The 144,179-nt window shown below is 37.9% G+C and overlaps 1 long non-coding RNA gene across 1 annotated transcript; it reads left to right on the top strand.

Moving 5' to 3' along the window:
- Positions 1–6,332: 6,332 nt before the first annotated feature.
- LOC128930267 (uncharacterized) lies at positions 6,333–116,428 on the top strand. The gene is made up of 4 exons (XR_013519463.1): positions 6,333–6,462; positions 12,908–13,049; positions 79,761–79,812; positions 116,097–116,428. It is a non-coding gene; the product is annotated as an uncharacterized LOC128930267 (long non-coding RNA).
- Positions 116,429–144,179: the final 27,751 nt, after the last annotated feature.

Here is a 144,179-nt window from a genome sequence, read left to right on the forward strand (position 1 = left end):
TTTACCACTTCATTGCATACGACACACTCATTCTCATAGCTCTGTTATCCCACTTATGGGTAGTATTCCAAGGTTTGGTCAGGAGATGCTCTTTTTTAAAACATTATCTTGGTTTCCATTTGCTTTATGTCTTTCAAAAATGATTTATATTTGTGGTCTGCTGATAAAATATTACTTGTTTTTTCAATACCCTCATCAATTCGTTTTTATATTCATTCTGTCTTTGAAAGGGATGGCTAGGCAGGGAAGAAGAATACCTTTTTTGTTGTTGTTCAGCAATCTTGAGAGCATAATATCATCTCTTTTCAAATGAACCTTTTCTCTGTCTGCCACCGAGGCACAGCTATATTGAAATACTGACTTGGCAGGTTTGTAATCAAGTTCTAACTTAAAACTTACGTTCTACATAAAAGAAAAGTGTATTAGATAATGACATTGAAACATTCTCATAGAAAATTCTAAATCATAAACCCTAAATCATGATATCTGAGCCCATCTAGTTTCACAAACCTGAAGAAATAAGACTGTCTTTTAATTCTTCAAATACACAACAAGAAAGAAAGAGAGAGAGAGAGAGAGAATGCCAGCACGGTGCACAGCCTGGTGGTAAAGTCTTTCTTCACTGTGGATCTTTATTTACTGTTTTTATATACAGATAAAATTATTAAAAATACATATAATACCTATTGGACTCTATCTGCTATAGCTAGTCAGAATTTAAAATACATTTCATATGATAAAGTACAATTCTTTGTTTCATTTAGTTACTGTGTGACAATCCAAGGGAGAAGTTCAACTGAAAAGTAAAAATAGAGTGGATTTTTTTGAAGCTTCTGTGACTACATAGCAATAGTCATTTGGTTGCAAAAGATGTCTTTATCCTACAGTCTTCTGTCATCACCCATGCTTTGAGATGCAAATGAGATGGCCCCAGGAACCGTGCCCACAAGCCATAATCCATGGGCCGGACATCTTGTTTTTCTCACTTCTTTGGGTCACTATTCTCTAGTATTTTGGAGAGAAAAAAGTTTTGCTTAGCTCCTCTCCTGAGTTTGTATAAGTAGCAGGATTTTTTTTCTTCCGGTGTTACCTGGTTGCTAATGTTTGCTCTAGACCCTTAAGGCCACTGTTCTTTTCAGCATGATTTTACTCCTGTCCCTAGAAACTTTACCACTCCTGCTACGAGGCACTAATATCCTGGACTATATTAGTGTGGGAGCATTTTATTGAAGATTTATTTTCACATAGGAAAGTAAAATTAAAAAGAACAATAGATTTATATTTCCCAGAACTCAACGGAAGAAAACCAAAGGGATTACTTGTTACTTGTGTCTTCTCTTACTGTACATTATAGTTTCTAACTTTCCTTTCTTGTCTGAAAGTTCCAAAACTGAAATTCTTTCCCACCATCTTTTCTTTTTCTCTCTTCTTTTTCAACTCCATACTAGACACTGATTAATTCTTGTTCTTTTATGTCATTGTTTTAAAATATTTTCACAAATTCTTTGGCATTTTTTCTTCCAGAAGTGGGGTCTATGGCCCTTCCCCTTGAATCTCCATGGAACTTTATTGCTTCAGAGACAAAGAATGTGGCAAAAGTGATGCTGCTTGACGTTCGAGGGTTGATAAGAAAAGACCTTGAAGCTTCTGCTAGTACTCTTGGGATATTAATGTAAAAGTCTTTAGCTGCCTATTTGTAGTAGTCTGTTTATCCTGAGGCCATCATTTGGGGAAACTCAGGGGAGACTATGCAGACACACACTTACATCTCTGCCCCTTCAAAACACACACCAAAAGTGTGCTCTGCTGAGAACAATGTCAGGGAGCTCCAACTGTTTCCCTCTCAGCTGTTTCAGTCTTCCAAGCTCTGGAAGATATGTAAGCTAAGACGGTTAAGATGGTCCCAACCCAGCCACCATCTGATTCCAACAGCATGAGAGGCTTCTGAAAAGAACTTTCTTGGTAAGTCCAGTCCACTTCATATTTGTAAGCAAAATAAATGATTTTTTAAATTGTTTATTTATTGTTTTAAGTGATTTGTTATAGAGCAATAGATAAGTGAAGCACTTTATTATGCAAAGACATTTAGTTGGTTTTGTTTAAACTTCTCTCTTCTAGACTATACCCAGTGAGACGCTTCATGTTTCTATCAGAAAGGTTCTTGAATGTGTTGCCCTCAGTGAACAAGCTTCTGACTCCTCAAAGTGCCTTCTGTCCTAGAAGCATAGCTTCTCTTTCCTTCTGTTCTGTTCCTTTCTCTTCCCTTCTTTTCTTCTCTGTAATATTGGGTTTTTTCTTTCTATTACAGATGTCTCTAAATTTGAACAAAAGATAGATTTTTAAAAAATTCCTTTCAGATATGTGAAACTGAGGAATAAAAATTGGTACCACCTCGAAAAATCAGGATTTGTGGATTCCAGTTATTTCATTGATCATTTGAATCCACAATGACTCATTAGTGTACTTTCATATATCAAGAATTGCCAATATATCACAAAAGTGTATTTTTTGACATCATGTCATAAAAGATGTGGTTAAAATTCCTATTCAGACCCTGAATTCATTTAGACTCTAAGTCAGGAGCACTTACTCTTTTGTGCTTTGATTTTTTTTTTTTAACTTACAAATCATGAGTTGCATTTGAGAATAACTCTGGTGGCACTTTTAAACGCGAGTAAATAACTCTGTTCTGTCTCAAATGACAATCAGAAAGCTATAAGATTTTAGGCAAAAAAAAAAATAAATAAAACAACTTACAGTTGACTATGTGTAAATCCGTATGGGAGGAAGTCATTTTACCTTTCAGTTTTGTGAATGGCAGTGGAGTGGCTCTTGCTTTGCTGGAGTGGACCAATCATTAGTCACCCCATCTGAAACCATGGGAACGTCTTCAACTTCTAAGGTCATTACATGTAAAGATCTGTGTTCTTGAGCATTACTTGTAATTTCAAGATAAGAGACACCATCCTCTCAGTACTAAAAAATAGCACTGCAATGAACTGAAGACAAAAATCAATGCCTTTTCACCCCAGGGATATAGATCAGTAATTCTCTTCATAATTTCCCAATTCTTAGTACTATCCCTTTTCCTTTGACAGAAAAACAAAATCATAGAAATAAAAATGGAAACACCCCACTGAGCTGACTCTTAACTCTCCTTAATCCTTTATCCATTCCATTCATCTCCTTGCTTTTACTTAATGCTAAGTGACGTCTTGGTTCTTCGGCTAAACGCTTTTTTTGCCACTGTTTTCCTTCCAGTTTTGCTTCATCACTGTTGGCATGTCCATGGTTTTGAAAAATAAAATGTGCATGGGGTTTTCTAATAAAAATAAGCTTCTCTTTATTTCTAAAGATGCTGTAGATTCTTAATTACTATAAAGCCCACTCTACAGAACTTTAATGAAATAGTATAGGGAGTTAGTGAATAGGGTTCTTACCCTGCCCCAAAGCTCTTTTCACTGATGAAAATGATAGAGTCAGCTTTGTTAAGATTAACCCTGTGAAACCATTATATTGGATATTCTCTTTTACACAGAAATTATTTCCAAAATCCTAAACATTATGTATAATACTACAGGAGAGATCCAGGATATCACCGTTTGGTTTTCATGCTCATATTACATTCTGTGAATTTAAATCATAAAATATCTCACATGCATCACGTATTTCTTTTTTATTGGTGTCTTCCTGGCATAGAAGTCACCACCAGCTATGTGTTGGTTGGTCATCACTTTTTCCATTTTTTTGAGGAATAGAGAAGCTGTTCACAAGACAGGCATGTCTAGGCATTGTGGTATCTGGTGTCCACTTTTCTTTTGCAAAACTTAGCCTGGCCACTGCTGATATCAGTTAAGCTTCAATATTGAAATCAAAGCCTCCATGTCTACTTGAGGAAAATATCTGCTCAAGAGGAATTTCCATATTCTTGGAATGAGTATTATGTTTTCTCATCAGGAAAAAATAAAGGGTAACTCCTGATGTTGGCTGTATTAGCATGAGAGTGAGAGAAAGACATTTAAGAATTAGCAGGTACTATTGGGGGTACTGGCACAGCTTTAATCTATAGCGCAGGCTGGCAGGCTGAAAATTCAGGGAAGAGTTGATGCTGCTGTCTTGAGCTGGAATTCTACAGAGCAGCAGACAGGAAACTCAGGCAGGGCTTCCGTATTGCAGTCTTGTGAATGATTCCTTGTACATCCAGGAACCTCAGTCTTTTAAACTCCTTAACTGATTGGATGAGGTCCATCCATACTAGGAAGAATCAAAGTCCACTGATTTAAATGGTAATCACGCCTAAAAAAATGCCTTCACTGAGAAATCTAGACTGGGGTTTGACCAAATACTGGACACCATAACCTAACCAAATTGACACAAAAAAATAACCATCATGCTGGACTTTATATAGAGCTGTGTTTAAACCACCCCACTAATATCTGTTCAGTCTTTAAAATCTTTGCTGAGAAAGTGGGCCATAGCTTTTCTTGAATTTCAAATTGAATAAAAATTCCCTTTTAAATATTCATCCTAAAGTTTAATTTTTAAATCTACTGTCCTTAACACTTCTCTGTAATAGAAAAGGATAATAATTAGACTTATTATCTAATTCCTATTAAATTAATATGATTCTATAAACAGCTTTTAAAATAATCCTCTTACATGATTTCTACGTGACATGAACGGTACTGCATATATGTGCCTTGGGATTTGGTTTTAAGCTCCTAGGTGTTTTGCTTGGTTTTTTAAAAGCAATTTTACTGTACAATTCACATATTCTACAAATAATTCACATAAAGTGAATAAATAAATGGCTCCTAGCATTTTCATAGAGTTTTACAACCATCAATATCATCAATTTCAGGCCATTTTTATCCCCCTAAAACAAAACTCTGTGACCATCAGCAGTCCCTCCACATTTCCTCTCCACTCTCGCTCTGCACCAGCCTGGGCCCCACTGGCCTACTTTCTGCTGTTTGAATTTGCATACAAATCTGGACATTTCCTATAACTAGAATAATGCAATGTGTGGCCCTTTATGACTTGTCAGGGTTAGTTTTAAACTTTCAATTTTGTTAAGACCCACAGAATAGAAATGATACCAATACAATAACCGAGAGAAGGTTAAAAAATTGTCATTTTCAAAAATCCATGGGGCAATTTTTTTTTATCAGCTCCTGTCACCAAAAGTGAGTCACATTTTTTTTTTTTTTAACCTTTAAAACATGTTTTAACAGAATCATGAGTTTGGTTCTTGTTTTGTGAATTCTGAATTGAGACTCCGTCTTCTGAAACAGATGAGGGACTTTTGCTCAGCTTTTCTCATAGTCCAGTCACTCTCTTACCTGCGGCCTGCAGATGGTTTGAGGGGTCAAGCACATCCTACCAGCAGCACCACCTGTCCCAGGCACTCAGTCCCGCCTTCCTGACTCACTCAGTCCCGCCCACTCACTCCTGTGTTCCTGACTCAGTCAGTTCCCAATCCTGCTGCCTTGGCAGCTGCCTCTAATATGTTCGCATTCCCACTTTATGCTACTTAAATTACAATTTGTTTTAAATATAAAATTTGTCACCCAATTACTTTATTTCCTCCATATTTCTTTACTTTGCATTGTGTTTACAACTATATATTATCCCCAAGTAATTGTCAAAAATTTTTGATAAAATTTGGGATGTATCTATAATTAATTGCTTTGTATACAAATGAAAAGATAGTTTTCTTAACTGATATTTAGAAAAGAAACTTTTTTCCTAACTGCATAGTGATATCTTCCTATTAGTTATACATATTTAAAAACAAAATAGGAGAGTCAATTATTATTTAACCAATGGTTTATTATCTATGAAAACTACATGAAAGAGGTATAAACCACATTAAAAATTACACCTAAATTAAAAAAATATATATATAAAACACACATATATATTTGAGATTTATTTTCCTATAATCATATTTCTTATTCTTTTTTGAGGAGAGTGAGTATATAAACTATAAATACATAATAATTTTTCTATTACTGCCTAGAAGCATTATTTCTAGCTATATTATATCAATCAGCCAATAACATGAATATGAATACTGATGGCAACACTACCTAATGTTTAGGGTATTACCAGGAGAAGGGACTAGAGGATTTGTGATTTATCTGTTGCCTTGATTTAGTGACTCAACTTTCTGTACATTGAAAGTTGCCTTTAATAAAAAAAAAAGTATTTGACTTCTTATTATGAAGTCACAGTGGATGTGATGTATGAGATACAGATCTTTTAACAGTAGAATCTTTGTTCATTTATGTACTCACTTGGTCACTCACTGATGACAACTAATTGTCCTCAGAGCTGTGGCTTGGCATTGGAAGAACCATGATGAACAGACAGAGACTGCCCTCATAAAACTTACAGGCTCATGTCAGAACAGACATTAAGCTAAATATTCAGACAAATAAGTGCAAAATTGCAACTGCTGTAAGTACTGAAAGAAGAACACGTGTTGCTTCTCAATGGCTTAGACACAGGAAATAACACAACACATTGTGGCTTTACGGAAATGATTGTTCTTTGTTTTACTTTATTTTTTAAATGTTACCAACTGGTGTTGTAAAACATTATTTTATTTTTCAGCCTCATATTGACAAATATCCAATCAAATATGTTGGTATTCTTACTTTAATTAATTTTAAAGATTAAATTTTCCTGCCAGCCAGCATAGAGCGGGCATAGGAGGGTAGAGAGTGAGGAGAGGGATTTCAGAATTTATCACTATGGGAGCCCGTGAGCTGCAATTATTTGTGAGGAAGAAGGACTTGCTTCAGGGTGTATCAATCCCTTGTAAGAGGCATAGATTCAGCTCTCAGTAAAGCAGGCTTTGGACCAGTGATGGGCTCCTTCGTGCCCCACTTGGTCGAGAGGGAGGAAGGGCTGAGCAGGGCCTTCTCTTAAAGACACTGGTGTGTCCAGAATACCCAGCCTATCCTGCTGCTCTGGGCTTGGACCAATTACTTTCTTATTTTCGATAAAATACATAAGACAACAAAGTGGTAGATAAACATATGTATTATTTACAACCCTTATGATAGATTCCATGCCTTTAAACTCTCCACCTATGTGAGTAATTAATACAAAATGACATTGAGTCTATGTAAGTTTTCATCCCCAATCACTTCTTTCTGCTTTTCCCTTGAGGTAACTATGACACTGAATGTTTTTTATCATTCTCTTGCTTAAAAAGTTTCACTAATCATTCTCCACAAACTCTAACTTAGCTTTGTTTGGTTTTGTGGGAGTCTTGTGCAGCTTTTTTCCTTTCCCTCGATACTTGCCCCTCTCCCAGTCTCAGAGAACTGGAAACCTGTATTAGTTCATTTCGCACCACTGATAAAGACATGCCTAAGACCGGGCAATTTACAAAAGAAAGAGATTTATTGGATTTACAGTTCCATGTGGCTGGGGAGGTCTCACAATCATGGTGGAAGGTGAAAGGCACATCTCGCATGGTGGCAGACAAGGGAAGCTCTCCTTTTTTAAAACATCAGATTGCATAAGACTTATTTGCTGTCATAAGAACAGCATGGGAAAGACCCGCCCCCATGATTCAATTACCAGCTATTGGGTCCCTCCCACAATACATGGGAATTCAAGATGAGATTTGATGGGGATACAGCCAATCCATATCATGACCTAAGATGATGCTATAAAGCCTAGTCTTTAAAAATAGGCAGCATGATTTAGAAAAGGGAAATTGTGAGGGCCTGCTCAGCATTCTGCATGGACACAGAACAGGTAATAGTGCAAAAGTTTACACAGCATATAGAAGGAGCAAGAGATTATAAACTTTAATAGCTCAGAGGTTTGGCTTCTAAGACAATAAAAGTGATCAGCAGAATGGCTTAGTGAAAAATCATGAAGGCTCTATAATTAGACAGGACTGGGTTTGAATCCCAGCTTTCCCACTTAGTAGTTAGGTGATCCAGAGACATCAATTCACCTTTCTGAACCATGATTTATTTCCTCACTGGGAAATAGATTTGGGAATGTTTCTCTCACAGGCTGTAAAGACCAGGCACCTAGTAAGCCTTCGATAGATATATTTTCTTCTGTCTGTATCATATGCACTTAAACCTAAAATTCCAATAATTGCTTCTCTGAATTCTCCATATATTTTAAAAATGTGTTACGCTTTTTATCTTTAATTTATTGTGTTTAAGTATTTGCACTGCCAGACCACAGTGTGGTAATTTTATCCGTTTCATTCTTCTGCAAAATTTCCCCCAAGTCTTAGATTTTTAGGTTATCCTGTCACCTGGCCTCTTAGCTTGGTCTTTTTGGGCATTTTTGCTGTTTCTCAAAAATAGAATTTTAGCTTTCTCTATGTCATCACTAACAGGCAACTGTAAGTTTTAGAGTCTGTTTGCTTCAGCTAAAGCTGGACAACTACAGCAGCATGAGGAAGGACAAACGTGCCAATAGTCAGGTTGATTCTACTTGGACCCAGGGCCTACAGGGAACCTGGTCATATTCCTCCCAGCTACTCACAGCAGTCTATAAGCTGCTGTGGACTTGAACTATAGAGCTATTGGCTACATCTCCTTGTGCTGTGTTTTAAAAAGAACTCAGATTTAATCCTGTGGCTTGCTGTGCCTCTGGTACATGTAATTGCATGCAGTGAGCAAATATAATGACCTGGTAGGTGATGGTACAATGTGGACATTTGAGATTCAGAGGAGAATAAGGATCTGACACAAGAAAAGATGATTATTTCCTGCAGCAAGAACTGCATGAACAAGACGAGGTGATAGCACGGTGACGCTGGCAAGAGCAAGGGATAATAAAGTTCTCCTTAATACATTTTCTTGTATGTAGTTGTACTTGTATCAGCAAATTTTCACAGAAAACATAGATGACACATTTTGTGGGTCAAATGTCAGTATTGATCAAAATGTTAGAAAGTACAGTACTCTTCCAGTACATATGCTATTGATTTATTTTATTGAGTTTCTACAGGTCTATTAGGGCTCTTCCTTAGAGGGTGTTTTACATTTGAAAGCACAATTAAAATCCATTTATAATATCTGTTCAAATAAAACATCTGCAGATAACAGCCACAGAATTTCCCCTCCCAAGCCAGATTTTGATAAAGAACACAACTCTTACAATGTGTACATGTGTGACTTTGCTTACTTAGGCACCTGGGAGATGGTTTAAAATCAGTTGTCAAGTTTGAGGGTCAGAGGGAGGATGGTGGTTTTCACATAAAGGTCAGATGAAATTGTTGTGGAAACCTCAGGGGTTTTTAAAAGTAGTTCTGTAAGACAAGAAGTTTCTTACACTAGATGGCCCAGGACTTACTGAAGATTCTAGGACAGTGAAGGTTACATAAACCTACTTTATTCATAGATGTGTGTTGCTTAAAGAATAAATTAATGATAGATTGCAAAAACTTGAACGTATAGGAGCTTAGAAAATTAAATATTCAAATCAGCAACCAACTTATGTCCACAGTCAAGACACTTGGTGTGATGTAAGATGCTAACAGACCATACAAGCCTCGGGGATGTGCTTCATCTAAGATGTTGTGGGCATATTCAGCCTCATTTGTGCCCCAAGTTTTGTGTTTCCTTTATGGTAACTCTGTGCTGCATTAATGAATGCCCTTGAATATGTTATCATTAAAGTTCATAGGAAGACAAAGAAGATTAGAAAATTGTGAACAGAATCAATGAGGAAGAAGAAATGAATGTCTATAAAAGGGCATGACAAGGATAGAGCATTTTTTTCCTTTTAAAAGCATTGACAAATGACAAAGTAGGTGATCAATGCTCAGGCATTGATGCAATTTTTCTTCTTTATTCTCTGTCAATATTGGTGCAAGGAACACAGGCTAAGGTGGAGTTAGAAGAAGGCCTTCTCTAAAAGCTTTGGTGTCCTTGTTTTTCTCATCTGTCATAGGAAACATGAAATACATGATTTAAGATTTTTTATTATAAAACCAATGTCTTAAGCATTACTGAAAAGTACATATTCCCAGGCTAGTAAATGATGTTAATGTGAAATAAATTATTCTGTGTCAATTGTCTTGCTGATTGATTAGCTATCCTTTCCAAATCATGAATCACAGCCACAGCTCCTGTAGGTCCAGCGAGTAAGCAAGGTGACAGTGGCTCTGGTCACCCCACTAAGGGCTGAATAATCATGAACCTGCCCGGTATGCTCACAGTTCGATTTCTTTCAATCAAGTTCATATGCTAGGCTATACAGCAGAAACATGAGAAGTCAGAGGAAGCAAAATAAATCCACATTTATGATCATCAGCTTTCAATTTATTTCAATATGGAAATTATTTTCTAAAAGTTGATAGTTATAGGAAATTAAAAATATGACCAATGACATGAATAGATTTGAGTAATAATTGATTTAGGTTTAAATCATCATCCTTATGAGGTTTTGTAGGGTTTTGGGGTATGTTTTAACACTTAGTATATAAAGTTTATAACGGTAGAGCTGTCTTTGACCTTGGTGTCCTGTGCGTTGTGTTTCAGGCCACAGTCCCCGTCTCATCATTTTTTTACTTCTCAGGTCTCTGCACTTCTGTCCCCTTTCTTTACGTACTTGTCTCCTGCTTCAAACCTTTCTCACCTCAGGTCCAAATAACATGCAGCATTACTTTACTCACCATTATAGTACTAGGTGATATGATTCGAGCATCCTAAAGGATGAATCACCTTCTGAAAACTGCACTTGAAAAATGAATTTCAAGGAAGTTCTCTATATGGTTTGACTAGATCATTGACTAAATAAGTGTTTGATTTCATTCTTCTTTGATTATTTTACTTATGAATGGAAGCAGTTAAATTGGAATTTCTCTTCCTTGAATTGACTCAATGTTGAATGTAAGCCAGTTATTCCAATACATTTAACGTGGTGCAGATGCAGCATTATTGCCATTTGCACATTTGTTTGTAAAGCATGAAATTGTACATATATTAGTTATTTTGCCACATTCACTTGACTTTCTAAAGGTATATTTACCCAAAGACTTGATACAAGTGAAATAAAATCTTTCAATTCAACCAAGTGCTGAGATCGTTTCTAATCAAGTTTTATTTCTGCAGTTGTATGCTATAATGATACTCATTAACTGATACTTTATCAGAGAAAATACTAAGGCAATGATAATAACAAAGGCTAACAATTGTCAAGAATTCCTCATAGACCAGGAACTTTATCCTCTTTATCTTTTATAAAGCTCACAGCTCTGTGGAGTGGGTATTTATTGCTATCCTAATTTTCAGTTGATGATTTGAGACTTGAAAAGTGAAGAAACTTGCATAAGATCACACAAGTACTAAGGGAGAAATATGAAAGCAGCTACCCACGCCACAGGTTCTGAGACCAGCCCCGCACTTTTGCTCCTCAAAATTTGATCCAAGGACCAACATCAGCAGCAGTATTTGGGCGCTTCTTGGTAGACAGAATCTCAGGCAGAGAGACTGATTCACTGTGGCGGTTTACTAAGAATGTACCCAGTTTTAGCAAGAAAAGAAAGCCCTTTGTCTCAGGAAACGGTTTAGTTTCAGGCAACCCCAGATGATTTATCCCCCTAAATCATCCCCACTCCCGGTCTCTGACCTACAGAATCAGAACCTGCATCTTAAATATCCCCAGGTGACTAATATGCATATAATAAGTGAGAAAAATTGTTTTTAAAATTTTATTTGTTTAATGAATATTTTATAAAAAATATTTCTAGAGACACTAACTCTTGAAATCAGCTTTCGTGCTTTGCATTGACAACACCTCAATTGACCTAGTTGCACACCGTGCTCATAGGGATTAAAATTCGAATTTGTGTAGAGAAATTTACTTCTGCAGAAAAATTGGTCTTATTTTAAGGAAGAGGCATTAAACTATTCAAGTTATCCTGATTTGAGCTTGTAATGCTGCAAAAACTATAACAAATTTAAAAGACTATAGAATTATTTTTTCTGTAGGAAGGATGTAAACTGTCAAAAAATTGTAATTTCAACTGAAAAGTGACATATCAATGTATTGATACTGTACAGAATATATCTGACATCTGCATTGCCAGTCTTGGTTTGTATTCTCAGTGGATTAGGAAGCTGCATCACTTTATTAGTGGAGGGTACACTTGTCATACCCCAGTTTAAGCAGTATGGCTTGTTTAATAAGCCTTTCATATTTTACTCACATACTTTTATGCCTAGGATTTTGCAGATAAAGTTCTCCCAGCATGTGAGATCTCAGGGGACATGTCTAGAATATTGAGAAAGTTGGCAATGACTGCTTTTGTCTTATAGTATGAATTAAAAACAGTTACATCTGGAATAGACCCTGCGGAAAAATAGTCCATTTATTTTATGAATAAGGAAATTGAGACCTATCAGGGTTAAATGACTTTCTATGGCCATCCAGCAAATTGGTAGGACACACAGTTCCAGAATCGAGTGTGGTTGACAGCAAACCTGAGGTTATTTGGTTTACCTTGAATGTTTCTCATGTTACTTAAAATATAAACTAATAGCTGCTACCCTGAAAGAAAACGGTAGTCTCTCCCTGAAAAATTATATGATTGCAGATACCTATCTAAGTGAAGGTAAAAAGTGACACTGCAGAGAGGCAATGACTGTTTGCTCTAATTTGCTCCCCTTCCCATCCAAGATCAAGGTCGCATAGAACAGGTCTGCCATACCTGTCCAAGGTCAAGGTAGCATAGAACCGGTCTGCCATACCTGTCCAAGGTCAAGGTAGCATAGAATCAGTCTGCCATACCTGGCTCAAGTTCACAGAGTTACATCTTACATTTGATTTAATGTTTTGTCTTAGTTCATTGGGCTACTATAACAAAATGCATGGACTGGATAGCTTTTAAACATAACAAATTTATTTATCACAGTTCTGGAGGCTGGAAAGTCTATGATCAAGGCACAAGCAGATTTGGCGTCGGATGAGGGCTGATTTCCTGGTTTATCGATCACGCCATCTCATTGTGTGGTCACATGGTGGAAGAGGGAAGGCGGATGTCCGGGGTCTATTTTGTAAGTGCACTAATCCCATTATAAGGACTACCTCATCACTTCTCAAAGGCCCCACCTCTTAATATCATCCCTTTAAGGGTGAGGATTTCAACATATGAATTTTTGGGGACACAAATGTTCAAACAGGAGCATTATTTTGAACCTTTAAACTCTTCTGTATCTTAATTTTCTTATCTATAGTTTCCAAAGCAGTTCTCTCCTGATTAAAATGATTATTAGTGGAAAGACATGGTCACCATGTGCTTAACACATGACACTACAAAGTGGGGATATCAAAGACTTCTTAGGATTATGTAAATTTTCCTCTCAGAAGAAAAAAGAAAGAGTGTAAGATGGAGAGTCTAAGGCTGGAGAAGAGAACAGTAGCAGAGAGATGTGGAAAAAGAAACTGTAATCAACAGGTTTTTCTCACTTTTTATTTATTTATATATTTATTGCACTTTAGGTTCTGGGGTACATGTGCAGAACATGCAGGATTGTTGCATAGGTACATATATGGCAATGGTTTGCTGCCTCCATCCCTGTCACCTATATCTGGCTTTTCTCCTCATGTTATCCCTCCCCAACTCCTTACCCCTCACTCTCCCTCCCCTAGTCCCCTAAGACAGACCTCAGTGTGTGATGCTCCCCTCCCTGTGCCAATGTGTTCTCATTATTCAATACCTGCCCATCAGTGAGAACATGCGATGTTTTATTTTCTGTTCTTGTCAGTTTGCTGAGAATGATGGTTTCCAGATTCATCCATGCCTCTACAAAGGACATAAACTCATCTTTTTTTATGGCTGCATAGTATTCCATGGTGTATATGTGCCACATATATCTTGTCCAGTCTATCATCGATGGGCAGTTGGGTTGGTTCCAGGTCCTTGCTATGGTAAATAGTGCTGCAATGAACATACATACATGTGTGTCTTTATAATAGAACATTTTATAATCTTTTGGATATATACCCAGTAATAGGATTGCTGGATCAAATGGAATTTCTATTTGTAGATCCTTGAAGAATCACCACACTGTCTTCCACAGTGGTTGAACTAATTTACACTCCCACCAACAGTGTAAAAGCGTTCCTATTTCTCGACATCCTCTGCAGTATCTGTTGTCTCCAGATTTTTTTAATGATCGCCATTCTAACAGGTGTGACATGGTATCTCAATGTGGTTTTGATTTGCATTTCTCTAATGACCAGTGATGATGAGCATTTTTTCGTTTATTGGCCTCATATATGTCTTCTTTTGAAAAGTGTGTGTTCATATCCTTTGCCCACTTTTGAATGGGTTTGCTTGTTTATTTTTAATTTTTTTGTAAATCTGTTTAGTTCTTTGTAGATTCTGGATGTTAGCCCTTTGTCAGAGGGGTAGATTGCAAAAACTTTTTCCCATTCTGTTGGTTGCTGGTTCACTCTAATGACTGTGTCTTTTGCTGTGCAGAAGCTCTGGAGTTTAATTAGATCCCGTTTGTCTATTTTGGCTTTTGTTGCCAATGCTTTCGATGTTTTAGTCATGAAGTCCTTGCCTATGCCTATGTCCTGAATGGTTTTGCCTAGGTTTTCTTCTGGGTTTTTATGGTGTTAGGCCTTATGTTTAAATATTTAATCCATCTGGAGTTAATTTAAGTGTAAGGTGTCAGGAAGGGGTCCAGGTTCTGCTTTCTGCACATGGCTACCCAGTTTTGCCGACACCATTTATTAAACAGGGAATCCTTTCTCCGTTGCTTGTTTTTGTCAGATTTGTCAAAGATTAGATGGTTGTAGAGGTGTGGTGTTGCCTCTGAGGCCTCTGTTCTGTACCTTTGGTCTATTATCTCTGTTTTGGTACCACTACCATTGCTGTTTTGATTACTGTAGCCTTTTTGATTACTGTAGCCTTGTAGTATAGTTTGAAGTCAGGTAGTGTGATGCCTCCAGCTTTGTTCTCTTTGCTTAGAATTGACTTGGCTATGTGGGCTCTCTTTTGATTCCATATGAAGTTTAAGGTGTTTTTTGTTTTTTGTTTTTTTACCAGTTCTGTGAAGAGGGTCATAGGTAACTTGAGGGGGATAGCATAGAATCTATAAATTACTTTGGGCAGATTGGCCATTTTCACAATATTGATTCTTCCTAACCGTAGGCAGGAAATGTTTCTCCATCTGTTTGTGTCCTCTCTTATTTCCTTGAGCAGTGGTTTGTAGTTCTCCTTGAAGGGATCTTTTACATCCTTTGTAAGTTGTATTCCTACGTCTTTTATTCTCTTTGTAGCAATTATGAATGGCAGTTCGTTCTTGATTTGGCTCTCTTTAAGTCTGTTATTGGTGTATAGGAATGCTTGTGATTTTTGCACATTGATTTTATATCCTGAGACTTTGCTGAAGTTGCTTATCAATTTCAGGAAATTTTGGGCTGAGACAGCGGGGTCTTCTAAATATACAATCATATCATCTGCAAATAGAGACAATTTGACTTCTTCCTTTACTTATTGAATACCCTTTATTTCTTTTCCTTGCCTGATTGCTCTGGCTAGAACTTCCAATACTATATTGAATAGGAGTGGTGAATGAGGGCATCCTCATCTAGTGCCAGATTTCAAAGGGAATGCTTCCTGTTTTTGCCCATTCAGTATGATATTGGCTATGGGTTTGTCATAGATAGCTTTTATTATTTTGAGGTACATTCCATTGATACCTAGTTTATTGAGAGTTTTTAGAATAAAGGCTCTTGAATTTTGTCAAAGGCCTTCTCTGCATCTGTTGAGATAATCATGGGGTTTTTGTCTTTGGTTCTGTTTATGAGATGAATTACATTTATAGATTTGCATATGTTGAACCAGACTTGCATGCCCAGGTTGAAGCCTAAGCTTTTTGATGTGCTATTGAAATTATTTTGCCAGTATTTTATTGAAGATTTTTGCATCTATGTTCATCATGGATACTGGCCTGAAGTTTTCTTTTCTTGTTGAGTCTCTGCCGGTTTTTGGTATCAGGATGATGTTGTTCTCATAAAATGATTTGGGAAGGATTTCCTCTTTTTGGATTGTTTGGAATAGTTTCAGAAGGAGTGTTACCAGCTCCTCTTTGTTTGTCTGGTAGAAATCAGCTGTGAAGCCATCTGGATCTGGGCTTTTTTTGGTTGGTAGACTATTAATTGCTGCCTCAACTTCAGCCCTTGTTATTGATCTATTCAGGGTTTTGACATCTTCCTGGTTTAGGTTTGGGAGGGTGCAAGTGTCCAGGAATTTGTCCATTTCTTCCAGGTTTACTGGTTTATGTGCATAGAGTTGTTTGTGGTAATCTTGGATGGTACTTTGTATTTCTGTGGAATCTGTGGTGATAACCCCTTTATTGTTTTTTATTGCATCTATTTGATTCTTCTCTCTTTTCTTTTTTATTAATGTGGCTAGTGGTCTATTTTGTTGATCTTTTCAAAAAACTGGCTCCTGGATTTATTGATTTTTTTGAAGGGTTTTTTATGTCTCTATCTCCTTCAGTTCTGCTCTGATCTTATTTCTTGTCTTCTGCTAGCTTTTGAGTTTTTTTGATTTTGCTCTTCTAGCTCTTTCAGTTTTGATGATTGGGTGTCGATTTTAGATCCTACCTTGCTTCTCATGTGGGCATTTATTGCTATAAATTTCCCTCTGGACACTGCTTTAAATGTGGCCCAGAGATTCTGGTATGTTGTGTCTTTGTTCTTGTTGGTTTCGAAGAACATCTTTATTTTTGCCTTCATTTCATTGTTTATCCAATCAACATTCAAGAGACAGTTTAGTTTCTGTGACTTTTGGCACTTCTGAGTTAGTTTTTTTATCCTGTGTTCAAATTTGATTGTACTGTGGTCTGAGAGACTGTTATGATTTCTGTCTTTTTGGATTTGCTGAGGAGTGATTTACTTCAAATTTATGTGGTCAATTTTAGAGTAGGTGTGATGTGATGCTTATAAGAACGTATATTCTGTGGATTTGGGGGGCGGGGTGGAGAGTTCTGTAAATGTCTATTAGGTTTGCTTCATCCAGATCTGCGTAAGTCCTGGATATCCTTTTAATTTTCTATCTTGTTGATCTGTCTAATATTGACAGTGGAGTGTTAAAATCTCCCACTATTATTTTGTGGGAGTCTAAGTCTTTTCATAGGTCGTTAAGAACTGGCTTTATGTACCTGTATTGAGTACTCCTGTATTGAATGTATATATATTTAGGATCATTAGCTCTTCTTGTTGCATTGATCCTTTTACCATTATGTAATGTCCTTCTTTGTCTCTTTTGATCTTTGTTGGTTTAAAGTCTATTTTATCAGAGACTAGGATTGCAACTCTTGCTTTTTTTTTTGCTCTCAATTAGCTTGGTAAATCTTCCTCCATCCCTTTATTTTGAGCCTATGCATATCCTTACATGTGAGATGGGTTTCCTGGATACAGCACACCGATGGGTTTTGACTTTTCATCCAATTTGCCAGTCTGTGTCTTTTGACTGGGGCATTTAGCCCATTTACATTTAAGGTTAATATTGTTATGTGTGAATTTGATACTGCCATTTTGATGCTAGCTGGGTGTTTTGCCCATTAGTTGACACAGTTTCTTCATAGTCTACGGTCTTTACCATTTGGTACGTTTTTGAAGTGGTTGGTACCGGTTGTTTCTTTCCTTGTTTAGTGCTTCTTTCAGGAGCTCTTGTGAGGCGGGCCTGGTAGTGATGAAATCTCTGAGCAATTGTTTGTTTGTAAAGAATTTTATTTCTCTTCCACTTATGAAGCTTCATTTGGCTGTATATGAAATTCTAGGTTGAAAGTTCTTTTCTTTAAGGATGTTGAATATTGGACCCCACTCTCTTCTGGCCTGTAGGGTTTCTCCTGAGAAGTCCTCTGTGAGTCTGATGGGCTTCCCTTTGTGGGTAACCCGACTGTTCTCTCTGGCTGCCCTTAGCATTTTTTCCTTCATTTCAACCCTGGAGAATCTGGCAATTATGTGCTTTGAGGTTGCTCTTCTTGAGGAATATCTTTGTGGTGTTCTCTGTATTTCCTGGACTTGAATATTGACGTGACTTGCTAGGTTGGGGAAGTTCTCCTGGATAATATCGTGAAGAGTGTTTTCCAGCTTGAATTCATTCTCTCTGTCAGGTTCAGGTATACCTATCAAACGTCGATTAGGTCTTTTCACATAATCCCATGTTTCTTGGAGGCTTTGTTCATTTATTTTCACTCTTTTTTCTCTAATCTTGCCTTCTTGTTTTATTTCATTGAGTTTATCTTCAATCTCTGATATCCTTTCTTATGCTTGGTTGATTTGGCTATTTGAACTTGTATATGCTTCGTGAAGTTCTTGTGTTGAGTTTTTCAGCTACATCAATTTATTTATATTCTTTTCTAAGCTGTTTATTCTTGTTAGCATTTTGTCAAAACCTTTTTTAAGGCTCTTAGTTTCTTTGCATTGGGTTAGAACTTGTTCTTTTAGCTCAGAGAAGTGTGTAATTACCCACTTTCTGAAGCCTGTTCCTGTCAATTCATCAGAGCCATTCTCTATCCAGCCTTGCTCTCTTGGTGGTGAGGAGTTGTGATCCCTTGAAGGAGGAGAGTCATTCTGGTTTTGGGTGTTTTCATCATTTTTTAGCTGATTTCTTCCCATCTTTGTGGATTTATCTACCTATGGTCTTTGTAGTTGGTGACTTTCAGATGGGATCTCTGAGTGGGCATCCTTTTTGTTGATGATGAATTTATTTCTTTCCGTTTTTTAGTTTTCCTTCTAACAGGCCCCTCTGCTGTAGGACTTCTGGAGGTCTACTCCTGACACTGCTTATGTGGGGATCACCTGCAGCAGTGGCAGAACAGTAAGGTTGCTGCCAGTTTCTTCTTCCCTTATCTTTGTCCCAGAAGGATACCTGCCAGATGTCAGCCTGAGCTCTCCTTTATGAGGTGTCTCTTTAGATATATGGGGTTTGGGGAGCTGCTTGAGAAGACAATCTGTCCCTTATATTAGCTCAAGTGCTAAGCTGTGAGCTCCATTGTTCTGTTCAGAGCTGCTGGGCAGGTACGTTTAAGTCTGCTGCAGTGGAACACATAACCACCTTTTTTCCCCAGGTGCTCTGTCCTAGAAAGGTGTGGCTTTATTTATAAGTTCCTGACATGCTGCTGCCTTTTTTCAGAGATGCCCTGCCCAGTGAGGAGGTAGCCTAGTCACAGTCTGCCAGCAGACGTGTTGCTGCACTGCCCTGGCCTCTGCCCAGCTGCTGTGTGAACTTCCTTGTGTGTGTGTGTTTTTTTAAATAGAGGTATACTTATAGCTGCTTCAGTAATGGCAGACTGTCTCTCTAATGGCGGACTGCCTCAGTATTCCCGTATTGCCTCAGTAATGGTGGACTGCCTTGGTAATGGCGGATGCCCATATCCCACAGAACTGGACTGTCCCGGGTCCAGCTGTGCTTGCTGTGAAACTCAATCCAGAGTGTTTCAGATTGCTGGTCTTTGCGGGGGTGGGACCTGCCAAGCCAGATCACCTGGCTCCCTGTCTCAGCCCCCTTTTTTTCAATTGAATGGGTGACTCTGTCTCCCAGGCATTCCAGGGGCCAATTGAAACAACTGCTTAGATTTGTGTGAGTTTTTGTGCAGAGACCTGCTGTGCCAGCCATGCTGGAGACTCGTGGCACTTTTTGGCATAGAAGTCTCCTGCTCTGTGGGCAATAAATACTTGTTTGGAAATGCGGTGATCACTCACCCTCTGCGTTCTTTCTGGGAACTGCACTGTAGAGCTGTTCCTATTTGGCTATCTTTGTTTTTGTCACTTTTGTTTTGATTTTATTATGATTTCTTTTAGTGTTCACATGCTTTTTTTTTTTTTTTTTTAACTATTTCTTACCACTTTTAAGTGTAAAGTTCGGTAATAATTAATACATTGATGTTCTTTCTTCTCCCTTCATCCCTCCACCACACCACCCTTCCCAGACTCTGGTAATCACCATTCTATTCTTTATCTTCATGAGATCCAGTTTCTTGGCTCCCACATATGAGTGAGAACATGAGATATTTGTCTTTCCGTGCCTAGCTTATTTCACTTAACCTAATGACCTCCAGTTCTGTCCACATTGCAGCAAATAACGTTTCACTTTTTTTTTTCTTTATGGTCAAGTAGTTTACTACTATGTATATTGGGAAAATACTTAAGGACATTGGTCTAGGCAAAAGCACAGACAACTAAAATAAAAATAGACAAATGGGACTATATTCAGTGAAACAGTTTATCTTGTATATATCAAGTGGCATATACATTCCACATTAAATATAAAAGCAAAAAAGCTGGAGGCATTATGCCACCTGACTTCAAACTGTAGTACAAGGCAGCTGTCACAACCAAAGTAGCATGGTATTGGTATTAAACAGAAACATAGAGCAATGAAACAGAAGAAAATCCAGAAATAAATCAGTGTATTTGTACCCAACTGATTTTTGACAAAGATGCCAAGAACATACACTGGAGACAGAACACAGTTATTTGATATGTGTGTATCATACTGACTTTATTCATCCATAGATGGACACTAAGGTTGATTCCATATCTTTGCTATTTTGGATAGTGCTGTGATAAAACATAGCACTGTTGCAAGTATCTATTTTATATACTGATTTCTTCTTCTTGGGGTAAATACCCAGTAGTGGCACTGCTGGATTGTATGGTGGTAGTTCTGTAGTTTTCAAGAAATAGCCATACTGTTCTCCATAGTAGTTGTACTAATTTACATTCCCACCACAACTGTATAAGATATTCCTTTACTCTGCATCCTTATTTTAGTAATAGCCATTTTGACAGATGTAAGCTGATATCTCACTGTGGTTTTGATTTGTATTTCCCTGATGATTAGTGGTGTTGAGCATTGTTTCTTACATCTGTTTGCTATTTATATGCCTTTTCTCTTGAGAAATGTCTATTCATATCCTTTGCCCACTTTTCAATGGGATTACTTGTTTTTCTAACTGTTGAAGTATTTGATTTCCTTAGGTATTACTGAATATTTTGATTTTTTTGGAATAATAGTTTGCAAATATTTTCTCCTGATCAGATTTTCTCTTCAGTTTGTGGATTTTCTTTGCTGTGCAGAAGCTGTTTAGTTGAATATAGCCCCATTTGTCTATTTTTGTTTTAGTTGTCAGTGATTTTACCTAGACCAATGTCCTGAAGTATTTTCCCTGTGCTTTTTTCTAGTCATTTTGAAGTTTTGGGTCTTTTATTTAAGTCTTTCATCTATCTTTTATTTGTTTTTGTATATGGCAAGAGATAAGGGTCCAGTTTTGTTATTCTGTGTATGGCTGTCCAATATTTCCAGCACCATTTATTGAACAGGATGTCCTGTCTTCAGTGTATGTTCTTGGCACATTGGACAAAAATTGGTATAAATACACTGATTCATTTCTAGATTTTCTTCTGCTTCATGGGTCTATGTTTTGTTTTTCATACAAATACCATGCTGTTTTGGTTATGATATCCTTGTAGTATGGTTTGAAGTTAGGTAGTGTGATGCCTTGAGATTTTTTGCTTTTTTTCCTTCCTAAGGGTTGCTTTAAGTATTTGGGTTCTTTTTTTGGTTCCATACAAATTTAAGGCTTTTTTTTCTAATTCTGTGAGAAAGCAATGTTGGTATTTTGGTAGGAATTACATTAAATCTGTAGATTGCTGTGGGAACGATGGTCATTTTAACTACATAAACCTTTTTGATCCATGAGTGTGATATGCCTTTCCATTTGTTTGTATCATCTTCCGTTACTTTCGCCAGTGTTTTATAGCTTCCTTGTAGAGATCTTTCACCTCCTTGATTAAATTTATTTTTAAGTGTATTAGTCCATTTTCAGGCTGCTGATAAACACATACCCAAGACTCAGAAAAAGAAAAGAGGCTTATTTGGACTTACAGTTCCACATGTCTGGGGAGACCTCAGAATCATGGTGAGAGGTGAAAGGCACTTCTTACATGGTGGTAGCAAGAGAAAATGAGGAAGAAACAAAAGTGAAAACCCCTGATAAACACATCAAGTCTCATGAGATTTATTCACTGTCATGAGAATAGCACAGGCAAGACTGGCTCCATGAATCAGTTATGTCCCCCTGGGTCCCTCCCACAACATGTGGGGATTCTGGTATGTACAATTCAAATTGAGATTTGGGTAGGGACACAGCCAAACCATATCACTAGGTGTTTTTTAATAGCTTTTGTAAATGGGATTGCCGCCTTGTTTTTTTTCTTGTCTAGTTTATTATTGGTGCACAGAAATGCTACTGATTTTTTTATGTTGATGTTGTATCCTACAACTTTACTGAATTTATTTATTGGATCTAAGAGGTTTTTGGTCATTAGGATTCTCTACATATCATCAAGAGAGGAACAATTTAATTTTCTCTTTTCCAGTGTGGAAAGCTTTTATTTCCTGCCCAATTGCTGTGGCTAGGACTTCTAGTAGTATGTTATATGTGAATGGTGAGAGTGGACATCTTGTCTTATTCCAGTTTTCATTCTGTAATTTTATATTTGATGTTAGCTGTGGGGTTGTCACCCATGACCTTTATTATTTTGAGATATGTTATTTTTTTCTTTGTTTTTTTGAGTTGGAGTCTTGCTCTGTTGCTAGGCTGGAGCACAGTGGTGCAGTCTCAGCTCACTGCAACTTCCATCCCCCGGGTTCAAGCAATTCTTCTGCCTCAGCCACCTGAGTAGCTGGGACTACGAACGTGTGCCAAATGCCTGGCTAATTTTTGCATTTTTAGTAGAGACAGGGTTTCAGCATGTTGGCCAGGATGGTCTTGACCTCTTGACCTCGCAATCCACCCGCCTTGGTCTCCCAAAGTGCTGGGATTACAGACGTGAGCCACTGCTCCCGGCCTGAGATATGCCATTTCTATGCCTATGTTGTTTCTGTGCATTTTAATCATGAAGGAGTGTTAAATTTTATAAAATGCTTTCTGTGTTAATTAAGATGATCACATAGTTTTTGCCCTTCATTTTATAATGTGATGTGTCATGTTATTGATTTGTGTATGTTGGGTTATTCATACATCCCTGAGAAAATTTCACTTCCTCATGATGTATTATTATTATTTTTCTTGATGTTCTGTTGGATTTGGTTTGCTAGTATTTTATTAAGAATTTTTGTGTCTATGTTCATTAGAGATATTGCTCTGTAGTTATCTTTGCATGTCCTTAGCTGGTGGTAGCAGAGTAATCTGGCCTCATAAAATGCATTAGGGAGAATTCCCACCTCTTTAGTTTTGTGGAATAGTTTGATAAGAAATGGTGTTAGTCATTGTTTAATAGTTCAATAAAATTTGGCAGGGAAGCCATCTAGTTCTGGACTTTTTATTTTTGGAAGACTCTTTTTTTTTTAGTTTTATTTTTTGAGGTGGAGTTTCACTCTTGTTGCCCAGGCTGGAGGGCAGTGGCACAATCAACTCACTGCAAACTCTGACTCCTAGATTCAAGTGATTCTCCTGTTTCAGCCATCTGAGTATCTGGGATTACAGATGTATGCTACCACGCCCGGCTGATTTTTTGTATTTTTGGTAGAGATGGGGTTTCACCAGGTTGGCAAGGCTTATTCAAGATTTATTCACTATCACAAGACTTATTCATTATCACCATGTTGTCCAGGCTGGTCTTGAACTCCTGACCTCAGGTGATTTGCCCACCTTGGCCTCCCCAAGTGCTGGGATTACAGGCATGAGCCACTGCACCCAGCCGGAAGACTTTTTATTAGCTTTGTTACTTATTGGTCTGTTAAAGTTTTCTTTTTCTTCCTGACTTGATCTTGGTAGGTTATTTGTTTCCAGGAATTTTTCAGTTTCCTTTAGATTTTCCAGTTTGTTAGTGTATATATGTTCATAATAGTATTGGATGATCTTTTGTATTTCTGTGATATTGATTGAAATGTTTTCTCTTTATTTTCTGTTTTTGTTGTTGTTTATTTGGGTTTTCTCTCTGTTTTACATGGTTAATCTAGCAAGTGGTTTATTTTATGAATCTTTTCAGAAAACAAGTTTTCCTTTAATAATCTTTTGTATTTTTTGACTATTTAGTTATTCTCTGATTTTTGTTATTTTTTTTCTTGTACTAATTTTGTGTTTCGTTTGTTCTTGCTTTTTTAGTTCCTTGAGGTGCATCATTATTTGAAATCTTTCTACTCTTTTGGTGAGGCACTTATTGCTGTAAACCTCCCTCTTAGAACTATGTTCATTATATCCCATAGGTTTTTGAATGTTGTAGTTTCAGTCTCATTTGTCTCATTTCTTAAAATAAAATTTCTCATTTTTTCTTTGACCCAGTGGTCATTTAGGAGCAGGTTGTTCAGTAATAGTTGTAGACTTTGACACCCCATTCTCAGTATTAAACAGGTCATCGAGACAGAAAATTAAGAAAGAAAAATTGGATTTAAACTGCACATTAGACTGAATAGATTTAACACACATTTACAGAATATTTATCCAATACCTACAGAATGCACATCGTTCTCATTAGCACATGTAACATGCTCCAGGATGGACCATGTATTACGTCATGAAATAAGACCTGACAAATCTTTTTCAAAATTGACATTGTATCAAGTATCTTCTCAAACCACAGTGAAATAAAATTAAAGCAATGGGAAGAGGAACTTTGAAAATGGTACAAATCTTGAAATCTTTCTCCTTTTTTGATATAGGTAATTATTGCTCTAAACTTCCCTCATAGCACTACTTTTATTATATTCTATAGGTTTTCTCATGTTGTATATTCATTTTCATTTGTTTCAATTTTTTAAAGACTTTTTTCTTAATTTCTTCTTTGACCCAGTGGTCATTTAGGAGCAGGTTTTAAAATTTCCGTGGATTTGTACAGTTTCAAAGTTCCTCTTGGTATTGATTTCTAATTTTATTTCATTATGGTTTGAAAAGATACTTGATACAATGTCAATTTTGAAAAAAAAATTGTCAAGGCTTATTTTCTGATCTAATACGTGATCTGTCTTGGAGAACGTTACATGTGCTGATGAGAATGATGTGCATTCTGTAGACATTGGATAAATGTTCTGTAAATATCTGTTAAATCAATTTAGTCTAATGTGCAGTTTAAATCCAATGTTTCTTCTTTAATTTTCTGTCTCAATAACGTGTTGAATACTGAGAGTGTGGTGTCAAAATCTACAGCTATTACTGAATTGGAGTCAGTCTGTCTCTTTAAATCTAACACTGTTTGCTTTATATATCTGGATGCCCTAGTGGTGGGTGCATATATATTAATATTTATTATAACCTTTTGCTGACTTGATTCCTGTGTCATTATATAATGAGCTTTTTTTGTCTCCTTTAACTGTTTTTGAATTAAAGTCTTTTTTATGTGTTATAACTACTCCTGTTTATTTTTGGTTTCCATTTGCATAAAATATATTTTCCCATCTGTTTACTTTCAGCCTATATGTTTCTTCAGAGGTGAGAGGTGGTTTTGGTAGGCAGCATACAGTGAGGTAATACTTATTTTATTTTATATTTTTTGTATCCATTCAGCCAGTCTATACATTTTAAGTGGAAAGTTTAATCTGTTTACATTCAAGTCTGTTATGGATATGTGAGGTGCCTGTCATTTTATCAAATGGTTTCTAGTTGTCTGTATCTTTTCTTTCTTTCTTTACTCTTGCTGTTTATTATTGTGGTTTAGTGGTTTTCTGTAGTGATAATATTTGAGACTTTCCCTGTTTGTATATTTTCTTTACTAGTGGATTTTATATTTTCATGTTTTCATAATGGAAGATACTGTTCTTTTGCTTCCAGGTATAGGACTCTCTTAAGCATTTCTTGTAGGGCTGATCTAGTGATGATGATTAATTCCTCAGCTTTTGTTTGACAGGGAAAGATGTTATTTCTTCTTCATTTATGAAGGATAACTTTGCTGGCCAAATATTCTTGTGCTGGCTTTTTTTCCCCTCTTTTAGTACTTTGAAACTAACATCTCATTCTCTCTGGCTGATAAAGTTTCTACTGAGAAGTCTGCTACTGTAGTTTGATTGGGGGATCATTTTAAGTAATTAGACCCTTTTCTCTTACTGCTTTTTTTTTTTCTTTTTGAGTTTGGCTTTTGAAAGTTTGACTATAATGTGCTGTGGAGACTTTTTATTCATTGTATTGGTTTGAGGATCTCTGAGGCTCTTCTACATAAATGTCTAAATATCTTGTTAGAGTTGGCAAGTTTCATTTGTTATTTTATTAAATTGGTTTGCTAAGCCTTTTGTTTCATTTTTTCATTCTGAGACTCTAAAAATTCAAATATTTTATTGCCTTATATTCTCCCATATGTCATGTAGTCTTTGCTTATGCTTTTAAATTTATTTTTTCTTTATTTTTGCCTGACTGGGTTATTTAAAAAGAATTGCCTTCAAGTTATGAGATTGTTTCTTCTGCTTAATCTAATCTGTTACTGAGGCTTTCAAATATGTTTTCTATTTCATTTAATGAATTATTCAGTTCCAGAATTACTGTTTGGCTTTTTTATCACACCTATCTCTTTGGTAGATTTTTCATTAATATTCCAAATTGTTTGTTTTCTTTGTATTTTTTCAAGATTTCTTATATCTCACTGAGCTACTTTTAAATTGATACTTTGACTTGCTTTTCTGGGATTTCATAACATTTTTTTAATTGAGATCTGTTGCTGGAGAGTTACTGTGTCCCTTTGGAGTTGTCATATTTACTTGCTTTGTAATATTTTCTATGTTTTTACTTTCATACATACACATCCGAAGTAATAGTAGCTTCTTTAAATTTTTTGAACTTACTTTTATAGCAGAGGACACTTTCCTGAAGATGTATTTATGGTGTTGGCCGAGTAGAGAACTTTGACTTTGATTCAGAGTGTGTGCAATAGTGCAGTCTCTTTGTGTAATTTCCTCAGCTGTAACAGCTCAGTGATGTCTGTGATTTACTCAGTGGCTAATGATGTGGTCATTGGTGGAAACTGTGGTGAAGTTTTGCTGGGAATTGGGGTGCCAATGAGCCAGTCTTTGGGCATCAGTGGTAGCAGCAGTGGGCTGACTATACCTGTGCTTGGACCCAGCGGATGGCATATATTGGCACCTGTATTAGTACATTTTTATGCTGCTGATAAAGATATACCTGAGACTAGGTAATTTACAAAAAAAAAAAAAAAAAAAAAGAGGTTGAATTTAACTCAGTTCCACATGGCTGAGGAGGCCTCACAATCATGGTGGAAGGTGAAAGGCATGTTTTACATCATAGCAGGCAAGAGAAAGAATAAAATGGCAAGCAAAATGATTTTTCCCTTATCAAACCACCAGATTTCCTGAGACTTATTCACTACCACGAGAACAGTATGAGAGAAACTATCCCCATGATTTTATTATCTCCCACCAGGCCCCTCCCACAGCATGTGGGAATTATGGGAGTAGATGTCAAGATGAGATTTGGGTGGGGACAGAGAACCAAACCATATCAGCACCAGCATTAGCAGTTCCAGGCAGGCCAGATCGTAGGAATCCTGGTGGCTTGCTCTGATGCTGGTAGTGGCAGCAATGGGCCTGGCAGGTGGGCAACTTCTCCAGCCCCTGGGCATTTATCATGGTATGGTGGATGGCAGTAGCTGCTTAGGTCTTGGGGAGTGTGTCGGACCTAGCATGAGCTCCCTCATTCGATCAGTGCCATTGCACAATTTTCAGACAGTTCTCTATGTTAATTTCAGAGCCTGTGAGGCTTGAAGGGCTTGCCTTTGGCTAGGATTGCAGGAGTTTGAGTGGGAATGTGGAATGCTGGGGGTCTCTCACTTACCCTTTCCCCATGTTGAGGAGTCTCTCTCCCAGATCCCAGCTGATTCTCAGGCTGCCTCTCCTTTCTTGCTTTGGTGTTTCCTGTCATTTTTATGCTGAATTCCACAGTTCTCTCTGAAGTATGATTATCTGTTCACTGCTCTGTTTCTTCATGGTGGAGGTGAGCCAGTAATACCTCTATTCAACAATCTTGAAGGTTCTCCTTAAAGTTTCAAGACAGAAAACTGTAAGCTTGATAAGAAAAGTAGTAAATGATTAATTTTCTTCAGAGAAAATTAAGCAAATTGTTCAGATTCTTAAAGACTTTTATTTTTATGAAAACACTGAAGATTTTTGAAGGGAGTTATGCAAGTTTCCATAAAGTAATTTTTACCAGGAAAACCTTGATTAGAAAGCTGATGGTGATGACATACAGACATCTTAGCAGTAAAAGAAGCCAAGCCTGAACACATAAAGTTTTAGAGGTGAGCAAATTATGATTTATTTCTGGAGAATATTTCTGAGGAAGGAAATAAAAACTACTGGCTGAATGTCTCCAAAATGCCATGACACAGTAGCAAGATGAAGACCGTTTTCATATTATTGACAAATAAAATGGTTGCTAGAAATGACATTGGAGATTGTGTTAACTAAGAAACTTTTGGTATAGACATGGGGTATAAAAGTATGAGGAAAGGTTTTGGCTTGGGAAAACTAGAATAAATGATCTATTCTGACCAGTCCCAGTGAGATGAACTATGTACCTCAGTTGGAAATACAGAAATTTCCTGCCGTCTGTGTTGGTCTTGTTGGGAGCTGCAGACCAGAGCTGTTTCTATTTGGCCATCTTGGCCCTTTCTCCAAAGATCTATTCTGAAACTTTACTCTGTGAGTGTCTGAAGTCATACTGGGCATTATCCATAAATGCCAGCATGAGTTCTCTCTTACTTTAATCCTTCAGGTGGAAGGCAAGGCGGCACACAAGCACATAATATTTTGTAAACCTTATACTAGTGAAGGGAAAGAGGTTTACCCCAATAGTTTATAGTCAGAGTAGAATTTAGGGGACGTTTAGGAGTTAGTTGGAAGAGAGAACAGAAAGTGTGCCTTGCACCAAAATAAATGATTCTAGAATTTTCCGTACTACTAATAGGCATGTATTGAAAATTTACTATTTTTTCAGGGACTATGAAATGCCTAAGACAGATTAGGTAACCTTTATAATAACTTTGTAAGATAGGAACTCTTTCTTCTTGTTTTATATATGTGGACTAAGACTTAGCAAAGTAAACTAACTCATTCAATCTCATATTAGAACACTTGCAAAAAGAACCTGAATATGAGTGCATTTGAAGCCAGGGATTGTCTTATAATCAGATGTATTAGTCAGAGTTGTCCTTTGGAGAAATGTATATGAATTGGCTCACAATCATGGAGGCCAAGAAGTCCGTGATCTGCTGCTTGCAAGTAGGAGAGGTAGTGGTATAATTCAGTCCAAGTCTGAAAACTTGAAAACCAGGGGAGCTGATGTCCAAAGGTAACGGGGTGAATTTACCTTTCCTCCACCTATTCCACCATTTTATTCAATTCATCCCCTTTAATGGATTGGATGACGCTCACCTACATGGGGGAGAATGATCTTCTTTACTCAGTCTATTGATTCAAATGCTAATTTCTTACAGAAAAACTATCACAGGCACATCCAGAAATAATCCTTTACCATCTGCCCTTCGTCCAGTTAAATTGACATGTAAAATCAATCATCACATGTCTATGAGAGGTGATGCAAGGTAGTGGTTAAGAACATAGACTCAAAAGCCAAATGACCTGAAGTTTAACAGTTCAGTAGCTCAGGCAAGTTAGTTGACTTCTCTGGGTCTCAATTTCCTTACCTTTAACTGGTTTTTAAGAAACATAAATTAGTTAACACATTTAAAGAACTTTGCATATTTCCTAATTTCTAGTCATAACTTAACAAGTATTAGGGGTTGCTATCCTAGGCAAAAGAAGTTATAAATAGAAGGGTATAGCTGTGCATTTGTTGTTCTTTGCTTGCTGCTAACTAATTAGCCAACAGGCAGATTTGATCATTTCATGGAAATTACATCATTTTCCTCACATGGCAGCTCCCCCAGATCAGTTCCTGATAAACTTACACTTGACTTGAATGCAGTTGCCTATTCCTGCCTCGACATATTGTCCACTCTGATCTTTAATTTATATCCCAAATGCTGCTCTGATTCTGCCATTTTATCCCCAACACTTCTCAAAATCTCTCGATGCTGCTAAAAAAGTCTCAAATACCCAAATTAGCTCATCACAATCAGCACTTAATTTACCTTTGTCACTATATTTCTCAGCGGTTCCCTACATACACTCCCTTGTTTCTTTAGTGTATTAGTTGTTCCCTGAACGTGGCCTGAGCAATCCTGTTTCTGGTTTTTGACATACTGTTCAGATAACACCTGTGGGTATCCCACAACATTTTCACTTTCACGGTTGCATCTATACTATCCTGCAATGAGTCCTCTGGCTCCTTAACTTTGTAGACCATGTTATCTTGTACTTTTGGTATTTACAAAATAAGGCCTGTTTTTAAATTCTGCATTTTAATATCTTCTCTCCATGATGATAATAAACCCTTGGAGCTTAAAGGGGGAAGAGTATGAAAACAGTACTTCTCTGCCTGTAGAGGTTGTATGGTGGATCAGTAAATTACACAGGAAACACTGAAGAAGGGAAATAAACAAGGGTAATTAAAATCTGTGAGAAATAAAAACCAAACCTGAGGTAAGCAGAAGAAAAATCAGAAAAGCATCCAGATTTACAAAATCTGTTGTTGGCACATGGTTGACTGAAGGAAACTCTGTTAGAAGGTTGAAGATGAGCAATCATCAGCGGGAGATTCCTATTCACTTGTTAAAGGATCCAGAGTGAAATTGAAAACCATCTGTATAACTTGCGTGGGAACCACACACCTAGGTGAGTTAGTGAAGACCCCAGTTGGACAGTTTTAGTTAATGTGAGTGGCATGTATTTGTTCCATGAAAGGCAAATGTTTACCAGTCATATGGTATTTATATAAATGCAAAGGCTGCTACTACCTTTGCATTTATATAAAATTCAGATATTTTCCTTTCATTTGTATATTCACAACAATGACTGAGCTTTCACTTTATTCAAGGCATGATTTTAAATACATTTCAATGCAGATTTGATATCAAGAGGAATTAAGAAGGGAGGTAGGGCTTTGAGTTTGTTTCATTTCTCTGGCTAGTAGGAAAAGAAAGTTACACTGATGTAGATTTTTTTTCATACTCATCTCCCAATCTACCATAACATAGTAACCATGGGCATCTCTGAGCGCAGCCAGGATTAGAAGCTGCAGTCTTTCCTTTCATTACCAGGCTGGTGGATGACTTGAGTCCCCTTCAGATATTATTATGAAAAGCAACGGAAAGGTGGAGTATGAAACTTGTGAACTCCCTGCTGTACCACACATACACATAAGACAATACGTTGAAGAGTTATCTCCATTTCTAGGCACTACCAGATTAATGTTCCAAGGAGAACTTTACTGCATGACAGGAAAACCCGGCCCCAGCAGGGATTGTCAAAGTGAAAGTTACACATGAGAAAAAGTATCTAGAGTCTTTCTGTAGGAGGGCACAGATTATATCCCCGCCATATGCCACGAGAATTCACTTAGAGGAGAAGATACACAACAAACTAAATTGGGAAAAAATTATTCCTCACCAAGAAAAATAGACAAATTGTTGAGATAATGGCATAAGAACTGAAGAACTTCTTAAAGGTGGCAGTTTGCTTTGGAAGGAGGAAATTTGAAGAAAGATTAACAATCCCAGGGTGAGGTGGGTGATTGAACAGTGAGAAGAACACAATGTGAATGGTGGGAGAAAAATTTGAGACAGACAGTAAGGGATGAAAACAAAGCAAGATCATTTAGAAAAGAAATCAGTCCTTGCAACTTGGGAACAGTCTTTAGAGGTACACAAGGGACAGAGAGATTACCTGAGTGACAGATTAAAGAACAAATAGGAAAAATCTGCATTCAGAGCACCAAGATAATGGGAACCGAGGCTGAAGATAAACCTGAGGCATGGCTGGTTCAGAGCCCGATGCCTGGGTTGCTGCTGGTGCTTGCCTCCCTGGCAATATTTATCTTACAAAACTGCTAGTTAACAGAAGTGACTAGCAAAGATTTTTATTTTAATTCACAAGAGGATACTTTCTACGGTCAATTGATTTTATAGCCTTAATTCAGGATACATGATGGGAGAAAACAGGTAAGCTTGTGGTGAAAGCAGTTTGCTAGATAATTTACTACTTGGGTTTTGTTTCTACTTTTAAGTATATGTGCTTTAAACAAATGCTTTCAGTTAGGCACAAAAAAAAGTAATTTCCAAAGAAGCACAGGTTAGATCCAGATAGGATAATGATGCGTATAAATCACTGTAGGGAGGTTCAGTCATCTTTGCATACTCAGGTCCTGTCTGGCAAATAGTAACTGCTCAGAAAACATTTCTCTTAATAATACGCTGTTAGGAGTTTTATAATTCTATCTTCATTATTAATCAGAGGAGAGAAACATAGGATTTCTGAGCTAGATGCTGCAAAACCTAATGGGGAAAATATTTTTTCTTCCCTCTCCTTTTTTTCTTTTGGCCTTACAAGAATAGTCACATGTGCATTGTTATAATATGGTTGCCAGTCTATTAGTGTAAAATTCCGATTTTTAAAATTTCATTTATGTATTCAACAACGATTGAGCTCTTATTTTATTCAAGGCATGATTTTAGGCAAGTTTCAGTGAGCCTGATCTCATCATTGTAAATAATGAAATAAAAATGAATTGAGGAATTTAAGGCCCTCAGTCTATGGACAGGCTGTAAAACCTATACTAGTCCTTTTTTTTTTTTTTTTTTTTTTTAATTTTTATTGGATTTTAGGTTTTGGGGCACATGAGCAGAGCATGCAAGACAGTTGCGTAGGTACACACATGGCAGTGTGCTTTGCTTTCCTTCTCCCCTTCACCCACATTTGGCATTTCTCCCCAGGCTATCCCTCCCCACCTCCCCCTCCCTCTGGCCCTCCCCTTTTCCCCCCAATAGACCCCAGTGTTTAGTACTCCCCTTTCTGTGTCCATGTGTTCTCATTTTTCATCACCCCCCTATGAGTGAGAATATGCGGTGTTTCATTTTCTGTTCTTGTGTCAGTTTGCTGAGGATGATGTTCTCCAGATTCATCCATGTCCCTACAAACGACACGAACTCATCATTTCTGATTGCTGCATAATATTCCATGGTGTATATGTGCCACATTTTTCCAATCCAGTCTATTATCAATGGGCATTTGGGTTGATTCCAGGTCTTTGCTATTGTAAACAGTGCTGCAATGAACATTCGTGTACATGTGTCCTTATAGTAGAACGATTTATAGTCTTTTGGATATATACCCAGTAATGGGATTGCTGGGTCAAATGGAATTTCTATTTCTAAGGCCTTGAGGAATCGCCACACTGTCTTCCACAATGGTTGAACTAATTTACACTCCCACCAACAGTGTAAAAGTGTTCCTTTTTCTTCACATCCTCTCCAGCATCTGTTGTCTCCAGATTTTTTAATGATCGCCATTCTAACTGGCGTGAGATGGTATCTCAATGTGGTTTTGATTTGCATCTCTCTGATGACCAGTGACGATGAGCATTTTTTCATATGATTGTTGGCCTCGTATATGTCTTCTTTCTTAAAGTGTCTGTTCATATCCTTTGCCCACTTTTGAATGGGCTTGTTTGTTTTTTTCCTGTCAATCTGTTTGAGTTCTTTGTAAATTCTGGATATCAGCCCTTTGTCAGATGGGTAGACTGCGAAAATTTTTTCCCATTCTGTTGGTTGCCGATCCACTCTAGTGACTGTTTCTTTTGCCGTGCAGAAGCTATGGAGTTTCATTAGGTCCCATTTGTCTTTTTGGCTTTTGTTGCCAATGCTTTTGGTGTTTTGTTCATGAAGTCCTTGCCTACTCCTATGTCCTGGATAGTTTAGCCTAGATTTCCTTCTAGGGTTTTTATCGTGCCAGGTCTTATGTTTAAGTCTTTAGTCCATCTGGAGTTAATTTTAGTGTAAGGTGTCAGGAAGGGGTCCAGTTTCTGCTTTCTGCACATGGCTAGCCAGTTTTCCCAACACCATTTGTTAAACATGGAATCCTTTCCCCATTGCTTGTTTTTGTCAGGTTTATCAAAGATTGTATAGTTGTATGTATGTTGTGTTGCCTCCGGTGCCTCTGTTTTGTTCCATTGGTCTATATCTCTGTTTTGGTACCAGTACCATGCTGTTTTGATTACTGTAGCCTTGTAGTATAGTTTGAAATCCGGTAGTGTGATGCCCCCCACTGTGTTCTTTTTGCTTAGAATTGACTTGGCTATGCGGGCTCTCTTTTGGTTCCATATGAAGTTCATGGTGGATTTTTCCAGTTCTGTGAAGAAAGTCGATGGTAGCTTGATGGGGATAGCATTGATTCTGTAAATTACTTTGGGCAGTATAGCCATTTTCACGATATTAATTCTTCCTAACCATGAACATGGAATGTTTCTCCATCTGTTTGTGTCCTCTCTGATTTCGTTGAGCAGTGGTTTGTAGTTCTCCTTGAAGAGGTCCCTTACGTTCCTTGTGAGTTGTATTCCAAGGTATTTTATTCTTTTTGTAGCAATTGCGAATGGCAGTTTGCTCTTGATTTGGCTTTCTTTAAGTCTGTTATTGGTGTAGACGAATGCTTGTGATTTTTGCACATTGATTTTATATCCTGAGACTTTGCTGAAGTTGCTTATCAGTTTCAGGAGTTTTTTGGCTGAGACGATGGGGTCTTCTAGGTATACTATCATGTCGTCTGCAAATAGAGACATTTTGGCTTCCACCTTTCCTATTTGAATACCCTTTATTTCTTTTTCTTGCCTGTTTGCTCTGGCTAGAACTTCCAGTACTATATTGAATAGGAGTGGTGAGAGAGGGCATCCTTGTCTAGTGCCGGATTTCAAAGGGAATGCTTCCAGTTTTTGCCCATTCAGTATGATATTGGCTGTTGGTTTGTTGTAAATAGCTTTTATTACTTTGAGATACGTTCCATCGATACCGAGTTTATTGAGGGTTTTTAGCATAAAGGGCTTTTGAATTTTGTCAAATGCCTTCTCTGCGTCAATTGAGATAATCATGTGGTTTTTGTTTTTGGTTCTGTTTATGTGGTGAATTACGTTGATAGACTTGCGTATGTTGAACCAGCCTTGCATCCCCGGGATGAATCCTACTTGATCATGATGAATAAGTTTTTTGATTTGCTGTTGCAATTGGCTTGCCAATATTTTATTGAAGATTTTTGCATCTATGTTCATCATGGATATTGGCCTGAAGTTTTCTTTTCTCGTTGGGTCTCTGCTGGGTTTTGGTATCAGGATGATGTTGGTTTCATAAAATGATTTGGGAAGGATTCCCTCTTTTTGGATTGTTTGAAATAGTTTTAGAAGGAATGGTACCAGCTCCTCCTTGTGTGTCTGGTAGAATTCGGCTGTGAACCCGTCTGGACCTGGGCTTTTTTTGTGTGGTAGGCTCTTAATTGCTGCCTCAACTTCAGACCTTGTTATTGGTCTATTCATAGTTTCAGCTTCCTCCTGGTTTAGGCTTGGGAGGACACAGGAGTCCAGGAATTTATCCATTTCTTCCAGGTTTACTAGTTTATGCGCATAGAGTTGTTTGTAATATTCTCTGATGATGGTTTGAATTTCTGTGGAATCTGTGGTGATTTCCCCTTTATCATTTTTTATTGCATCTATTTGGTTGTTCTCTCTTTTATTTTTAATCAATCTGGCTAGTGGTCTGTCTATTTTGTTGATCTTTTCAAAAAACCAGCTCTTGGATTTATTGATTTTTTGAAGGGTTTTTCGTGTCTCAATCTCCTTCAGCTCAGCTCTGATCTTAGTTATTTCTTGTCTTCTGCTGGGTTTTGAGTTTTTTTGATCTTTCTCCTCTAGCTCTTTCAATTTTGACGATAGGGTGTCAATTTTGGATCTCTTCATGCTCCTCATATGGGCACTTATTGCTATATACTTTCCTCTAGAGACTGCTTTAAATGTGTCCCAGAGGTTCTGGCACGTTGTGTCTTCATTCTCATTGGTTTCGAAGAACTTCTTTATTTCTGCCTTCATTTCGTTGTTTACCCAGTCAACATTCAAGAGCCAGTTGTTCAGTTTCCATGAAGCTGTGCGGTTCTGGGTCTGTTTCTGAATTCTGAGTTCTAACTTGATTGCACTATGGTCTGAGAGGCTGTTTGTTATGATTTCAGTTGTTTTGCATTTGTTGAGCAGTGCTTTACTTCCAATTATGTGGTCAATTTTAGAGTAGGTGTGATGTGGTGCTGAGAAGAATGTGTATTCTGTGGATTTGGGGTGGAGAGTTCTGTAAATGTCCACCAGGTTTGCTTGCTCCAGGTCTGAGTTCAAGCCCTGGATATCCTTGTTGATTTTCTGTCTGGTTGATCTGTCTAGTATTGATAGTGGAGTGTTAAAGTCTCCCACTATTATTGTGTGGGAGTCTAATTCCTTTTGTAAGTCATTAAGAACTTGCCTTATGTATCTGGGTGCTCCTGCATTGGGTCCATATATGTTTAGGATCGTTAGCTCTTCTTGTTGTATCGATCCTTTTACCATTTTGTAATGGCCTTCTTTGTCTCTTTTGATCTTTGTTGCTTTAAAGTCTATTTTATCAGAGATGAGAATTGCAACTCCTGCTTGTTTTTGTTTTCCATTAGCTTGGTAAATCTTCCTCCATCCCTTTATTTTGAGCCTTTGTGTATCCTTGCATGTGAGATGGGTTTCCTGGATACAGCACACTGATGGGTTTTGGATTTTTATCCAATTTGCCAGTCTGTGTCTTTTGATTGGTGCATTTAGTCCATTTACATTTAGGCTTAATATTGTTATGTGTGAATTTGATACTGCCATTTTGATGCTAAGTGGCTGTTTTGCCTGTTAGTTGTTGTAGATTCTTCATTATGCTGATGCTCTTTAGCATTCAGTGTGATTTTGGAATGGCTGGTACTGGTTGATCCTTTCTATGTGTAGTGCCTGTTTTAGGAGCTCTTGTAAAGCAGGCCTGGTGGTGACAAAATCTCTGAGTACTTGCTTGTTCGCAAAGGATTTTATTTTTCCTTCACTTCTGAAGCTCAGTTTGGCTGGATATGAAATTCTGGGTTGAAAGTTCTTTTCTTTAAGAATGTTGAATATCGGCCCCCACTCTCTTCTGGCTTGTAGTGTTTCTGCTGAGAGATCTGCTGTGAGTCTGACGGGCTTCCCTTTGTGGGTGACCCGACCTTTCTCTCTGGCTGCCCTTAGTATTCTCTCCTTTATTTCAACCCTGTTGAGTCTGACGATTATGTGCCTTGGGGTTGCTCTTCTTGTGGAATATCTTTGTGGTGTTCTCTGTATTTCCTGCAATTGAGTGTTGGCCTGTCTTGCTAGGTGGGGGAAATTTTCCTGGATGATGTCCTGAAGAGTATTTTCCAGCTTGGATTCATTCTCTTCGTCCCCTTCTGGTACACCTATCAAACATAGGTTAGGTCTTTTCACATAGTCCCACATTTCTTGGAGACTTTGTTCATTCCTTTTTGCACTTTTTTCTCTAATCTAGGTTTCTCGTTTTATTTCATTGAGTTGGTCTTTGACTTCAGATATTCTTTCTTCTGCTTGGTCAGTTCGGCTATTGAAACTTGTGTTTGCTTCGTGAAGTTCTCGTATTGTGTTCTTCAGCTCCTTTAATTCATTCATATTCCTCTCTAAGTTATCAATTCTTGTTATCATTTCCTCGAATCTTTTTTCAAATCTTTTTTCAAGGTTCTTAGTTTCTTTGCATTGATTTAATACATGATCTTTTAGCTCACAAAAGTTTCTCATTATCCATCTTCTGAAGTCTAATTCCGTCATTTCGTCACAGTCATTCTCCGTCCAGCTTTGTTCCCTTGCTGGTGAGGAGTTTTGGTCCTTTCTAGGAGGCGAGGTGTTCTGGTTTTGGGTGTTTTCCTCCTTTTTGCGCTGGTTTCTTCCCATCTTTGTGTATTTGTCCGCTGGTCGTCTGCGTAGTTGCTGACTTTTACATTGGGACTCTGAGTGGACACCCAGAATGTTGATGATGAAGTATTTCTGTTGCTTGGTTTTCCTTCTACCAGTCTAGCCCCTTCGCTGTACGACTGCTGAGGTCCGCTCCAGACCCTGCTTGTCTGGGGTGCACCTCTATCAGCTGTGGCACAGCAAGGGATGCTACCAGTTTCCTTTTCTGCTATCTTTTTCCCAGGATGATGCCTGCCTAATGTCAGTCTTTTGGATATAGAGGGGTCAGGGAGCTGCTTGAGGAGACAGTTTGTACTTTATAGGGGCTTAATTGCTGAGCTGTGAGCTCTGTTGTTCATTCAGGGCTCTTAGGCTGCTATGTTTGATTCTGCAGCAACAGAGCTCATTAAAAAACCCTTTTTTTTTCTCAAATGCTCTGTGTTGAGGGGTTTGGGCTTTATTTTTGGATGTCCGTTGAGGTCCTGCCCAGCTAGGATGCAGACTAGCCACTGTTTGGCTGCCGAGGCTCTGCCCTGCTGTTGTGTGATTCGCCCTGTTCCTGCAGGCTCTGCTGTGGTCTCCGCCACGCCCTGTGGCGGAGTCTCTCTGTTGTAGCGGGTTGCCTCGGCAACGGCAGGCTGCGTCAGCAGTGGGCGTGTATCTCAGTAGGGATGGGTTGCCTCGGCAACGGCTGGCTGCGTCAGCAATGGGCGTGTATCTTAGTTGGGGCGGGTTGCCTTGGTAATGGTGGATGCCCCTCCCCCTCAGAGCATCTCGGGCTGTCTGCCCGGGGCTTGTTTGAAATCGCAGTTTTGTTCGTCCCACTGGGCCAACCCTAACACTCTGTCCCTGCGATCCCCTGGCTGGCCCACTGTCCAAGTCTAGCTCAGTCTCAAGTCCAGCCCTCTCATGTCTCCGGTTGCTGGTTCAACGGGGCACCCGGACAAGCGCGCCCTGTGGGGAGCGCTGGGTAGGGCCGGCTGCCACCACCCCGGCTGCTGGCTTCGCCATGCGGAGGTTCTGCCTTGCGTCCCGCGTATCCTCTTCACTTGGGAATTTCCCCGTTCCGTGGGCAACAAAGATCAGTCTGGAAATGCAGCTCAGACTCACCTTTCCGCGGACACAACGAGATCTCCAATCCTGGGTTCTCACAGCGCCATCTTGAGTCCTCTCCCACTAGTCCTTTTATGAAGACTGCAGATGCAAGTGTGAGTTGGCAAATTGGTAGAGTGAGCCTGGCTGAACAAAGTGCCCAGGAGGGGAAATTGGTGGTAACACATTGTGGTAAGCAAAGATGAAAAATATTGATGCTAATAGTACATGTTATGATATTTAGTTACAAAACATTGTTTTGTGTATGTCCTTTGATGTTTGCAAGAATAGGGATCATTGCAGGCTGTTGTTGCCATCTTCCCTATGTAGTGGTATAGAACATTTACATGAAATGTCTAACATCAGTCGCATGAATGGCTAGAGGTGGAGCTTGGAGCTGAACCCAAGTCCCTTGACTGTAAGCCCAAATCTGTTAACTCTCCCAGTGATGTGTTTATCTTAAGAATTTTGGTGCACAATGTCTAACCATTTAGCTATTAGTCCTAAATGAGAAGATTTCCAGCTAGCTAATTGATGGGATAATTTTGTGGTAGAGAACCATAATTTTGTGGTACTACCTACGATTAAAATTGAGTTCATGTGACCCTAAATACTAGAAGGGAAACAAGGAGAAAAAAGAAAGGTGGCTAGATGTCATAATATATCTGAATCAGGAGGTCATTTGACAGGGCAGGATGTTTGGTTTCTGAATATATTATAATTTGATAAAATATTAGATTGCCTGAAGAATCTAGGTCGTGCAGAAAAATTTGATTGTTGTTTAATAGTACAATCAAAAGGTAATATAGATTAGTTAAGTTGTGAATTATTAATATGAAAGTAACAGATTTAAAAGTAATGTTCTGGAGAGTATAATATGGCGTAAGCATATTGCCGAAGCCATTTATCACTACTGAAGTAACTAGGAAGTGGACTATTCATGACAGAAGAGGTCAATTTCTGCTTTCAAGGTCATGGATATATAGAGTATTCAGAGTTCAACAGCAGTAAATACATAGGGAGAATACTTTTTCTGAGGATGAAAGAATGGGAAAAGGTCCCATAACAATTCTAGCCATATTCAGAGCCAAGCCCAACAAAGAAAATAATACCTGGGTCAGTATAAAAAACACTTTCAAAGAAAATACAGCTACAGGGAAATACGAAGAAGGGATAATTGCCCTTGCTTAGAGGTAAAAATAACATAATTAGATCAATTAGAAATTTCATTACTGTACAGGAATGGCTTTGGGAAGTAAGCCCGGGAATGGCTGGGAAACCTCACAGTCTACTTCACCCTCCTGTCCAGGCTAGAGACATGGGAGCAAGACAAGCCAGTTCATCAAATAGTCATTCTCCTCCTGCTCTGAAGGCAGGTGGCTGCATGTTTCAGCTCACAGGCTTGCAGGGCTTGCACCACAGTTCCTTTCATGAGACAATTCTAGCCATTGTTGTGCTCAGCAAATCCGTGCACCAGGGAGAGATTTACCTCCCCTGGCCCTGCTCCATGAAGATGGGATTTCTACACACTTTGTATTTCTGGGAGCTGAATGGGAGAGAGGATTAGGCTCGCATGTAAACGTGAAAACTCAGCTCATTTCTAATAAGTTCAAATTTTATGATTAAAAAAACTTTTATCAGTAAATAAAGGTCACCCATCTGGCAGCAATGTGTCTATTTGGCTCAGCTTTGTTTTTCTACACTATGTTATAAAAATATTACAGTCTAGTATGGCATTAGCAAAGTGTGACATCTGGGCTTATACAAAATATAGGAGTTGGCAGAGGGACTAATTTCTTTTCTGAAAAAATGCCATGGCTGATAGGGACTGAGGACAACACAGTGGCTGAGAATCCAGCCCTGGACATTGCTGTAACTCAACCAGACTTGCTTGTGAGCTTAGCAGCATCTTCCACAACGTCTGCCTGGAAACGGGGAAGGGGCCTAATTACCCCAGAGGATAACATTGATGGATTGCTACGGGCCTTGGAGAATAGAAGCTATTTTAGCGCAACAGAAAAATTTTCTCTACCTGCAGTGCTAGGTGGCCATGCATTCAAGAATTAAATGAGACTGCTTCAGAAAATACTATAGGTATGGCAGTAATAAAGCTGGCAGCTTTTCAGTGGGTTTAGATGTTAGAGCATTACTTTAGGGGTTGAAAAATGTATAATTAAATTTTGGCATTGCTTTTAGGTGGTAATGATTTTTATTAAATTCTTTTTTGTATGAATCCCTTTATGAGTTCAAGACAAATGCCATGTTTATTTTTTTTCCCTCTAGGCTCTCTGGGTTTATTTTAATGCACCATAATCTAAAAGATATTGAGTCACTGACAAAAAGAATACATGCATCTGGACAGGGCCATTGTGCAATCTCAGAAACTTTTTTTTTAAGAAAAGAGAGCAAATCACATTTAAAGAAAATTTATTTTCTCATCTCTTAGCATTCAATTTTTGTGAAGATTCAGGCACTATTAATGGCCACTGGAACTTCCATAAGTTAGAAATTGCAGTAGCAATTTTTTTCACAGTGGTAAAAAAATATCCGTAAGCTTGAAGATGTTTGGATATCAAAAGCTACAATGCCCATTTAGGGAAAACGAGGGTGAAAATTATTTAGTCATTCAGATGATTAAAACCATGCAAATCCAATGCTTTTATGAAGTTTTGCATGACAGTAACAGGAAATAGATTTCTGTGACTTGTGCAGGGAGTATGTTATTCCCTTCATTTATAAATATGTGGTAGGGGCCAAGATGGAATGCCATAAGCTTCCTTCTGCCTGCCCTGCATTCCCTGTGCCCACCCATCCTTATTCAATGTTGGGTTAGCAAATTGCTGCAAGTTCCTATCTGCTCTCTGGGGAGCACCTTTCTCAAGGGAATATGTAGGCAGATTATCTGGGAGAAAGAGATCAGTGTGTGCACTCCCTTGAGGGGAGCCGGGGTACATTGGGAGCCCATCTCAGAATGGACAGGGAGCACAGGCTTCTGCATTTTCATTTTTCATACGAGGAAGTCACTTCATGGAGAGGTTAACAGAATGGCCAGGATCAATGAGACAATAAGAGAGCCCAACTTGGAGGGCAGGTCCCCCGGCTCCTCCCCATTAGCTCTTTCTGGTGAATTGTTGCCATACACACCACTGGGCTTTATCATTCATTACTTTCCTCAGATTCTGAATGATTTCCATTCCAGTAGTCAAGAGAATGACTGTATGCTTCTGGAATTTATGGGCATGATCACCGGGGTCCTGAAGAGATCCAGGGACCAGGGTGGTTTATACTTTCCTTTAGTGGTTCTACAGATCTTGTTTCACAAAGGGCCTCCTAACTCCACAGCCACTTTGTTATTACAGAGATACAGCACTATCTGCTACAGACTTGGGAAGCTGTGGGATTTAATGAGCACCTTTTGCAGTGAGATTTTCCTGACCTCCCTTCTATGTGGCTGCTATTGTCATTATTAAAGTAATAATGACAATTCTTCTGCACTTAGTATTTTTCTTCTTTCCTCAGGGGATACTCAGAATGAAAGAAGAGGCTGACATACTCCCTGGAGTTGAAGTACCTGGGCATCCCAAGAGCACCCAGTAGGGCACACAGAGATTCCTATGAAAGTGACCTGGGCTGCCCTTTGAGAGTGTGCTTCTGTCCTGTTTCTTTTGCCCCTGATCCCAGGCTCCTGGAAGTTGTCTCTACTGCTGCTCTCTTAGCAGGCCAGCTCTGGGTTACCTGCCTCAGTCCCTAAGCCAGTCTGGATGAAGGGTTGGCTTATATGAATAACCTTTCTTTCTACTTCTTCTGTGGCTGTGGAGTTTGAGCTTGAGATATGTTATCACACTGGGAGTGGAGTCAGTGGTTTACAAGTCATAGCACTGTATGCATGCAATAACGTAGACACAAATGATATATCTCCCTCTCTCTTTTATTTTTATTGAGGCTTAATTTGTACACCATACAAATGATGACTTTAAAGTGTACAATTTAGTAGCTTTTAGTACATTTACAAGGTTGTACTACCGTCACCAATCGAGAAAATTTTTCTCACCTAGTAAAGAAATCCCATAGCCATTAAATGTCACTCCCTGTTCCCCTTTGTCCCATTTCCCTGGCACCCACTAATCTGCCTTCTGTCTTTGTGGATTTGCCTATTTTGGGCATTCCATATAAATGGTGTGATAAAACATGTGGCCTTTGCATTTTCTTTCTTTTGTGTAACAATGTTTTCAAGGTTCATCCATGTTACTGCATGTGTCTGAATGTCTTTCTTATGGCTGAATTATATTCCATTGTGATTCATATATCACATTTTGTCCATTCATACATCAGTTGATACCAGCTGTTTTACTTTTTGGCTATTAAGAATAATGCTGCTAGCCTGGCACAGTGGCTCACACCTGTAATTCTAGCACTTTGGGAGGCCGAGGTGGGTGGATCACCTGAGGTCAAGAGTTCAAGACCACCTTGGCCAACATGGTGAAACCCTGTCTCTTCTAAAAATACAAAACAATTAGCAGGGTGTGGTGGTGGGTGCTTGTAATCCCAGCTACTCTGGAGGCTGAGTCAGGAGAATTACTTGAACCTAGACAGTGGAGATTGCAGGGTGCTGAGATCGTGCCACTGGACTCCAGCCTGGGCAACAAGAACAAAAACTCCATCTCAGGGAAAAAAAAAAAAGTAAAGCTGCTACAAACATTTTTTTTTTGGTACAAGTTTGATATGTTTGTATGTTTTCCATGTTCTTTCTCTTTTCATTTCTTTTGGGCTTAGGTCACAGTGGAGTTCTCTACCTTCTTAATTAATTAATTAACTTAGAGATTCATTGTATTTAGTGGAAAGAAGATGGACTTTGGGGGACATATGTACTTGGGTATAATTTTGGTATTTTATCAGCCTCAGTTCTCATCTATAAAATGAATATTTGAGTATAGCTGCTTTATAAAGACAGCATGGCTTAGGCGAGATGTTAATTCTCTATTAATAAATATGAATTTTCTATTCTTTAGTCTTAGTTTCCCCAGTTTAACCATCCAGAGTTTTAGCCATCTTTTGCCCAAATATAGTCCAGAGACCAGAGGCTCTCCTATTTGCTCTGCCAAAAAAATTGCCCTGTCCACATGGGATTCCCTTAGTTGATCTCCCTTATTAATCATGGTCTAAGGTATTTTGTGAATTGAATTCCATAAGGGCTGTTGCGTGAATGAAGACTGATTCTGACAGTGATGTGCCCTTCGTGTCTCAGGCATCCAGCCCTCCCTCTGGAGCCAGTCCTGAAGCCAGGAACATTTCTCTAGGCCTGGACTCTATAGAAACTTTGTTTATTCTCCCTCCTTTTTCTTACAACATAGTGATGACTGATGTAAGGCAATAAAAGAAATGGACATAACTAGAAAGGGGAGGAGGCCAGAACAATACTGAATCCTCTACAAATATGTCACACTTAATCCTCACCACAGCCCTATAAGATAAGTGTCCTTCTGTCCATATGGGAAGATCAAGGCTCACAGAGGCCAATTTGTTGATGTGCATGTAGGTAGTAAGTGACATGTTTGGTGTCTGATCTTAGATAAGTGTGATGCAAAGGCTCCTATTATTTGGGCAATATCACCAGCTCCAGACCTATGAACAGCATGCCATTTTATGACTGTGCTACATAAAATGTGACAGTTACATCCATTTTTTCCAGGTTATGCTGTGGCTAATGGACAGTTGCCAAAAGTCAATGCTTTATTCTCATATTAATTGTTGGTCTAGATCTATTATTTATCTCATATTCATTTTGGGTTGATGCTGGAGGAATAGAGCAGTGACAGGACAATACGGTGACTCTTAAAGCTTCTTACAGTAAAACACATCACTTCTGTCCACATTCCATTGGCTACAGCTGATCACATGGCCACCCCTTAGTCAGAGTTATATGACTTATATTCATTCCATAAGGGTAGTCAGTCTGGGGTGGGAATGTTAGAAAAGACCAGGAAGGACTGGGCATGGTGGCTCACACCTGTAATCCCAGCACTTTGGGAGGCTGAAGTGAGCAGATCGTAAGATCAAGAGTTCAAGACTGGCCATCAGAGTGAAACCCTGTCTCTACTAAGAGTACAAAAATTAGCAGGGCACTGTGGCACGTGCCTGTAATCCCAGCTGCTCGGGAGGCTAAGGTAGGAGAATCACTTGAACCTGGGAGGTAGAGGTTGCCCTGAGCTGAGATCACACCATTGCACTCCAGCCTGGGCAACAGAGCAAGACTCTGTTTTGTTGGGGGGGCGGGGGAGACAAGACAGTGAATATTTTAACAAATAATCAATCTGCCACATGTGACTTCTGCATTACAATGCACACTGTAGGGTTCCTGCAACCATGCTTTCCTCAATTTCCTCATGCTTTGGTGGCTCCTCTCAGTTTCACTTACTGGCTCTTCCTCTTTCTCGACCTAAACTCTAAACAGAAGGGAGTCCTGTGATGCATTTCGGGAGCTCCTTCTCTACACTCCAACTTCGATGACCTCATCCAGCATGCTGATAACTATCTAATTTATCTTTCAAATCCCGACCTCTCTGGGGTCCAACTGTCTTATATTATCTCCATTTGAAATTCTGATGTGCAGCTCAAATGTAATATGTCTAAAACTGACCTTCTGATTTGTATCCATCCTTAACCCAGCTGGCAATCTTCCCGGTTGTAGTAAATGGTACCAGCCCCCACCCAGTGACTCAAAGGAGAAATCTAGACTCCCTCCTTTACCCTCACTCCTACTTCAAACTCATCAACCACACACGTTATTTATGTCTTTCAGATAGTTCCTCAAAATGTCCACGTCCTCTGATCATGAATGTCAATGCACCAACACAGCCTGTATCATTTCTCACCTCGATTACTGCAGTAGTTAACTGGCTTCTGTACTCCTTTTCTCCCTTTACCTCATGTTTCACAGAGTAGTCAGAATGGTCTTACAAAAGTACAAATGAGGTTCAGCCTTTTTCTTTGCTAAAAACCTTCTAAAGTTTTAACATTGCATTTAGAAAAAAAAAGATTCAAGGTCCATGTCATAGATCGCAAGGCCTTAAACGATCTGGCAATTGGGTTCAAAGAGGATCCACCCCAAAATTTATGTCTACCTCGTAACCTCAGAACGTGACCCTGTTTGGAAATAGGGTCCTTTGAGATGTCATTTTGTGATGATGAGGTCATACTGGATTAGCATGGGCCCTAAATCCAATGAGATGGGTGTCCTTAAAAGAGGAGATAACACACAGGGAAGAAAGCTATGTAAAGATGGAGGCAGAGATTGGAGTGATGCTGTTTACAAGGTGAGAAACACCAAAGAATGTTGCCAACTACCAGCACCTACAAGAGAGGTATGGAGACCAGACTCTCCCTCAGAGCCTCTGGAAGGAACCAACTCTACTAACACCTCCTAAACTGTGAGATAAAAAGTGTCTGTTGTCGTAGGCCTTGCGGTTTATATTAATTCATTATGGCAGTCCTAGGAAGCTGACACAGCTGCCTGCTGTCCCTGCCTCATCTCACACCTGCACTCATGCCGTGATGCCACCCCAGCCTCCTTTTCATTCCAAAGCTAGGTCTCATCTTGAGGTCTTTGAACTTGCTCTCCTTCTTATGTCCCAGAGCTTTCCTGGACCACCTCCTTCATACCCATATGTTTCTGCCCCACTACTTAACCTCTGATACTGGTTCTGAATGTTCACAGTAAGTCTCTCGTTTGGGTATATGTAGAAAGTGTTTGTGGCATTTAGTTGTCACCCATTTCTGTACTTAAGGACACCAAATACAGAGAGGTGTGTATGTTTCAAGCATCTTTAAACAGTAAGATTCAGTTGGTTCCAACTGTGGGTCAGATAAGATGGAGGATTCAGACCACGAATTTCACTGGGGTCTGTTTCCTTGCCTTTAGAAACCAATGGGCTGGGGCGCAGTGGCTCATGCTTGGAATCCCAGCACTTTGGGAGGCCAAGGAGGTTGGATCACTTGAGGTCAGGAGTTTGAGACCAGCCTGACTAACATGGTAAAACCTCATGTCTACTAAAAATACAAAAACTTAGCTGGGTGAGATGCTGGGTGCCTATAGTCCCAGCTACTCAGGAGGCTGCGGCAGGAGAATCACTTGAACCTGGAAGGTGGAAGTTGCAGTGAGCTAAGATCATGGCATTGCACTCTAGACGGGCAACAGAGTGAGACTCCACCTCAAAAACAAAAGCAAATGAACAAACAAAATAAAACCAGTGGCAGCAAATATCCTCCCATTGTGGTCATGATGGAGAGAGAACGGGCTTCCATACCATGTCACCACAGAGGAGATTTTCTGTGTGAAGGGAGCCAGCACTTCCAGAGATCATATGTAGGAAGACATTTTGTGAGTAATAAAACAGGTTGCACATGATTTCTAAACTCTGCAGAGTTATTGGCAGAGAATCGAATGATTCTCTAATTTGGATTAAAAGTTAAGATGTGAGGATATTGCAATTCCAGATCAGAGGTCGCAGGGCTTCAAGATGAGCTTGTAAACACTGGTCACTAATTAATTATGCAGAACTCTGATAAGGAAGGAAGAATATCCACATGGTTCTGTATATTGGTCCTCCCTCCACCAGGCCATAAGATATACTAGTTCCCAGTAAGAAAAAATTGGAAATGAGCATATAAACTAAGCTGTATGTAATTTGTAGTTTGCAATATGTATTTATGTGATTAGGAATAACTAATTCAGCAAACTGTTTATAGTTGTCATTTTACAGTTTTTGTGATTATTCTTTTGGAATACTTTGTAAATTCTTAAGGAGATTCTTTAAGTAGCATGTAGGTAAATAGCAAAACTAAGTTACCCCTGATTATTATATTTAGAGACAGGATCTTGCTCTATCATCCAGGCTGGAGTGCGGTGGTGTGATCATGGCTCACTGCAGCATCAAACACCTGGGCTCAAGCAATTCTCTTGCCTCAGACTCCCTAGTGTCTGAGATTACAGGTGCACCACCATGTCCAACTAATTTTTAAATAATTTTTTAGACGCAAGTCTTACTATGTTGCAAACTTAGTATCTGGTGTCCCCTTCAGTGGTAAAGAAGAAATTCTAACATAACTCATCTCCCCTTTTTAGGAACAAAAAGTAACCTCTTTTTGGTGGTCACAAATGTTTGTATGCTTCAGATGCCCACGAGCTCTTCCAACAGTAGCTCAACACAGTAATGACTCTTACTCTGAATTTTTTCTGGCTATATGGAAGCACTCTGGCTCTGTGATTTCAACACAGTAGCGATTCTTGCTCAGGGTTCCACCTAGGTGTTGGACACACATTTCAGAATTGGCTGGGTCAATGTGATGCAGCTCATTAATATCTTCTGTTCCCCCAGGTTGGGAGGCATGAATTCAGTTTCTTAATTATAAGGCTTAGCACTGGTCATGCTTGTATTCATAACAAAATGATGTTTTCAAACTTTCATAAACGTGCATTCACTCTTCTTATGTAGTTTGTTTCCCGTAACACCTGGTATAGGTGTTACCTCCTTTAGTTAATCTAGAACCAGAAGTGGCTTATGACTGAGCTGGTACTGGAACTTAAGCACCTTGGACTCAGGTTGCTTCCAAATTTGTCCCGAATCTGGAGAATGGGTAGAATATCAGACTACCTGTGTTCTAATAGAGCAGCAACTGATTTTTTCATACCTGCTGCAAATATTCTCGGGAGAGATGACTGTCTTAATACAACCCAGTAGACTTAGATAAAATCTCATGACCATTTTTGAGACCAGGCATTGGGGGCATGGAAATGTTAAGAATAACTTAAGCACACATAGACCTAGTAAGTGGTAGAACGACTCAGTGGAAGAGAACAGCACCCATCAGGTGGAACTGTATATAAATACCCAGGCCCGTGTTTCCAGCTGCCAAGAACCATGGGTCCAGTGTCTGCAAGTATCCAACATATTTGCTGTTACCTTTCACAGGCTCTGAAATATCTGGGAGGAACCAAGATAGACAGGAAGTTCTTATCATCAGCTTCTTAGAGAGCAAGTTGTTAATAGCCAAAGTGCACAGATAAGAACACTGCAAATAAAAGGAAGGAAAAGCTAGAATTTGAAAGATAAAAAGTGGTTTGACACGACCAGGCGTAATAACAAATTATTTGTGAGAAATAATGTTTTACCAGATTTTAAAACTGGAATATGTAAAAATGCAGAATTCTTTTATTATAAATCTTCTAACTCTAGGAGTCCCCTAACGGAAACCATGCAGTGAGCTTCCTCCTGGGTGTGCAATAGATTCGCTCCACTATGAAAATGTATTCCCCATTCTGGTATAGACGGCACCCCCTCGGCATCAAGCCTCAGGAGAACAAAGTTTCTTTACTTTCTGTTTCTATATTCTGTTTCCTTATCAACACTTGCTTTTTTTTTTCCTGAGTTCTGCTTAAAGAATAAGTTAAAGCAAACTTAAATCATGTAGCTCAATTTAAAATAAGCAATGTTACATTCTCAAAAGCTTCAAAAGAAAAGGTTCTGCCTTTGAGAAATAGGAAAGTAAAGGCCCCCTTTTATTATTATAATTTCAGCCCAAAACAAAGTATTATTTGTTTTGTCTCTTTGTTGTTGTTACAAGATATTTTAAATGTCTTTGTTGAACCAATACTTTCAATTTTTAAAGATAAGCACAAAGACATTAGATTTGATTTACTAGTGAGCTGTCCTTTTTAAGCTACAGACACCTTAAAATTCCTTTATGCCTAACAATTCTAAATGCTCAGAGTAGATCACAACAAGCATTGACATAAAAATACAAGTATATTTTTATGCAGATGTATAAATTCATTTTAAGGATCTATACATTTTTCCTTTTTAGGAAAATTTGAGGATCATTCTCTGCTGTTTTTCTAGAAAATTAAAACCCAGATCCAGGACACAAAATAAGATTTTATTTTATCTTTATTTTACACCATATACAAAAATCAACTTAAAATGAATTAAAGGCAAATATAACACCTGAAAGTTTGAAACTCCTCGAAGAAAACACAGGAGGAAAGAAAGCTTTAGAAAATTGTTCCTGGTGATGATTTCTTGTACAACAGCAAAACCACAGGGAACAAAAGCATTGTAAACAAATAAGTGGGGCTACATCAAACTAAAATGCTCCCATGCAGCAAAAAACAAATCAACAGAATGAAAAGGAAACCTCAGTGAGAGATAATATTTGAAAACCATATATCTTCTAAGGGCTTAGTATCCAAAATATATAAGGAACTCAACTAACTAGCAAAAAAACAAAAACTAATTTAAAAATAGACAATGGACTTTAAAAGACATTTTTCCAAAGAAGACATACAAATAGCCAACAGATAAATGAAAAAATGCTCCATATCACTAATCATCAGGAAAATGCAAATTTAAACCAAAATGATAAGAAGTGTTGGTCTGAATGTGCAGAAAAGGGAAATCTTGCATGTTGTTGGTAGGAATGTAAATTAGGACACTCACTGTGGAAAACAGTATGGAGTTCCCTCAAAAAATTAAAAATAAAACTACCCAGTGATCCAGCCATCCCACTACTGGATCTATATCAAAAAGAATTGAAGTCAGGCTCTCAAAGAAATATCTGCACTCCCGTGTTTATTGCAGCATTATTCACAATAGCCAGGATACAGAACCTACGTAAATGGCATTTAATAGATGAATGTATAAAAAAATGTGGTATATACATACAATAGAACACTATTCATCCTCTAAAAAAGGATGTCCTGTCATATGCAACAAGATAGATGAACTTGGAGACATTATGTTGAGTGCAATAAGCCAGGAACAGAAAGACAAATACCACAGGATCCCACTTACATGTAGAATCTAAAAAGGTTGAACTCAGAGAAGCAGAAAGTGGAATGGTGGTTGCCAGAGGCTGGTAGGAAGGGGAAATGAGAGTTGTATTTCAATGAGTATAAAATACCAGTTATGAAAGTTCTAGAGATCTGCTGTACAACATAGTGTCTATAGTTAATAATGCCTTATTGCACATTAAAAATTGTTGATGTTGTGTCCTTGCACACACACACACACACACACACACACACAGAAGCAAGAGGGAACTGTTGGAGATGATAGGTATAATTTTTCCTTTGGCCAAGATATTCCTAACCTCTCCTACCCCTGGGCCCTGGTAACTACCATTCTATGCTCTGCTTCTATGAATTCAACTATTTTAGATTCTACATATAAGTTAGATCATGTGGTATTTGTCTTTCTATGCCTGGCTTATTTCACTTAATGCAATGTCTTCAAGTTGATATATGTTGTTGTGTATGGCAGAATATCCTTTCTATTTAAGGATGAGTAGCGTTCAATTGTATATATGTAACACATTAAAAAAATTATATGCCCATAGACATTTAAGTGGTTTCCATATCTTGGCTATTGTGAATAATGCTCCAGTGAACACAGAAATGCAGATGTCTTTTTGAGATCCTGATTTCAATTCTTTTTGATATAGATCTAGCAGTGGGATCCTGGATTTTATGGTAGTTCTATTTTTAATTTTTTTCAGAAACCTCCATACTGTTTTTCTTAATGGCTATAACAGTGTATGAGTTTCCTTTTCTCTGAAACCTTGTCAGCATTTTTTGTGTGTTTTTGATAACAGCCATTTTAACTGGAATGAAATGATGTCTCATTTGTGCTTTCAATTTGTATTTTCCTAATGATTAGTGATATTAAGCATTTTTTCATATACTCATTGGCCATTTATATGTTTTCTTCTGATAAATATCTATTCAGAAACTTTCCCATTTTTAAATTGGGTTTCTTTTTTTTCTTGCTATTAAGTTGTTTGAGAGTCTTTTATATTTTGAATATTAACCTCTCATCAGATGTATGGTTTGTAAATATTTTCTCCCATTCCATAAAGAAAATTCCATAAATAAAAATTCTGTAAGTTGTCTCTTCAGCTCTTCACTCCTCATTGCTTTTTAAATTTTGTTTTGTTTATTGCTATACAGAAGCTTTTCAATTTGGTGTAATTCTGTCTGCTTATTTTATATCTTTTGTCCGTGCTTTTGGAGTCGTATTAAAAAATCATTGCTCAGATGAATGCCATGTGAAATTTTCCTGTAGGTTTTATTATAGTCCTTTTATAGTTTCAGCTCTTAGATTTAAGTTTATAATATATTTTTAGTTGATTTTTATATATGATGTGAGATAAGGGTCTAATTCCATCCTTTTGCAGGTTTCTTTTCAGTTGTCTCAACACCATTTATTGAAGAATGTCCTTTCCCTATAGTCTTGGCACCTTTGTCAAAAAATCAAGTAATCATAAATTGGTGGATTTATTTCTGGGCTCTTTATTTCATTGGCCCTTGTTATGTTTTTATGCCAATACTATGCTGTTTTGGTTACTATAGCTTTTTAGTATATTTTGATATTAAGTAGTATGATGCTTTAGCTTAGATTGCTTTGGGTAGTATAAAAATTTTCACAATAATAAATCTTGTAATCCATGAACATGTAATATATTTCCATTTATTTTGTCTTCTTCAATTTCTTTCATATATGTTTAATAGTTTTTACTGCACAGATTTTTCACCTCCTTGGTTGAATTTATTCCTAAGTATTTTTTTATAGCTCTTACATATAGTTGTTTTCTGGATTTCTTTTTCAAATAGTTTATTGTTAGTGTATAGAAACTATTGATTTTTGTATGATGATTTTGTATCTTGCCGCTTTACTGAATTTATTGATTAGTCCTTATAGTTTTATGGTGGTGTCTTTAGGGTTTTCTATATATAAGATGACATCATTTCCAAACAGGGGTGATTTATTAACTTCTTCCTTTCCAATTTGGATATTTATATCTTTGTCATGTATAGCTGTTGCAACTAGGACATTTAGTACCATGCTGAATAGAAGCCAAGTAGCAAGAGTAGACATTTCAATATTTTTTACCTTGATTGTAGTGATGGTTTTAAGTATATATGCATATGTTTAAACTCATCAAACCATATTTATTAAATGTAGTTTTTGTGTATCAATAATAATAAAACTGCTGAAAAAAGAATTTGTTATTCATCAAGAACTTTAATACAAGAAGGAAGGAAAGTGGCTGGGGAGCAACCACACCACCCTACTGAACACACTGACATTTTGGGATTCCTTGTATTATAAGTATAGTCTTGAAATTACAGAATTACTTTATGCCTAAATTCAAACTTAGGCTCTTCTGAGAATTGCCTTTAGTCAGCAGGACCTTCAGATACTCGGGTAGAGAGACAAGACCTTAAAGTATTTAGTGGTGGAGGAAGGCAGGCCTTTGTGATCTGTAGTTAGCAAATACTATTGGGGCTAATGACATATTATCGAAGGATGTCAGAGTATACATTTGGACAACAATTAAAGACCTATCATTTTCTGAAGGCTTTCACTTTCTTCCTTTTAAATATCAACATGTAATGTAAAGGGGCTGATTTCTCAATTACTATGCATGGCTAAGTCTGTGACAAGGGAAGGGAAATAATAACTTCATTTTAATATTTTCTGGCTTAATAATGATTGTATTTCCCTTTCTCACTATGACTAATATTGTTAATATAATATTAAAGTATTATTTGAGTATCAAAGCTAGTAGATGATCATAGTAATGATGAGACTGATGATGATGGTGATGATGATGACTGTGAAGTTAACAGTGGACCCTCAAATAATGTGGTTTGGGTTTGGGGACTGTACAGAGAATGCCTAAAAGAAAAACTTGTCAAGCCATGTGAATAAGTTTATCTGAGAGCCCTGACAGACATTGTCATTATCAGTGTGTAGTATTAAACCACTGGTACAAAATGGGGACTCATACATTCTGAGGTCAAAGTGGTGACCGTTCTCATACCATCGTTATTCCTTAATCTCATAGAAAGTTGTATTAGCTTACTTTCATACTGTTATAAAGAACTTCCTGAGACTGGGTAGTTTATAAAGAAGAAAGGTGTGATTGACTCCGAGTTCCACATGGCAGAGGAGGCCTCAGAAAACACAGAATCATGGTAGAAGGGGAGGCAGGCACGTCTTACATGACTGACGGCAGGTAAGAAAGAGAGGATGTGTATGTACAGGAGAAACTACCTTTATGAAAGCACTGCATCTCATGAGAATTCACTCACTACCACAAGAACATCATGGGAAACCACCCTCATGATCCAATCACTTCCTTCCCTTGACATGTGGGTGTTACAATTGGAGGTGGGATGGGGACATGAGCAAAACGATATCAAAGGTCATGTAAGTGTAATTCTAGTTCCTCATTTGGTCTTCATGACTTCGTTCCTCTTTCTTCAGCCCTTTTATTTCTTTAAATTTGTACAGTGATTTTCAAATACCTTTAGTATATACAATTCCACGTGATGGCATTTGGTCAAGTTCACACAGTTCTAACTCAAATTGTGACTCAAATCTAGAATTATTTCCACTTTACCATATTGTACTTCTCAATTTTGGATTGAGTAAGCTCCATATTTTACTTTTGTTTAAGTCTGGGCTAGGAAGTTACATGAAATGCTTAATATCTAATTTGTTGTTCTTTATTTCTGTACAGTGGTATTAGTCTAGACTTCTGTTGATGCATATATGTACACATATTGAATAGAGATACAGCATTTTTGGTTGTAACTGAATCTCTTCACTTTAATGTATATATTCCTGAGGTGCATCTGTTGTAAATTAAGTGATACATTCATAAAATGAAGAAAAGTAAAAATCATTTCCCCTTAAGAAATTAAAATATTACCAACTGAACTTGTTGACCTATTCAGAAACCAAATTTAACCCTGTGTATTCTATTTCTCATTTTATGAACACTCTAGAGATTGTAGCCCTCCCAGACCAGTCCTAACTGAGAGTCCCAAGGGTTCTTTTGGACACCTTGTTACGCTTTGGAAACATGATTTATGTTGCTAAATTTCAAATTGTTATTTCATAATGTGCCTCACAAAATACTGCCTTATCCTGTGACTCACTATTGTCAGTTGGAGGTTACCTCGGATTTAAATTATTTTCATGCTGGCAGTGCATGTACGAGGCTTTTGCTTTCATAATTTTTCTCAGCCTAAGCAGTTTGGAAAGGTCCAGATGGAAATGAACATATTGAACACTTAAAAAGAAATGTTTTTATTGTTTATGCAGGAAGTAAGTCTCATTTCTAAATACACAGAGAAGGTTGTTTCCCTTTTTATTAGAAGTTCCAAATGAAATAAAATCTTGGACCTCTGTATTTCCCTGCAGTAGTTAAGCTGATGCAGCAGATACTTTGGTTTTAATTATTTATGGATGAGCCATGTGAAATGGCTGCCAAAGGTAGCAAAGGGAAAATAATGGCTGGTATTACACAACTGACCTTGAATCCAGCTCTGATTGAAATTAATTACCAAAAGTTTTAAAATCTCAGCTTCTTATATGTTGGTAATGTCCTTCTCTGGTGATAATGAATAGTACTACTGTCTCACCATGAGCTGTACTTCTTCCAAGTATTTATTTCACAGTATTTGATATATCTGATCTTTGCAGAGAAAACAGTATTAATTGACTTTTTTTTTTCTAATTCCCGCCTACTGTGTTACTCTAACATTTATTCTTTGACATTCAATTAAGTCCAGCTGTGATTTTATAGAATGATTGTTCATAAAACCTGGCTCAATTTTGGACTGACCTCTAGAATATTTTTGACACTTAGAAGGTACAAGCAAATTGTCTCACATCTTTTATTTGTATTTCCATGTTTTCAGTCTAGTGTGCATTAGATGTGAACAACTGGATGGGGAAAATTATTGTTCCTGTTAATTCTAATTAGCTGCCCATCTTCCAAGGAGAGGGTATTCGGTCTGGATGGAAGTGGTACTAATTTATGCGTGTATAATCCCATCTTTAGAAAACATTTGCTTTAAAGCCACAGTGGTTTTCCCTATTATTTTAAAAGGCTGATTTAGTTTTTATATACTTGAATTTCAACAAAGGTATTGCCTCCAGCATTCCAGTTATGTTTCCCCCACAGTCACTGGATGGGTGCATACTTGGGATTGTCATATCATTGGTAGCTGGGGGCAAAGGTTCTGAAAGAGGAAACTTCACTAACAGAAAAATGAAAAGCACCACATTGGATTGCTGAGAAAATTCATTTACAATAAACAGTAATTAAACACGGATTATTAGGGTGGCACATTTACGATGTGCAAGTAGAAGTTGTGTCAACACCTTATAAAGCCCAGAAAGTAATTCAGCTGAAACATTTGCTTTGGGCTGAAGAACAAGGTTCTATTCTAAGGAAGAAGTAGGTTTGCTGTTTATTGTGCTGAAAAACTCTTTGTAATAGTCCTTTTGGTTGTAACCATTTAACACACATTTCCCAGTATTTAATATCATATAGTGCTATGGAGTCTAAGAGATTATTCCTCATTATTGATGAGCCTTTCTCATAACTGACTTGTTCTCCTTCTAAAGGCATCACTGAAAATATATATGGTAACTTAAGTTTGTTTTCTGAATACAAGTCTTAGCAATATGGCAGCTCTTAAAAACCCACGTTGGGAAGGTTGGCTCTCCCTTTATTATTGTCACCGACCGCTGCCTGGGTGCTTCATCCTTACAAGCTACTGGCCTCATATATCACTTGGGCTGGTCACCTCAGCCTCAGTCAAAAGTGATTAGGTTCCCCTGATACTCAGTGTCTACTCAACCACAGCTTTTATCTTCCTTAATAACCTTGTTGAAAGTAAACCCTCATATTTTATCTTCTCAGAGTTGACTTGATGAATGAGTGCCCTCTAATGTACTAATGCATAGGAGGTGGGAAGACAGTCTCCTTTTCAATGTGTCAATATTTATTTGGCCTTCTGAAAGAATTTCTGCTTAGCAGAATAGATCTCTAATAGTAAGAATGTCAACCAGGGAAGGCAAGGAAACCAGCACAGTGATTGTTGTGTAGGGAGTAGTAGGTGGAGGGTAATGTCAGATTAGTCTTGTTTGCCTCTTTCAGATTATGTTCTCTTTTTGGACATTTTATATAAGTTACACATTATGCTTTATGTGAATGGTATCAGATTTCAGTTAAAATGACTTTTTAAAAAAAGTAAGTCAAAGTTAGAACGTCATAAGAGGGAGGACTATATCTGCCTATAAAAGTATCAACACCAATTTCTAGAAAGTAACTTAGAACCTATAAAAATATTTTCCTCCTTTATTGCTCAAATATCACCCAGTTAAATAACTAATAACCATGTATAGCCAAAGTTCTGCCTAATTCAGATTTACTATGCAAATAAGTATGATTGATATTTTATTTAACTTAATATAATTGATTGAGAATATAAAGGTGGATAAGACAGCAAATGTGTCTTCAAAAAGGCATTTAGATAGTAAAACCCACTACTACTAGATTTATTATTCAAAAACCTATATTACGTCCCATTAAATAAATGGGATTTAGGTAGCCTTAGGTATAAACAACAAGAACATTTTTCCTGAAGAAATATCCCATGCACAAGTAATCCATGATGATTGTTGGAACTCTCAGTTTCTCTGTGATCTTTCCTAGATTTGAAAAATGAGCCACTTTTGTTTTAAGTTTAAATTGGAGTGTGATTATTATGTATATGGGCCATTTTTAAAAAGAGAGAATACCCAAAGATAGAAAAAGCTGACACTTGCAGACAGGAAGAGATGTGATAAGTCTCTCCCTACCTCTATTTCCCAAACAGGGCATTAATGTTTAAAAGTTCTGTGGAATAGCTTGTTAGTACAGGGAGGGACAGTGATTATGCCTGAACTGGGGTTGGGGATCGGGGGGTGGGAGGTAGAGAAATCTCAACTGGCAAATTTAGAGAGGATGAGGATAAAGATTCATATTTTCTCTAATTTTATGGAAAGAGAAAACAAGTTTCTGATATATGGAACATTGATGAGGAAATGAATAGATTCTCAGTAACAGAGATGTAGGGTAAATAACAAGTGGGACACCTGAGGGAACCAGTGAACCTATAGCTGAAGTCAGAGGACATTTGATAGTGGAGAGGTTGGCCCCAGCAGCTTCAAAGGACAGATGGGCTTAAATTGGAGGTTTCTCTGCTTTTAGTTTTTTTAAAAAAATTTTAAAATAATATTTATAGAACACTCAACAATGTTATGAGGCTCCATCTTCAAATTCATTTTGAAGATCAAAAGTTTTCTAATTCATTTTCTAATATTTAAATTTTTTTTTCCAGAAATTATTCTAATTGAATAGCTCTGTGACCCTCAGAAAAAAAATATGCTAGGATTCTTAGCTGGAGTCTAGACAAAGGAAAACAGAATCCTGACATCATTTCTTGTCAACATTCATGCAAATAAAATCGGTCAGAATTTCTCCTTATATGGGCATCTTTAAACCAAGGGTTACATGTGTGGACTGCTTGTTCAATGAGAAAGTAAATTGTAGGGCAGCATGGTAGAAATTGCCCGAATATGGTAGTCAGATCTCAGTTGAAATCCAAATTCAGTAAGTCACCAATTGTGTAACCTTCATAAATTGCCACAAGAGGTATGTCTGTGATATTTCCATTCCATTTTTCTTTGGCAAACTAAGAATAACTGCATGATTTCCTTCTCTATGACACTAGATTGCCTCCTCCTCTGATTTACTTGAGCCAGTGTTTGAGTAAACTTCTTGCCTGGAAAAATTACAGTCACCAAACTAATTCAGTTACTGTTCAGAATAAATACACAGGTAAGTTCTATATCAATTTCACAGTTTATCAGAACACCCAAAGGGATTAACCAGGATTGCTCCTGAATATATTCTATTGCTTCCAAAACTCAGAGTCACCAAGTTTATTTCTTCAGGAAACAAAGCCAGTGGGCAAAGAGAACAAAGAAGATTTTATTTACTTGTAAATAATGTTTCCCTTTACTAACAATCTTATAATGCTAAGAATACGCCTTGGTATAATTTATATGCCTCATTACATCATTTGTTATGCTTGAAGAAATTTTACCGGGTACTGCTGGGTTATTCTTTGTTCTTTTCTACATTCATTTGGTTTCTGTGCTTAAAGTTTTCTGAATAATACATCAAGGAAGAAGTATATATTAAATAAAGAGAAAATAGTAAAATAATATAAAATATTTTTCAGTGACTGTTTCATGCATTATAAATAATATTTATATTTGATATTAGGGCTAAAGTGCAAAAGAAGGAAGAGTTAGCAACTTGGGACTGAAAATATAGATTTTCTTGTGTGAAACTATTGTCTATAGGCCAAGATTTCTCAAATGACAAACACTATAAGGAGCTAACACCACATAAAATCACAAAACTTGGTAGTTTGAGAGCACAGGTTAAACAGAGAATAAATAATATTCATGTGACCTCCATTCATAATTAAGAGCTCATCTATGTGTGTTTATGAGCCTGAGGAAGAAAATGCAGTTAATCATAGGGTTCCTTATTCAAATTGAACCACATTGCTCTTTTGAGTGGTTATTTTAATACATCAGCTTTCATGAATTCTGTTTAGAGTAGGACATCAAATACAGAGCCACCTCTTCCCCTTGCAAGTTCATCAGAAGAACCATCAATAGCAAACACAATAAAAGAATTACTAGTATTTTGACTAGAGGACAGTATAAATCTTTAAATCGCAAACTGTTTAGGATTTAAATTAACCACAGAAAGTTTTCTGTCTCAAGCAACAAAGACCAGTGCAGATTAAAATACCACAATCTTCCAGTCATGTCAATCTATATGTCAAAATGTCTTCATGGTGGACTATAGCTTATATCCTACATATGGAGTTATTATGGTAATAAGCATACTGTTACAGAATGATCTGAAGTCTGAAAATTATCTTTGAGTGTTATCAGGATGGGCATTGATTTCTCAGTTGTCCTGGATCTAAAATATATTGTATTCAAAAGTGATAATATCTATCCCCATATCAGTTTAGTCATCCTTCTATACATCCATCCACACATATATTCATCCTTACATTCATCTATCTCTATGACAGTTATCTATTGAGAGGCTACTGTATGTTGGGAAATAAACCAGGTGTTGGAAATTCAAAAATGAATTAAATAAAATCCTTAAATTTAAGTTGCTTTAGGACCTCATGAAAAAAAGACAAGCATGCCGGTACCTAAGGCATAGCAGTTAATACTAGATGCTGAGATTCAAATCATGCCTCTGTACCTTATTAGCTCTATGACTCCAGGAAAGTTATATAACCTGACTGAACCTCAATTTCTTAATTTGTAGTGACATCAAGAAATGTGCTATTTTTGATGACGATTATGGAAAAAACACAAGAATTTACCTAGTTGATTGAGGTTAAAGATGGAAGAAATGAGAAAGAAATCAGAATATAGTTAATATCTCAAATAGTTTTCAAAGTAAACTCGTGAATGTAGGGAATGAGGGACTATAGGGATATGGAGACCTAATATGCAAAACATAGACATGAGAAGGCAGGGGTAACTTAGCAAAGGCTCTTGATAATGGCTGAACTGCGGGGTATATTTTAGCAGTGGGAGATGGGGTGGCTGGATCACAGAGGAACTTGTCAACAGCATACTGAGGCATTTGGACTTGAGCTGGCATGCCAGCATTTCTCAGACGTGGGCGAAAGGAAAATAACTCTTATGACTTCTTCCATTGTTCACTTCAGTTATATATATCATATTCTTTCTTATATGTATATAATGTGTGTATATATATATATATATATACATATATATAAAACGTGTGAAACAGCGTACAAACTCCTTACATAGAAAGCTCTTACGTAACTAAAAGAAACTTATAAGTTAAACACAAACAATCGTACAACAGAATTCAAAGTTGAAGGACTGCTACTTCTCCTTTTTATTAAGTTGCTGCTCTGAAATGAGCTTGCCTTGGTGCGGTCCTTTTGACTTTTCTTTGCCCATGCTAATAGTAACGTGCACCGTGTTATGGCTTAATTCAGTCTTCACATCTCTCCATTTTAACTATAGGACACCTTTATTTGTTTACATACCATGCTGGGATGACATTTGGGTCTAAGACATTAAGTTTCCCTATGTTATTGTTTTTTTTTTTTTTTAATCTTTGCCACAACAGTAGACTAGTGTCATTGGTTGCAGATAAGACAGTTAAGCCAACAGCTCTTCAGGTACCGAAATCATGTGGCAGAGCTACGCCATCTTTATCATACAGAATGGGCTTAGATTTATGTTTTGGATGATCGTTAAGAAATGTATACTTTGGCCAGGCACGGCGGCTCACGCCTGTAATCCCAGCACTTTGGGAGGCCGAGGTGGGCAGATCACGAGGTCTAGAGATCGAGACCATCCTGGCCAACACAGTGAAACCCCCATCTCTACTAAAATATAAAAATCAGCTGGGTGTGGTGATGCACGTCTGTACTCCCAGTACTCAGGAGGCTGAGGCAGGAGAATTGCTTGAACCGGGAGGCGGAGTTTGCAGTGAGCTGCGATCGCGCCACTGCACTCCAGCTTGGCGCCTGGCGACAGAGCGAGACTCTTTCTCCAGAAAACAACAACAACAACAACAACAACAACAACAACAACAACAAAAACAACAACAAAAAGAGAAATGTATACTTTGTCAGTGCTTAAAGAAGTCCAGAAGCCCTGGGACCATGGCTATAAAAATATCTTTGAAAAATACTTCCAGAAACAACAAAGGGTGCACTGAAGGGCTGAAAGTAAGGAAGAAATATGTACGGATTTTCTTTTGGAAAATTCACTGTGAACAGATAGGAAACGGAACACAGTCTAGGCAAAAGACGATAAAAATGTATAGCAGCCATGGGAACAAAGAGGAAAAAACAAATTGGAAAGTGAGATAGGTATATAATTGACAGGATTTGGTCTCAAATTGGATGCGGGCTGTAAGGGAAATTGAACATTCAAAGATGATTCTCCTATTTCTAGCATGGTTGCTTGGATAGCAGGGGATGCCACTGGCAAATGGGGAGAATGTTAGAGATGGAGTAGGTGTGGGAGGGAAAGCATGAGATTGGTTTTGGATATGTTCCTTCTGAAATGCAATAGCTGAGATAGAATAGACAATCAGAAATATGAGCCTGGAGCTTAAGGAAAGAAATTATGCCTTGGATTGATGATTGGTCATCACTGCTTACCTGTGGTGGCCGTGGCTTTGGACTTGTATGAGATTCCTACAGTGAGAGCATCAGGAGTTAGAAGAAAGCCAAAGATGGCCTCCCAGGTGATAGTGACACTTTAGGTGGGCAGATGGAAGACGAACAGCTCCAACAGAGACTGATGAGGACCTGAAAGATGAATAGACTTAGGAGAGCAGGCTGTCATTGGAGGTACTGCTGTGTCTTGCCTGAATCACTGTAGCAGCCTCACAAATTATTATTCTGGTTTAGGTATTTCTGTTCTCAAATCCATTTCCATCTTTCTTGCCATAGTGTGCATTTTAAGACAGAACTGTTTATTCTTTGTAATCTAGTATGTTTAAAGGATATTTATGCCTTTCCACTACTGTTTACCTTGTGGTCCTCTACAAATATCACATTTTCTGCCATTTATATGATGGCAAACAGATTAAATCAGAATAATATTTGCAAAGGTATATACTTACAAACGACCTTCTTTCCCTTTTACATGCTTTCCATTTTTGAGTACCCCAGGGCTGATCTATCTATTACCCATATATCTATTATCCATCCATCCATTATCTATCAATCATCTATCTTTCCATCTGTCTGTCTATCCATTCATCATCTGTCATCATCTTGAACTCTAAAATTTATATCCAGCTACTAACTTGCATTCTGCACTTGGCTCATCAATAAACATCTCAACTTTGAATATCCTCATTCCCTGAACTGTTTTTCCCAAGTGGTGCCATCTGAGTAAGCCAAAATTGAGCAGTAATCTTTTATTTTCTTCTACTCTTATCTCCAACATTAAAACATCAGCTAATTCTTAACAGCACATCCTTAACTCAAATATGTATCTCCTCCAAGTCCCCATTAACTGTCACTTTGCTGTAACCTTGGTCAGAGTTCTTTAGAGAAACAGAACCAACAGAACTATGTATATTTCTCTCTCTCTCTCTCTCTCTCCTCTCTCTCTCTCTCTCTCTCTCTCTCTCTCTCTGTGTGTGTGTGTGTGTGTGTGTGTGTGTGTGTAATCATATATATGGTCAGGAATAGGCTGAATCTAAATCAGAAGGAAGGAGAAGATCAATGTCCTGTCTTGAACTCAGTCAGGCAGAGAGAGAGAATTCATGCTTCGTCTGCTTTTTGTTCTATTCTGGCCTTCAATAGATTGGATGAGGCCCATCCACATTGGGGAGGGACATCTGCTTTACTCAGCCTGCTGATTCAGATGTTAATATCATCAAGAAACATCCTCATAGACACATGCAGAAATAATGTTGAACCAAATATCTGGGCATCTGGTAGCCCAGTCAAGTTGACACATAGAATTACCCATCACAGATGCTCCCCTACTCCTTTGTGTTCACTGCCTTGCAGTCTAGTTTTCACACAGCCGTATAAATTATATTTTAAAAAATGAACTCACATGAAATAATCCTCTAACCTGAAACCCTCTAATAACTTCTCAGTGGCCCTTTAATAAAATCCAAACTACTTACCATGGTGTGTAAAACCCTGTATAAGATCTACCATCATTGAAAGTCCTGCTGCTCACTGTGGTCCAGCCAGATTGACTTTCCTTCTGTCCTTTCTGATCTTCCATTTACTCCCCAAGTAGACAAACCGCTTTGCTATCCTAGGGCCTCCAATCTTCTATCTCATTTCTCAGAGTTTAGCAGAACTGCTTTTTCTCATCATTCTAGTCTCAGCCCAAATATCACCTCTTGGGATATAGCTTCGCATAGCCATATCTATAGCATCATTCTGGCCTTCATCTGTCACACAGTTATGCTACCTTGTAACTCTACATACCATGGAAGGTTAGAGAAAGGAACATTCCCACCAGCTGGGAAGTCTGGAGAGCAACAGAAAGATGTGAATATCTGAACATGTTAAATCTGAACTTCAAGTTTAACTCTGCCTCTTACCAATGTGCCTAGTTATGAAACATACTTGAATCTTAGTCTTAACTAAGACGGGGGAATGATTATCTCACAGCTGTAGTGAGAAGTAAAAGCAAGCATGAAAAACATACCACATGGCTGAGAGCCTGACACATGATAATTGCTTACAAAATATAATTCCCTTTCCATCACCCTCATTCCTACTCCTTTTCTATTTTTTTTTTAATGTGGGAAACTGTTTAGAATACAATATGTTAGATATAAAAGAGATTGTGGTTTATATCCTGAATTTGTCTCACTCTCCAATTTTTATAATTTAAAAATTAACTATACTGGAAAGTCAGCCATCCAGGTCACCAAGGAAAGTTTTTAAAAAGACCCATTCACTGAACCCACCCCAAGGTGTTCTACCAATAGCCTCTGTCAACCCTTGGCAGGAGACTGCAGCCTTCATGAACCTGGAGTTATGCAAGAAAATATTGGAGCAACCTCTACAAGGAGACACTCTTCAGATTCCACACAAGTGTGTTGCATTAACTCTTTGTTTCAGTCCTGTCCTGACCTTGAAATTCTATAAACACAATCCTAAGCCACCTATATAGACTCTGCGTTTAGACTGACTTGGCCTCTCTCAGCACCATTTGTGTATATTGAATGAGATGTCATCAGACCAGAGCCTGCAGGCCAAAATTGGCTGTCAACCTGCTTGTGTAAATAAAGGTTTTTTTTTGTTGTTGTTGTTGTTGTTGTTGGAAAGCAGCCACACTTATTTATTTACATATTGTTCAAAGCTTCTTTCATACTAAAAGGGCAGAATGGAGTTTTTGCAACAGAGATCAGATGGTCAGAAAAGCCTAGAATATTTACTGTTTGGTCCTTTAGAGTAAAAGTTCCCAGACACCTGTGTTATAATTGTCCAACCCTTTTTATTGCCATCTTTTTATAGACAAAGCATGTGTTGAGGACTTATTAAATGCCATTCCCTGGGCTGTATGCTGAGAGTAGACTAGGGAACTAAGGAAGCTGCTATTCTCAGGGAGTCCACAGTCTATGTTGATAATTCCTAACTAACTGGTGGAGATAAACAATTCTTGCCCACTTTCTCTCATTGATCCCAGAGGATATTGTTAAGGAAAGTAACAATAAAAAGGAAGATGCTTCATATACAAGACTTTCCCCACCACACCTAAAGTTTGTCCTGATTCAAATGCCCCTGACATGGATGTTTCCATGGTGGAAATAAGTCTTATGGGAAAGGAAAATACCCTCTTGCTCTCCCCGGATTTTTGGCTTCAGCATGACTCTGCTCTCTGAGCTAGGTTACACTTTGAGATTTTCAAGACATTTCTTGCTAAAGACAATTTGCCCATTATAATTTTTTTAAGTTTCCTCTTTCCGTGAAAGCTTTCATGTTTTATTACAATGTCTTTAAGTTATGTTGTGTTTCAAATGTTGCTCATAAACTCTTTGACATATGTAAAGTGTTCACTTTTTGTTCAAATATAGTATCAGCATGCCAGAAATTACAAGTAAAAAATAGTCATTGGAATATGGGTGCACAGGCAGCTGAGTTCCAACAGTTTTTTCCCCTAGTTGACAAGATGTGCATGAATGTTACATATATGCAAATGAGGCTGAAGTTGGAGAGCATCCTTGTTCTTTTGTTTGCGCTAAAAGACGCAGCAGAAGAGGATGTGTTGATAGATCAGCTCAACCCGCCACAAAACAAATAATTTGTGTGCTTCGAAATAATTCAGTTTGTGACACTAAAAAACAACAAATAATGACATGAGATCTTGTTATTTTCCAACCTCTTCTCAGGAATCTCCGCACCTTGAGTTTTATAGCAACAAATAAGAATTTAGATTATTAAAAAAAAAAAGAAATTTAACTTGCTTTATTACCCAATTTAGTTGTGAATACAATTTTTAATGAAATAGAAAAATTAATGAAGTTATGTTTAAGATAAGGTGAATTTTATGTTTGCATTTACTAATCAAATGTGAAAAGTCTTTTAGAAATTTAAAATATGAGGATATTTTCTAATTCTGTCTTCTCTGTAAAATCAGATTATTATCTTTTCTCTTTTGAACAAAAAAGTTTAGGGAAATTTTTTACTTCTCTTCATTTTCCCTTGAAATGTTTTAGAATTTTTTTTTTACATTTCAAGTTTCTAATGCATAGAACATGAAATTAATTTAATATCCCTCTCTGCTCCAATGTTCTGTGGTCCAGGAAAAAAAAACACCCTCAATTTTGCACAGATTTTAAAAAGAGGACAGGGTGATATCAGAGTAAAACCCACATTTCTTACCTCCTTTGAGTCTGTGTGTCTACCATCATTTTTTCTCTGATTTTTTTTAACTCATATTTTTCTTCTCTGATTTTTTTTGAACACTTTCTCTTTCCTTCTTGAGGTCTGTACTGTTGAACCAGCCTTACCAAGTGACATATGATTCAGTTTTTCTTGGTCAAGCATTCTTCACTGGCTGCATGGCAACTTCGCAGCCCTTGCCTTATCACAGAGGCAGCCCCCAGGGAGCCTGGGTTTGGTGCACAGGCACAGGCCCTGGGAGGTGCAAATCTCAGGGAGCTCCTTTCCCCTTCTCTTGGATTCATCTCCACCAGATCTTTCCACAGCTCCTTAAGTTCCACCGTCCTCACTGCAGTGATCATCTTAGAATCTGAAGATAGACGGCTTTTATCTGTGGCCCCTTGCCATTCATATATCCATTTTCTATTTCTTACCTGTCTTTTGGACTGGGGATTAATTATTGTGCTGATGCTAAAAATAATAATGGCAAGAGAGGCTATCCTCTATGGAGCCTGTACAATGTCCCAGCCACTGTGACAAACCATTGACATTCAGAAAGCTCTTTTAACCTCTCATCTCCCATCAAGATGGATATTATTAGGCCAATTTAGAGTTACAGAAACCGAGGCTTAGTAAAGTATTATTTGAAACCTGCCTGTGAAGCTGAGTTCAGAGCCTAGATCTATCTCAGTTCCCCGCTTATTTCCTTTGTGCTGTGCCTTACAACTTCATATTCCTATTTGATTCCTTTCCTTCAACACATTCATGAATGTTCTGAATTTGAAACCTGCCCCTCCGGCACTGCTGTACATATCTATTTCCTTTTTCTAAGGAAATCTCAGCTTCTGTCTCTTCATGCTCTCTTTTATTTTATTTTTGTAAAAATACCCCATGAAGGCTGCATTACTTCATATGTATTCGTGGTCCTTTCCACTACTATCCTCACTGAATCATTATTATAAACCTTTTAGTTGACTAAGCTGTTTTGGGCGTGGATGGAAATAAGCATGCAAAATATATTTGTCAATTCCTGGATGGACAGACAAGGCTTTTTCACATGAATTATAAATTAAATACCTTGAGGAAGATTTGCTCTAAGATATGTGGGAATTTACATCTAATCCAATATAAAGGAGGTTTCTTAGTTTCACACTTAAGTTACCTGCTTTCATTTTGTTTTTTCTTTAATCTTCTGATGCTTTACTTCTCTGACACCTTTTCCTCCCTTTGAATCATTCATCTTGGCTGTTTTCTCTTCGCTTTTTTCTGTTATGTTCTCCCAAAGCTTGGTTCTGAGTTATTTCTTCTCCTTTTTCATTATTTTTCTTTGCTATATTACAACTTTTAAGTAGTTTACATCCATTATCCCTCATTCTCAAATACAACACCCTTTTATGGATGAGGAGAGACTTCTGCAAATTAAGAAACTCAAGGACGTTCACACAGCTGGTGTTAAAATGGTTGGGGGTGAGAGTCAATCTACCCTGTGATAGTTCTTCATTGCCACTTTGGTTTAAAAAAGTTTTCTTTATGTACTATTTTGTCTCGCTTAATGACACATTGAGAGTATTCCAAACAAATTATGTTGGAAGTCGTTTGGTTTGATGATTGCATTTAGAGAGATGAAAGATGAAACTGGGATCTGGAAGCCAATGAGGTGATTGTGAAACTGCTGGAGTGTTATTCTAAAGAAGCAACTTTCTTAATTTCTACCATATCTGGGGCTATTGCTATGATCTCCAGCAGAGCCTTCTAATTCTTATTAACAGTTTTCCAATTTTGTTTTAAAGAAGTAGAGAATGGATCTTTCTCTTTAAGCTTCTCTTAATGCAGGCCCAATCATAAAAAATTGTCTAAAGGAAAAGGAAGGATAAGGCAGATGTGCAACCCCTTTCCTCTCCACATCAGGCAAAGATCATGGTTAGTTAGCAAATCCTTTTTGTTTCATTCTATTCTCTGGGTCACCTGGCAGTTAGCAACCCTGTGGGTTGGTGGGGGAGGAAAGAGCAGGAGGAAAAATGCTTTGTCCCCTCTTTCTATAAATTTAAGCCCATTTCCTCTTGTCCTTTCTCAGGGGTAAGCTTATATTTCCATTTTAAATATGAGCTCCCAAAGGGCATTAACCATGTCATTTTTACTTAACTGCATTTTATTTTTTCCAGTGTGATGCTGTGTTCACACAACTGATCTATAGTCATATAAAGAAAATGATGAAAACTGCATTCCAGTGACTATAAGCTAATATTTTATAGGCCACTGTAATGAAAGTTTTGATCACGGTTGTAAATCATGCCTAGAACATACGTTACTTAGGGTCTGTATTAACAATATCATGAATATATCATAAAACACTGGGCGTTTTGTTTTGAACTCTTCTAATTAGGGTTTTGTGATAATTAGCCAAAGCAGAATAATATTTACCTCTGCACTCTGCATGGAATAAGAACGTTTATAGCTAAGAAATGGATGACATAAACAAAGGCATAGGGCATGTTTGACTTCTTTGTGCAGTTTTGTAGAAGTGGATTATAATGTTATAGATTTTATAGAAGTGAATTATAATGTGATGGATTACAGTTTTGTAAACTCACGTTAAGCAACACGTATATTTTAAAACATGGAAAATTTCAGCTTGAATTTTGATTCTAAAGTCATGATATTTGTAATACATGAAAGTAAGTAAAATATATTTCCTTATTATCTACTTGTTACAAAAACACTAATACAAAACCACCTTGCTATGATTCTGGGCTAATTAGTAAAATTGCACATATTACTAATTGTTTTTAAATTTTTTTAGCTTCCTTTTCTTTCTTGTTTTATGGATCTTTTTTCCCCCTCTTTTTCACACAAGGAATTGCAAACAAATAATTTTAATATATTAGGTGGTTTCCTTTTGCAAAGCAGTGAGCCTAGGTCATGGGGCACATTTGGGCTTATGTTTTTATGTACAGATCTTCTGTGTTTGAGGAAAGAATTTTAACTTATTTCTTTTTCTATGAACTTTCAAATGGAAGGCAGTTCATTCTGCTTTCCTGTCATAGCTCAGGGGAAGATAGCTTTTTCTCTGGTTTAGGGATCTCTGTTTTCCAAACCCTGGGAGGTTAAAAAGTTACCTTCACTGATTAACGGAGAAATGAGTAAATTTGGACCTGGAGAGCTACGAGCTTGGAGAGATGGGGTGCTGAGGTTATGTACATTTTAAATGAATTCTGATTTTATTAGACTCATTTTCATAATTTGAAGAATGCATGTGGTTTGCATAAAATACTTCTTTAGGATTGCTTATCCTCATAATTTCTGTAATTTTGTGTCTATGAATGTTTAATAGATTTTTCCCTGTTTTTCTCTCCTGCCCCACTCCTTTTAAATTGATAGTTCTAATTCATTTGTACTAAGTTTAGCCTCAGGAGATAAAAATAGCAGGAAATGCCCAGACACCCTCTTCTGGGAAGATTCTCAGGAGAGACTGGTCTGCTTTTCAGGAAAATACCTGGTTTACTCTTTGCTTGCTATCAGTGACGACTGACTGTGCACCTTTGCAAGAAGGTCAGCCCAACTGGCAAGCTTATTTCATTGAAAAATGGGGCCTGGGCAACCTGAAGCACTCCAGTGGCAGCATTTTTATGAGGCTGGAAATTGGAAACACAGTGTGCAAGCCCTTTCTTCCCTCTTTCTGACCAAATCTTGCCTTTTCCTAATTGTATTAGATTTTTGTGTACCAAGACATTTGAGCTGCTACACAGAGGATTATCCTACACAATAGAAAACTCTAAAAGAAAATTAAGCCAAACGTAGGCAGCAAAGTCAACAAGGAACTGCAAAGTAACTAGTGTTGACTGATGCCCATCAAGGAAGCTTGGACTGAGACTTGCTGTTTATGTCAAACCACAAGGTGATTTTCAGTTTTCCCACACCCATGCTTCCTAAGAAACTCAACTGGCCAAATAATTTCGATTCTTAATTCTCCTTGCAACATACATTATATGCCACCTGAACTTCACAGGAGTGATGCTAGGCTCTGTATACTGATTAAACTAAGGTTCATAGTTATTTTAATATTTCAACAGTCTAGCTATCTGTAGACACAGCACAAGCCTTGAAGTTGAGAAAGTGTAGCCTGACTTAATGCTCTATGATTTACTGGCAATGGGTGAAGGAGAGTCATTGGGTGCCCTAGTTTCATGATTCATGCAATGGAGTTAATAATGGTGACAATAATCAGCCAGCTGGCGTGGCCCACACCTGTAATCCCAGCACGTTGGGAGGCTGAGGGGGGTGGATCACCTGAGGTGCACATCTTCACAGTCACATTCTCTGCAAGCTGTAACACGATGCCCACGACAGTTGTATGTTCTGTTGTTCCCTCCTATCAGTGTGCAAGTTCTCCTCCTCTATGGCTGATTTCTGGCTTATCTGAAGGTAGCAATGATTGCATGAGTTGTTGAAAGCAGTCTTGCCTTGGTTCATTCTCACGCTGTTAATAAAGACATCCCAAGACTGGGTAATTTATAAAGAAAAGAGGGTTAACTGATTCACAGTTCAGCATGGCTGGGGAGCTTCAGGAATCTTACAATAATGGTGGAAGGGGAAGCAAAAACATCCGTCTTTACATGGCAGCAGCAAAGAGAAGTGACAAACAAAATGGGGGAAAAGCCCCTAATAAACCATCAGATCTCATGAAAAGTCACTCACTGACATCCAAACAGTATGAGAAAAATTGCCCCCATGACTTAATTATCTCCACCTGGTCCCACCCTTGACACGTGGGGATTATTACAATTCAAGGTGAGATTTAGGTGGGGACACAGAGTGAAACCATGTCATTCCTCACCTGGCTCCTCCCATATCTCATGTCCTCACTTTTAAAAACACAATCATGCCCTTCCAACAGTCCCCCAACATCTTAAATTATTCCAGCATTAACCAAAAGTCCACATCCTAAAGTCACACCTGAGCCAAGGCAAGTCCCTTTAGCCTATGATCCTGTACAATTAAAAACAAACTGGTTACTTCGTAGATACAATGGGGATGCAGGTATTGGGGAAATACACCCATTCCAAATGGTGAAATTGGCCAAAACAAAGGGGTTACAAGCCCCATGCAAGTCTGAATCTAATGAGGAAGTACTTAAATTTTAAAGCTCTGAAATAATCTCCTTTGACTCAATGTCTTACATCCAGGTCACACTGAAAACAGAGGTGGGCTTGGGTAACTCTGCCTCGGTAGCTTTGTGGGGTATACCTCCCTCTCAGCTGCTTTGACAGGCTGGCATTGAGTGATTGGCTTTTCCTTGCACACAGTACAAGCTGTTGGTGGATCTACCATTCTGGGGTCTAGAGGATGGAGGCCCTTATCTCACAGCTCCACTAGGCAGTGCCCCAGTGGACACTCAGTGTGAGGGCTCCAACCTCACATTTCCCTTCTGCATGGCCCTAGCAGAGGTTCTCCATGAGCGGTCTACCCCTACAGCATACTTCTGCCTGGACATCCAGGTTTTTTCATACATCTTCCAAACACTAGACAGACGTTACCAAACCTCAGTTCTTGACTTCTGTGCACCTGCAGGCTCAACACCACATGGAAGTGGCTAAGACTTGGGGCTTGTACCCTTTGAAGCAACAGCCTGAGCTCTAAATTGGCCCCTTTTAGCCAGGGCTGGGACACAGGTTACCAAGTCCTACGACTGCATGTATCAGCAAGGCCCTGGTCCCAGCCCACAAAACAATTTTTCTTCCTAGGCTGCACGGCTTGTGCTGGGAGGGGCTGTTATGAAGACCTCTGACATGCCCTGGAGACATTTTCCCCATTATCTTGATGATTAACATTTGACTCCTCATTGCTTATGCAAATTTATGCAGCTGGCTTGAATTTCTCCTGAGAAAATGGGTTTTTCTTTTCTATCGCATTATCAGACTGAAAATCTTCTGAACTTTATTTGTCCTGCTTCCCTTTTAAACATAAGTTCCAATTTTAAACCATATCTTTGTGAATACATAAAACTAAGTGCTTTTAACAGCACTCAAGTCAGATTTTGAATGCTTTGCTGCTTAAGAATTTCTTCCATCAGATACTGTAAACCATCTCTCTCAAGTTCAAAGTTTCACAGATCTCTAGGGGAGGGGAGAAATGCTGCCAATGTCTTTGCTAAAATACAGAAAGGGTCATGTTTATTCCAGTTCCTAACAAATTCATCATCTCCATCTAAGACTACCTTAGCGTAGACTACATTGTCCAAATAACTATTAGTATTTCAAACAAAGCCGTTCAACAAGTCTCTGGGAAGTTCCAAACTTTCCCACATCTCCCTGTCTTCTTCTCAGCCTTCTAGACTGTTCCATCCTCTGCCTGTTACCCAGTTCCAAAGTTGCTTCCACATTTTTAGGTATATTTACAGCAGTCCCCTACTCTACTTGTACCAATTTATTGTATTAGTCCGTTTTCCCACTGCTAATAAAGACATACCCAAGACTGATAATGTATAAAGAAGAGGTTTAATTAACTCGCAGTTCAGCACAGCTAGGGGCTTCAGAAAACTTACAATCATGGTGGAAGGTGAAGTAAACACATCCTTCTTCCCATGGTGGCAACAAAGAGAAATGCCAAGCAAAAAGGGGAAAAGCCCCTTGTAAAACCATCAGATGTCATAAAAGCTCACTCACTGTCATGAGAACAGCATGGAGGAAGGAATCTACCCCGTAATTCAATTTTGTCTACCTGGTCTTGCCCTTGACATGTGAGAATCACTAGCATTCAAAGTGCAATTTGGGTGAGAACACAGAGCCAAACCGTTTCAAGTCTGCTCTGGGTTTTGTTGGATGTTTTCTTGCTCATTTGAAAACTTGTAACAGTTATTGCTAAAAGGATAATGACATGCTAAGCAGTGCAACTTATGCAGTCCCTTTGGCTCATTTACTTGACTTAAAAAAAATATTGTGAGGTTGATCAGATTATCAGTCAAACAAGTGTGCCAAGTTTTGCCCGTGTTGTTTCTGCTTTTGGTATTTGTAGCAGTTCGTTGCTTACTCTGATAAGGACATATCTGATAAGACCGAGGTCAGATTTTCTATTTGCCTCTGCCACTAATAAATGAGAAATTCTGTCCTTTGTACCCAGACTTATACTTTATTTTATAAAACCATTCTGCTTTCATTTAGCCCCTATTTGAATATATTTAACTTATCACCCAAGAAAGTTATTTCTTAGGAATGAGACTTTTTACATTGCTGATTTCTTTGGGTTCTATTTAAGGTCTTATTCCATTTTGTAATGGCACATTCTTTTTCTCTCTAGTGGAGATGGTAGGACATGTCAGTGAAATCTTTATGTTAATATAGATATCTACACCTTAGGAGGAATTTTGAATGCTAGGGAGATATCTTATTTCTAATTTTAAAAATCCTCACCATGTTTGTACTGGCTTAAAGTCATTACTTATTTCTTTGGAGTTTTAAGACAATTTGCATCACTTGCAAGTGAATTATATTTCGTTTTTCTTCGTGCTTAATATTATTGTATTGTCATTTAAATTGGAGCAAGTTTCACATATGGAATATTCTCTTTCCTAAGCCTTTCCCAAGTTCTCCCAAATTCTTGAATTCAAGAGCAAGTCTTTTAAAACACATTCTGAAGGTGACTCTGGGGAGACAGCAACTTGAACATAACTTCTTTGCACTCTACTATTCATTCTGAAGCAATTTGTTTTGTCTCTCTTGAGACAAGTGCCTGCTGTGCAAGGGAGCTACTGGTTTTGGTGAATTTTAGGAGATGGAGAAGAGAGCTGCTGCTTCCTTGGCAATCAGGGGAGAAGGTCAGCTTTGACCTCTTGTGAATTGTCTTTTCTTTTTTTTACAATTGTTAAAAATTGACAAGTTAAAATTGTATAAAGTTTAGTACATACCATGATGTTTTCACACACACACACACACACACACACACACACACACACACACAATTGATTAAGGTATTTAAACATTTGCATTACCTCACATACTTATCAATTTGGAGGTTGAGGACAGTTTACTCTCTTAATAATTTTCAAGTATACAATACACTTTAGTAACTATAGTCACCATGGTATACAACAGATCCCTTAAACTTAATCTCCCTGTATAACGTGTCCAACATCCCCTCAATCCCTTCACCCCCAGCCTTTGGTTGCAACCATTTACTCTGTGTCTATGAGTTCATCTATTTTAGATTCCAGTGCGTGTAAATTTCCAGGGTTTTAATGATTCCACAAAAGTAAAAATTGGTTGAATAGAAGGCTGAGGTTCCAGGTCTTTGTGTGTGAGATAATGTGGGAGGTAATAGAGCATTTTTATTTGAGGGTTTCACCTGAGGCTCAGAGTTGACTGGAAGCCCCAGTCCATAGGGGCAGAGATAATTTTAAATGGACTTACTTTTTACTGAAGGATGAACATTGAAAGATGTATAAATGAATGTATTAAAATCCACACAATTATATTTGTTGTGGTAAAACTTCTTAAATTATCAGATAGAAACAAGTTTTGACCAGGCGCGGTGGCTCATGCCTGTAATCCCAGCACTTTGGAAGGCCGAGGCTGGCGGATCACAAGGTCAAGAGATTGAGGCCATCCTGGCCAACATGGTGAAACTCTGTCTCTACTAAAAATACAAAAAAATTAGCTGGGCGTGGTGGCAAGTGCCTGTGGTCCCAGCTACTCGGGAGGCTGAGGCAGGAGAATTGCTTGAACCCGGGAGGTGGAGGTTGTGGTGAGCCCAGGTCACGCCACTGCACTGCAGCCTGGTGCCTGGTGACAGAGTGAGACTCTGTCTCAAAAAAAAAGAAGAAGAAGAAAAAAAAAAAGAAACAAGTTTTATAAGCTTCTTAGTCAGTGGTTCTCAGCTGGGAGCATTTTGATACCAGGGAACATTTGGCAATGTCTGGAGACTTTTTTTTTTTTTGAGGAGGAGTCTCATTCCATCACCAGGCTGGAGTGCAGTGGTGCAATCTCGGCTCACTGCAACTTCTGCCCACGCCCCCCACCACCTCCCGCCACCTCCCAGGTTCAAGCAATTCTCCTGCCTCTGCCTCTGCCTCCCCTCCCAAATAGCTAGGACTACAGTCGTGTGCCACTAAGCCCAGCTAATTTTTGTATTTTTAGTAGAGATGGAGTTTCACCATGTTGGCCCTGATGGTCTCGATCTCTTGACCTCATGATCCACCTGCCTCAGCCTCCCAAAGTGTTGGGATTACAGGCGTGAGCCACTATGCCGGGCCTGAAGATAATTTTGATTGACATAATTGAGCATGTGCTCTTGGCTTCTAGTGAGTAGAGGGCAGGGTTGCTACTTAACATCCTACAATGCACAGAACAGCCCTATGACAAAGAATTATCCAGTCTGATAAGTCAGTAATGCTGCGGTGCAAAAAACAGGTTCTTACAAAGGAAAATGAGTTTAGACTGGTAGTAGATTCTTTATCTGTAAGCCTAGATGACTATAACTATAAGAAATGCTAGAGAATCTGTAATTCGACAGCAAAGGGCTGCAAGGGAAGGGAATAATGCTATTTCCAGTCAAAAGTTTGTCATCCTAGTATCTAATTTGAGGAAAGTGCTAAGAAAATGACATTAATACGTGACAAAGTGACCAGGATAGAGACCTCAGGATCTCTTAATCCACCTATAATATAGAGTGAAAACATATAAGCTAAGGATAGATATAATATATAACATAATAGCTCTTGAAAGTGAACATTCATTCTTTCATAGAAATATTGATAATGTCTGAAATTTTTAATCAAACTCTAGGAGTAGGAGGAAGTTGTGAATGAGAAAGTGGAGATACAAACATTTCTGAGATCTCATGAATAGTGGAGAGGGGGAGGGTAGGAGAAAAAGATTAAGAAGATTCCGAAGGTCTTATTGTATAGGTTGGGGTGGGGGAGAAGTAGATAAATTTGGAAAGATAATGTGAAGAATTACAGGTTGTCTTGTTCAAATTAATTCAATATATGCTAATAGTAACCATTAATGGGATAAAAAAGTATAGTAGAGTTACAAATGAATGAGGGAAAATGAAGTGGACAATATTCGTATCCAACTAGCAGAAGTAAAAGGGGAAACCATGCAAGAAGAAAAGGAAAGAAAAAATGCAGAATGGCAGGCATGCAGTTGTATGTATATTGTGATTCAGTGATTAAATGTCCATGGACTGAAATAACTTCTTAAAATATAGAAACTCTAACTACATTAAAATGTAAAAAAATGACAATGTGTGGCAAAGATGGCTTGATAAACAAATAGATTGCCTTTTCTTCTCTGGCTCATAGCTAGACTGTGTCCAGGGCCTCTTTGAGGTTGAGTGTGTCCCTGGGACTGAGTCATACCTAATGGAATATGTAAGCAAGTGTGGCCAGCTGAGTTAATGGCCTTGACGATAGAAATTGCTCCTATGTAATTCTCTTCCCATGAGTGCTGGCCAGAGTCCACGGTGATGGTATTACAAGAAAGATGGACAGAGGCTGGATTTGTCCCTAAAGGGCTGCATGGCTGCCTACCCAATGTGTACACTGAACTGGTGTGGTAAAATGTTGTTGAAGTCACCGAGATTTGGTGTTTTTGTCATAGCCGTTAACCTATTTGATGACTACAACTATGCATGTGATTGCCTTTCTGTTAAATGTGGTTAGCATCCTCCAGTGTGTGGCAGCCTGCCCTACTGACAATGGTTTAAAATAATTAAGATACCCTATTTGGTGAGGATGATGGGAAAGAGACACTTCAACCAATCAACTTTGTCAGTTAAATCGTACTTAACTTTGTGGAAAGCATTTGTTAAAACCCAAAATTCAACAGGCTAAGTAATGTTCATTCCCTGTGAACCAGCGATTTCACTTCTAGGAATTTGTCCTAAGAAGTATTTACAGATTTTTTTAATGGTGGATTTTTTAAAAAGATAGATAAATAAAATTTTATTATTACAATGTAGAAATATTAACACTATAAAAATACAGTAGGATATTGGTTAAATTGTAATGCTTTTAAGATGTACTAATAAGTGGTGTTAAAGTCACATTGAGTCTGAATATCCCTAAATATCCCAAATGGAACATTTTCAGGTTATATGGTTGTCTGAAAAATTACAAGATATAAAAGTTTTATGTGTAATATATTATCTTATTGGAAATAGATGTACCAAGATGCTAATGGTTTTGATTCAATATTTGTGTAAGCCGTTTTTTGATTTCTAAGTTTTCAAAGATGATTAGTTATTACTTTTGTGATTTAAAAAACTAACAAAAAATAGCTTTTTCTTTCATGTATCCTCCAATTTAGATGATTCAGAGAATACCCAAAAGCTTTAAAGAGCTGTCTGTTCAGACTCTCTTCATGTTGTGCAAAGAATTCAATTTTAGCCCAGATCATAGCAAACAAGCTGTACTACAGGTAATACATCTTTACATAGTGGTGTTCATTTTCCATGAGGACTGGGCTTTAAAATCCACACTTTAAGAAAAACATGCATATTGATAAAATTACTCTCAAAAATCTTTTAGGAAAGCACTATATACAAAACGTTTTTACCACTTTTTTCTCCAAAATTATATCAAATCCTCATTCTTCAGCTGAGTAGTTGATTCACTTGTGTTTAGGGAGAATTGGGTAGCAAGCTGAGCAGAATTTAAGAGGCAAATAGCAAGGATCAACTGGGACAGCAGCAGATTCAATCCCATTTCACTCTCATTGTGAAACACAAGCACTGACTGAGCAGAATGGTGGGAAGAGTCATCAGACATTTCTATTCATTCTCTCTCTCTGATCAAGCACATAGAGCAGAATCATCAAATGTCACACCCATATTTGCTCTGACTCAATTGTGCTATTTTCACAGTCTAAATTCCATTAAGGTGAGACCTGCATTGATTTGACAATATTTTTAGCAGTGTTCTAGTTTGTTAAAAATGTGTTGAGCTGGCCCATGCTATTTGAGAGCAAGCATTTTTGAGGAGACATTATAACCTTTTTTATTTTTTTCAGAACAAGAAGTGAACTTTTGGAATGCAAGACTATAAACAAGTAGTACCATTCTTGCAAAAACATTTGATATTATGGATATGTATTCTACTCTAAAACTTTTCATCCTAATTCCCCAACTCATTTTTCTCTTGCCAAAGATGGCCTGTGATTGAAGTAACTAAAATTAGGAGGAAGAATTGCATGTGAATGAAAACCCATCAAAATACTTTAGGATCATCTGTACATACATTCAAGCTCACGAGTGTAGGCTACATTTAAAATTTTTATTTTAAATCAAGAATGCATTGCAAAGTATTTAATGAGGTGCCAGAACTGGGGACTTATACAACCTTCTGCAATTTCACACTCATATTGCATGCATTTTGTGTGGAGAAAATTAAAGTTTCCAGCTGCTGTTGCATAAGACACAGAAGTCCCCAATACACTTATAAATGATACTTCCCTTCACATGGAAGAGATTAGGGCCACATCTGCTGCAGTTTAGCTGACAGACATGGTGTGGATGGTGTCAAGAATCACGCTGCACTGGAGTCTAGTAAGAGAACAGGAGGCCACCACCCATGGAGGAGCTGGGTTTACAAGGTTCTTATGGGACACCATTTAGTGAGGCTGGCTGAGTCCATACAATAAGATGAAACATTTCACACTTGCTCTGTGAAAACTCATTCATAATGTTTGCCTGCACATGCCACTAGGATGTACGTTAGATGTATTTTACTTATAAGTTTGATGATATCCATCTGTTGCGTACATCAAAGTTATCAGAGATACAGACACATTGCCATTGGTCATTGTAGTCACAGTTGCATGGAGACAGGCTAGGTCAAAAGACAGTAACAGTTGGAATGGGTAGAGGTGAATGAATTACCAGGAGCCTCCAAAAGAGGGAATGAGGTGCAATTTCTAAGTTCGATTAATATTACAGTAAAACGTGTCATATAAAAAGAGGATGTCACTTTAAAGATTGAACATACTTGATAGCAATGCAGCGATTTTCTTCAAGAACTAGGAATCTAAACATAACAGCAATGGCATGAACTTAATTATTAGAAGCCATTTTAATGTCCTAAGTGATATGTTGCCTTTGCTTTTATGGAATAACCTGTAATATTTCTCAAATAGCATGGTTCTAATTGTTATTTTAGCTTCCTTGTCATTAGCCCTTGGCACTGCGATTTCCTCTATAATCTGGTTTTTTCAAAACCTTTGGATCTCCTTGAAATTGGTTTAGAGTATAGCATTGATGTTTCCAATGGTGAGAAACCTGGAGCCACCCTAGGTTTGATATTTTGCCAAGATCTTTTCTTCCTCCCTTAATTGTCATATATGTGGTTGTAACTTGAGGTGTTGCTTCACTCTTTTAGTTAACTGGTCTGTCATTTAGTGATTCAAAGCTTTCGTGTCTTGTCTTCCCAGAATGGCAAATGGACCTCCCTGGAGTGGCTGGGGCATTCAAAGTCTCTATCCTGTGAGTAATGATGATAGTTATCAGCAGTGATAAGCTTACTTTGGGGATGTTAACTTTTTTCATTTAATCTGGTTTCTACCCTGGAATTGCTTCTGCTTATAAGTTTATAAGCAACTTATAAGCAACAACTGTGATGAGTTTTTCTGACTTCTTCTTTAAAAACCTCTAGGGTAACGTTTTTGCGCAAAACTCTCCTACCTTAATTAGTTTGCTGAAACATTAATCTATGTATTTCTTTGCTAGAGGACTCAAATTCTGTAATTGTTTATAGGCCTTCAAGCCATCTGTAGAGTTGAGAGTTAATGTAGAGTCTGGCCACTAGATTAGTTTAAAGAATATGGTCTGTAATGAGAAAGCATCCAGGAAAATAGGAATTTATGATTCAGGAAAGCAGCACACGGGTGTGCCCTGTGTTGACTACATTTAAGCAGTTGTTAGACCAGTCATTTTATTCTTCCTGTCCTCCAAATCTGCCCACTTCATCTCCTTTCTGTTACTACTGTTTGGTACCATTTCCATGTCTTAAAAATCTTGATTATTTTCTCTTACTCGGGATTTATTACTACTTTCTCTTCCATGAAAAGTTATGAACAAGCCAATGAAAAGTAGTTTTCTAGGACATTTAACTTCGCACTACAGATGATACATGTTACATGCCACTCAGTCTAGCCTGATCCTCACTCTTCCATATGCATCCTGGCGACAAGGCACTTTGTTATGCACCAGCCTCTTGCGTGATTCCTGCTTCCTCCTATTGCCCATGAAGGGCTTCCTGCACATGTATGTAGACAGCACACCCACCCATGAATGGCTTCCTATCCACCTGTATAGACCTCACACCATGAATGGCTTCTGGCACACCTGTGTAGATATCGTACCCACTGAACAGCAGTAGCAGTAGTAGTTCAATCTCATTTCCTTACCTTCTCCCCTGTACTGCAAATAGCAGTTACTAGGCTGCTCTTTGTCTTGGAGGTATGCACCTCTGGAATGATTGCACCTTCTGGAATGGAAGGTGACCCATGGGAAGTCCTGACAGCAGGCTCTGGGTCACTTGTCATTTGGACAGGGGATTGTCTGGATTCCATACACTCTGGGCAGGGAAGAAGGAACAAGTGGACCAGAGTGGGTCCCTCTGCATCAGGAGAACTGTGGCAAGGACCAAGCTTGCTGGCCTCTAAGGGTGATGCTGATACTGCTCCGACCTGGGGGCGTATACGCAGGGACCATGTGACATTTGAAGTAAGACCAAAAAGAATAAGATTAGTCACATATAGGAGAGGTGGGGTTGCAAAGTGAAGAGAGAAAGATTTCCAAGCTGAAGGATTATGTGAGAAGTCCTTGAAATAGATAGAATTGGGTGGCTCAAGGATCAGAAAGAAAGGCAGCATGGCTAATTTTGTTGGGAGGTGGGGAGGGAGCCAGATTTGAATTTTGAATTTTAGCTGAAGTGCAATAGAATCAATGGAAAGTTTAAGGCAGGGAATGGCATTATTAAAATCATCTTTTATAAGCTCTTGTTTTTTGGTGACTAGAGAAAGTAGGCTGAGCTAGGATGTATGATAGAGATGGAGAGAGACTGCGGGTTAGAGAGCTGTAGGGGCTATAAATTTGATAAAAGTTGGTAACCCAAGGAGAAGAGACAAGCGAAATTTCCTCAGAGTTTCTGGCATGTGCAACTGGGTTGATGGGGGGATATTGAAGGGGAATCAGCATTCAGAAGAATGTTAGAATTTCAGTTTTGTGTAGGATAAATCAGATATGATTCGAGACCTATTGGAAATGTCAAATAGGTGGCAGAGTAAACCAACATAGAGCTCTGCAGTGCAGTCTGGTCTGAATGCACAGAACAGTATTTAAAGGAATATAGATTTATTTCCCAAGAGGTGGTAGACTGAGAAAAGAGATTGGAGTCCAGTAACAATCCCAAGAAACTGCAGCTTTCTAAGATGTAGAAAGGGAAAAAGAGCTGGCGAAAAAACAAAACAAAACAACAACAAAAAACCCTGAGGAACTATCTGAGAGATGGCAGGGGTGCCAAGATCCTACATCACGGGAGACAAAAGAACAGAATGTTTCACCAAATAGGAAGCGGGGAGTCCTTTATGGTGCTGATGGCAAGTCCAGTAAAATGAGGAAGAAAAGTTGTTTATTGGATATCACAACAGAGATGTCACTGGTGACTTTAGATTTTGTTGGAAGGTAGCGCTAGAGAACTTATTCCAGTAAGTGGATACATGAATGAGAAAACAAGTATAGGTAGCATTTATAAAATTGACTTTTCCTAAACTTCATTATAAAAGGAGGAAGCAGAAGTTATTTTCAAGCAGACAATTTTTTTTAATTGTGGTTTTATTTTAGTTTTTGTGGAGAAACCCGGTGTATATTTTCATGCTAATAAGAATAATTTAATCCTATTTGCAGGAGGAAGTTGAAAATGCATGAGGGAACCTCTGTAGTTGATATCACAGGATTTCTGAAAGGAGCTCTATGGAGAGAGTAAGCTTGAATAGGAGGAAAAAAGCTCATGTAAACCCTGGTAGTTTGTAGGTGTGGCAATGGACGGGTGAGAGCATCCTGAGCTTATGGCTTGCAGTTCTCAGTGAATACAAGACCACTTCCTAAAGAAAGGCTGGACAAGAAGGCTGGAGCGTTGCTGAGATTGCAGCAGCATTAATTTCAGTCTTCTTGGAGAGTGGGGAGAGAACTGACCATTGAGAGTGAACTGCGGTTGTGAATGATGAACCTAAATTAATTGTGACACCAATTTCTCAGTTGTATAATTTCCCGTAGGGAGAACTGGGAGCTTGATAAGTGGGTACAAAGGAAACACTAGAAACCAAGGAGTTTGGGATGTTTACAAATGCATGATTTAAATGATGGGGTAAAAGAAGGAGAGAGCGACAATGTTTTCTTGCATAGAAAGGAAGCAGAAGGGTTAAGAATGAAGTTCGCTCTGTGAGACTGAAGCTGAGTTCTGTGCAGGTTGTATGTAGGATGGAATGATAGAAAGCTATGGCTGAAAAGTGGAATATTTTGATTAATGATTTAGAGCAGAAGCAGTCCAGGGTGGATGGCAAAGGAGCGTGGTTGTGATACAATGAAGGGAAGATAACTTTAGTTTAGGAAAGTCATTGAGCCCGAACGTAACATTGTCAGGGCAAGTTCACATGGATGCTGAGGCAGCCTGGAATTACAGCCAGAGGCAGCGCAGATGAAGGCTCCAGCCACAAAGAAGTGTCTTCTCTAATGAGGAATGTCTCAGAGGTCGGGAGATGACAGTGATGGGGAGCTTGAGAGGGGGCAGGGCAGGGTGGTCCCTGACTCAAAATAGCCAAACACGTGACAGAGAAAGAGCAATGGGATCAAAAGCACAGAGAATACAGAAAGTGAGACTTCTGCTCCTACTTTCTGACCTTAGAAAAAAGAATGGAAATGCTGAAGAGAAATGATATCTTCAGAGATTCACAGGTTTTCTGTAAGACGAGGGAAATGGAGGGACTATTGTGGCAAAGGGTTGACGATGTTGAAGATGTAGCCAAGTGGCTGATGACTAAGAAGAAGCTCTGGAGAGCATTGAGTCCATGTTTGGGGAGAGGGGAGAAATGTAGGTTTCTTGAGGCAATAAAGGGGCAACAGTAAGGGATGGGATACATAAGGTTTTCTCTCTCTTGGAAGACCCTGGTACCTGGGCTAACACTTACTCTCTGGCCTAGGAGGGATTTCTGTCCTAGGGGTCCATGGCCTTTTCTGTGGGTCCAGTCATGCTGACAGCTGCTGTAAGCTCAGCCATGGTGATGGGGTCCAGCCTTGTGTTGGAGGAGTATTGGCTGGGAGAAAGCCTGACTGATTGATGTGATTGATGCTGTGTTTTTCTCACTTTTTATCTACCAGTCTACCTGTGTCCTTGAGGCTCATGATCTTGGCAGCCTTGTGGAGTTGAGAAGGGAGTGCTTGGTGTTTTGTTAATGAACAAAGTCCGCCTAAGTGTTTCTCACTAGTACTGTTAACATTTTTTTTTTCTGAAATGGAGTCTCACTCTGTTGCCCAGGCTGGAGTGCAGTGGCGTGATCTTGGCTCACTGCAACCTCCACCCCACGGGTCAAGAGATTCTCTTGCCTCAGCCTCCTGAGTAGCTGGGATTACAGGTGTCTGCCACCATACCTGGCTAACTTTGGTATTTTTAGTAGAGATGGGGTTTTACCATGTTGGCCAGGCTGATCTTGAACTCCTGACCTAGTGATCCACTTGCCTTGGCTTCCCAAATGCTGGGATTACAGACGTGAGCCACCGCACCCGGCCAATGTTGACTTTTTAAAAGAATGAAATTCCCATCATTTGTAGTCAGGTATTTCCTCAGTCAGGTCCTTGTAAATGGAGGCTTCACAGACTGTTTCAGGTAGCGATATTACAGAGCCTACATTACTGCTGTCTGTAATGTAAAACACTGGATTTGGAAGCAGTCACTGACGGGTTTTACAGGTGGTTCTCCTGCACATTCCATTTCTCTGCTAAGTTACAGCCCATCATTCATGTCATTCATTTGACCCGCCTCGCCTCCAGAAAGCTTACCCGGACATTTTTACTCTACTATAGGGTTTCTATAATCTTTATTCCCCTTAACACAACTTTACACAGAACCTGACACATGCTGGGAAGGGTAACAGATCACATTCATCTTAAATACATATTTATTTTGACTTTCTGATCTCTTAAACTGTGAGTTCCTTGAATTCAGACTGTGCTCTGACATCAATTTCAGACAACTGCTGTGAAAATTGAATTAAATATTTGAAATTGCTGTGTTGTGAAAACTCTGGACATCATCAGGGTCTGGGTCACTGCTCCACGCATTGCTTTAATCACCCTGACTACAGCTTGCTGATTCCCTAACATTAAGATTGCAACATGTGTTCCACAGGACCATGGCTTCTCTGCTGAAGAGAGCAGATACCAGCTGCAACCGTATTCAAGGCCATGGATACAGGTCTTTTTAGGAAGCAGTTTCTACTCTACACATGAAACTTGTTTGGATTGAAACTCAGTTTTAAAGCGTCCTCTATGTAAACTGATGAGTGCAGGCTTTTGACACTGTCTCCCTGTGTGCTTGATGTCCAGATTTACTGTCTGATCTTGGATATATTTCAATGAAATGAGACCACTAATAGTAGAGGAATAGATATTTGTGAAACAGTGTGACAGCGATAGCAATTATAAAAACAAGAAGCACTGCATAAATGCCCTATACAGTAATAGCTGCAAGACTTAATTTGGAGTGGCTTTTCTTTATTTGCCCAATAAATTATATTTAATTATTTACTATGGCATAAGACTTCCAAGGGGAGCTAAGGCATGATCTCCACCTGTTTTAAATACTGTGCATCTCCATTACAAACTTACCCTTGTGAAACATTAGAGTCTCAGTATCCATGTTAAAGCTAATGTTTAACTGGAAAATGCATCAGTTAAATTTATCTTTTAGATTTTATGTAAAACACTTGCGTGCTGGCACTTTGCATACCATTAACAGAAACTAGAATCCTATTCTTCTTTTCAAAGTTCATTTTCTTTTTCAGTATCATGAAATACCAAGCTGAACTTGACCCCAAACACGCTCTCAGTTTCCAACTGGATATGAAGATCATTTAAGAGTCATGTGTGAGTCAATTTCATTGAAAGAGAAGGAACATTTAAAAACTTTTAAGTCCTTCTGAATTGCTTATACACACATTTAGCAATTCAGTGATGCAGCAGGATGTGTGCAGACTTGGGTAATCAATATAGCTTTAACTGGACATGAACTTTCTTGTCCATTTTCCTCCCTCACACACTAATTGCTATATTTACAATTAATTTGTTGCCAAATATATTAAGTGGACAAATGGGTCACTCTCTGTCTGCATTTTTCTTACCCAGTCACAATTCATCAAGAAAAAAAAAGTTTGGCTGGGATTCTGAAACTAGCACACTAAGCTATAAATGTATACTTAAGTTTGCATGTTAGAATACATCTTAGCGACACCATAAAAAGGAGGGAGGGTAAGAGGTGCACACTTGGAAGTAAAAATGTGACCACAAAGAAATTGGGATTACAGCGTTTGAGGAATGGTGGCAGAACAGTTGGCATCAGCTCTTGTCTGCCGCAGTAATCAGGATAAAGAAGCAATTTTCCATGACCCCAAACTAAAATTGGAGTCTTGCTTTGAGAAACTCATGCTTACCAGTTCAGAAGCACGTAACATGCTATAGAGTTTTTAAGAATACTAATTTATCTCAGATTAGTGTATTATAAAATAAAAGTGGACAAATATCATATATAAATTATTTTTTCAGGTCTTTATAAAAATAGGCCATGGCCTCATTTTGGGGACATAATTTTTAATGCCAAGTGAAAACTCTGTAGAAATTCTAATTACAAATTTTCAAAGTTTTACAATTATTGTATGTGTGACATATGCATGCGTTGAATATTACTATTCGCCATGCTTTATGCTGCTTATTGAATATGTGAAGTTGCATTAAACAATCTTTGCTTTTGGGAGACCAAGTTCAGTGTGAGGGGCAGACACTAAAAGTAAATATTCCAAGAATTGATGAGAGAGTCAATACCAGAATAAGGATGCTGTTTTTCCTTCTGCTCTCTCGAGCTCCCGGTCTTTCTCCTTCTCTCCCCTCTCTCTCATTCAGGATTTTTAGTTACAGAAAGGAGGTCATGGAAAGTTCGACATCTTACCCCACTGCAGTTGCTGTAACAGAATATTGTAGACTGAGTGGCTGTATAAACAACAGAAAGTTGTTTCTCCTAGTTCTGGAATCCTAAAGTCCAAGTTAACACTCACAGGTTTGATGTCTGGTGAGGGACTGCTTTCTCATAGATGGCTGTCTTCTTCTTATATCCTCAAATGATGGAGGAGGCAAGGGGTTGTTTTTGGAGGGTTTTTTTTTTTAAAGAAGAGCACTGATCCCATTCATAAAGACTTTGTCCTTATGATCTAGTCACCTCCCAAAGGCCGCACTTCCTAATACCATACAATCTTGGTGTTCGGATTTTAATTTTCAAATTTTGAGGGGACATAAATATTTAGCCCATAACATTCCATCTGTGATCTTTTAAAATTCATGTCCCACTTGCATGCAAAATACCATCCCAGTGGCCCCCAAAGTCCAAACTTGTTCCACGGTCAACTTGAAAGTCCAAAGTCTAAAGTCTCATCTAAATCTTGTGTAAATTATATATGAGAGAGACTTGAGGTATCCTAAGGCTAATTCCTCTCCCGCTGTGAACCTGTGATCTCAGGCAAGTTGCATGCTTCCAAAATACAATGGCGAAACAGGCATAGGATAGGTCTTTCCATTTCAAAAGAAAGAAATGGGAAAGAATGGAGTGACTGGTCTCAAGCATGCCCTAAAAGGCTCAAGAATAATCTCCTTTGGCACAATGCTCTGCTTTCCACTGGCACAGGTGTCCTGCCTTCAGCCACCTGTATACACTAAGGTGGGTGAAGGTTTCACCTTTGCAGTTCTTCTGTACAGGAATTGGGCCTCCAAGGATCTTGGTGGCCCTACTCTCATGGCTTTGCTGGGAGCAGCTCATGCTGCTGTTCTCATGAGTTGGAGTCTGTTGATGGCAATGTAGGATTTTTCTAGCATGAACATCAAAATTCTTTGTCTCTACCCATTTCCCAGTTCCAAAGCTCTTCTTCATTTTAAAGTATATGTGAAAACAGCCTACTCCAGTTACCAATTTTCTGCCTTAGTCTGTTCAGGCTACTACAACAAAATACTATAGACTGGGTGACTTGTAAACAATATGCATTATTACTGCCACTTCTGAAGGCTGATATATTAGTCCATTCTGATGTTGCTAATAAAGACATACCCAAGACTGGATAGTTTATAAAAGAAAGAAGTTTAATTGACTCACAGATAAGCATTTCTGGGGAGGCCTCAGGAAACTTACAATCATGGTATAAGGGGAAGCAAACATGTCCTCCTACACATGGCGGCAGCAAGAAAACATGCTGAGTAAAGGGAGAAAAGACCCTTATAAAACCAACAGATCTTATGAAAACTCACTATCATGAGAACAGCATGAGGGTAACTGTCCCTTGATTCAATTACCTCCCACTGGGTGCCTCCTACAACATATATGGATTATGAGAGCTACAATTCAAGATGATATTTTGGTAGGGACCCCTCCAAAATCTCATGTTCTTATATTTCCAAACACAATCATGCTCATCTAACAGTCCCCCAAAGTCTTATTCCAGCATTATCTCAAAAGTCCAAGTTCAAAGTCTCATCTGAGACAAAGCAAGTCTCCCTTCCTATGAGCCTGTAAAATTAAAAGCAAGATAGTTACTTCCTAGATTCAATGGGGGTACAGGTATTGGGTAAACACACCCATTCCAAATGAGAGAAATTGGCCAAAATGAAGGGGCTACAGGCCCATTCAAGTCTGAAATCTAGTGGGTTAGTCAAATCTTAAAGCTCTGAAATGATCTCCTTTGAATCCATGTCTTGCATCCAGGTCATACTGATGCAAGGATTGGGCTCCCATGGCCTTGGGCAGCTCCACCCCTGTGGCTGTTTAGGGTACACCCTCCATCCCAGGTGCTTTCACAGGCTAGCACTGATTGTGGCTTTTCCAGGCACAAGGTGTAATCTGTAGGCAGATCTACCCTTCTGAGGTCTAGAGGACAGTGGTGCTCATCTCACAGCTCTACTAGGCAGTACCCCAGTGGGGACTCAGGTTTTCAACCCCACAATTCCCTTCCACAGTGCCCTAGCAAAGATTCTCCATGAGGGCTCCAACCCTGCAGAAAACCTCTGCCTAGACCTCCAGGCATTTCCATATATCCTCTGAAATCTAGGCAGAGGTTCCCAAACCCTAATTCTTCTGTGAATCCACAGGGTCAGTACCACGTGAAAGCCACCAAAGCTTGGGACTTGCACTATCTAAAGCAACTACATTAGCTCTTTTAGCCATGGCTGGGACAGAGGGCCTTACATCCTGAGGGTGCATAAAGCAGCAGGGCCCTGGGTCTGGCCCACAACATCATTTTTCCCTCCTAGACTTTCAGGCCTATGATGGGAGGGGCTTCTGTGAAGTCTGTGAAATGCCCTGGAGACATTTTCCAAATTGTGTTGGTGATTAACATTTGGCTCCTTCTTTCCTATGCATACTTTTGCAGCCGTCTTGATTTTCTCCTCAGAAAATGGATTTTTCTTTTCTATTGCATCGTCAGGCTGCATATTTTCCAACCTTCTATATTTTATTCTCTGCTTCCTTTTGAATGCTTTGCTGCTTAGAAATTTCTTCCACCAGATACCCTAAGTCTTCTTTCACAAGTTCAGAATTCATATAGTATATTTGCTTTGAGTGTCATATTGCTTTATTGCCTAACTTAAATGAGATCTGTTTTATACCATTGTATATTCAGGCAGAATAAAGAGAATGTCAGTATTGTTTAACAGGTATAGAGTTTTCAGTTTGCAAGATGAAAACAGTTCTGGGGCATGGTCAAAATATCCACATGGAAATTTCTTCACAAGTATTTTTCCTTTGTTGCCAAATTAACAAGGCAAAATGTTTGGACTAAAGCATGCTGTGAGGCCTGCTATATATTACTCTATGAAGCAAAACCCAAGTTTGTGATTCTAGGGGAAGATGAAACCACACATATACTTCAGCATTATAGGAAGTAATGCAAGGAAGAAGGTGACGGGGAAAGACAGATTGAGTATCTGTGGGTCATCGATATGGAAAAAGGAATGCTTTGTCGTGTTGCTTAGACCTCAGTCCTGTAAGCAGGGCCACAGGCAGAGAGCAGACGTTTGTTTTGCCTTCACTGCCAGTTTTACCTACAGGCTCACATTTACCTCTCAACCCTCTCTCATGAGGTAGATTTCACTAGTCATAGTTTACAATTAAGGAAATCTGCCCAAGGCCATTCAGATACAAATTTGCAGAATTTTCAAATCACCATACTTTTTTATTACAAAATGCATAATTTTAACCATATTTCATGTGTTTGTGGGAGCATGAATGTGCATAAATCTTGATACATGTATAAGACAAAAATGCACAATATGTAAGCACATCTGTGTACTGACCAAAAAATATGCTTCTTATATGTATTTCATTTGTCTATAAAATTATAATAAAACTTCCAGGACAGTATTCAATTGGATCATAATTTTTTCATCAAATGTTGCTTAAAATATCAACATGTGCTTTACTGTCAACTTAATTAGGTCTTTGGTGAAAATTACAGAAATGTTTCATTCACTAATTTATTGTAGTTTCTATTTCCTCAGAACTGTGCCACTTGGTGAACATAATAAGCAGATTGTATATGTTTTCTATTTAAAATGTTTATAATTCCCCATATATTCCATATATATTTCCTTTAATTTTCAGGTAAGAGTTGTAAAATATATTTACTAGATATATGTATTATTTTATTAAAATATAGTATGTTGCATGGGATTAAAAATTTTTTTTACAAAAGCACTAAAATTATAACTTTCATAGATTATAGACTTCTTTATGCACAATAGTTATTCATAAGCGAGTCCAAAATAAATGACGACATGCATTTTACTCTTGAAGGCATTTGGAGAGGGTATCTTTACAAATTCAAGCAGTGGAATCTGCTAAGAATCTGATTTTATTGTGTATAACTCTACTTAAAATTTAATCATTACCATAATAAAGACATCATTATAGAAAGATAATCCAAATGGTAATTAAATTTTCTATTTTGTTGCTTCAAGGTCAACATGGTGGCAGAGCAGCCTGTTCCTTTCTTTGCTTTGTGACATTCCATTTCACTGTGCTAAACATTCGTAGCGTAGATTGATGTGGCTTTTGGCCTTGCTCTCTGAGCTGGATCTGAATATTGGTTAGTGGCAGTGAAATTAATGAGCTTACCACTCTGCCTCATTCTCCACTTCCCTCTTTAAATAGTAATTATAGTGACACTATCCATGTTATTGTGGTTAAGCATTTCCATGAGAAAAACCAGTTGTTCTTCTGCGATTAATATTTCACCTATAAAACCAGTCTACAAATTTAAATTAGAAAAGATACAACCAATAACACCGATATTGTAAACTTGTAAGTAAATTTGAGAAACAGTAAAAACAGTGCCGCCATGTAGTGTAGTGCAGATTGGGCACTGAACAATTCCAGAGAATGCCATCCACATAGAACAGTACATCTTCATGTTCACTTTACTAATGAGTTTCAGCAACTTACAAGTAACTCAGAAAAGATACAGTTGTGATAAGCTGTGATAAGCTAAAATTCACCAATCTATGAATAAATACTTTGGAAATAGTGCATTAGAATTACAGATGACAACTAAGTCTTAGAGAAAACTCATCTCTGGTGTTGAATACTGGGTATGACAGTTCGAGCAGAGAGAGCAGCTCCTAAAGGTGATATAAAAGCAGGTGACTAACAGACTGAAAGTTTACATTCCATTATATAGGAGTGACGGTTCACAGGCGGGTTCTTTTTTCTTCTACGCTGTAGTTCCTGTATTTGTAACCAGGAAGTACAGATTTTCTTTATAGCTGGGGCCTGGGCTGCAGGCAAGGTGCATCAATTGCTCTGAGCCGTTGGAATTAACTAAATGTGTTTATTTAGAGACAAATTCGTCCATCCTGACAGATGGTGCACTGAATGTGACATTGTCTGTTTTTTAGAGTATACTTTCTGGGCTTCAAGTTTTTATTTAGGCCATGATATCAGGTGCTCTAAAATTTTACTCCTTAGTGATAACAAATTAATTTTAAGCATTTTTATTTTGTAATTGGAGGCAATTTCATTGAACCACATATAAAGACCATTATAATTAGGATATATCAACTTAAAAGAACAATGACATTTTGCAGAATTTGCCTTTCCTCTACTACGTTCTTTTAAATTCTTAAACATCCATTTGGGTTTATTCATTGGCTTTCCCCACTAAAGAGATAAGTAAGTTTGCATTTGTTTTGCAGCTGAAAATAGTTCAGCCAAGAGGAAAGAGCTGAACCCCAAGGGAAGGAGAATGAAGAAAGAGTCCAGGACATGGGGAGCTATGCTAGGGTCCTCGGGAATCTCAGAGACTGGTTTCTCTAAAAACGGTACCTGGACATTCCAGACCAAAGGCTCTCCCAAGGGTGAACACCTGAACTCCCACGGAGTGCTGTTACTCTCTGAAATGCCTGGGGCTATAGCAGTCACAGGAATGACCCAGGAAAGAGGATAGAACTGAGGACTGGAGGTCCCAAAGGTAGGACTGTGCCTCTGTCTTCTTTTTACCGCATGCCTGGGAATATTCCTTACATCTGGTAGCTGCTTAAGAAATGTTTTTAAATGAATGAATAAATATATGACTGCGTTTCCACACACATTGTCTCATTTGATTCTGACAGGCTCCCTTGAATTTTATTTATTTATTTATTTTGTAAGACTCTTGAACTTTTTATTTTTTTAATTATACTTTAAGTTCTGGGGAACATGTGCAAAATGTGCAGGCTAGTTACATAGGTATACACGTGCCATGGTGGTTTGCTGCATCCATCCCCCCATCGTCTACATTAGGTATTTCTCCTAATGTTATACCTCCCCAACCCCCGACAGGCCCCAGTGTGTCCATGTGTTCTCATGGTTCAATACCCACTTATGAGTGAGAACATGTGGTGTTTGGTTTTCTGTTCCTGTGTCAGTTTGCTGAGAATGATGGTTTCCAGCTTCATCCATATCCCTGCAAAAGACATGAACTCATCCTTTTTTATGTCTGCATAGTATTCCATGGTGTATATGTGCCACATTTTTTTTATCCAGTCTATCATTGATGGGTATTTGGGTTGGTTACAGGTCTTTGCTATTTATTTTCATGCATGCTACCAAACACCGAGAAGGCTGACCAGTGTGATTAAGAGTATATCTCTGACATCAAGTAGGCATCTAATTTGCCAGTATGCTATGGACACATAAAGGTATGTGGAATTAAAAACGTGGTTGCATCTAACTCTGTGGGTGTAAGGGGGTAGTTGGGGGACAGGAGGAAGGATTTGCTGACTAATGCTATGTATACCTGGAGTCTTGAAAGGTAACCAAACATTCTTTATAAGTAAAGGAAATTGTTTCAAGAAAGAGGCTCCATGTCAGGGCACACTTAATCACCTAGGGAGATTACAATAAAATGCAGATAATTCGGATTCAGCAGGTCTGGGGTGGGATCTGCAGTGTTGCATTTCTCATAGGTCTTAGGTGATGTGGATGCTGCTGGTCCATGAACTGTACTTTGAGTGTCAAGACTCCAAAAAGTCACATTTAAAGAAATAATCTATCACATGCTGATCATTGTCTCCAAAGTGATGAGCAGGTGTCCATGGGACATGCAAGGTGGCAGTGGGATGGAGAGAACACAGCTTCTTTTATGTTCATGTCAACTTCCAAACGTTTCTGTTTTTGTTTATGTTTAACCTACATGACATATTTAAGTGATAAAACATGTACAAGACAGAATTATGTATCAAATTTTGAGTACATGTTCAATTTTTTACTTACGAGGAGGTTAATGCTAAAAGGACAAAATGAGGGGTGTAGGCAGAAACGCTGTAGAGCCCAGGAAAAGGCAAGGCATAGATTGCTAGCTCGTTTTTCAGATGAAGACACTGAAGCTCTGAAATGTCAGCTGATCTGCCCGAGTTCACCGAGCTGAGGCCTGAGACAGACCTTTTGACTCCAAGTCCAGTGCTCTTTCCTCTCCTCTGTGCTTGGGCACTTGGCTAAAGAACAGAGCCATAAAACAAATCAAAGCGCAAGGGGAAGAACTTCACCTACAAATGCACTTTTCTTCTGACCTCCAATAAAACACAAGCAGAAAGAGAGAGTTGCAAAAGCCAGATTGTCTTACATAAGCATCTCATTGGAGATAAAACCTTCCTTGCTGGTGTCATTAATCACCTTACCTCTTCCCTTCCTCTAGGAATCCCTGGTGACAGAGCAACCGCAAGCTGTTTTGTGTCTGTATTGCAGCTATCTCAAGATCAGTTAGTATTTTTCACAGAGTTGTCATGTAGGAAGACGATAGGGGATGCTGACAAAGTCAACCGTTGAGAGGCCACAGTGTACAGCTGGGTAGCCTGTAAGACACTGGCATGGCCTCCTCACATCTTACAGTGTCAGTCTGAGCTTTGAATGTGGCCATTTATGATTTTATGGTAATGAAAAAATGAAGCCAGAAACTGGGAGGCAGGGGTAGAGAGCGACATTAGTCATGGAAGTACTTGCTTTGTTAGCTCCTTGCAAACAAGATGAATTCAATTTTAACTTTGCAGAAGACCTTTAGCAAGTCACCTCCTGAGAGTCAGACCCTACAGAGGTACTGGACTTGCCTGCCCAGCAAATGGAAAATGAAAAATACATGCAACATTGACAAACAATTAAAAAAGCATTTGGAATGCATGTGTGCACTCTCCTTTGCCTCTGTATCCAGAACTTTCTCTTTTGTTATTTTTTGTTACTTTCTTAAGCCCTGCAGGCATTGGAGGTTTGAACTTGCAAGCTATGTATGTCATTTCTTCCTTGGACCTGACATTTCTGACTGAAGGCTTCTCAGAGAATAGACTCTCATAGTCCTTTATCACTTTGTGTATTGAATCATTCTTGAATACCTCACCAACATTATTATGAACCACTCTAATTTACTCCTGTTGATTGATGATGGATCAATTGATTCACTCATTCAGTTATTTGGTTATTAACTTTAGCCAGCAAGCCTTATCTGGTACTTGCCAAGTTCTGGTCATGGTGAGAAATGCAAGAGAAATAGAATAACTGCTGTGCTTCAGCCACGAAGAGTCCCGTTCTAGTGGGGTGGCTGATAAGCAGGTAATCACAGTCCAATGGGATACCTGCTGGCATGGATAGAACCAGTGATGGAGAGAAACTGGTTTTTTGTTTCTTGTGTTTGTCAGCAGTGGGAAATAATACTTCCAAAGGGCTTTGTGATTTCTGGGGACACCAGCAAATGCAACAATAGAGGAGAGGAAAGTGGGACTTTCTGAATATTGAGTTGGTTATAACTTTATTATATATAAATAACTATATGCACACATAATACCCTTGCCTGTATATACACGCATATATGTATGGCTCTGCATACATATATAAGGACACATAATACTTATATAAGAAATATAAAGTAGTCAATCTCATAGAAGCAGAGAGTAGGATGGGGGATGCCAGAGATGAAGGAGAGGGGCCTATGGCAAGGTGATGGTTAAGGATGCAGTTTATGGCAAGGTGATGGTTAAGGATGCAGTTTATGGCAAGGTGATGGTTAAGGATGCAGTTTATGGCAAGTTGATGGTTAAGGATGCAGTTTATGGCAAGGTGATGGTTAAGGATGCAGTTTATGGCAAGGTGATGGTTAAGGATGCAGTTTATGGCAAGGTGATGGTTAAGGATGCAGTTTCAGTTATGAAAGATAAATGAATTCTGGACATCTGGTATTTAGCATAGCACCTATAGCTAACAACATACATGTATACATATCTGCATAGGCACATATGCACATATATACATCGGTACATATACACACATTCACATATATACACAGACACACATGCACATACATACTTAGACATGCAAAATACACAAGTACACACATAGTACATACATAAAAACGTATTAAATGTTTTTTATGGCAAGGACATTCATCATAACATCTAGTATCTTAGGAATTTTAAGAATACACTATAGTATTGTTAGCTATGGGCTCTAGAGATCTATAGATCTCTAGAACTTCTGTATCTTGCACAACTGAGACTGTGTTCCCTTAACCATCACCTCCTCTTGTCCCCCTCTCCTTCGCCCCTAGTAGCCTCCATTCTACTGTCTGCTTCTATGAGTTTGACTTTTTGATTTCACTTATAAGTGAGATCATATAGTGTCTGTTTTTCTGTCTGGTTCATTTCTCCCACCATACTGTCCTCCACATTCTTCCATATTGCTGCAAGGATGTCTCAAAAATTATTTTTTCCCAGATATCCTGAGGCATTAATATTTCCTTCTTACAAATAATTAGATTAAAATGTAGAAATTCTGAAAACTTGCCAAAGTTACTCTCAATCCATACAGTTTTGGCTCCAAAGCCAGTATTTCTGAAAGCATTTCCTTAGAATGAAGACACGACACCCAGTCTATAGCACCTTACTGTTGTGATGGGGTTCAGGGGAGCCCTCAGTTCCCCTGAGAACACGTTTCTCCAGGTTCTTGGTCTATCACTCCCCAAGAATGGGAGAAGAGATCCCGGTGCAGTGCGTAATAAATGCCGGACTCAAAAGTGTTTGTAGAAAGTGATTTATTTAAGTAGAGAAAGAGAAACAGGAGAAGGACAGAGAAAGAAACAGCTAGCTCTCACACTGAGCGAGAGGAGAAGCCGCTCTCACACTGAGTGAGAATGTTTCCCAGAGAGGGAAAACGAGAAGGAAAGCTCCTCTCACACTGAGTGAGAGAATCCAGAAAGATGGAATCCAGGAGAGGAAAGCAGCTTCCACACTGGGCGGAAGCCACGAAGAGGGTATGGAAGCGGGATCCCAGGGGGGAAATCCAGGAGGGGAAAGAGAGCTCCCACTATGTGGGAGGGGATTCCAGAGAGCTGGAAATCCTGTGTGGCTGAAGGAGCAGGGGAATTTATCCTGGAGAAATTCCCACCTCCCCAAGGTCCTCTGGCCAATGAAAGGGGTTCCTTTAAACTTCCGCTGGGGTGACTGACTCTTAGTTTCTTCCCATGCCAGTGAAATTTATACATAAATCATTAAATCTCCCAGATGGAGAGAGATGGGGTGGGGGCAAGGCGCTGAGAAGTTCTTGCCCTTAAAACTATGCCCCCTTGTGGAACCGGAAAGAGAACATATTCCCTCATTACCGTAAATGTTTTAATTGAGTTGACAGAAAAGCAGCACGGTAGTTGCTCTTCCAAGCTTTCTTGGATTACATGAGCTACTTGCTTTCTTCCTTTTGCACACAGATTCTTAGATTCTGGGTCCCAGATCCTTTCTGAGATTCTGGGTCCCAGATTTTTTTCTTAGATTCTGGGTCACTGTAGAAATATAGCACAGTTCTTTTCCAGCAAGTTAATCTCTCAGCAAAGGACTACTCAGTCATGCCAAGGAGTGACTGTCTAGGTAGCAAATGTTTCCAAGTTAGTGATTCTTCTTAGAGCATTTGAGTCTTAGACAATTCAGTTTCAAAGATTCAGAAATCACATTTTTTAATGTCAAGAGAGCATGCATTGTATTATGCCATGAATGGCTCAGTAGCTGTCAATCTGACATGTTGAAAAAGTATTTTCATAGGTAAGAATGGAAACTAAGAGGCGTTTCAACCTAATGACATTTTCAGGGTTTTACATGCAAAATGTATGCACTCTCAGGTCTGAGGTTTGAGAAGCGCACTTACTAGAAGGAGAGGGAAAGGAGGGGCTCAGTGAAGCATCAAAGGCCTTTCCATTTTCCCAGCCTATGGAGAATACAGTTTTTTTCAGCATAACTCATAGACCACCAGCTTGCCCCAGGGCACCTCAGGCTGTTTCAATCCAGCCTCCAGTCCTCCTCCATTTGGTGAAAGTGTAAGTGTGGAAGAATAGTGTCACTGCAGAAGGTTCCCTGATCGTTTGGGCTTACAGTGTCTTAGGTACTTGTGATACATGATGCCCAAGTTGGGGAGCAGAACTATCCACACCAGAAAGTCATACTGTCTCGGAGAAAAGTCTTGGGATCTGGACTGGCGTCACTTCTAGTGGGAAATTGTGGATGAGATGCTGGAAGCCCAAAAAGGCAAAGGCAAGTCGTCACTGGCTGAGAAAACAAGGGATAGTGAGAGTTCCCTGGGAGGCAGGGTGGGAAAGCTCACAGCTCCCGTGGGCTGCGCGTGTTCTGACTGGTGGCCCTGGCCTGGTCTCTTGGGGCTACTCTTCCTTTTAAAGCACATTTCTCAGATTTATCCACAGCTTCTGCTCCACATTCCCCCAGATCCCCACAGTTCATCATCCTTCCTCTCCCACAGAGGTTCTTCCTTCCTTTTTTCTGCATCTTTCCCATATGTTCTTTCATAATAGATCTTGATGGTCCAAGTTTTCTACAGTTGCACTGAATGGGATTTTCTTAGCAGGGAAGACTTTTTCTGCAAATATTACCAGAAGCATGGAGAATGGGAAGGAGGGAAATATTTTCATTTCTTTTACATTTTTCATTATTTATATGATAAAGAGAAAAAAATTCACATTGTCCTATTAAAGCATTATTCTTATTATCTCATAAAGGGAACCTAGCTCTAAGGGAACCTACATAATATACCTTGACATGTGGTATATTAGAAAAAAGCTCCACATTTCTTAGAAAAGTCATTCAAACACGTTAGTATCATTTTGTTCACCTATGGAGGCATCTCCAGCGCCTCTAGATGAAACTGAGGTCTGTCCTGTCTGTGGCACTGTGCTTATCACATGCTTCACTTTTAACATCTATCCTATTATTTTGCATTTATACAATTTTGTGTTTTCCATAGTAGTCTTTAAATTTCTTAAGGGTAGAAGTGTTGCTGATTTCACCATAGTGCACTGAGGGTTAAGCAAGATATTAGGGAAATAGAAGTGCTTAATAAATTCATGGAAAAATCTCTTAAAGATCATAAAAATACTTCAGTTCATTCAGAGGTTATCGAGCATTTAATATGTATGAAGTAGGTATATGCAAAGTTACATAATTTCCCAAATTGACCAGGTTGGGGAATTTTTGGTGTCTAATCAACCGAAGCTTCAACTTTGCCATTGCATAAGACAAACTATTCTGGGATTTATTTCAGTTCCTATGTGACTGTCACAAATTAAGTGAACTGTAATAGTTGGTGTAATCTCTGGTTCCCATGTCCTCTTCTGAAAATTGGTGAAACAGAATTATTTCTTTGTTCACATATAGCACCTAAATTCTACGCTTTTGTGTGTAAGAATGGTATGCAGATGCTCTAAGAAGTGGGAATATTTTACTATAAAGCTGCACCATGCAGGTTTGTGAAAATAGCAATTGTGTACACATATACAATTAGTCATAATTCTATAAGATAAAAACTTTTCTCTCACTTTTTTAAAGAAACCTTCTTAGTGACAATGCAGAATACCGTCAAAAGCAATTTCTAAATTGCTCAGACTCTCAGACTCAGTACCTTTAGTAAAATTCAGTGAAATTTTTCTGCTCTTACTTTAGGAAGAAGAAATTGGAAAATCACTGTTAGCAGACAAAGAAGGAAAATAACAGTGTATCTTAACCACAAACATACCACCAAACCGTGGTGTTTATTTCAAAAGGGCCAGAACCATGTAGTTCTGAAAGTTAGGCTTTTTTAAAAAATAGAATCTGCAAGGACAATACTCTATGTTCACAGCCTGCATCTCAGTGATGCATGTGTGGGCACATTCCTATCATGTTAATGAGGCTTTTGCCACTGTGTGGCCCCTGTGACAGTTGGATCCACAAACAGCAGTTCATCAATTGATTGCAGGTGTTTCCCCTTGGAAAATAAAAACTGCATGTTCATACCAGGAGGTGAGGGAAAATCAATTTTCAACAGCCACACAATCTGGTGAGTTCTGAAATATGGCTTTGGGAAGCAAATTCTCTTGCTGCTGATTTCATACATAAGTACATTCTATTTATGAAGTATAGAGGCAAAGACAGGAATATTAAACTGAAATTTATAATACAAACTGAAAATTAACTACAGTACATCTAGAAAGGGCCAAAACCTTATTTCCTAATTAATAGAAAATAAAGTTTGAAAATATTAAATGTCAGTATCCATAATTATTCTTTTGGAAGTCATTGATATCCACATTATATGAAGTTCCTCTATAAAATATTCTTTACAATTTGACCAAAAACATGCTGAGTTTAAATTTAGGCAGCTGCCCAGTAATGTCTGTAATCTTATATTTACTAAGTGTGAGATTTCATTGTATATTTTATTTGATCTCTCCAATAGACGCTTGACTCAGTCATGCCTCATTGGGCCTCCTGACTTTTTCAAATGTGACTTTCTTCCTGGTAAACTTCTTTAGACTTTTAGTGGAGACCTACTTTTTTCTTCCAATTGATCTGCCTGCCTTTATCCTTTCTTACCACAGGGTGCTGTAGATGATCCCACCAACACCATCTTTCATCAGCATTTTTCACACTTTGGACCAGCTGTCTTAGGTTCTAAAGAAGAATGCTATTATACCCAGGAAACATAATTTCTAAAGTTGAAATTTATTCCTGGGAAAATAACAACACATAATGGGCTACTTGTGAATGGTAGTTTCCATGTTCAGTGCTAAATTTACAAATATATTCCTGTTGAAATACTAGTTGAAAGCCCAGAAACCTAGGTCTAGTTTCCATTAATGTTTCCTGGTTTCTAATATGTTAAATATAAGAATTAAACATTTATAAGATATCTCCATTTTCCCAAATATACACATCTCAACTTCAGCACTACTGACCTTTGGGACCAAGTAATTCTTTATTAAGGTGCTATCCTATGTATTGTAGAATGCATAGCAAATCACTGGTCTCTGCAAACCTGATGCCAGTAGCAACCCTTTCCCTCACCCTCAGAGTTGTGTCTCCATGTGTCTCCTTGGGGCAAAATTATCCCCAGTTGAGAATCATTGATCTGGAGCCCTCATGGAGGAAAATATTCCACTTTCCTCTCCCTGGGCATATATTATAACAAGTGGCAGTAGGAAATCAAGAAACAGAAACTCATTTGCTCATTTCCTCTGCCAAATTTTGAGGACCATGTCAGTTTGAGAGAGAGTATTCTGAGTGACTTTTAGTTAGGACCAGGAGACATATCTCTTACTGGCTGTTTTCTTTTTCTCACTATTTCTGTGATTTTGAACAAGTTTCTAAAACTCAATACTTTTGATTCCTTATTTACAAATTAGAAGTATTGACAGAAGAGAGTGTTCTATGTTCTTTATAATATAGTGAATCTCTAAGGCCTACTTTATTCATTTGTTTGAAGGATAAATTGCGATACATGCAAATGAAATCAAAAGTTTATGATTAAGATGCCTGTAGAAATGCAAGAGCTACCTGTTCATGTCATTCCTCTTTCTGGCAACCTGTTTCCTTTCCATCCCTCGACAAGCCCAATGTTAAACTCATTCTTTCCAGAAGCACTTTCTCAGTCAGGTTGTCCGTCATTCCAAAGTGTGTAACTCTTCTTTTCTAATTTTCTTCACAGCCAGTTTATGAGCCATTCAAGGAAATAAGTCTGATTACTTTGGAATCACACCTCATTTGGAACCCCAAATAGAATTACATGACTTGGTCGTTCACTTAATTCACTAGATTTGGTTTCAAAGACTTCCAGTATTTCCAACACGAAAATCAATGTTCAAAAGATGATTTGTCACCTTTGCCTAAGGTGGAAAGATTGTGCCGTAGGCTGTGAGGAGAATGGCAAAGGGTACATTTCATGTGGTTTTCAGGCACAGAACCTTGAGATACTGAGTATCTTGGTAGTAAAAATAATCACTTTGAAGGTAGATGATTATGATTTGAGTTTAGTTTGAGTTTGAACAACTTATTGCACAATTTTTTGTGTCACATGTGTGTATGAGGTTGTGTATTCTTACAGATCCATTTTCCTGTTAACTTGTGGTTCCTGTCCTCAACTTTCTTCTTCTCCTGTTCTGCATGCTCTCTTGGTTTAGCCACCACCTTAGTTAAACCCGACACTGTTTTTAACCTGTGCTTTCTCTGACACAGTTCAATGTGGCCAAGGTGAAACACACATCCCCTTGATAGTTTCGCTTTAAAGCCATAACCAGGAACCTTAAGTCAGCTTTCAGTGCTGCCTGACAACCTTCTTCTGTTCATCATAGTTCATGGATGTATTTTTCTTTGAACCTAGACTGTTCTTTCTTGTCTCCTTTCCTTTTTTTAAACCCTTCCTACTTTCTCTGTCAACATTACCCTGAACGGATAATCTTGTTTCCTACCATACTGCGACAAATGAAGTCATCAATCAAGAGAACATCCACAGACCCCATCATGTCTCGAGCCCCCTCTGCCTGCAGTGGTACCTCCTGTACTCTTTCTCTTCTGTTAGTAGCTGAGCTACCCCTGCTCCTCCCCAGAATCAATCCTTCCACTGTGCATGAGTGCCCACCTACTCTGGCCTGTAGAAGAGGCCTGCTCCAGGGCATCTACCTTTCCCCATCAGTGTCATGCATCTCCTCTTTACTGGATCATTCTCACTGGCATAGAAACGTATTTTAAAAACACCAATCCCTTGATCCTAGTCCCCTTTGCTATTAGCTTCTCAGACCTCTGTCTCTCAGGTTAGCAAACCTTCCTGAAAAAGTACTTTACACCCTTCCCATCCTCTCTGACATTCACTCTAGCCAGGCAAATGTCTTCACCACAACATCCAAACTGCTCTTGCTAAAGGCACCACTTGGCCTCATGTGGCTATGTGCACAAGGAACTCTTCGGTCTTTATGTTACTCAGCCAAGTGGCAGATTATATGGCTGTTCATCACTTCCTCCTCTCTGAAATATTTACTTTGCTTGGTTTCCAGATTCTCTTTTCTTTTGATTTTTCTCCTTTACTTGTGGCTGCTTCTCAGTCTCTTGCTTGTTCCTTTTCTTCTTCCTGGTTTTTCAATATTAGAGTACCCAGGGCTTATGCTAAATCATCTTTCCCTTCCATAGCTATTGACATGGTTTGGATCTGTGTCCTCACCCAAATCTCATGTCAAATTATATTCACAGTTTGGAGATGGGGCCTGGTGGGAGGTGATTGGATCACAGGGGTGGTGTTCTTATGAGTTGATTAGCTACGGTCCCTCGGTGTCATTCTCCTGAGAGTGAGTGAATTATGAGATCTGGCTGCTTAAAAGTGTGTCACCTCCCCTTTGCCCTCCTGCTCCAGCCACGTAAGATGTGCCTGCTTCCCCGTCACCTTCTACCATGATTGTAAGTTCCCTGAGGTCTCCCCAGGGGGAGAAGCCACCGTGCTTCCTGTACAGCTTACAGAACTGTGAGCCAGTTAAACCTCTTTTCTTATGCATTGCGCAGTCTCAGGTATTTATAGCAGCGCAAGAATGAACTAATACAGCTATCTTTACTTCCTGGAGGGTTTTATTCAGTACTATTTCCTGTGATACCATCTGTATGTTGAGGATTCCCAAACATGTATCATCAGCGCAGAGTTAGTTCTGAATTCCAGCCTTGTATGTCACGCTCTCCTTGTGCATTCTTCACTTGAGTACCAGACGGGCAGTGCAAAGTCAGCGAGTCAAAACTGAACTCTTGACCTTCTTTGTTATACCAGCTCCACCCCTGGTTCTTCTTATCTGTGTTAATGGCGACTTAATCATCCCAGTTCTCTGGTCAATATCCTTGATTCCTTTTTCTCATACCCCTTGTTAAATCCACAGGAAATCTTGTCAAATCTATCTGCAAAATATGTCCAGAATCTGGACTCCTTCTCACCACTTCCACTGCTCCCACCCTAGCCGAAACAATCCCTTATTTTTCTGAAATATCTCAGCAACTGAGTAACTGGGATTCATAATTTTACTCTTGGTCCTTGATGCTCTGTTCTGCCATTAACACATTATCCACAGTGATCCCTTTAAGTGTCCTGTTCAGTAGCATCCCTCCACTGCCCAAACTATTTTCTCGACTCTCAGAATAAAAACGTTCATGTTTTCAATGGCTTGCAAAGACCGACAGGATCTGGCCTCACCCTACTTTCTGCCTACTTTAACATCTGTCATCTCAGTTCAAAACACTGACCTTCATAATGTACATCGAACACTCCAGGAACACAGCTGCCCTTGGACATTGCCTCATCTGTTCCCTTAGCCTGGAATCTCTTGTGACGTTTGCAAGCTAACTCCCTCAGCTCCTTCAGGCAGTTCCTGAACTCCACCTTCCTGCTGAGCGTGACCCTCACCACTCTGCAACTGTGCTCATGCCCACTGCATCTCCCTCTCTTGCCTGTGCTCCCAATGGTCAACTCTTTTCCCTATTTTTATAGTATGGATTTTCTTCTCATGTATCATCTAAATATTATTCTAATCTAGTTATTTCTCATTGCCTGCCTCCCCCAGGACAGTATGAGCTTCATGAAGGAAGGGAGTTATTTCTTTCTTTCCTCTTTTATTTCCTGATTTATTTCAGGGCTTAGAATCATACCCAATTATACTCATAAGAGTCCAGTAAATATTTTCAAAGTAAACAATAATTAAATGTCTGTGAAGAGTTGCCTGTTAGATATGAGTGATCATTGTCTTTCACGGAATTCAAACTTGCTTGAGGTAAGGGATTTCACTTTTCACTTATAATGTTTATCAGAATAATTAGACCACATTTATTCATGCAGAAGGTGCTCAATAAATGCTTTCCAGATGATGCACATTTGCAAATATAGTGCTTCCAAAGCTAATTTCAATGTAGAGTTTTCTATAAGTCATTTTTCTACAAATTTCTCTGAATACTGAGTCAAGGTGAAGTAGACTTATACACATGGCAGAGTGATCTAGGATGAAGTAATGTTTCTGTTTCTTTTACTGAGTAGCAGTTACAACAATGGAAATGTCACAGTGACAATATGCACTGTTGGTAGATAGAAACTGGTGCAAATAGCTTGAAATTATAAACACTTTGCATCGAATTATTCAACAGCTTTCTCAGTGCAGGCAGTGATCACTAAATTACATTAATAAGCAGGTAGGAAATTGATGAAACGAAAGTTGAATATTTTTAGAAAAGCAGTAGAAAAATGGATCCCAATTGTGTCAGATTTGTATAATCCTAGAAACCCAAGAGGCAGCCGGGACATGGGAACTATGCACAGTATTGATGGACTAAATCCCAAGTGAGGTAAATGGGCAAGGTAACTCTTAGCTGTGAAAACTGAGAAGATCAAAACCACGGTTTCTTAGACCCCGTGAGGATGAACAGAAACAGACACTTTGTCACCAGTCTGGTTTTGAAGGCTTTTACTTTTCATTGAAAAGAAATTTTGCAATGAATCACTCCAGCAGTACATAAACAATCCTCCGTAATCCTCTCTCCACATTATCTCTCATCCCTCTCTGGAATCTCTCTCCCTTATGCAGAGGTAACCACTTTGCATTATTTAGAGTGGGTCTCCTAATCAATTTATATGCATTTGCAGCTACATATTTGTGTGTGTACATAAATGTATGTGCCCCCACACAAACACACATGCATATGTTTTATGTATAGTGAGTACAATAGATGTATCAGTTCAGATGTATTATTTTACCTAATTCTATGTTTTGGAGATATGTATTTGTTACTACCTATGAATCTATCATTCTTTCTTAAGGTTTCTTAATTTTTAATTTTTGTGGGTAGATAGAGGTGTATACTTATATCTCATTCTTAACAGTGGCTATATAATATTTCATGGAAGAAATACACCACAGTTTATTGATTCTTCTAGAGTTGGTTGATTTCTGAGTTCTCCTGGTTTTTAAAATTTAGATATATTGCAAAAGTGAACATTTCGCGTGCGTGTGGTTGTGCTTCCATGGGCAGGATTTCTGAGAAGCAGTACTACTGAGTCCACAGAATGTGGATTTTGCATTTGATACTTGATGCTAAATTGCCTCCATGAATATTTCACCACTTTATGTTCCAATTTCTTACGTTTGAGTTCCTATATCCCTATTCCCTCACCAAGACTAGATGTTACCCATTCTTTCAAATTTTCCCAATCTGTTGGGGAGACAGAAATTACTTCTGGTTATGTCAGGGCACTTTATTTTAAATTCTTTGACATTAGATGAATTCACAAGTTAAAAAAATATATACCTAGTAGTAGATGCCACTGTTTTTTTCTTTAGAATTTACTACTTTTCCTCATTTTACTATTTTTCCCCCATTCACTCAAATGTTTACCCCAAGAAAGGGAATCATTTAGGCTGAGAGAAAAGTGAGAGAGAAAGAAGGAAAATTAGCACTTTCTACTCCTCCCCTGCTTTTACTTTTTTAGAAAAGAGAAGAAAGAACTTAATAATTTAGAAACACTAGACTGATTATTAGATTTGGTCCCATGTTATAAGTATTAGGCCTTTCTGGTTCTGTTCAGTTTTGTGTTAGTACTGATATTAATCTACCCCACCAGAGATGTTAATTGTCAATTTAACTGTATTTTAATTGAGATGTTAATTTAATTGCAATTTAATTGAGGCAGAGTTAGAGAAAATTGTGTTTTGTTTTGTTATTTCTTACTTTCTATGTGTTAGTATTGAGAACTCTTATTTTTGGGAAGTCCATATATGTTTTCTGGTTTCTGCTCAAAACTCAGACAGTAACCAGGAACTGGGAGGATTCACATAGACACCTTGGTAGGCTGGTGACTTTTCAAGGTGTGTTTCAGGTTACCTCATTTGCCTAGGTTACCTGGTTTATGTCACATATAGACTACATTTACTTTTGAAGCCAAAAACAATATTTTAGAATATCTCTTTCACTCAATTCTAATATATATGCATACATATTCTCTCTCCATATACATACAGTATACATATAGTAATCTTCATAATAGTGTGTGTGTATGTATATAGTAAAATCAAATCATGTATTGTGTTTTGGCTTCAGAATCAGGGTTTTCAGGTTCCACCACGGGACCATGGGTATTTACATGAGTGGAATACATGAGGAAGGTAATAATTTTCCTTGTTCTTGGCCACAACACTGTAAGCATTGCCTTTCTCTTGAAGATAACTGCTTAGTGTATCTGTTTGTTTTACACATAGTCTCCTTATCTACCATTGCACAACAAACTATTGCAAGACTCATGTTTAGAATAACAACATTAATTTATGTTGCTCTCGAATCTGCATCTTTGTCAGGGCTTGGTGGGGACAGCTCACGTGCATTCTACAGGATGTTGGCAGGGCAGGTGGCTCACATGGATGAAGGATCCACAGCCATGATGACTCCTTCATATGGCTGCAAGTTGGCGCTGGTTTTGGGGTCTTCCACATGTGGGCCTCTACCCAACCCTTCCTTATTTTCAAGAGAAAGGCAGTGCTTACAGTATCATAGCCGAGAATGAGGGAATTTATTACCTTTGTCACCTCTTCTGCCCCTGTAAATATCCATGGTCCAGTGGTGGAACATGAAAACCTTGATTCTGAACCTGAAACAAATACCTGATTTTATAATATATATATAAATTTAATGAATAGACATGTATGCTAGAATTGGGAGAGAGCGAGTTCCAAAATATGTTTATGTTCCCATTTCTGCTTAAAAAGAGGCTGGGTAATCTAGCAACATGGGGTAACCTGAAACACACCTTGAAAAGTCACCAACGTGCTGGTCATTCTGTTCAAGAGCTGCCAGTGTCTTCAGATCTGGGTACGAAACCCAACACAGCCTCACTTCTGCTATATTCCATGTTCAAACAGTCTCACACTCCAAAGGTGAGAGCATAGATTCACTTCTAGATGGGAAGAAATTCAAACAAACTAGGGCCAAGTTTCTAAAAGCCTGCATGAAACAAAATCCTTATTTATGCATTTATTCATTCATTCACATAAAATAAATCTTGGGTGTGTTTTGTAAAACTTTTCCTCCCAAAGGTGGTCTTTAGTTTGTAAAAATAAGAGCAGATACTTAGGAAAAGCTGCTGCCAGCAACACCGCAGACACATAGATATAATTCCTGAAATTCATCTGTTCCTTCCAAAAGAATCTTCACTCCCATTGAGTGCTCATCGCCCATGTGAGTAGATGAAAATAAAATTCACTTGATGCATTTTTTAAGAAACATGCTCTCAGTACATGCACTTGGTTATGATTTATTTTACTGATCTGTTAAAGATTTCATAGTTGATGAAGTGACGTATTCTTGGTCAGTTAGTGACATCCTCTTGAAATAATGAACAGAAGATTTTAGTAGTGACTTACATCTTGAGTCATTTTTATTTGTTCAGTGTACATTAGGGAGATTTCACCAGGGGATTTGGGTGACGAATTTATGAAACAAATATCAAAATGAAAGGGTATCAGTCTAAAAGCAGTTCATTCTACAAACCATTCATACTGACAGGCTTTTAGTCGAGTTACAAAGCCTCAGTAGGTTCCAATTTTTTTTTTTTTTACTTTTTTGTTAGTTGAGCCTATGTAATAAATATCATAAAGTGCAAATATACATGTGAGCTAATATTAAAAATTGCTTCATTCTATCCCAAGAAATTCATCTCAGGAGGTGCTGCATGCTTCTCAAACTCTTTTACTATGACAAAGCAAATGTCACTTTTTTTGGTGGCATGGTGCGTTTCAAAAGTGTCCCGAGCACCTATGCAATGCTATGCTCAGAGGATAGGACTAAGGATGGCAAATGGCATTTTCAACAAATTTTCTGAGTACATTAATATATTTTTCCTGGCTTGTAAATTCAGAAAACTTTAAAAAAATTAAGACTACTCTTTCACTTTGGGGCGATTATTAAGTAAGATAAGGATGATGTGAGCACAGCATGGAGATGTTGGACAGTCAATCTGGCAACTGAGACAGCTAAGTGTCTCACAGGCAGGGAACATGTACAGAGGGGACACTCTGGAAGCAGGGAGGATTCATGCTCCAGGCATAACGGAACAGGACAGTGTGAGATTTCATCACACTACTTAGAACAGCATGCAATTTAAAACTTATGAATTGTTTATTTCTGAAGTTTTCCATTTAATATTTTCAGACTGCAGTTAGTTAATCTTGAGTAAATGAAACTTTTGAAAGCAAAGCTGAGGATAAGGGGGACTGCTATATCTATAAAATGGGCTATCTTTTGTATAAGATAATGGTGTCATAAAATTTTCTACATTATAACAAAACCATTAACGTTAAGGAGTCTACCCCAACCACACAAAAAATCCATCACTTTGGTACTTTGACACCTTGATTCTTTCATTTATAGAAATGTTTTGGATTTTAGAATGTTGCATTCCCCTTTCGTATTTTTGTAATTCTTGGCAATAACACTTCTGAACTCTTTTTAAAATAGAATCTGATCTCCATAAACAGGCTAGTATCCCAAGCCAACTGATGAAATAATCATAATGATACAGCTACTTTCCTTAAGATGATAACTTATGTGAGCATGACTATTGCTTTTTCTTACCTGCTAAAATTCAGTATTCTCTCTGTGTAGTGTCACCAAGAGCTGGACATAAAGAACAGTTCTGTAACTGTTAGGGCTGGGTGTACCCAGGCAGCCCATGGTGGTTGATCAAGACAGCTGTTCTGGAGTCAGAGTGACTTCTGTGCCAATCCTCATTCTGTTATTTACTTTCTGTATGCTATCGAGTAAGTTATAACACCCCTCTGCTGCTCTTCTGTAAAATGAAGCTAACAGTGTATTATGGCCAGGATTAAATAGATCATCCTTGCAGAAGAAGCTGCTGGACTGCCTGGCATGTAGCAGGCACTAAATGTATGTTTCCTTCTCTTCTCCTTACTTTCTTAGCACATTTTTCTCTTATCTTCCTTTTCTATTGTCTCTTAACTTTCAAGCCACACCATTAATTCAATGTTTCTTAAGCATCAGGATTTTTTTGTTTGTTTGTTTTAGAACTACCTCCAAGCCCAAATAAGTGGAAAGTAAATTACAAAACAAAACTACAGCTTTACAGTTTGTATAGTTTTATGCCTAAGTGAGGCACAGAAAATCACACTGGAGAAAGGGTTGTTTGCCTACATCTGTCTGATTCTAAAGTTCATGTTCTTAACCATTAGCTTACGCCACTTCTTAATAACCAAGGCTAACAAGAATTATGCTAATTCTAAATTCCTGAAATTGTAAGAGCTGTGTGGGAGAATTTGACTCCATTTATCTAAAATCATTTGATCCATGATAAAAAGAGAAATTTTCCCTGTAATTATAGCAAAAAACATTTCTTGAACTACTTTTTGAATCAGGTTTTGTTAATAAAATACACCAATTATTGAATACTCATTATGTGCTAGTATCTTTGCTGGCCTTTTTGGTTAAGATTATTATTTATTTTTGCTGGACTTTTTTGGTTAAGATCATTATGTAGTTTTTAACTGGCAAACAAAAATATATGTGAATAGTATACAACATGAATACATTGTTGCTACGTGAATACATTGTGAAATAGTTAAGTGAATATACATTTGCATTAAATTGCATACTGTGTGTGTGTGTGTGTGTGGTGAAAACACTAAAATCTACTCTCTTTGCAATTTAAATTATAGAATACCTTTTTTTTTTTTTTTTTTTTTTTTTTTTTTTGAGACGGAGTTTCGCTCTTGTTACCCAGGCTGGAGTGCAATGGCGCGATCTCGGCTCACTGCAACCTCCGCCTCCTGGGTTCAGGCAATTCTTCTGCCTCAGCCTCCTGAGTAGCTGGGATTACATAGAATACCTTGTTATTAACTACGGTCACCATAATGTGCAATAGATCTCTTAGACATACTCTTCCTGTCAAACTGAATTTTTTGTCTCTTGACCAGTATCTTCCCCTGACCCTCAGTCTACCAGCCCCGGTAACCATCCGTCTGTTCTCTGCTTCTCTGAGTTTGACTTTTTAGGTTGCATACATGAGTGTGAGTATGCAGCGTTTGTGTGTCTGTGCCTGGCCTATTTTACTTAGCATGACGCCCTGCAGGTTCATCCGTGTGGTTCATTGGTCCTTTTCATGCTTTAGCTCCCTTGATTGGCACCTCAATCTTATGAGAGAATTATTAGTATTATTCATTTTTTATGGTAGAAAATTGAGGGGTAAAAATGTGAAGGGCCTGGCCTGAGAGCCTGTAGAGACTGAGTAGATTTGTTAGGTCAACTCAGGCCGCTTTTTGTTTTTTTAATACTTTGAGTTCTTATTTCTCTTAGACCATCTAGCACAATATTATGGACATTTGTTTCCCATTTTTTTTTTTTAACTAAGTGCTGTACTATCACTGAGTGCTTTAAGTAATGATAAATGGCACATCCCCGACCTAATTAGAACACTAGGAGACTAGAGCAGTGGCCCACCTCGGGGCAGTGCCTGGAAACATTTTTGGTTTTTGTAACTGGGAGGGACTGCTCCTGGTGTCCAGGAGGCGGAAGCAGGGCCAAGAGGCTGCTAAGCATCTCGCAGTGCACAGGACAGCTCCCCATGGCAAAGAATCTTCTTGTCCCCATGTTAATAGTACTGAGGGGGAGAAACCCTGCTCTTCAAAATAACAGTTTTTCAGTTCACTAGTACAGCTTTCTCACATTGTCATAGTTAACAGGACAGATGTCCTCAACAATAGACTACAAAAATAATTTGGTTGCTAAAAGGGTTTTTTAGTTTATTGGTTGGGAAAATACTCTAAGTTGTATCTTCGCTCCACTGCTTTCACAGTCAGTGGCTATTTGTACATGTAAATAATTTTCATCAATTAAATTATAAGGAAACTAATTAAGACATAAATTATAACTAAATGTTGATTACTAAGCATCCAATTTACCCACTTACCTTCTAATTATGTTTGCATATTTTTAAAAACATTTTTGATTAAGAATGTAAGTACAACTTGGGATGCATACTTTTTTTATAGATATAAAAACCAAAAGTTTCTAAGGTCCAGGCTAATTTCTAATTTCTTGTATAGCCACTAATTCATGTTCCATCTCAAGAAGTTCAAAATAAGAAGGAGGTATTTCAAGGACTACCATAATTTTTTCCTTTCTTATAATAACTTTAATTCTAATAAATTCAATTTTTCTCTTTCCTTTTTTTGGGGGGATATACTAAATACCCATACATTTAGTCACTTCATAATCTTTCCTTCCTCTTCCTAGTAAATTGGAAGTAGGCATTGCAGAGACACTTGACATTTTAAAACCAGGCTTTCACTCCTGGGACAATAAGCAGGTCTGTTACTGACTGTCCCCATAGTCGGTGAAATATCCTGGTGTGTCTCAACCTATACCATGTTATAATTTCATGATGAATAGCTTTACAAAAGGTTACAGATAGTTGTCTTTCAGAAGCACAGGAAGAAAATCAGAAAGTACCGAAGTGGCGTGAGCTATCTCTTCACAGAAATAAAGCAAAAAGCCCAAGAACCAAATAAAGATTTTGATAGGAAGCGTACAAATCAATCTTTTTATTTTTTAAAAGTAAGCTACTTATAGTACAAATAGTGTACACTACGACATGTGTTTGTAGCCTGGGAAAATATAAAACACATGTTTTACTGCAGAACATAATGCATTTAGAAAATAAAAGCGGTCTTCTTCTAGGAGCCTAGCGTCTAAAAAGCCACTTCTTATTTTCAATGCTGACTTGTATGTAGTTTTGGCAGAGCACTCACTGTTCGCATTTATATGGATTTCTAGCTTTGATTAGGAAACAAGTTATTGAATTTCTACTTATGGTTACACAATGACTGAATTTTCCCCAAACACTGGAAAGTAAAAATGTGGATGGAATTCTTGTTACCACCTCAACATCATTCAGTTAAGAAGTGAGTTGTCCTCACCAAATATTCACTCCAAAGATGAAAGAGCTGAAGTTATCCAGTCGGGGTGAATAATTTCCCCAAGACCTCACTGGAGCAACAGCAACACATCTGTAATATTGATTTCTAAGACATCTTCCTCTGCCATCTCTTCATTCTCTGAGCAATATTTATAAAGCATGAAATTACTATCACCCTGGGGTTAAATTATATACTCAGGATTCAGTAATAAATGATTAAAAAGACAGAATTCCTGCTTTTAAAGAGTTTTTAAGATAGAGGGAGATGGAATATAAAAGTAAGTCTCCTTTGCAACAAATTCTTTTTTTTTTTTTTTTATTTTGAGATGGAATTTTGCTCTGTCACCCACGCTGGAGTGCAATAAAATGATCTTAGCTCACTGCAACCCCCCTCCGCCTCCTGGGTTCAAGCGATTCTCCTGCCTCAGCCTCCCAAGTAGCTGGGACTATAGGCACACACCACCATGCCCAGCTAAATTTTGTATTTTTAGTAGAGACAGAATTTTACCATGTTGGTCAGGTTGGTCTTCATCTCTTGACCTTGTGATCTGCCTGCCTTGGCCTCCCAATGGGCTGGGATTGTAGGCGTGAGCCACCATGCCAGGCTGCAGTAAATTCTTTGCATACACAGGATTCACAATGCCCTGCTGGAGGAGATACAGTACACTGTCACAGGTTTCCCACAAGAACTGACCTCTACAAGAAACAGAAAGAACTGAAGCCGGGGAAGGAATGGAAGCTCCAGGCATATGGAAATGACAACAGGGTAAAGAAATCATGGCTGGTCCAGGGACCTGTGAGTAGCTGAATACTGGGGCTCAAGTTTGGCCAAGGAAGTGACAGATGAGGCTGGAGAGGTTTGCTGGGGACAAGTCATGAAGGGTTTGTTTACTATTCTGTGTCATTTGGATTTTATGTGCAGTCTTTGTAAAAGTGACATGAAGAGATTTTCCTGTTGGAAGGATGACTAGCTACATCGTAGAGCTAATGTGTAAGGGTGGCCCAAGGAAGCAGGTTTCTTCACAGGTTTTGCAATAAATGGGTGAGGAATGACTGAGGTCTGAACTGGATGGTGCTGGCACATGGAAAATGATGGGTAGATACCAGAGGTATTGCAGGGAGAAAATCTGGGAAAAAAAAGGCGATTAGTAAAGTGTTACTGTAGAAAAAGAGAAGAAAGAAAAGGACCTAGGCATATAAATGGAGCAACTGGATAATGACACAATTTGTTAAAGGTAGGAAACATGGAAAGTGGAGCATGTTTGTGAACTATTGTCTTTGTATTTAGTGATGTGAATATGTACTTATATTTTAGCCAGTTAAACTTGAGCTAAAAAATCCAATCTATAGGAAAGCATGAATTGGAGAGAGAGACTTGAGGTTTAAACATATTAATGAAATGGTGAGACCATTTGACATCACTTGATGTGTAATGATGCGAAGGAAGGGAGGTGTAGCAGTTTGGCCACCTTCTTTCCTTTTTTGTTTTTTTGTTTTTTTAATAGTCATTCTCAGCCAGGCATGATGGCTCACTCTTGTAATCACAGCACTTCAGGAGGCCAAGGCAGGAGGATCAGCTGAGCCCAGGAATTAAAGACTAGCCTAAGCAACATGGTGAAACCCCATCTCTACCAAAAAAAAAAAAAAAAAAAAAAATTAACCAGGTGTGGTGGTGCATATAGTCCTATCTATTTGGGAGGTTGAGGAAGGAAGATTACTTGAGTCCAGGAGGTCGACACTGCAATAAACTGTGATTATGTCATTGCACTCCAGCCTGGGTAACAGAGCAAGACCCTATCTCAAAAAGGTTCTTGCTAGGCCACCTTCTTTCCTAGCTCTTTTGCTTCAGTGTTTCTCGAAGAAAGGATAGGATTTCTGAAAATACTTAAGTAGAATGAAGTGGGAAAGTAGGCGTGAATTCAGCCCGAAGTTAATTTTACTGACAGTTCTCTATGTGCAGTTGTGTTAATGATCAAAATCAGCCAAAGTAACAGCAAGTTATACAGGTTTAGAGAAAGACAAAATTGTTGCCTACCAGATAGATTGTCACCAAAAAAGGATTCCCAAATTGCCAAGTGCTGTTTTCATTTGCTGCCTGCTGTCATTCTAACTTACCCCCATCTATTAGAAATTTCCAGAAGGCATCTTAACTGACTTCTATGGTGCTAATTGCAGAAAACATACTGAATTTCCTTCTTCTTTTAAAGACATTATAGCCTCTTCTTTCCTGAATAAAATCTCGGTCTGAGTCAACATCCTGACAAACGTTTAAACAAACATGGGGCATTAAAATGCAGTTTTAAAAAAGAAAAAGAAAAGGGAGAACTAACTGTGAGATGCCCTGTCTATAAAAAGAAACGGAAGTACATACAGTATTGTGGTTGTTGAGTTTGGGGTGGTATGTTTATGCACTTGAGTGATTTTTGCTTTAAATATTTATTGATTGATGTGAATTCAAACCAACCGCTTAGAAGTTAAAGTTGGGCAGTTGGGGCCAACTACTGTCAGTAGCTGGTGGCTGGCACCCAATGATGGCAATGATTTCACTGGGGGTTAACCATTCACTTGGGTACATAGGTCCTTACATGAGATCTGTTAGCATTCTGTTTCTGCTCTCCCTTGAGCCTAGGATGACAATCATGATAAATTATATCATACTGTGAGGTGGTTTGTAATGAAAAAAAAAATTCCAAGAGGGATCATAACACAACTTCTACACTCAGGCTCTGATACAACACTTAGAAATGTGCCATTGTCTTTTCTCTCCTCTTTCTCTTTTGTCTTTGTTAAAAATAAAAACCCTCACGCCTGTAATCCCAGCACTTTAGGAGGCCGAGGTGGGTGGATCACGAGGTCAAGAGATCCAGACCATCCTGGTCAACATGGTGAAACCCCGTCTCTACTAAAGATACAAAAAATTAGCTGGGTGTGGTGGTGCATGCCTGTAATCCCAGCTACTCAGGAGGCTGAGGCAGGAGAATTGCCTGAACCCAGGAGGCGGAGGTTGCGGTGAGCCGAGATCGCGCCATTGCACTCCGGCCTGGGTAACAAGAGCGAAACTCTGTCCCAAAAATAAAAAAAATTAAAAAATAAAAATAAAAATAAAAACCAAAACCAATACACCCCCACCCAAAGAAGAAACTCACACGCACACAAACCACACACAGGTTTAAGAGAAATGAAATGTGTACTGGGAATAATACTCTTTATCTCGCTAAAGATTAGGATTTTTATCTATGGATATCTATCTAGATATCATGTATGTATGTGTCTTTTTAATTATTCACTTTTAAATGGAAAAGAGATAGTGGAAAATGAATAGATGGGGGTTTGAAAATTATAGATGGGATAAACTGTGGAGTTAGGGAAGCTACAGGTGTTTTAGAAACTAGGTAACAGCTTTCTCCATGGACTTGGACAATTGTGCACTTATGCAAGATTCTCTTTGTAGATATACCACAACCATTAACATTTTGATAAGATCATTTTTGTATCAGAAGGGCTAATTTACTTTATTATTTGAATATACTGGCACTTTAGCATAAACTGGATCACCTTTCTGTTTTTCAGTTAAGCCTACTCTTGGCCAAAGTAAACAGAATTCATCCTTTTAAAGGGACAATGCGATGCCATATTACTTTTCACTGTGAAATTTCTTGCTTTCGTCATTTAAATGGTGTGATATTCTTGTCTTCATTCTCTCCAGGGTCTGCTGGAGACCTTGGCATTTTACTTCCCGGACATAACTTTATTCTGCTGGAGCAATGCTCACATTGCTCTGGAAACACTGGAAAATCTCAAGATGCAGGTCAGTCTGCTCCATGGATGAGTATGAGGCCCCAAGCCATCTCTCAAACTAAAGATTCCCCAGCCAGATAATGCTGAAGAGTCTTCAACAAGGCAATATGATTACTCTGTGTGCTTAGAAGAAGAGGGATTATAAATGTCAGCTGTTGCTCTTTGACTCCTGCTGATTGATTCATTGATTCATCTTTCCAACAGGCGTGTGCTGCAAGTTGATTATACTGAATGACACTGCGGAGGTTATAAAGAAATAAAATACTTTGGGTTTACTCTCAACTAAAATTCTAATTCTTTCTACCATATATTCTTATGTGAGATCTCAGCCTGCTGTATCCAAGTCACCTGGTACCTGGACTAGGGCATTTCTGTATCAAATTAACTTTAAAGGTATTTCAGTAATTAATAATGATCAAAAGTTGGCCAGGCGCGGTGGCTCAAGTTTGGGAGGCTGAGGTGGGTGGATTGCGAGGTCAAGAGATCGAGACCATCCTGGTCAACATGGTGAAAACCTGTCTCTACTAAAAATACAAAACAAAATTAGCTGGGCGTGGTGGCGCACGCCTGTAATCCCAGCTACTTGGGAGGCTGAGGCAGGAGAACTGCCTGAACCCAGGAGGCGGAGGTTGCGGTGAGCCGAGATCGCGCCATTGCACTCCAGCCTGGGTAACAGGAGAGAAGCTCCATCTCAAAATAAAATAAAATAAAATAATGATCCAAAAGTTCTAAATATTGGGAAACTAGATGAGGTGGAAAAGAAAAGGCCACTTGGTAGAAAATTAGATAAAATAGGCATATATAAAATTAAGTGATGTGTTATGGGCTAAAATGTGTCCCCCACAAAATTCATGTTGGGGTCAGTACCTCGGAATGTGACTATATATGGAGACTGGGTCTTTATAGAAATAATTATATTGGCCGGGTGCGGTGGCTCACGCCTGTAATCCCAGCACTTTGGGAGGCCGAGGCGGGTGGATCACGAAGTCAAGAGATCGAGACCATCCTGGTCAGCATGGTGAAACCCCGTCTCTACTAAAGATACAAAAAATTAGCTGGGCATGGTGGCATGTGCCTGTAATCCCAGCTACTCAGGAGGCTGAGGCAGGCGAATTGCCTGAACCCAGGAGGCGGAGGTTGCGGTGAGCCAAGATCGTGCCATTGCACTCCAGCCTGGGTACAAGAGCGAAACTCTGTCTCAAAAAAAAAAAGAAAAAAGAAAGAAATAATTATATTAAAATGAGATAATTAGGGTCAACTCTAATATGACAAGATAGGCATCCTGGTAAGAAGAGGGAATTTGGACTCAGAGGGAAGAATGCATAAAGACACGGGGAGAGGATGACCATCTACAAGACAAGGAGAGAGGCCTTTCCATAACAAACCAACCCTGCCAACATCCATCTTTTGGATTCTAGTCTCCAGAACTGTGAAATAGACTTCTTTTGTTTAAGCCACCCAGTCTATGGTACTTTGTTATAGCAGCCCTGGCAAACTAATACAACATCAAACTTGGAAAGTCATTCAAATGCATTTACTGAGCAAATCATGTGTACAAATCATTATCGTAAATGTTGCATAGTAGAAATTAATTTAGGCGAAGCTCCTTGAAATTCACTTCTCTGACAAGTAAAACCACATTTTTGGGTATCTGAGGAACACACACACATCCAGGAACATAAAGCCAAGTGGGGTAGGGCTTTTATTATGGGCAATTAGGAATTTTTAAAATTGGAACTATCACAATAATGGTAATGAAAATGACAATACAAGCTGCCTATATTGAGTGTCTTCTCTGTGTCAGATATGGCAGTAAGCATCACAACACCTCTCTTTAGTAGAGATTTTTATTACTTTCAAATAAGAAAACTCTACCTATCATCTATCTGTCTGTCCATCTGTCTGTCTCAGTCATCTATCTGTCTGTCTGTCTATCTATCTGGAACCTGAAGCTTCAGTAAGTTGTCTTGTTTGCCCAAGCTCTCATAGCTGGAATTTTAAAGATAAATTCATCTAAGTTCTAACTCAAAGCTCTCATGGTGGAAGGGACATGAGTATAGGCACTTACTGTTCTTGCAAGGAGCGTCAGACACTTTCAAAGGATTCATCTGCCCCAAGAAAAGTCAGCTCTGTTCCACAGGCCCTATCAGTGCCCGTGGATAGGCGCTGGGTTTGAATGTTTACTGAGAGTTCTGAAATCCAAACTAGCCCATCAGGATGGAAACTATCCTGGGAAACTTTTCAGTATTTAGGCCTAAAAATATTATTCTGGTCTAAATACTCCGAAGTGTTTCAGAATTTCAGAATATTAGAAATTTACCCTTCTTCCTCCCCAAACGTCACCCAGTTACTTGAAGAGGAGCTCACAATAGACCTCTCCTTGCCTAACACTTCTAAAGCAGTAGGGAGGAATTCTTGCTAAGGTCTTTACAAGGTCACAGCCAAATATATGAAATAGACAAGAGGACCACATATAAATTTGCATAAAAATATGCCTTGAATTTGCATTTGAATGCATTTTAATCTACATGAAAGTCTATTATTCTTGTAGAATATAAATTTTATAATTGTTCTTATTTAAAGCTGTCATTATCTTTCACGCCTTGTCCACCCCCCATCCCACTTCCAGTTCTTCCCATGATGTCTGCATGCTCAGGGGTGACTTCTTTCATGGCCCAGTCAAGTTGTCACAGGGGCACTGGCACTTTTACATAAAAAGCTCACACTAAGGCAGCCTCCATTTTTTTTCTCTCACCAGAAAATGCACTATACATTTTTCTTTCCTCTTCCTGTCTAGTTTTTTTCTCTCTTAAGTGATTGTAAAATCTACCACTCTCAAAACTTCACCAGACAAAGTTAAACAGGCAAGGAAGACTTCATTCAAGACTATTGCTATTGGGACAGAGACTGAACTCCACACCCTTAAAATGAAAGGTGGGCGAGGTTTTAAACACTGGAGTGAACCAGTGGAAAAGTATTGAAAGACAGGACAGGGGAGGTTGGTCAGTGTGATCAGGCCACCTCTGTTTCCCAACTGGTGCTGATGGAAGTTTGGCTCCTACTCTTTCACAGAGACTGGGAAATAGGGGCTCCTCCTTGATGATGCCATTTCAAAGTGACGGCTCCCAGTTCCTTGAAGAAGACATTCCTGGCTTGTAAAACTTGCAAAAGGAGATTTATATCTTAAAGAGATAGAGAGTTTCTAATTACAAGCTTTCTAGGTAAAGTTTTTCTATGAAAAAGAAGGTCACAGGCCTAGAGTCAGGAAGAAACCTGATTAAAGTTGAATTAAACTGAGGGGACTGTTAAGGCTGTCTTGGTCACTGCAGAAAGAAATATAGTCAATTAAAAGTTATATATGCAGCCATCAAGCCCCTTCCCCATTACTGCCTTCTCTCTTTAGCACCTCTAATATGTAGAAATTTCCTGGTTTATTTGATCAATGTGGAGGGAAGAAAAAGTCACAGTGGGACGTTACAGCAGGAAGGTGTGGAACTCAGAGCAAGTAGCTGCTTTTCCATACTATGTAAACAGAAGATTGCTTTCCAAGTGTCCCCAGTTGTCAATCAGCTGCAATCAAGTGGGCTTCCTCATTTTAGGCATTAAAAGAAGTTATTGTTTCTCTCTTCATTTTAAGTCCTTGATAATCTTTGATGATGGTCATAACGATGTCAGCTAGCAATGAGCCACTGTTTCATAGAAGGCAATGGTTTTGATGTTATCCCGTAACACCCTTGTGAGTAGGGCATGAGTTTCATTCATATTGTGCAGAAAAGCATAGTGACATGCCAAGAAGTGTAGTGGCTTTTGTAGTCATCCAGAGAGTGACATTTTGGAGGAAGTCAGATATTTTATAGTTTACCTCTACCACTTACCAGCCTTGCGACCTTACCTTAGTTACTTAACCGATTTTCCTCATCTATATAATGAGGATCACAATAATATAAAATCTGAGGGTGGTTGAGACAATTTTGTGAGAAAACAATCCACATGCAGCCCACAAAAACTTCCTGAGCGTGTAGAAAACATTTGAAAAATATTGACAACTATGGCTTATGGGATAAATCTGGATTCTTCCTGATTCTGAAACTCATGCTTTAGAATATCATCTATGTTACTGTAGCCTCATCAGTCACCTGAAGTGTTTGAATTAAAATTTTCTATTAAACATGGAATTCCAGGAGCATAAGGGGATGCATGATGCTTACAGATGCCACCTGTTTTTTTTCCTGTCTCAATTTTCCAGATAGATTTTAATTTTTTAATATCAATTACTTGCAGAATCTAGTCTTTTATAACTGCTCTGCAGAGAGTAAAATACTCTCTGCAGCTACCTGACACTGGTTGGATTGTTCTTTGCTCTATGGTATTCTTGATAACAAGAAACAATAAATATCATTTCTTTTACACAATGCATTGTTCTCTTTTCTAATTCCTTTAAGTCATTCTTTGGAGTTTTATCTTCCATAATGGTGCATTTGCAATTATAGTATTTATGTTTGTTTGCTCATACCTTCAGAAAAGCTGTGAAAGCCATATGCAGTACAAATGAAGAGTCATCCATCACATGCCACGGACCACTGCTGACTCCTCAGCAGGGTTTCCCTGTACTTGACTTCTAGGACATTCCCTTGTTCATTTGCCTTCTATCTTTGTCATTCCTATAGCTTCTCCTTCATAGAGAGAGAGGTTATTATTTCTTTATTATTTTATATTCTACTTGCTTCTTGCAAAGTTACACCTAGATTTATTATTTTGTATATGAGTGGTTTATAATTGTAACTTACTTTCTAAATTCATAATTCTCATTCATGCCCATAGAACATAAGATTGACAGGATGTTTTTCTATCCTTGATCTTCTGGACATTGTGGCGCTGATTTCTGTGAAGGTACCTAATAATCCAAACAGGACTGTATTTCATGGATAACTTGAACAATATATGTCCATTTTATGACTTCTCTTCCAAAAACGTGTGCTTCCTTTAGATGGCGATCTCTCAGGGGAATGAAGTGACTGAGGTATTTATTTGCTAATCTTGAATACAGGCAGTTCAAAGTATCTAAAAGAAAACAGATTTCCACATATATTGTTGGAATAATTCTGAGATGTTTTGTTCTTGAATATGTGACACTGTTAATGCATTTTAGTGAAGTGAAATGAAAATTTAAATGGGGTTATCAGAGGCTAAATGCTGTCACTCAGTGTCAGTGTTGATATTTTGGGCATCGTTCCAGCAGATCATAATCTGAGAGATAATGACTCTAGTTCTGTTTATCCCAGCTGTTCTTACTAGTGGGAACAGCTGCCATTGTTACACTTGTAAGCTCTATGCTTGGCAGAACTCTTGATGGAGTCTGAAAATTCATTTTTGTTTGTGAGTTTCTTTTCCTGCTTGGTAAAGTTATGTTCGGATTTAAAACAGGAGCAACCCAGCATTATCTGGTTGACAATGACGATGCCTAGGAGAAATTGGAGGAATTCAATGGCACTGAGCACTTACCTTGCATTTTACCTTTGTCCTGGTTGAATGAATCATTTGTGATACACTTATTTGAATAAACTTGTCTTACATTTAAAAAAATCCCTCAAGGACAAATGTAGATGACTGAATCCACAGCCTGTCATGTTGTGAGACATAAGATGAACTAAGAAATTTCTGCTACTTTTTGTGGATGATGATTCCTCATCAGGAGTTCACCTTCTCTCACCTGGCTCCCTTTGTGCCCAATGCCAAAATTGGAAAACAGCTGGACTTGATTAGTGCATACAAAAAATACTTTTTCCTCTGTGGAGCCTGTCTGCCGTGTAGGGATTGAACCGGAAACTTTGGCCTCATTAGCATCGTGCTCTACCAGATGGCTCCTAGAAGAATTAATATTCGACATGAAATAATTTTTCTGAATGATCAAAAATAAAAGTAAATGAATTTGAATCAAAGTGTCTTTTTCACATGAATCGTATCATATCCAGAGGATCTTCAGATTTCCTGTGTCATAAATCATAAAATGGTACTAGACATCTCACCAGATGTCAGATGTACAGCTTCAGGAATATCATGTCATAGACTAGTTATCTTACTGTCGGTTTTAAAAATTATGAGTATCATTTTAAAGAGATAGATGTTTTGGCAGAGACTTTTATGAGTTTTAAGCCTTTAGTTGTATATGAAAATACTTCAATCCTATGTTTGACTACTTTTTCAGGGCAGAATCTTGAAACTTCCGATGAAAGGAAAAATGTCCTAAATCCAACATGTGGACATTGGCTAGAGTTCCTTTCACTTTTTGCTTTCTTTCCTAGATTTTCAGCTCCCAAATAACACTCAAAATCCAGTTTTGGAGTCCTTTATAAATGCCAGTCTTTTATCCACTAACTGATGGAATCTTTAATTTGCATTAATCCTTCATGCCATCATATTGTAGAATCTCTCCTATGAGCTATCTCCTATCAAAAGGGAAAGTGACTTTTGACTTTTCTGTTTGTACTGGTGCAGTTTCCTTTGCTCAATGACTCAAATTTTAAATCTAGGTCATGATTGCTTGTCAGTCTCTTTCACTAGACTGTATGCTCCTTAAATACTGGAATTGTCATCTTTTATTCTTCATCGCTTGGTTCAGCTCTTGCTACACTGTGTTGTTGAATAAACATTTTTGAAATAAATGAATATGCATATTTTAACCTTTGCTTCCTCTGGTATTCTTCTTATGATTATAGAAACTGAATAGATGATCAAAAAATTGAATGCAGAATCAGGTTATAAAAATGTGTAGAATAAAAGGTCTTGCCTTCATTTTCATCCCTCATCTGCACAGCTCTTATTGCTGCCCCTGTGGGTAACCATGGTCATTAGTTTCTTTTTTTTTTTTTTTTTTGAGATGGAGTTTTGCTCCCGTTACCCAGGCTGGAGTGCAATGGCATGATCTCGGCTCACTGCAACCTCTGCCTCCTGAGTTCAAGCAATTCTCCTGCCTCAGCCTCCTGAGTAGCTGGGACTACAGGCACACACCACCATGCCCAGCTAATTTTTGTATTTTTAGTAGAGACGGGGTTTCACCATGTTGACCTGGATGGTCTCGATCTCTTGACCTCGTGATCTACCCACCTCAGCCTCCCAAAGTGCTGGGATTATAGGCGTGAGCCACTGCACCCGGTCCATTAGTTTCTTATGTTTTCTTTGAGAGTTTCATTTTGCAGGTATGCATATGCACACATGTACATTCTTATTTCCTTTTCTTTAGATCCAGAAGGTATGTGTAGCGTATCATACACATTATATCTTGATCTTTATTTGAAGTATCTTGGAAGGAAATATTTTCATGTTTGGATACAGTTCTTCCATTCCTTTTCTTTAGGTAGTATCGCATTGCATTGTGAAAAGCTGTCCTCATTTATTAACCATCTGAATTGTTTCCTATCAGTGTCCATAAATGATGCTTCAGTAAAGAGTCTTACATCATTTCACATTTGTGCAGTTAAATTCCCAGGATGTAGTTTCTGGGTCCATTTTCATGATGATAACATTGACAACTTGCCCATGGGGAGCAAGGTACTAATTTACTCCAGCAATGTATGAAGACACCTGTCCCCCTGTAAACTCATAAGAGGGTGTCTGAATCTGCACTGTTGTAACAAAGTACCTGAGACCAGGTACTTTATACACATCAGAAGTTTATTTCTCACAGTTCTGGAAGCTGCAAAGGCTGAGATGAAGGTGCCGGCAGGTTGGGTGTGTGATAAGGGCCTGCTCCATAGATGGCACCCTCTCGTGCGACATCCTCACAAGGCAGAATGCAAAAGGGCAGAGAGGGGTAAACTTTCTCCCTCAAGTCCTTTGATGAGAACACCTAATCCCACTTGTCAGGCCAGCACCCTCGTGACTCAGTAACCTTGCAAAGGCCATACCTCCTAATATTGTGGCATTGGGGGGTCAAGTTTCATGAATTTTGGAGCAATCAACGTCATTCAAACCATAGCCCAGAGTCAGTTATCAAAACGCAGATTTTTAAAAAATATCTGGAGAAAAATGTATTTGAATTCAACTTTAGTTAGCATTTCACTCTATACATAAACCTGAACATTTCATATGTTTAGGCATCATTTGCATTTTCTTTTTTGTGAACTTCTGCTCGTTTCCTTCCTATTGGGATTTGGGTAGGTTTCTCATTAATTTAATTATCCTGGCTTGATCCTAGTGGGAAATTTGAGCATCTCTCAGTCCCTTTCCCTGTTCCCTGGCAGTTAGTTGCACTTAGCTTGATTCTTTTTTGAATAAACTTTCTATATGAAGAAAATTTTGATTCTCATGTGGTTAAATTCATCAGATTTATGGCTTTTGAGTTTTAATCTTAGTAAAGAAGACTTTTCTTATTTCACTATTATGAAGAATTTAGCCATGTTTTATTGTAGTAGTTTTGCAGCTTAATTCACATATGGATTGTTGATCACTGGAAATTTATCATGGTATATAGATTGGCATATGCATCTAACTTTATGCTTTTTCCAAATGTCTGCTTAGGTATTCTTACCACTTTTCAGTAGTCGCCTTTTCCCTACTGATTTCAAAAGGTGGAAACAACCTTTACCTTATACTAAATTCCCTTTTTTAAAAAAGGAAATTTTTTAAATTGGAATTTTGCTAGGTTTTCTAGATTTGAATTATGTTGGATGGTCTATTTATGCATCAATACCATATTTTTTATTATTAATGCCTTATAATATTCAGATATCTTATAGGACCAGTGATTCTTCATTGTTCTTCTGTTTCAAATATTTCTTCACTACATTGTTTATCCATACTAATATGATAATCACTGTCCAAATTCTAAATAATATAATTGTGGCATTTTATTAGGTACATTTCAAAGGAATGAATAAACTTACAGATAAATAATTCTTGTATGATGTTGAGTCTTTTTTCCATAAACACACATCTTGTCTTTTATTCGATTTTAAAGTTTGGTTTTTCAGTGATATTTTAAAATTGTTTTTATATAGATTTACACAGGTTTTATTAAACTTGTTCCTAGGGACTTATAATTTTAATTTTTTAGTATAGGACCTTTCCTTCCATTATATTTTCTAACTGGCTATTGTTTGCTCATATAAAAACAATTGGTTTTTAAAAAATATTAATACCTCTCTTGTTTTCTGCAATTTTTACGAACTTACTCTTTGCAGTAGTTTTGGTTATCCTCTGTGATTTTCAGGCATAATCAGATCAGGTAAAATTAACAGTCTTTTTACTTTGGATTTTTATGACTAATTCTTTCCATTTTATTTTTGCTTGGTTCCTCATTTACAACATTAAATGCTGGCTTTTATAGTAGTTATGCTTGTTTTGTAACTGACTTGAGAGAGATTATTTCATGTTTGTTTTTTCAAGCATTTTGTTGACTTTTGGGCTTAGACCTCCCTCTCTCTCACTGTAGATGTCTGTATATGGGTGTGTATATTTATATATTGATGCCCTTTTAGCATCTACCTAATTCAACTTAATATTTGTGTCAGTTTAAGTCCTCTCAGAAATAAACCCTCAAAAAGGATTACACAAGCAAGAGATTTATTGAGAGAAATGCTTTAGAATAAAAGAGCAGGAGTTGATAGCCTTTGTACGGCACTGCAGGGCTGAGACCTGTTCAATGCGAGATGGAAGGAAGTGAGATCTGACGAGAAGGGTCTCGGACCCTAGTGCTTTTCTCAAAACGTTTGGAAACAGTGATGCAAGTTCCTGAGCCACAGTTTCCCATCAGAGAGTTCTGTGGATCTGCAGGAATGGACTTCCCTAGTGTCCCTTCTGTGTCTGTCTGGAAGAATCCTAAGAGAAGTGTGGCCAGCCTCCGTGTGCCTGCAGTGGAGACCCCGATGGGGGTCGGCTGGTGATGCTTGTTAGCCACGCTTGCTGTGCTCCCTGCAGAAATGAATCTGTTGAATCAGAGCTGAGAACTGCATTTTTGTGGCTTCCACAAAATTATACTTGCAGTTAACTGCTGGTTGTGTTTATTTTTATGCAGAATGCTTGCATTTCTGCTTTTAGGGAATGCTCAAATTTTCTTGAGTGAAAGATGAGGGTCCCAGCCTTTCAGGTCTTAGGTAACTATCATCTAATATTTGGCACAAGCATTGGTGGATTTGTTCCCTTTCTAGAATGCACACTTAAAAGATCAAAAGAGAAGTAGACACTTGCAATAGAAACTTTGACATCTAAAAACAATTTAGGAGTTACAGCTTCTTCAGTAACGGGATAAACAGAAGGAGAAAAGAAAATAAACAAAATTTGAGCTGTAGTTTGGTAGAAACGTAGGTCTTAAAATCTGATAAGCAGCTTATGATAGCAGAAACAACGTGAACTTTGGAGTTAGATAAGCCTGGGTCCAAAACCTGGTCATTACCACAAATTATTTAATACTGTGAGCCCAAGGTCCTCTTTCTTTGGACTTGGGTAGAAAACAATTCCCAGCATCCCTTGCACTGGGTGTGGACATGTGTCTAATTCTGTCCTAAAAGAATGGGAGTGGAAGGGCTGTGTGCCACTTCTGGCCATAAAACCTTCAACATGAGATTCTCCCTTTTTCTAACTGGATTCAAATGATGATGATGCAGTAGGGGATCCAAAGCCATCAAATGGAAGGAACTCACCCTAACTGATGGCCTGGATGAGAGTGCAGTCATAAAAACCCATCCAGTAGCTTACGTAAGTAAGAAATGAGCATTCATTATGTTTGAACCATTCAATTACTGGGTCTGTCTATAATTTAGAATACTGATATGTGATCTAGTGAGAATTCAATGCTAATGCATAAAGAATATTTAATTCACAGTAGATGCTCAATAAATATTAATTCCTACCCTCATTGGTAGTGTAAGCCAAAAGGTACTTGAAAATGCATAAGTTTTAAATAATAGAAATAAAGTTTAAGTAATCTAAATTCAGTCTATTTTCAAGATTCATACCAACCATAATCAAGTTCTTAATAATTTTCTACAGCACATCACTAGCTGTAGAAAAATAGCAGTACAGGAGGTATAGAGTTGGCGTATTTTGCACAGCTTGTTCAGATGTAGGAGGATCATTATTCACTCATACATGCAGGATTTAAAAGAAACTCTCATGGTGCACATATGAATTCTCCAGATGTAGAAATTATATTTTGTAGCTGATCTTTTACTGAGTGAGTTCTGGAGAAAAGATATGACATGCAGTTTTTGGCACTAGACAATATCTGGACAGCAGCAAATTCAGCAACATTAAAAACAATATTTTTTGAACAACTTAATTGTATTGGTCACTGTTTTAGGCATGTAAGCCATACGACACTCAGAACAGAAATATACTTGTGCATTCTAATTATTAAGAGACGAAAATAAAAATCTCCAAATCCTTAATGCTGACCCCAACTCTGTTTCTAATGCTAATACTCCAGCCCTAAGTGTATGCCTGCATGGGGTTGAGGTCTTTTGCATAACTACACAAAATAACAGAATGGCACTCCTGGAGAGGCTGGTAGAAAGCAGTTTACACACGCAAGCTCATTGGAGCCTCAGACTAGCACTTTGAAACAGGCACTTCTTACCACTTGTAGATGGTGTACCTGAGGTTCAATAAAGGTAAATAATAAATAGAGCAATGCACCCAGGAATGAAGAGTTAGGCCTAGATTTGATTATAAATCTGACTGTGCTCAAACCTACATTCCTTCCCTAGACAACACTGATTTATCTGGGATTAACTGTATAGGTTTGAGTCTTTTTTCCACAAACAACTGACGTTTATCAATTGAAAACCTAAATTTTTTTTTTTTGGATGATTGGGCATGCTTTCTAAAACTCAGCCTCAGCTTAGGATGGGTTGTTGTTATGCATGTTGTTATCTCTCTGTTGTCACACACTCTGGGCAGTGCTATCAGGGGATACCAAAGCACTTCTGCCGGCTGTTCTAGGAAAGGGGGTGCTGGACAAGCAGCCCTTTCCAGTTAGTTTATCCTCTTTTCCACATTTGCTGTTCTTAAGAAAGGCATGAAAGGGCCCCGTTGTTTCTGAAGTATTATTTTAAATCACTATTCTTTACCTCCAAAGAAGTGCTCACTAGACACAGAGAAATGACTAATATTTTAAATCAGAACACCTAAATTGATTTCTGATACTGCCACTTACAAACTGTGGGTTTTTTGTTAAATTGCATATTCGCTGACCTTCAGTTTTCATGTATGACAAATGTGAATATAAATACCTATGTCATAGAATTATTGCATCAACTTAATGAAATATGTAAAAAAGTGCTTTGTAATCTAAAATTGCCATGCAATTATTTGCTAATATATTCACCACTAAAAAGTAAAGATTTCAATGCTAAAGTTCTTCAGATAGTCAGCACAAGAGCTCACATCCTTGGGTATTTACTAATTGATTTTTGTATCTGGCTCAACTTACAGCATAATTCCCTTCCACTTTTTGTCTTGATGGGGTTATATATTGCTGTTGTGTGTGTGTGTGTGTGTGTGTGTGTGTGTGTGTGATGTGTGGTGGGTAGTGGCAGAGGTATCTTTATACTCTGTTTTCATCTACATATTTGTAATTGGAAGGTACTCTTTTGCCTTCTCTTTGAACACAATGAATAACTCCTTTATTGAGAATATTTTCTTTAGCTATCTTTCCAATCTTTCCATTTCTCCTCTATCCAGTTAGGAGAATGCATTGATCCAAGTGTCCCTCCCAGCTCTGAAACTCTGATTCCATTCTATCTGTTGAACTGCCTCCAAGTTGTCCCTGCGCCTTTGAAGTTTATGGCCACAGTTCACTGAATCAAATCACAGAAGTGATGAAGGCTGACCCAGCATTCTATGCTATTTTCAAAGAGTGGATCATGGCTGTTTTATAATAAACGTTGCGCCTACATTCTATTCTCAAGTAATGACATTCTTCATTTAAAATTTGAAAATTGCTTCCAAAATCAATAATCACCTGGCAACTAAGGTAATAGATGTTTTGGACATGTAGAAGATAACGATATGATCTCTTTTTAAAAAATACAACATGAAATATTAAGAAAGGTTTAGAAGACACTTTTTGAACACATATGCAGTGTGAGTAGTGTTATGGTCAGATGCTCATGTTTATGAAAGTTCTCCTCATGGCCAGATGGATAAATGTCAAACTATGGGATAATAAAACAGCAGCTGGTGAGGGTTTGGCTGGAACATGGATGCGTACACACAAATACACACAACACATACACAAACATATATATACACAGACATACATATTAGAAAGAGACAAATGTTATTCATTAATGTTATCTCCCAAACATGAAAAATAAAAATAAATATATGTATTTAGGCACCAAATCATGTTCTGGTTGCATTCTAACTTTTGGAGACCTCATGTGAAAATAGCCTCTACTTAGAGAAAGTTCTATTTAGACAGAAAAGAGCTGGCTGGCAAATTTCAGGGTGTCAAGGGCAGCTCATCAGTCTCTTCATGTTAGTATGCCTGCTGCGATAGCTTCTGTTACCCTAAAAACACTGCTCTGAGAGCCACCTGTGTTGGTGCCAACTCTTCCATGGGAGCTTGGGTCAGAGGGCACATTCTGCTTATTCTTGTGCCAACATGAGGAAACCTCTATAGGAACCTTAACATTCATGTCCCAGGGACTGAACTGAATCCGCAGTGCTATCCCCACAATCCAGTAAGTGAGATTCAGAGAGAAAATGTATTAGGTTGGTGCAAAAGGAATATGAGCTTTTTGCCATTACTTTTAATGGGGTAAGTAAATTACATGGCCATCATCAAGGTTTGCTTAAAGATGTTTAAAATTACTGTAACTTGGCCTTTAAATGGGAAGGAGTTACTTTTCTCATTAAAACAGTTCGAGTCCACATTAGTGAGTATTGCTAATGGGCTCTTATTAGTCACAAATTATGAATTTTTGGTTATGAGAACCTTAGAAAGATTGAGTTACGTAGGACTGCTTGGCCACGGAATGGTCCTATACACAGGCATATCCACATTTTCAGAAGAGAAATACACTGTGTTTCTCTAGTTCTCTTTCTGACAAAAATGACAATGAGGACCTACATGGAAAACAAACTTCTCATTAGTTTTCTTTTTTGGAACGATTTAGAATATGAACCCACTTTTCTCTGAGAACTAGACTCACAAGACCTGCTATACAGTTGCCATCTCACTCCATGAGAACACTCATGGCCGTTCCTGTCTGAGTGTACTTCGCAAGTCTATTCAATGTTGCTAGCTATGTACTCATCTGGATGGGCTTTTACTTGAAATTGGGCAGGGAATGTTTTGTTCTGTGAGTATTCTGTGTGTTCAAACCATTTGTTTATGTATTTTTCATTCTGTCTGGAAAAAAGAGGCCAGAAGAGTTCAAGGGCTCTTTTCCTAACTTTCTCTTATGGTAATGTCCTCCAAACCCAAACACAACGGATTTTTAATGCTCTCTGTTCTAATCACTGCTTTTGGCAGCCTCTAATTACAACAGGTGTGCTCTTCTAAAAGATCACCATGTTTTATGCTAGTCCCTTGAGCTGTTTTGAGATCCCTTGAACCTACAGAAACTTTGTAATTTCTTACTTGTAAACCATTAATATATTCTGAGTTTTCACATTACTAATTAATTCCCAAGAAGGTTCAACTGTGAGTAATGTACATCATGGAACCTGTGGTGGTATATATTATAAACCTGATTTCCTTTTTCAGTTTGAGAATGAAATGAAATTCTCAAATTACTAGAGAATCAGTCATTTCCTGGCAGCTAATCAGATGCCACACAAATTCCCATCTCAGTTCCAGCTATCTTGCTTATGCCACTTACTTTTCGATTTATATAAAAATATGATTACCATTACAATCTTTGAGATATGGTTGATGGTGAAGTTAACAAACTGATTTTCTCTCACACAACTTTTCATTCTAACTGGGCTGTTAGCTATTGGTTCAGTAAAATATATGGAGAGCATTAGGATAAATAGCTAATGCATGTGGGGCTTAAAACCTAGATGAAGGGTTAATAGGTACAGCAAACCTCCTTGGCACATGTATACCTATGTAACAAACCTGCACGTTCTATGCTTGTATCCTGGAACTTAAGATTATCGTATTTTCCCCTTATAGGCTTCAATTTATTATCAAGAATATTGCATGGAAACCTCATTAAACAAATATGTGTGTTAATTATTATATCAGAAAACATAGCTGCCTCCTTTTCATTCAGATAGATAACACCATGTTCTTCAGAAGAGTAATGTTGAATCTTTGATTTTTTTAATATGACTCAGATCAATAGGCGTTTATCCAAATTATTCCTCTCTTTGCTTTTAAGGCTTATTTCTTTTTCTTCCACTTTTACCTCTCTGATTACTGTCTTCTTAGTTCCTTTAATGGACTTTATATCTGACTACTTTTTCCCCAATTTTTTAATTGTGACAAAACACAAAATTTATCATTTTAGTGATTTTTAAGTGCATAGTTCAGCAGTATTAAATACATTTGTAATGTTTGCAACCAACACCAGCATTCATCTTCAGTACTCTTTTCATCTTGTGAAAGTGAAACGGTGTATCCATTAAACAACTCCTATTTCTTCTTCCCCCAGCCCCTGGAACCCACTATTCTATTTTCTGTCTCTATAATTCTGACCACTCCAGTGACCTCATATAATTGGAATCATACAGTCAATTGTGTGTGTGTGTGTGAATGGCTTATTTCACTTGGCATGATGTCCTCAAGTTTCCTGCATGTTCTAAAATATGTCAGACTTTTCTTCCTTTTTAAGGCTGAAGAGTATTCCATTGTATGTATATACCACATTTGTTATTTATTCATCTGTCAATGGATACTTGGGTTGTTTCCATGTTTTAGCTACTGCAAATAATGCTGCTATGAATATAGATGTACACATATCTATTCAAGACTCTGCTTTCACTTCTTTTGGGGATATTTATCTGAAGTAGAACTGTTAGATTACACAGTAAGTCTGAATTTAGTTTTTAAGGAGTCACCATACAGTTACCGCAGCTATAACATTTCACATTCCGCCAATAGTGCATAATGGCTCTGAACACTTCATATCCTTGCCATTACCTGCTATTTTCTGTGATTTTGATAGTAGCCACCCTAATGATGTGAGGTGGTTTGGTTATGGTAGTTTTCATTTGCATTTCCCTGGTGACTAGAGATGTCGAGCATCGTTTCATGTGCTTATTAGCCATTTGTATTATTTCCTTTAAAGATACCTCGTTACGATGAAGAGTCTTTACTTTTAAGTGATTACTGGTACACCAGGTAATAACATGTAACAAATTTTTGAGTTTTGTCATCTAGTAATTTTGATACAGAGAAACTAAAAGCAAACCAAACAATTATACTAGTATTCATTTTTCTAACCATCAGCAGGAATGAACTATTTAAAGGCTGGCTGCCATTTCACACAGGTTACAAATAACTATTTCATACTTTTTCATAGATAAAGCCCTTGACCTTCAAGAGAGCATTAGGGAGAAAATATTTAACATCATGTTTTCTTCAAATAATGTTTTTACTAGATATGCCTTTTGGCTCAAGCAACATTGACATCTATGTTTTATTGAGCAAAAAGGCATATGAAACAGACAATATACCCATTAAATTTCTAAGGCATATGAAATTAAAAGATAAAATCTTTGGATAACTTCTAGATTAGGTGCAAAGAAGCTAGATTTGCTACTCTCCAAAGTGTGAAGGGATCTATTGTAAATATAAAGAAATAATGTAATGCCTTTACATAAGAATAGAATTCAAGCTTTCCTAAAGTTTCATATTTCATGAGAGCATGTAAAATGCCAATCCATGAAACAGGTAATTCTTTCTTCTCCTATCCATTTATGTAGTAGTTTTATAGATTTCTAGCCAGATGTTGCAGACAAAGGCCAAGAGGTTATCTAAGATGTCTTACCTGCTCTGTGGGAAGTAGATCTGAAGTAAAGTCTCTCTTCTTGGTCTCCCTCTGCACTTCAGTGCTGCAGCTGCCATTGGATACTAGTGCCATGGCTTACTTGGCCTTGAACTGTTCCTTCCTCTGAAGGCAGAACAGATCAATCTCAGCCTGAGCTGCAGCTTTGGTCAGCTTCAGCATCTGATTCTCTTGCTTGTAGGCCTCTGACAACTCATCTGTCATTGAAGGTCATTTAGGTTGATTTCATGTCTTTGCTATTGTGAATACTGCTGCCATAAGCATTCATGTGCATGTGTCTTTATGGTAGAATGAAAACTGGCACAAGACAAGGATGCTCTCTCTTACCACTTCTATTGAACATAGTATTGGAAACCCTAGCTGGGGCAATCAGCCAAGATAAAGAAATAAAGCCAAAAAAATAGGAAGCCAAACTATGTTTATTTGTAGATGACATGAATGTATATCTAGGAAACTTACTGGTCTTGGCCCAAAAGCTCTTCCAGGCAATAAACAATTTCAGCAAAGCTTTATGATACAAAAATCAATGTACAAAAATCACTAGCATTCTTATACACCAACAACAGTCAAACCAAGAGCAAAATCAGAAAGAGAATCTCATTCATAATTGCCACAAAATGAATAAAATACCTAGGAATACAGCTAACCAGAGAGGTGAAAGATATCTACAATAAGAATTAAAAAGCACCGCTCAAAGCAATCAGAGAAGACACAAATGGAAAACATCTCATGTTCGTGAGTAGGAAAAATCAGTATCACTAAAATGGCTATATTGCCCAAAGCAGTTTACAAATTCAACACTGTTCACAGTGAACTACCAATGATATTCTGTCCAGATCTAGAAAGAACTATTTAAATATCATATGGAGCCCAGAAAGAGTTTGAATAGCCAAGGCAATCCTAAGCAAAAAGAACAAAGCTGGAGGCATCATGTTACCTGACTTCAAATTATACTACAAGGCCACAGCAACCAACACAGCATTGTACTGGTGCAAAAACAGGCACATAGGCTAAGGGAACAGAATAGAGAGTCAAGAAATAAGACTGCACGTCTACGACCATCTGATCTTCAACAAAACTGACAAAAACTAGCAATAGGGAAATGACTCCCTATTCAATAAATCATGCTGTGGTCACTGGCTAGCCATATGCAGAAGACAAGCTGGACCTCTTCCTTATACCATATACAGAAATCAACGTAAGATGGATTAAAGTTTTAAATGTAAAACCCAAAACTATGAAAATCCTTGGAGACAACCTAGGCAATACCATCCTGGGCAGAGGAACAAGCAAAGATTTCATGACAAAGGCACCAAAGCAATTGAGGCAAAAGCAAATTTGACAAATGGGATCTAATTAAACTTAAGAGTTTCTGCACAGCAAAATAAACTATCAACAGAGTAAATAGACAACCTACAGAATGGGAGAAAATATTTGCAAAGTATGCCTCTGACAAAATTCTAATATTCAGCATCTATAAGGAAGTTGAACAAGTTTGTAAGAACAAAACAAACCACCCCATTATGAAGAGGGTGAAGGACATGAACAGAGACTTCTCAAAAAAAGACATACATGTGGTCAACAATCATATGGAAAAAAGCTAAATATCTCTGATTATTAGAGAAATGCAAATAAAAACTACAATGACATACCATCTTACCCAGTCAGAATGACTATTATTAAAAAGTAATAAGGTAATAATAATAACAGATGCTGGTGAGGCTGCAGACAAAAGGGAACGCTTATATGAAGTTGATGGGAGTATAAATTAGTTCAGCCACTGTGGAAAATAGTACGGTGAATTCTCAGAGAACCAAAATTAGAATTACCATTCAATCCAGCAACCCCAGTGCTGGGTATATACTTTTGTCCAATTTTTCAATCTTTTCTTTTTTTGAAGTTTGAGGTGTTCTCTATATATTCTGGATATTAATCCTTTATAAGATATATGATTTGTAAAAATCCCCCATTTTGTGGGCTGCTTTATTATTTAATTTATACTATATTCTGATGCACAATTAAAAACAAATTTTTATTAACTCCAGTTTGTCTATATTTCGTTTTGTTGCCCATGCTTTTGGTATCACGTTGGGCTGCTATTCAACTACACAATTATATGCTAAACAACCTAAGTTCGTGTCTTTCATACATCTCAAACATCTCAAAATAATCCTCTAAATTGGACAGATTTGCCCCCAAGTCTGAGGAGGAGGTAAAGAGAGCAATAATACTCTGTTTAATCTCAATCTGAGTTAATGGCCTTATTATCTTTTGGCTACTGGAGAGAAAAAAACCTGAGATACAGTTTCCTACCACCTCTAGCCAGCCCATATCTGATGAAAAAAAAAATTGGTGCTTCTCTTGTATCATGATAGTGCTATTACAAGGTAGAATAATTAGGACAAAATTTACCCTTTTTCATTTGATGACTCTTACGAGAGGTGACTGAATCACAGTGACTTACAACAGTTGACTTTGCATGGTTGAATATTGTTTCTAATCCTCCAGGCTGATTGATTTAATATGTCTGTTTGATCAATGTGCCTCCTAATTCAGCAAGTCTTTTTTTTTTACATTTTTCCCTACAGAAGATTAGATCATGAATTTGCCAATTGGATCTTAAACTGAGCTCTCTCTATGTAGACGTGTCTGTGTGTATGAGTGAATATTGCTCTCCTAAACAAATGTTTTGAGACAAAAACCCACCTTTGCCCAGAAGAGGACAAGGGTTATATTGCTTGGAAAAATTGTATATCCCAAAAGTTTAAGGAGTCTTTGCCCTTTCTGAGAACCACTGTCAGAAAAGCTCTGTGAAGATTTTAGGGTAAGGAGTATCCTAGGGGAATAGGTGAGTGTGTGTGTGGTGTGGTTGAGGCGGTACTAACAGCACCACCTGACCAATTGCACCTGGCTCTTTGGTCTGTCCCCATGTGTGCAAACAGAGTTACTTTTCTTCAAGAGCACAGCTCAGTGTATTAGAGTGTCTAACCCTCGAGATCGGGACGGATACTTTCTTCTTTTTTTTCTGGCCTATTTCACATTCTTTTACCATTTTTTGGACAGCCTTGAAGAGACCTTTGTCTGTAAATATAGATTTGGTCATCTGATGTGTATTCTGTATACCCATATTTGGGTTTTGCCTTTTGGATAGTTTGAATGACGGATCACTAGTGACTCAGGAGGGCTAGAGAATAAGTGTTCTGGATAATTCCCATTATGAGATCTAGTGTCTTTAGGGAAGGAACAGCCAACAAAGGTTTGTTTCTTCTTCTTCTTTTTTTTCTTTCCTAGAGAACTATTTTCTAGAGAACTAATTCAGCAAGTCTTGTGAAAAATCTTTTAGATCAAATATCAATGTAGATGTTTACAGTTTGGAGTTGGAGGGAAAGATGTCTAGTGTGTATGGATACTGAATACCTTCAAAACCTAAGAACTAATAAGCATAAAATAAATGTTAAACTGTGGAAGAAGATTGACTTACTAGATGAGATCCTCATGTGCCTCTATCTTTCTCTTTATGTTTATTAATCCCCTCCATATATTATGGATTTTTTATGAGAAGAAACTTGCTAAGATATTTTAAATACCCATAAAACATTTGCCAAAAACATGTCTCTATGTTAGCTGGATCAATAATCAAATTTAACTTCCTCAGTCCCTTCGATAATACAAGAAAAATAAACCCTCTAATAGCTGCTATTTCAAAAGTGTATCCCAAATCTCTTGGGATTCTTCTATTCTCAATAAAATCTAATATTTTAAGTCATATTCACTTTCATCTAGATTTTTGGAATTTCTGTGTAAATTACTTTTAGTTATCTTTTCTCGTCTTAGCCATCTTTTCCTCATATGTAGATTGGTTTTTCTAAAACAAAAATCTCAGCATTTTTTTCTCAATATAAAATCATTAAAGTTTTACCACATTTCCTTCATAATCTGGTGCTAACTCTCTCGCTTGACATCTGGCATAAGCCTACATGGCTCCTCCTACCACAGTGTTTTAACAACTATACTTTTCAAGCCAAGCAACCCATATCTGTTACTGTTCTTACAAGGGGCCAAGGCCTTTATGTCTCTGCATGTTTACAATCGAGTTCTCTCTACTTGGACCCCATTTGCCACATTTGCCATTTTCTTTAATGTCGAACTCCAACTCTCTCTTGAAAATCCAACTCAGAGGACATGCTCTTTGTGAAGTCTGCTGCTGCTTTACTGTGAAGAGTGACATACTATTTCTCGTGAGCCCATAGCACGTATAACACTAACGTCGCACGTTGTCCATTGGATTTCATCTATATATGTATTTTTGAATTCCTTAACAGATTGCGTGAAACCCTCAAGGTCAGGCCCTTATTGACATCTTTATTTATACCAGAATATAGCACAGTAGGAAGCACCAAAACAGATGGTCAAGGAATATCATGTGTACAGAGAAATAAATGAAGTGCAGGGTTTATAAATCATCTATACTTACAAAGAAACAATAATATGAACACAGACTTCCTCTTCTAACAAAAGTTATTTTTTTTTTCATTATTTAAGTTTTGGTGAAATCAGTATCATTGATAATTAAAATGTTTCTTATTTCAATTGTCTGGTGCTGACATGAGTACTGAAAGAAGTTAAGACACTTTGAAGCATAAAGTAAAACAATTTGTTTGGAAATGAAGTATTTGTAAAATCAGAAACACTTTGAGAATCTAACGATTAAGAGTTCCAATAGAAAATATGATTTTAGGCACGGTGTTAAACAGTAACTTTATAAAAGTAACAGAAGCATAAACATAAAAATACTAAGAGAACACATATATACTATTGTCGATCTATACAAAATTTCACCCTCCCAAACTTTTTAATAAAGTTCGGTTCTTTGAAATAATGTATGGAAGTGAAGTTCAAATGGAGTTTATTTTATTAGTGATATTTTTTCATCTGGATCACAAATTTCCAAAGGACAATCTTCAGGTATACAGGAACAGTGTTAAGCGATTTGTGATATTCATGGTTATGAAATGTATACATTAACCTTTGGTATATAATATGGTTTGGCTGTGCCCCCACCCAAATCTCATCTTGAATTGCAGCTCCCATAATTCCCACTTGTCATGGGAGAGTCCTAGTGGAAGGTAATTGAATCAAGGGAGTGGGTTTTTCTAATGTTGTTCTTGTGATAGTGAATAAGTCTGATGAGATCTGATGGTTTCGTAAAAGGCAGTTCCCCTCCACAAGCTCTCTTGCCTGCCACCATGCAAGACATGTCTTTGTACCTCTTTCACCTTCTGCCATGATTGTGAACCTTCCTCAGTCATGTGGAACTGTGAGTCCATTAAACATAAATTGCCCAATCTCAGGTATTTCTTCATAGCAGTATAAAAATGGACTAATATAGCATATAAGATTAGATGGCCTACACACAAAGATAAAGATTGAATTAAGAAATATTAGCATGATTTATCATATAATGTGATAAAGAATGCTATAATTTATTTGTTGTCCCTATTTATTAAGTAGACAGAGTGCATAGCAATTGGGGTGTTTCTAAGCAAAGGCACTACTGTTACATAAACTCTTAACCAGAAACAATCTTTTCTCAAAAAGATAAAGCTAATTTATGGAGATTCAAGTAAAAATGTTTTTTATGGTGAGCTCATACACAGTGTTAAAATACAATGGATCTATTAATATGATTGGTATTCATAGTGATGACTTTGGAACACTTTAGAATATTAAAATGACTTTGGAATTACATGATTTTTAGTCAATTTTACTTTAATTCTATAGTTTTTTACTTTTGTGATTCTCTTATACTGAATTTGGCTTATGTATTAATGTTTGGATAATCAATAGTTTCAATTCACCAGATTAAATAAAAATAATGAATTCTCGACATTGGACTATAACATCTTATGATTTAGGCTTCATTTCAGAAGAATGAGAGAAATTATGTAAAAATGTCATTGCTTCTAATAAATTGACTAGGACTTTCAGAAAGATATTAAGAAAAATAAATTGTAACACTAACATCTGAGAATCCCCATATTAAATACAAATTTTATAAAACTAATTTATTAATAATAAATATAGAAACTAGCTAAAGTTCACTGCACAACTTCATAACTGTGCAAGTGTTTATATTTTAGCCATGGTGGTGAACTAGACATTTATTTCCTTACTGTTATTAAAATCATTTCATTTTGTGAAAATTGTATCCACAATAATTTTTGTTTAAAACTTCATTTACTTTTTAAGTATGTACATTTATGGTGGTGTGTGAATAAAGGTTACAATTTTAATAACATTCTTCACGAGCTCAAAATAAGGAAGGTGATATATCAATTTTATACGACATAAAGATGTATTACATATTCACATTGCACAAAATAATTAGAGGCATTGGTAGTGTAAGATTTTTCCCTTTTAATGTTTTCTTAATCCAATTAAATACAGTTTAAAATTACGCTAAATAGTAAATGTTTCATTAAGATATTTTTCGATGTTATTAGTTTCAAAAAACTAGATTTAGTTAACACAAAGAAAATGGAAAATGTCTATTTTTCTAGATTTGCTTTTCATAAAATAATAGTCTTTATCAACATTTGTTCTTAAAGATGTTTTCTTTCAGAACTTATAGGCTTATTTATCATATTTTCTATTAGAATGAAAAATCACCAGAATTATAGAATGTTGGCCACACAAAAAAAGAGTTACATGTTTTAAGCTGCAGAATTTTATAAAGCAAGAAGGGAAGATAGGTTGAAGCAATACATTTTACTGAATTTTCTTTACACAAATAATTTATTTATAGAGGTTGGCAGATAACCTTCTTTCAGCTCAAACTAAAACCACATTTATGATGATAATTTCAAACATCCTATACATGAATATTTACTTAATAAGTGGTTATGGATATCTGGGAAACAGCTGCAGAAATAATTACCACAGAAAAAAACTTTAGGTCAGAGAGATTATTTTTTACCTTATATAAATACCAGAAAAGTACATTTAGTTTAAAGGTGAATGTTCTGCTGTCACCAATGTTTTAGAGGGAAGGCTACAAAATGTCTGAATTCTGGAACTTTTGGAGGACCGCATAACAATAAAACTTACTGAACCATTGGTTGAAATTTCAGTAGAAGCTATGCAGAATTTAAAACTTAAGAGATATGTACATTTCCTTAAATGCTTTTCAGAAATTCCCTAGCAAAAATAATTTCCTTTTTTAGTTGAAAAACCATTAGGAAGCTTTAAAAGTGGCAAGCCTAGTGAGAAAGTTTTGAGAGGGTATGTAGCTTCTGCAAATGGTTATATGAGAAGGAGACAGAAATACTTTCATTTGCAGTTAAAATAAATTTATATCTCTAAATGCCAATTAGCAGGCCCCCATTGACTCTTGGTGATTCATTTTATAATGAAATCATAAATGTTTCTGTAGAGTGATCCTACACATCTTCCCAGAGGGTAGCAAAAGTATCAAGAGACAGATCTTGGAAGTCGGCCATGGCCCACCTGCAGCAGCGGGGTTCTGATTTCCTTAACAGCGGTGGACAGGTGCAGGCAGGAACGCATAGGGCATCTGGCTTACACATCAGGTATTATGTACATCTGGAGCAATGTCAAAGCCATAATTAATACAAAGGCATCTTCTTCACTATATTTTGGAGTCCCCAAATCCCCAGAGTAGAACACATCATCGTTTTCTCCTGAAACTTAACTCTTTGATACCACAAATAATGCTGAATTAAAAGAGAACTGACACAATTGTTACTTTCCAAAAACTTTGAAAAAATACTGTTGGATATAAATCCAGGCAATTAAATTCAGGCTTTCTAAAACAAATTCAGTGAGATGGGAAAAATAAATCTAATCATATAGATTTTAGGAAAATATCTAAGATAAATATGGTAAAATACATTTAAAATGAGCAGAATCTATCAAAGGTGTTCCTTCATAACAATGATATTTTCATCATAAAATATGTGATAGTCTTGATATTAAATGTCTATCTTCAGGGAGGCTCTAAAATTGTAGCTATGGAATCTAAAAATGCAAAGAGCTTTTTTTTTTTTTCTGGGATTCTGGTTATAATTCCTCTGGTGATAAATGAAAAATAGTAAAACATTTTCATTAGTACAGTTCTTTTATAAGAATTAGTTTATCCACACTATTTTATTTTCATTATTGTATTTAAACAGTAAGATGTCACATATTATCTTCATATAGTCAGGATCTTTGTATATCAGTTATTTGTTATTTTATGATTTTTGTTACTTACAATAATTCAGGTAAATTTTAGTAGATGCTAAAATCAGATAAATTTCAGCAGATACTCCAATATAGATTGGAGAGAAGTGGACTCTCTTTTAAACTGAGGTAAATTTTAGTAAATGCTATAGGAAATTCAGGTAAATCTTAGTAGATGCTACAGGAAATAAAAAAGATTGAAGGGAAATGGACTCTCTTTAAAATAGTTTTTGGAAGTCTGTAATAGAAATACATTTCCTTCATATATTTAACTTCTCAACACTTTAAGAAAATGTTTGAGGTATTTAATATTCTTAAAACGTTATTTGACATTTTTTTTTTCTTTTTTAGAGATGAGGTCTTGCTCAGCTACTCAGAGTGGAGGGCGGTGGCCCTATCGTGACTCAGTGTAGCCTTGCACTTTTGGGCTTAAGCCATCTTCCCAGTTTAGGCTCTCGAGTAGCTAAAACTAAAACCTGAGCCACCACGCCAGACTAGTTAAAAAGAGAATTGTAGAGGTAAAGTCTTGCTGTGTTGCCCAGACTGGTCTTGAGCTCCTGTCCTCAATCCAGCCTCCCATCTCAGTCTCCTGAATTGCTAAGATTACAGGCGGGAGCCACCATGCCCAGACCTAGAAACATTAAGATGAAAAGCCATAAAAAGAAAAGGCACATGGATATGAGTAATAAATGCAAATTCTCAACCGTGCCTTTACAGAGCTAATATTTGAATTTGAATCAACAGAAATACAATAGCAACAGTGGAAACGTGAATCAGTGACAGAACAACACGGAGTTCAGAGGAAATGATGAAGAAAGATAAAGTGAGGAACTAGATATGATCATTGAAAGGTCACAGGGGATATCATGAACATACAAATGCATAGAATTCAACATAGAAACATATTCCACTCAAAGTAATGAACTGCAGCAATAAAGAGAATTCCTCGGACTGGAGGATAAAACAGCCCTTGGAACAGAAGTCAGGCTGGCCCAAATGTCCCACAGCTAGGAGACAGGACGATAGAGAAAAGCTTATGTTATTTGGAGGGAAAGAAATGTGACCCTAAACTCTTCTACCACAGAAAGCTGTCATTTGAATATCAAGTATGAAGACATTTTCAAACAGGATTAAAGAATCCTGTTCGTAGTCAACTAAATAAGCAACGCTGTAATAAAAATTGAGTCAAGCAGCAAAGAAGCAAGACATTTAAAGAAGTCATGAAATGAGATGTGGTAAAGTGACTGGGGTTGAGAATTCAACTTATCTAGATGAAGAAACAAAACTATATATCTAAACAGAATATAAATGTGACAAAACATAACAAAGAAAATAGTAATCTCAGCCTTAAAATAGGCGAATGGAGACAGGGAGGTAGGAGGAGATATAGGACTACTAAAAATCTCATTTTTATAACATCAAACCAATCTTACAGTAGTTAAAATCTGTGTTAAATAAAACCATAATGACTGCAAACTCAATACAGATATTGGAATCTCTTTTCTTAATCTTAAACAGATTTTTAAGGAAATTATATCTCCTGTGGTAAAGAAACATCTATATCAAAGTATAAAACCCCATCAGTATCAATTGAATTTGCATTTATTTTCTTAAATTCAATTAAGATTGAATTTAATATATTTTAAGTATGTTTAATGTAATCTTATTATTTTAAAATTATTTCTTGCTCTTGCTCCCAGCCTCCTAGTTCATTACTAATATGTGTCTCTATCCACACATGTGCTGCGTTACGGGATTATAGATGTCAGATCATCACTCAAGCCATTTCTAGGTGGTAAGGTTCCATTGCTTTCTTTTTTGTCTCCCTTTTTATAGCCTGACATTTTAAAAAGAGTATTTATTATTTTCATAAATCAATATACTCTTTTCCAAAATGTATTAAAAGCACATCACAGTAGATAAATGCACAAAATAAACAGATAATGGAAAAATTAGCACCACAAATACTTAATGAAAATAAGAGGAGGGTGTGGGGGAGGTTTAACCTCTCTGATAACAAAATAAATAGATCAAAAATTTTTTTTAAAAGAACTAAAGTAATAAATGCCTATAAAGACAAGGTCAGATGGGTACTGGGAATAAACCTGTCATATTTCTGAGAGGAGTGTGAAATTTTAAATTTTAAAATGTGGGGTCAGTTTATGACTTTTATCTCTGTACTTCAGTTTAGGAAACAATCTACAGAAACAAAGTGAAATATAGACAAAGAATTGAGGTTTGTAGAGACTCTTCCTTGTATCATTCATAATACAAAATGTATATGTGATTTATTATTCCCCAAAGATACATTTTAAATAAATTATGTAAAACACTTATGATAAACTAGTATACAGACATTAGAATTAATGTTTCAATAATATTTAAGGAATTGAAAAATACATGCAATGTTGGGTTACAGTATATATCCCAAACTGCATGTTTAACATGATTGCAAAATATGCTCTTTATAAAATATATACTGAAATATATGTGGCTGTGGACTTGGAATTTAACATGCCAGTATTTTCTAATTATTTATTTTGAATTGTTTAATAATGAAAATGATTTTTATACTTTTTGTAACTATAAAATCCTTTTAGTAGTTTTTTAGTGTTTTTCAAAATGTTCACCATCACCTTTTTATTTCTTTTTTTTTTTTTTTATTGCATTTTAGGTTTTGGGGTACATGTGCAGAGCATGCAATACAGTTGCATAGGTACACACAGGGCAGTGTGTTTTGTTTGCTTTCTCCCCTTCACCCACATTTGGTATTTCTCCCCTGGCAATCC

The sequence above is a fragment of the Callithrix jacchus genome, chromosome 1, assembly GCF_049354715.1.
Source record: "Callithrix jacchus isolate 240 chromosome 1, calJac240_pri, whole genome shotgun sequence".
In the NCBI taxonomy this organism is placed as follows: domain Eukaryota; kingdom Metazoa; phylum Chordata; class Mammalia; order Primates; family Cebidae; genus Callithrix; species Callithrix jacchus.